Here is a 144,179-nt window from a genome sequence, read left to right as displayed (position 1 = left end):
AGGTGAAATAAGCTGGATAACAAGCATGACTCTTGCTAAAAGGTAGGTGGGAAAACACACTCGACTGTCACTGCAAAGACAGAAAAAATTAAAACGAGAGAGAGGGAATGCCACTGTTCTTTTGCAAGGAATCACGTGGAAAAACATGGACATGAGAACAGACTCAAGAGAACTGGAGGAAGGTATATCTGAACAGATTTAGGCGATTAGTGTGCCTCATTTCCAGAATATTTCTGCCATGATTCAGGGCTGAATTTTTTCCATCAAAAATTAATGTTGAGGGATCCCTGGGTGGCGCAGTGGTTGGGCGTCTGCCTTCAGCACAGGGTGTGATCCTGGAGTCCCAGGATCGAGTCCTGCATCGGGCTCCCTGCATGGAGCCTGCTTTTCCTTCTGCCTGTGTCTCTGCCTCTCTCTCTCTCTCTTTCATGAATAAATAAATAAAATATAAAAAAAAAATTCATGTTGAAGCTCCCGTACCTCAGCATGTGACTAGAGTTGGACATGAAGTAATAAAAGAGATGGCTAAACTAAAGTTAGATCATTAGCATAGGCCATAACCCAGTTTGACTGGTGTCCTTATAAGAAAAGACTAGGATCCACAAAGAGAAACCAGAGATTCATGCACACAAAAGGACAACCAAATAAAGAGGGTGGCCATGTGGGAGCCAAGGAGAGGAGCCTCAGAGGAAACCAATCTTGCCAGCTCCTTGACATTGGACTTCCAGCCTTCTGAACTGTGAGAAAATAAAATTTGTTTTAAACAACAACAACAATAAATAAATAAATAAAGTGAGTCCTTAGAAGTACCTGTGAAGTAATTCAAGTGCAGCATAATTATATGTTTTTATATAAATTCTAATCTTTAACAGTTATCTAACTCATATCTAACTCAACAGCAATAAACAATATTCATGTATTACAGTGTTCCACATTGTTTTTTTCTTCAGTACAACCAACAACTCTTTTATTTTTCATACTCATTTCACTGACTTATGTAACAAAAAATTAAATATATAATCACTGTAACATGTACAACTGGTATAAGTAGATTTGGGAACAGATACTTGTGACTCTGGGTGAGCAGAGAACTTGACCATTGGTATAGCAGAAGCATGTCAGTGCACCAGAGAGTGGCAGTGTGTGCTGTTTGCATGTGTTCAACACACCATATACAATATAGTTTGACTCAGAGAATGAAGAATGTCCAGGCCAGTACAATGTTTCTTGGAGTCTGACTTGTGTTTGTTTTGTTTTGTTTTTTAGAAAGAATTGGCTTCCAGTCCATCCAATATAATTGGAGTTACACAATTCTCCACCTCTTATAACATACAGGATTGAATAAAGCTTTGGAAATCTATCATTTCTAAGCTTTTATCCTTGTCTTCCAGGGAGCAAATATCTTAGGACCGTGTTTTGCAAAAATAGAAATTAACATTATATTCCATTTTGCCACCCGTAGTCTCAGGAAAAAGGATTGTGATGGTGATAAAAGAAATTTTTCCTCTCAGGCTTCTAACTTTAGGCATATTTGCCTACTCCATGTTGTACTTTGATTTCTGTATAAACTACGAGTTTTCCTTCTTTGTTTCCTGTAAATGGTTTTTGAAATGGTTTGTCTTATTATACTAATTCTGGGGAAGGTAGCATGGCATAATGGGTTGAGTAGGCTTTATTAATGAGGTGAACTTAAATCTGGATTTTTAAAAAAAGATGTTATTTATTTATTAATGAGCGACACAGACAGAGAGGCAGAGACATAGGCAGAGGGAACAGTAGGCTCCCTGTGGTGAGTTTGATGTGGGACTCAATCCCAGGACCCTGGGATCACGCCCTGAGCCAAAGGCAGATGCTCAACCACTGAGTCACCCAGAGTCCCTTAAATCTGGATTTATGGAACTTTAGCCTTTGATTTGGGGCAGTTTTATTGAACTTTGTCTTCACCTTCAAAATAGGTATTAATATAACCTAGACGGCAGAATTATAAAAATTTAAATGACATATGTAAAAGGCCTACCACAGTGCCTGACATATGATAGGCCTTCAATCAATGCCAGCTATTTAAAATATATTTTTAAATTTATTTTTAATTATTTTTTTAAATGCCAGCTATTATTAGTAATCATCTTCCTCAGTCTTCAGCCCAACCCATTGATGAGATTATCAGTTTTCTATATATGTTAGGTATTAATGTCTGCTTGGTAACTCACTATTTGAAAATTACATTGACAATGAACATAGCAGTCACATGGGGCAAAGACATGAGCCCCCCCTTCTGACTTACTCAGTGGTTTGCAGAAATACTGATGACCTGCTTTAAAAGTACCAGTGAATTGATGCCTTACATTCATATCCTTGTGTGATTTATATTTTTGTTTTGATTTTTTTACTTTTTATACTTTAAGTGCCTTCTCCTTTCAATTGATCCTGTTTGAAAAGATGGTTTATTTTAAAGGAAAGTACTTGGGTTATTTCAAGGGTCTGCAGTACATCAAACACATCTCCAAGGCCAGTGGAGAGTGTTCCTCATCCACATTAAATAAAGCTTCAAACAGGCTGCATTACTGGGCTCACTCAGCTCGCTCTCCACAGCCAGTTTCAATTTCACTAAAAGGAAAGAATTGGTAATTAATTATCTAGGCCGTGTAATGAGTTTCCATTACTTGGAATTCAATAAAGCTCTTTCATTGTGACCAGGCTGATCAATAGCACAGAAGGGCTAATAGAAACCATAGATACAGCTGGGATAATAGAATGGCTATAGGAAATTAGGCCCGGTCCCTGGAGCTCTTTCTTCTCCCTAGGGAATGGAAGCTGCTCAGTAGATCCTTTTTTTAGAACACTCTGTGAGGCATTGTGAAATGAGTAGGCTATTGTGTTACTGCAGGAGCTAATGGAAATTACCTTTACAAAATCCATACACACTTGGAGCTGGAATGACTTTGGAAATTATTTAGTTGTATTACTCATGGATCACCATGCCTTCTAGATGGCCATTTGTGTGTGAGTGTATGTGTGTGTGTGTGTGTATGTGCACACATGTGTGCACCTGTGCATGCTTGCACACCAGGTGATGTCATCTTTATATTCAACACCAACTTCCCCATCCTCTGCCACTTCAGATTAGATAAAGGGTGCAACTTACAAAAAAGCAGCCAATCCTTGGAGTGGCAAGAGGCATATATAGTTGTCTCCAGTAGAATGATGAGAAAGAGTAAAAGGGGTGGGGGTGGGGACAGTAATTCATTTTCTGTGGAATTTAATCTGGAAGTAGGAAACATGGTTATTGTTTAACTAGAAGTTAAAACTGGTGGACCCTTCAGAGTGTGGATCTTTGAGGAAGGATTAGGATGATGATTAAATCAGATTTATAAGAACAAACTGTGCCTGAGAGAAGAAAACCACATAGTCCAGCCTTCCAAGAAAGGCTAGGGGGTAGAGCTGGTGCCTGAGGGTGTGCTGGTTTTAGTGTCAGTCTGCTGTGTTTTCCTGTGAGGATTCTGTTCTTTTTTTTTTTTTTTTGGATTCTGTTCTTTGTAAGATAATTGGAGCAAGTCTCTGTTCCTTACAACCAAAGAATCCTAAGTAGAACCCTAGCCCAATTTCTGCATTTTCTAAGGAAAGAGACCAATTGCAAACAGTAGGAATGGCTCGGGTGCATTATAAAAAATTTTTTTAAAGATTTTATTTATTTATTCATGAGAGACAGAGACACAGGCAGAGGGAGAAGCAGGCTCCCTGCAGGGAGCCCGATGTGGGACTTGATCCTGGGACTCCAGGATCACGCCCTGGGCTGAAGGCAGACGCTCAACCGCTGAGCCACCCAGGCATCCCTGCATTATAAAATATTGATGGCAGTTCTGCCAGGATGAGAACCCAGATATAATATTGTATTTTCCAAAGACAACTGCACGAATATTTCCGATCCTCCACGAAGTTCTGCAATGTGACCTTGCAAGTCCTCCACCAAGGGGTAATCTATTATCTATCATCTATCTATCTATCTATCTATCTATCTATCTATCTATCTATCTATCATCTATCTATCATCTATATCTATCATCTATCTATCTATCATCTATCTATCTATCTATCATCATCATCTATCTAATTTCCTCGCTCCCTTGAATCTGGGCAGGCTCTTTGACTGCTTTGACCAACAGAGTAGAGCACAAGTGACACTGTGCCATTTCTGGGCATAGCTCTTGACTGGCCTGGCAGCTTTTTCTTCTTCCCTCTTGGAAACCAGCATCATGCAAAAGTGTGACTTCCTTGAAACTATAGTGCTATGAGAAGCTCAAGCTACATGGAGTGTCCTGGATGGTGAGATGCTGCATAGAAAGAGAGAGAGAGACAGATAGAGAAAGAGAGAGAGAGAGAGAGAGAGAGAGAGAGAGAGAGAGAGAGAGAGAGAGAATGTGTGCAAATGCACAGTCAGGGGAACACCAGGATGTCAGTTACATTAGTAATAAGCCCTGTAGAAGTGAATCCTCTAACATCAGTCACCCCAGCTGATGACACATGGATATGAGACTAAACTCTCAGCCAAGCCCTTTCCAAATCCCTGACCCACAAAATCTTGAGCAAAATGAAATAGTTACTTTAAACCACTAAACTTTAGGTTAGCTTGCTACTCAGCATTGGATAATCAAAACACTGGGTCATTTGGCTTTCAAATGAGGTTTCTGTCCATGGTGCCTCAATTTTATTGGAATAGGCCAATGATTTCAGCAACATAGCCAAACACATTTTTAAGCTAATATTTTATTTGGTAAATAAAAAAAGCATATAAGTGCCACCCTAAAGTCACAGTAAAAAGTCACATTTCAGACAAAGACTCAAATTGTATGACAAGCCCAATTTCATTAAGCTTCATGGCAACGGCAGAATGGGAGGTTTCATTAGTTCATTGGAGAAATTAGCAGTTTAGAAGCATAATCTCCAGATTTCATTGTGTGTCAGTGATGCCAAATTTAAGATTTTCTCATTGATGGTTACTTCCCTAGCTTCCAGTAGCTGCAGATGCTTATAAGAGTGCCCTTAGATGCCCATTCTATAAAATTGATAATTTGTTAGATTCCAACTGTGTCACCAATTTATAGTCAATATCCTACTAGTCAGAAGAAACCAGCTTCCAATTCTTCCCTATTCACACCAACACCTGTTATTGTCTGACTTTTAGGAAATGGCCATCTCAGTGGATGTGAAGTCCTATCACTTTGTGGTTTTGATTTTGCTGTTCCTTAATAACTAACGGTGTTGGTCACCTTGACATGTGTTTAGTGCTTATTTGAATATCTTCCTTGGAGAAATGTTCAAATCTTCTGCCATTTTTTAATTGGTTTATCTTTTTGTTCATTGCAAGAGGTTCTTTATATAATGCACATACTAGATCCTTATTATTTGCAAATATTTTTTGTAAGAGACCAATTCCTGAATATTTTTGGGATCGTATGCAGAGCTGAGAATCTGATGAAGCCATGGGATCTCATCCAACGAAGTGCACACTCCCTTGGAATTTTACACACATTTTCAGAGATTTTAGAAAGCATCCTGAGGCCACGGCATGGAAACCCTAAGAATTCATGTCCCTCTCCTTCTTCCAAGGTTTTGCTCTTCTCTAGGATTATACAGTTATAGTCTGACTATAGGACGTGCACTGCGTGAAATGAAGACAAAGACTCTTTTGGCAAGGGGGTGAGGAATCATTCCATTTGGTGACAGAGTAGTCTTGCTGGGAAATTGCCCTGAGAAGTCCTCTGAGGGCAATTTTCTGGAGGGCTGAGCATGCTGAGTCTTCAGACAAGAGACAGAAACTGTGCGTGAGATGAGGAGAGATTTTTTTTTTCTCTTTTTGGATAGAGTAAGGAGAAGGGGGAGACGGAACTTTAGCCAACTGAGAGGCTGAAAGAGAGAAAAGAGAATTCCTGGGCATCTCCTGATGAATTAGAAGTAAATGAATGTTTTCCTAGGGCTAATCAACAGTGTTTGCTTAACTACCTTTGTCATGTCTGCTTCTCAACTAGAGAGGAAAAGATGAAATAAAACAGTGAGAACTATTTAAACAGACAACTGGAAGCCAGAGGCTGGGGAACATTTAGACCTTTCTGTTTTTTAAAAGACTGTTGCTGGAAAAAAATCACGAATTTGAACACTAATTTTTTGGACTTGTGAAGTTACCATTTAAGCTGAACTCAGTGTCTCATGACAAATTTCTTCTCTTCTGTCTAACATCATTATCTTTGCTTTTCACAATTAATCAGAAAAAATTATGTTCATTATTTCAGAATCTATCAGGAACTTCAAGGCATTATAGAAAAAGCATTTAGAGGGGTCTAGGATGTAAACCTTGTACTAATTCTCAATTCATTGTGCCTGAAAAAAGGTCATGTAGGTTTTGCTTGAAGGCTTTTGATGATGGAGAAGTCACCACCTCATAATAAGCAACCCAGCTGATCTGATCGTTGGGCAGTTGTACTGCTTAAAAAATTCTTTCTTCACTGAATGAGCCACTATCCCTTATTGTCACTAGTTATGCCATTTGAAATAAAAATATGAAAACTATAGATTCTCTTCAGTTAGCATCATCTATAAGCCAAGCACTTCTGTGGTAGGTGCTTTATATTATTATTCACTTAAAGTTCATCATGGCAACTTAGAAAGATAGATGCATCTTTCCCATTTAACAGCTAAGAACTGAGAGTTGAATTTATGGTTAAGGGAAAATAACTGAGAGACTGGGATTTTAATTTTGGTTGATATCACCCCCAAATCTAAGTGATTTCCACCGTGTAACATTAAGAATGATTAATTCTCCTTTTACCTGAAGGATTTATTTTATTTTTAAAAGATTTTATTTATTTATTCATGAGAAACACACAGAGAGAGGCAGAGATAAGAAGAGGGAGAAGCAGGCTCTCTGTGGGGAGCCCGATTTGGGACTCGATCCTAGGACCCCGGGATAGCGACCTGAGCCAAAGGCAGATGCTCAACCACTGAGCCACCCAGGTGCCCCTGAAAGACATAAATAATACAACACAATGCTGCGGATGAATCTGTGCTAGGATTCTTACGGAAAAAAGAAAATGCACTGAAAAGAAATATATGCCTTTGAAACCCTTTTGGGCATGTTCTTAGACTTTTGACTGCAAATTAAATCCTCATGTTTAAATAGTGTTTTCCCAAACCTTATGGGTCTAGCATTGTTGTGTTTCTTTTTATACCTTGTTATTTTATGGGTGCAGGACGGGTTTAAAAATCAGTGGGTTTAATACAAAGGTCTTCTACTGGTAAGCATGGAATTGAGGACTGGAAACTCAGTATGTGGCCCAGACAATGGATGCAGGCTGCCTCTGAGTTTGCCAGAGCCCCCAGGCTGGCTGTGCCGGTGCTGCGGAAGGGTCCAGCAGACTGGCCTGGGAAGGATGGGTACATGGGATCCCTCACTGGGCAAGTAAGAGGGAAAGGGGAAAAGGAAAGGAAGAGCAATGGAAGTAGGAAAATCACTTAAAATCTGTTTAAATATATTTAAAATTATTTATTTAAAAGTGTTTTGGCAAAAAAAAAAATTGTCTTGGCCTTTTGGAAGCGAACATTGACTCCTGGGGCTGGATCAAGCTGCCTTCAGGATGTTGTTGGTGAATGACAGTTTTTTCATTAGTTGTCATTAATTCATTCATTCTGCCAATATTTTCTGAGCACCAGAGGCTGTCCTAAGTCTGAGGTTCTAACGATGAAAAAGATTGACACAGTTCCTTGTGGAATTTGAGTGAATAAAAAAAAAAAAAAGAATTTGAGTGAATAATGAAATAGTGTGATCTTTTATTTCACAAGGTAACAAATTTCAGATGAAAAATATATTTTTTTGTTGAAAGAAATCTTTTCTTTATTTTTTAAACCTTTTTTTTTTAAAAAAGATTTTATTTATTAATTTGATAGAGAGAGCCAGAGAGCACAATTAGGGGATTGGCAGATGGAGAGGAAGAAGTAGATTCCCTGCTGAGCAGGGAGCCTGATGCAGAGCTCCATCCTAGGACCCTGGGATCATGACCTGAGCCGAAGCCAGATGCTTAACTGACTGAGCCACCCGGGTGCCCTGAAATTCTTCCTTTGAAAAGCTATCTCATGCAATGCTGTAATATCATTGAATGTTAGGATTGAAGGGTCATTCATTTATGTAGAAAATATTTATGAATTTCTGTTACTTCTAAGCAAAGCTAGTATCTCAGCTAATATTGTTATAGTGGTCAAGAAATACCAGTCTGGTGCTTGCTGTTTCTCCTGAAGGACGGGTTCTACATACCTGTGTTGTACTTCAGTGTGCTTTGACTCTGAAACTTAGATCTCTGAGGGCTTCATTCTTCCTCTAATTTCTGCATTCTGGAGGAATCTTTAGTGTCGGCTCCAGGTATTCACACTAGTTTGATGGGTCTGGTATGTGGGGATGGGGTGGAAGAGCAACTAATGGAGAGGGGGCTGGAGGAAGACTTAAAGGTTATTTATCCCTTTTTCTCACTTTGTAAACAAGTTACCCGTGCTCCAGGGAACAGAAGGCACACTGCGTATGGGCCATTATAATATTTCTTTGGAATGGGAAATGTCTACCATGATAAAGGGAAGGCCTTTGTCTCTTTCATTCAGCACTGCATCCACAGTCCCAGAATAGTGTCTGATATCAAGGACCCCAGGGAAGCTCCATACAATCAGAAATCATTAGTTCAACCAATGGGGGTTGGTCTTGCAAAGAGGATCCAAGGGAATTCCCCACAAACAGATTCTTATTTTAAAAAAAATCATGTGAGTTAGAGAGGAAAGGCCAAGGGATGGTTTAATTTATGCTTTTTACCCTGGCCTACATCCTTTTTCCATAGCTGGACCAACGCAGCAGTAAATTAATACCACCCCAGTATGGGGCAGGCCGTCTGTGAAAAGAAGCCTGTTGTTTAGCTAGGGGACACAGTTGACAAATAGGACAGAGGGTTGAGAAGCGGGCAATGGCTGGGTTTCCTTGGGACACCTACGTTGGCACTTGAAGAATCTGTTTTAATTTTGTTTCTTTTATCCCATGACCCCAAATGAAGTATTTCTTGGCATACGCACATAAGAGAAAGGTTCCAGCATGTCCCATTTACCACAGAATAGTCCAGGTTTATTTCAGCACCATTCACAGCAGCCAAAGAATGTTTGGGGTTCTGAATGGAAGCAGTCAAAGAATGGCCTATTATTTTTGCACCTAAGTTAGCTGAAAGCAGACACTATGAAATCTCTTTCAGAAAGGAAACTATTCTCCCTATCAAAGTTATATAATGAGGTACAATTACACCTTAAGGCAATTGGATTTGATTTTGGTAAGTAATAACTGAGCATGTACCAAGCATCCCTTAAGAGACTAAAGCAACTTGGACGTGTGGCAAGACAGCTGTCTAGATGAATGAGTCATATAAGTTCTGATTCTAGGCAAATCATTTTCAAAAACCATAATACTCCTTTGCTAGAATAAGGCTGGTTTAACTGTTTAAGGATGGGATCCCTGGATCCCATGAATTTTGTCATATTCTGTATGACCTTAGAATATATCTTTTTGGAACTTACAGTGTAACCCACAATAGGTTGCCTTGGTATGGTTTTTATTTCCATGTTGTAGCTAAGGAAACCAAAACATGGAGCACTCAAGTGGCTTCTCCCATATTCTGTATGACCTTAGAGAAGCCACTTGAGTGCTCCATGTTTTGGTTTCCTTAGCTACAACATGGAAATAAAAACCATACCAAGGCAACCTATTGTGGGTTACACTGTAAGTTCCAAAAAGATATATTGAAGACTTAATATGTGAAACTGTGAATGTGACGTTGTTTGGAAAAAGGATCTTTGATTGTGTAATTGAGTTAAAATGAGGCCATAGGGTGAGCAGTAATTGAGTATGACTGCTTTTTTGGATAAGAAGAGAGACATATGGACACAGAGACACACAGAGAGAAGGCCATGTGACCACAAACGCAGAGATCTGAGTGATCTGTCTGTGAGCCAAGAGACAGCAAGGATTGGAGGCTACCCCTTGAAAGCTACCAACAGTCAAGGAAGGGTTCTGCCCAGAGTTCCAGAGGGAGGATAGCCGTGCTGACACCTTGATTTTGGCTTTCTAGCCTCCAGAACTGGGAAAGTATAAACTTCTATTGTTTTAAGCTATCTAGTTTGTGGTCATTTGTTACAGGAAGAAACTAATATACTACCTAATGTACATGATATTACGAGGTTCAACAATGATCATATAAATGAAAAATATTCTGACATCTATTACACCAGTAGAAATGGGTATAGAAATAAGATGACATTACCTTTTTAAATTTCAAGATATATCCAAAACGAACTACTCTAAAGCAGGTGGTGTTAACAAAATAACAAAAAAACAAAAACAAAAAAAAAAAAAAAAAAAAACAAAAAAAAGCTAAACTGAAAACTCTGTTAGAGATGCTTTTTATTGCTAAAAAATATTTCACACCAAGGTTTTTGCTTTAACAAATTATCTCTAGTAGAAGTCTGAAAACTCAGCACTTCATAAACATTCTTAAACAGTCCACTTTCTGCCTTCTTTCATTTTTATGTGTTTAAATAATTTCTTTCCCTGAGTCTGTGAGTTTTTTCCCAAGGAAACTTGAATGCCTCATTCATTATACTTGGAATGTGGGCTTTCCCATAGCCTGCACAATAACTAGAAAATAAAAACATGGCAAGATGTAAAAAAATAATTTTACAAAAAGTAGCCACTAAAATCCCTTAATAGATATGATCCTCCATTCACCACCCCCAAGAAGCCACTGAGGTGTAATACTGTCAAGTCGATGTCATATTGCAATCTTCTGTTAATCTGAAAGACTGGCTAGTCCAAAATGGCACATTTATCATGTCAAAAATTTCATTATGCGCTAGAGAATGGTGTGGTATATTGCCCCTTCTATATATGTCCAGGAGAGGATTGGCTTTCTACATATACAATGATTATTATTAATTTTAAATAGTTCCTTTTGGTGTCCTGAAAACCATCTCAGAACTCTCTTGAACTTGAATTGATCTGAGCAGGAGACAAGAGAGTTAACTTTATCAGACTGAAACTCAGAAACTCTGGAGGTCATCTTGTTTAAATCCTCTTACTTTACTGATAAGGGAAGCAGAGCATAGCTGTTCGGTGACCTGTGGAAGTCGCACAGGGATTTGGTACAGGATACAATTCCAGTTGCCTAACTTCTACTCCGATGTTCTTTCTTCTCTAAAACCATAGTGGTCATACAGACTTGGTATTAGCTCTTGGATATCACCTTCACAAGCTATGTGACCTTGGAAAAGTCTCTCAAATTCTCTGAACGTGCCTTTTTTAGTTTGTAGAATGGGAATCAAAAAAGCAGGCTGGTAAAAGCTGGAGTGTAGCCGAGAGAGAAATACCAGGGCCACAGAGTATTATCCAAGCTGAAAGAATTTCAGCTTACCACTCCCTGTTCCCCATGCCACATTAATTACTACCTCTCTTCTGTCTCAGATGTGGCTTGTTGGGGGGCATGTCTTCCTTGACCCTCAAAGACTTGGATAGGAGCCTTCTGTTTCCACCTGTAGTCCCTATGGTCATCCCTCGTATGCAACCTCTTCCTTTACCCCACTCCAAGTGTCTAATTATTAGTCTACAGATCTTTGATTGCAGGAACTGTGTCACATTCACTTTTATACCTTAGCGCTCTGCACAGCACTCTAAAAAATAAGTTTCTCAGTGTATGATCAATGGATGAATTGGTTTGTGCACAAATTCTAGGAGATGTTTTGGAGGTATAGATTCTCATGGAGGGAATTTCATCTTTTCTACACCTGCTGCCAATGTAAATGTCAGATGAGCTCTCTCGTGCGTTGTAAGGATCATTTTTTTTTTCTCAACAAGTTTTCATCTTTGATTATGTTTTGCTTAGGATATTGATATAATACATTTGCTTGCATTACCTAAACACATGCTAAGAGTGGAGAGAGCTGGGAAGCTTTGACCAAGTTTCACCAGGGAAAATTCAGTTTAGAATCATGTCTCTACTAAGCACAAGCCACGGTGGACTCAGTTACTTGTAAATAAAGACTTCTGAAGTGTGAGGCAGTTGCAGTGGAGTTGAAAGAGCTCCAAGGTTCTTGTCAAATTTCTTGGGTCTGTGCTTTGGTGTCCTTAAAATGTGGAGATAATAGTATCCACTTCATGGAATTTTTGTGATGAACCAACAAGAAAATGTCTGTGAGCACACTTTGTAGATGGGACATATTACATGAGTGCAGGCGGGTATAGTTCTGACATTTATTGCTACACTGCCAGTGACAACTGATTCCTCAGCTTGTTTTAGGATCTAGGACCAGAAAATGGAGGAAACTGGTCATTGAATGTTATTAAGACCTGGTAATTTGTTGACAGTGTGCTAGTGTTTGCCCAGGTGTTGGTGCTCAGTGACTGCTGGAATGTTCCAGTTTGAGCTCAGGTTGCAGAAAGGCCTAAGTGACTAGGAAGACCCAGGCATGGAAAAGCATTAGTGGCTAGAACCTCTCTTGCTGATGGTGGAGATATGAAAAGATAGCAAGGTCCTCCCTCTAATCCTCAAACTCTGTTCTAGCAGGCTTCTCAGAGGATACAAGTTTGAAATACTCAAATTATTTCTTTTCAATTAGTCTCCCATCTGGATAGTTCCTGAACTGTGAGTCTGGGTCTGTCCTAGGATATACCATTGATGGTGATAAGATTGATCACACATGCTTGAGAAATTCAAGTTGACTCTTGTATTGTGAACAGACCTCTCCACAGGGCGCCATAAATCCAACCAAGGCCCCAGTACTTTTTGGAAGCAACAGATACTTTTGCTTACAGATGGAACATACTCTGAGAAGGATCTCATTCAGTCAACTTTACAGCCTTGCCCAATAACAGAATCTTTCCTCTTTCATGCCCCTATTTCAAGAATGCATGAAGCCTTTGGACCTGTTTTTCCTTCTAGTGTTCTTAAGCTTAACCTACTGCTGCAAGGCAGATGGTTTATGGATTGAAGAGAGAGCCATGATCACAAACATATACATTTAGCATAAAATGCTAAGGACACTTGGCTTGTTTAGCCAAGGCTACAGAGCTTCCCATGAGTGAGGAGGCTGGACAGCTGCAACTTATCCTATGACTAAAGCCTTTCCTCTGTCTCCACATCGTGTGATTACTAACATATTGTAAGCAGGTAAAATAATTTCTTCAGGTTTGAGAGAGAATATGAATTGCTAGCTATTGTCTTATTAGGTTCAGGCTTATATCTTCAATATCTCCATTTTGATGAATTTCTGTGAGTCATCTGCCTTCCATTTAAGGGAATATTTCAAGACATCACACTCTTCTAATCCTTGAACCAGGTGCCTTCTTGTGACACCCACAGCCTCATGTAGGCAGCAAGTGCAGAGTTAGTATTCAGGTGCCCCTGAACAAAAACACCTACCTGTTGAGAAATATTTATTGAGTGGAAGCTGTAAGGATGAGGTTGGAAGCACAGAGAATAGTTTTCCCATAAGCAGAATGATGGGATGACTATGGTGTGTTTCTGTCTGTGTCTCAAAGGAGTGACACCTTGGAGAAGGTACAACAATGCCATCCCTCGGCAGGGATTGTAGCTCCCAGCTGTGGGCATCAGGCATGGGAGGTGCTGTGACATGTGAGGAGATGAAGCTACTCTGAAATCTGCTGCTGACACTTGCTCTTCGTGGAGAAGGTCACCAGGTCACCTTATTATCTCAGTAAGGCTCTCTTTTATTTTTGAGAGAAGGTGAGAGTTTAGGGAAGGTTTCCGATGTGCTACAACTAATGGTTTTGTTTTTCATTCACTTTACAGAATATTTTAGAACCCAAAGAGAACCGATAGTTTCATCTCTTTGTTTTTCATTTGCTAAAAAACAAAACAAAACAAAACAAAACAAAAAACCAGGGAGGCTCCAATATAAAGACTGTTTAAATCATTTCTCTTTCTGTATATTTGACCAAGCATTATATAAAGACATTTTTCTTTTAAAGGTACAGATAAGTTACCGATTTCAGCCAAATTTTTCAAATGTTGCATGTGGTTTAATGATTTCAGTTATGACTTAATATTTGAATAATGTCATAGCTCTCCAAATCTCCCATAATTACAATTCAATTTGTCAGAATTTACTTAATAGCCATGTGCCTAAGCATAAGGGAAACACTTGGTCTGTTTAGCAAACCTTCTGTTGAAACAGAAATACGGGAGATTATAGCTGTTGATTACTGTTTTCGTGTGAGTAGGATCTGCCGTATGATGCAAGATGGCTCCTGCCAACCCAGTCAGCAAAGGATTTTGTTTAGCAGAATTCTGTTTAATAAGAAAGAGTTTTGATACATAATCTTGTCTCAGATGGATTAAACTATTGATTTACCAATACTGTTCCTCCTTCGACCCAGGGGGACTCTGTTGATGCCACTTAGAATATTACAAACTCTCTGCCATATGCATGTTGTCTAGCCCATGCTTCAACCCTATCACCTTTCAGCAGATTGCTTTAGACAAGAGATCTCATGGGCAAGGAATCTGCAATGCATATAAGCTTACTTGCTGATTTAATACAAGAGAGTCCTAGACATTGACCTTGTCTTGAGTTATTCTAACTTGGCAGGGCTGTAACACTGCAAAGACCTGAAAAATCCCTTTTTAACAAGGCTACCTGAACCAAATGGCCCCAGTCCAAATACATGAAAATTTAAAGATGTCCAAGAGATCAGTGGCTTACAGTATTAAAGAGTAGGAAGACTGATGTTGCACTTACCTCAGGTATACTTATTTATCCAGTCAAGGATTCTGTCTCCAAGCATAAGAGCTGCTCTGTTATCACTTTATAAATTGCTGTGCATATTATTTCAGTAATGAACTGGGAGGAGACATTCTGTTTGAAGATGTTAAAGGTACCAAATGCCCCACTAAAATCCCCTGATGTTCAATTATTTGAAAGAAATGATTTCTCCTCAAAGCAGTTTGTATTTTTAATTTTTCCAAAAGCAGCAGCTAAGATATAATGTCCATAGAGCCCATGGTCTTTGGAGTGCCCACAGGTATTGCAGGCCGACTAAAGCCGTTCTCAAGGCAAGAGGCAGTCCAAGACCAGGATGCAGGTGCTTACAGTTTTGCTTACGAGTGCTTTCTTTCAGTGGGGGGAAAAAAATCCCATAATTTTCCAGGGTAAGAGAGAAATTGGCAATACCTATCAACTTGGCACTAAGTAAGTCTAATTTGGCAAGATTTACAGCGTACCCAGCGCAGAAATGATCATATGTGCACATAATGTACTGTATCTTCAATGGCAGCCCTAATGCACTCTGTGCTCCTCTAATGACAGTGGCTGGAGCACAGGGGCTCCTTGGCAAACCCATCTCCACTATGATGTGTTGAAAATATTAGTTGTTGAAACCACAGGAAAGGAGGCAGGCATGGATATATTTACTTCTGCATCAGGTCACTCTATATTCTATTGTATGTGGCATGGTCCAGGCTGACCACTCCTAGCAAGAAGCAAGAGAAGATAAAAACCAAAGTGTGCCAATAAAGGATGAGAGGTGGCCAGGAGCAAGGTTATTAGGATAGGAAACCCAAAGCCCCACTGGGCATGCTTTGGCAAGCATCTTTCCTTAGCTGAGCCTTAGTTTCCTTATTGTAACATGGTCAAGCTGAGTAGGTGATGTCTTAATGCATATTTAGCCTAATATCTATGGTAAATATGGTTAATCCAGAACAAACTTATAGGCAGCCTTTAACTTCCCCATTCTGTACTTCTATGGCGACCATCCACTTAATGCATTGGAGTTCTTAGCCTGAAACCTGCCCTTAGTGTTGTAAAGACAAAGTAAAGACATACTGTTGTGGGTTTCTAAAGGAATTGTTCTGCGAAAAATTGTTTGGGGAGATATTGTTGGGGGAGTGCAAATGAAGAGAGGGTATGCTTTTATTTTGGGGTGGCAGGCACTGCACCAAAAATGAAATAAAAGCGTAACTGGTTTGGTGAATAATTGGGGCTCTACAAACAGAAAAGAGCATAATTCTCCCCTCACACTGCATCTCCAGTTTCTGCAAGCACGCTCTGTGGATTAGTTCTTTTCCTGCCCTTGGATGAACCCTTAGGCAGGTCTCGCCTCCCAGATGATAAACAAATGGTCCCTTGTTTGGGGATTAAAACTTCAACCTCATCTAATAATCACACAACTCCAGTCCAGTCCAGAATATTAATCAAGACTTCAAATGTGTATCCAGGTAAACCTTCCCCACCTTGGGCCTGACCCAGGCTGGCATTCTAGAGTACAGAGAAAGGGCAGAGCCACCTCCTCAGTACTTCCTAGCTGTGATTTTTGACACCTCTGGCTTTGGAGAGGATAATGAGGGAATTATAGGGAAGAGCAGAATCTTATCTGCCTGGTACCCCTGTGATCTGCCATTGGTGTCACCTCGACATGGCAGATGTCCAAAAGTGAGTCTGTCTTTTGGGCAGTTTTGTACATTTCTGGAGGACCCATTGCATCTCTTTTGTCTGGGTGCAGCTATCCCCTCAGTGCCTGCACTTCTAGCATTTTAGCTGCTGGATTGCTGTCTGTCCCCTGGAGGGATGGAAACCAGACTTTGTGATTGAAGAGGGAGTAAGGTCTAGAACTAGGGTTGGGGTTGAGTAAGAAAGAAACTGAAGGTGCTCTGACTTCATCATCAATTTCTCAGGCTGAAGGGTGCCTGAGCTATGGGAGGGAGAATATATTTTGTAAAAATTATGATCAGAACATTTAACATGAGACTAACCCTCCTAACAAATTCTTAAGTACACAATACAGTATTGTTAAACCCAGGTATGATGTTGTACAGCAGATTCTAGGACTTGTTCATTTTGCGTACCTGAAACTTTTATATTGATATGATTTTATTATTTATTTATGTATTTATTTATCTTAAAGATTTTATTTATTTATTTGAGGAGGGAGAGCAAGAGGGAGAGGGAAAGAGAATCTGAAGCAGGCTCCACGCTGAGCTCAGAGCTCGATCCCACCACCCTGGATCTCATGACCCTCAGATCAGGATCTGAGCCAAAACCAAGAGTTAGATACTTAACCCGCTGAGCCACCCGTACCCCAATATTGGATAGGAATTTAAAGTTCTGATTATCTATCTGGACTAGACAAAGATACTTAGACTGGACAATTTTTTTTTTCAATGCCCAGACTAAGAAGCAAGTTGTTTGTTCTTTAGAAGTATTTGCTAAAACTTATATGCTATTTCATATTTTTCTTTGTGTCCAATAGAAGTGTTCCATTTTACATTTTATTTGCAATGTAGGACTCTTGGCCTACATAGTTGGTTACATTTCTTAAAATACATCTTAAAGTATGAACAACTTCCTTCCTATATCCATCATCAAACATCACCATCAATGATGCTTTCACTATTTCTTTTTTGTTGTTGTTAAGATTTTATTTATTTATTTGAGAGAGAAAGCGAGAGCAAGAGCAGAAGCAGGAGGAGTGGCAGGCAGAGGGAGAGGGAGAAGCAGACTCCCGGGTGAACAGAGACCTCTATGTAGGGCTGGATCTCAGGACCCTGTTTGTACTCATGACCTGAGCTGAAGGCAGATGCTTAATCCACTGAGCCACCTAGGCACACCGCTTTCTATTCCTCTAGAGAAAACAACTTTTGTGCTTTCCACTGGGCTCTGACTACTTCTCTGTGTGCCCAGTGGTCAGTGAGGAAGAATGTAAGAAATCCCAGGAGATAGGAATTTGTGGGAAATATTTTGAAAAGAGAACAGACCCATCAGGGACCTGGTACTCTACTCCTTTATCCCCCTGTCATCTGCTGTGATGGCTCAGAAATGAGTAGCAGCAATGAGACAGCGCATTGTTTGAATGACTTGGAAGGGGAACATTTCTAATAATAGCGCCAGGACTAATGAACTTCACATTAATTAATGAAAGTGACAGTAGTTGAATCTTATTCAAATAACATGAATACAAATAAAAACATGCCCGGGCTTGCTTGTCACAGTGTTGCACTGAATGCTACAGTCTGTTAAATAGCTGGGTGTCAGCCAACAGGATACCTGGAATACTTCACAGAATAATACCCAATAGTTCACCAGTCAGTTTTGAATAAATGTGAACTATTCTTTTATGGGTTTAGGTACAGGAAATGAAGTACAGGCTAGATGTCTATATTTGTCAAAGAAAAGCTTCTCCTATATTTCCCATATAACTATGAAGCGTCCATTATCGGGTGTTTTCTCCTAATAGTGTTAGGAGGTGATGTCCTGAGATTTTTCTCGGACCAGTGAATTTCTTCCAGACTAATCTCACGAGAGAGCAGGTCTCCAAACAGGCAACTTCCGTGAAACTCAGAGAATGTGACTTTTGTAATCCTCTGTGGATACCTGGAATTGATAAAGACATGGTGTGCTGGTATCTTCACATATACAAATGGCCTGTGGTTGCCATTTTACATGTGCTGACTTGCAACTTTCTTTCAACAATTGGGTGGGACTCAATAGGTAGAATGACAGCAGCTGATTATACTTTGTTCCTTTTCAGTATATATTCCCTCAACCTGTAGTATTTTGACTCTGCATTGCCAGAGAGTTTTATGGATCTCTCCAACGTAAGTTTCTTTAGAGCAGAGTTTCTCAACCTTGATGAGAGAAAAAATGCTTTACAGGTTGTAGATATAAAGGAAGTCACTTTAGATTTCTTTCTAAGTCAGCATGACTCTACATAAACTTCGTTTAAACTTTGAATAAAGCTCCCTTTCCACTTTAGAGATTCTAAAAGTTTTGTTCATTTTGCATTGACAACGTCAACACTACTGACATCTTGGGCAGGAAAATTATTGATGGTGATGGGCAGTGTATTGAGGGCGTTTTGCAGCATCCTTGGCCTCTATCCATTAGGTGCCAGTAGCAACTCTCCCCTAGCTGTGACAAGCAAAAATGTTTCCAGACCTGACCAAATATCCCCTGAGGGATTAAATCCCTTTTTAACTCCCTCCCACATTAGGACCAATGCCTTAGACAAAGGATCCTGTCTCCCCCTCAAGGCTCCTGAAAAGAACATTAATAGAGCATCAATGACTTAATATGAAAGCAAACCTGGAAATGCCCTGGTGTACTCTCCTTAGAGTCAGATTTTAAACTATGAGATGTGAATTATGCAGATTTTTAGGAGGAATGTGCTTTAACAGATCCATTGAGATGGGAAATATGGTTTCAATCTTTAAACAGACAATACTGTCTTTTATTTTTTTTATTTTTATTTTTTTAAAGGATTTTATTTATCTGATTGAGAGAGGGAGAAAGCATGAGTTCAGGTGGGGAGGAGCAGAAAGAGAGGAAGAAGCAGACTTCACGCTGAGCAGGGACCCCGATGCAGGGCTTGATCCCAGGACCTTGGGATCATGGCCTGAGCCAAAGACAGATGTTTAACTGATTGAGCCACCCAGGCGCCCCATGGTAATGCTATTTTTTAAAGAGCAGGTGCTTTTTAAGAACAGGCTCCCATTTTCCATTGATAACAATTGCTGATAATACTATTAATACTAATATTTTAATGATTCAGAGCCTACTACTAGTAAAATCACTAAGTAAGATAGAGTAATGTAAATCAGTCTTTTTATTATAACAAATATGAAAGAAACACAGAATAAAGTGATACTACTTGGGATTTTGTTCAAGGGTGAAAAACAAATTTAATGGTAATAGAAGCAGAGGTAGGCAATAGGCAGAGATAGGAAAAATTTAAACATTACAGGACTAGAATGAAATACTAGGTAGACAAGGGTAATATAAGAGCAGAGTGGTCCAAAATAGTTTCAAGAGAAGCTTGTCTAAAATTGCCTTTTTCTCAGAGCTTCAGGTGAGAACCACTGTACAATTTAGTCTTGGGGAATTCACAATTGAGAATGTAGTTTCAAACCTCCCTCTCTTTGAACAAAGATCACTTAATGACAGACTTCATTTTGTTTTATTTTTTATTAATTTTCAAACAAAAGGTCTCACATACTTATTACCAAACCAACTTACTGGTGCAGAAGCATAGTAACAGAGAAAAGTCATTTTTCCAATAAAATGTGTCTACTGTTTAGATAGTAGTGATCTTACAGAGGGATACAAGCACATGGCCATCACACAGCATAAATATATGTCATCCCTTAGAGATCCAGCTTGTTTCTACAATTCCTCTCTTGGACCTGTATGGGATTTTATTACCAGTTTTCATCTGAATCCACTGGGAAATGGGATGATCCCGCTTTTGTGTCTTGGTCTGGAATGGCTTGATCCCGAATGTCTTGTGAGAAGACATGGTGGGGAACGGTCAACCCACACACACCATGATGGCAGAGAAAGGGAGAGTTAATGAGCATTTTAAATGCATTGCCTTTGCCATCTGATTTATTAATGCTTCCTGCAAGCTTGGAAAATTCAGAGCTGCTTTCTTTTCTCAGAAAACGGTCGGTGAAGAAACCACCATGCCTATGACCCCAAATCCTGTGGCTAACATCAAAGTGAATAAAAGTGGAAATACAGCAAAATGGCAGAAGTGATTTTTGATTTCTTCCCTGTCCAACCTGTGAAGGAGTGCAGATCTACCTAGGCTTTGAGTGACCATCTCACCACTATGAAAGTTTTTTTAAAAATTATTTATTTATTTATTCATGAGAGACATACAGAGAGAGGCAGAGACATAGGCAGAGGGAGAAGCAGGCTCCCTGTGGGGAGCCAGATGCAGGACTTGATTCCAGGACCCCAGGATCACATCCTGAGCCAAAGGCAGACACTCAACCACTGAGTCACCCAGGCTCCCCACTATTATGAAGTTTTTAATCATGACTGTGGGAAATAACACTGATATATGTATAATATACATATATAATATATGTATATATATATGCGATATACATACATCAGTGATGTGTGTGTGTGTGTGTGTGTGTGTGTGTGTGTGTAAGCAGACTCCTCGCTGAACATGAGGATAACATGGGACTCAGTCTGATGATCCTAACCATGGATATTTTTAGAAACAAGGGACATGTTCAACTCAAAAAAACCAATTTTGCTTTCTTTGCCAAAAGAAGCTGCTCCACTTGAATACAGGAAATTAAATTTCTATGCCAAAAGCATGTTTACAGGTTGCCCCACTTATTTCCTTCTGATGCTTTTCTGAAAATACTTTCCTTTCTAATAATAGTTGATTAACTCAAATGAGTACTTATCAGGGCTCTGTCTTGGTCGCTGCATGAACTCTTAGCGAGCTATCTGCTAGGTATCCTCAGAATTTATCAGATGCCCACAAAGTTATTAGGGCTGAGAAAATTACTAATATAATGTGAACAAAAATACTTTATGGGCTGAGATTATAACTCATTGTTCCCCAATTCATCCTTTAAAAATTAATCAAAAAGTTGGTATTTTATTTTCACATGAAAATTTCATTCAGATACATTTAAATGCCATAGGATTAGGAACACAAAAATGTTTTCTTCCACATATAAGTGAAATCCCATGGTATTTGTCTGTCTTTCTCTGACTGACTTATTTTACTTAACATTATACTCTCTAGTTCCATCCATTTTGTTGTAAATGACAAAATTTCATTTTTTTACTGTATAGATGTGTGCATATGTATATATAAATATATATGTATGTGTGTATTGTGTGTGTGTGTGTGTGTATACAGTCTTTATCCATTCATCTGTTGATGGGCACTTGAGCTGGTTCCATAAATGGGCTATTGTAAATTATGCTGCTGTAAACATATATCCCTTTGAATTAGTGTTTTTGCATTTTTAAAGTACTCAGGAGTGTGACTATCAGATTGTAGAGTAGTTCTACTTTTACCTTTGAACAACCTCCATACTGTTTTCTACAGTGGCTGCTCCTGTTTGCATTTCCACCAGCAGTGCAAGAGGGCTCCTTTTTCTCCATATCCTTGCCAACACTTGTGGTTTCTTATGTTTTGATTTTAGCCATTCTTACAGGTGTGTAGTGGTATCCTGCTATGGTTTGGATTCGCATTTCCCTGATAATGATGATGAGTGATGTTTGAGCATCTTTTCATGTGTCTGTTGGCCATCTGTATGTCCTCTTTGGAGAACTGTCTGTTCATGTCTTCTGCCCACTTTAAATCGGATTATTTGCTTTGTGGATGTTGAATTGTAAAGTTCTTTTGTATTTTAGATATTAACCCCTTACTGGATATGTCATTTGCAAATATCTTCTCTTCAATAGGTTGTTGTTTAGTTTTGATAGTTTCTTTTTCACCATGCAGAAACTTTTTATTTTGATGTAGTCTCAATAGTTTATCTTTGCTTTCATTGCCCTTATCTCAGGAGATATATTTAGAAAAATGTTGCTATGGCAGATGTCAGAGACATTACTGTCTGTGCTCTCTGCTAGGATTTTTATGGTTTCAGGTCTCACATTTAGGTCTTTAATCCATTTTGAGTTTATTTTTGTGTTTATCTTTGTAACTTTTTATTTTGAAATAGTTTCAAATTTACAGACCAGTTGCAAACATGGTACAAAACTCTCCCTCTGTTGTTCTCCCTGCTTGTGTTCTTTTGCTCTCTCAAATAAATAAATAAAATCATTTTAAAAATAAAATAGAGAGAATCATGTTTTTGTACATAGCCACAGAACAACTGTGAAAATCATAACACTCACACTGACAATATACTATCTAGACGTTATTCAAATTTTAGGCATTGTCTCATTTATGCATATTATGGGGAGAAAATGTGTGGCCAGGAGTCAATCACGAGTTGCATTACATACATACTCTGTCTTATGTGCTCTACTCTGGAACAATCCCTTGTTTTTTCTTTGCTTTTCATAACCTTGATGTATTTTCAGAGAACTTACCAGTAATTTCATAGAATATCTTTCAATTTGTGTTTGTGTGATGTTTTCTTAATATTAGTCTTAGATTACATATTTTTGCAAGCTTGTTGCAAAAGTGAGACTGTGTTCTCAGCATGGTGTTTCAGGAGTCTCATGAGGTCATTTTGAACCATGACTGGATGATACTTTTTATTGCTTCATTAAGATGGTGTCTAACAGGCTTATTCTGTTATTATTAGTGTTACTTTATTTTTTAAAAGATATTTATTGTAGGGGACCTTTGGGTGGCTGAACAGTTTAGCACCTGCCTTCAGCTCAGGGCATGATCCTGGAGTCCTGGGATCGAGTCCCACATCAGGCTCCCTGTGTGGAGCCTGCTTCTCCCTCTGCCTGCGTCTCTGCCTCTCTCTCTCTCTGTGTCTCTCATGAATAAATAAATAAAACTTAAAAAAAGATATTTATCTTAGAGAGAAAGACTGAGGGGGAGCAGGGGGAGGAGCACAGGCAAAGAAAAAGGCTTAATCATATTCACTGCTGAGCTCACAGCCTGACACGGAGCTCAGTCCCACCACCCATGAAATCATGACCTGAACCAAATCCAAGAATTGGATGCTTAACTGACTGAGCCACCCACATGCCCCTGTAGTGCTACATTAAAGTTACTATTTTTCTCTGTCATTAATAAGTATTTTGTGGGGAGATACTCTGAAGCTGTGTAAATATTCTGTCCTTTATCAGACCTCCACCAGTGGTTTTTGCATCCACTGATGATTTCTTGTCTGAAGCAGTTGTTACTACAGTAGTTGCCAAATCATGATTTTCTAACACCATAATTTCATCTTTATTAATTAGCTCTGAATACTAGTTTCCATTTCAAGGAGCTTGGATTCTTGAAGAATGGCTGATTTCAGGGCTAGAGGTGGGAGACTGAGATAAGCTTGGACTGGCTCATGGAACAAGAAATCATGGAGTTTCTTGAGAATGTTGGGAACATGTCAAAATGACACTAGAGCTGGCCCAAAAGAGTTCCACTGGCTAATCCTTATGTGGTTAGAGCACCAAAACTAGTAATGTAATGGATTATAACACATTGAATAAGAGATAAATAATATAAAAATTGATGGGTCTCTACTGTATGAATGAATCAATGAACAAAATGTAGATAGAAAGATCCTTCTTGGAGTAGAATGCCATTTTTTTTTTCTTTTAAGGAGACATTGCTTGAAGAGGGTGTGTTATCGGTAAAATGCTAGTCAGTAAGTCAGAACTCCCTTAGCTCCTCAAAAGAGATATCCAGCACATTTTCCCTTATAGATATAGGGCACTGCTGGTAGAGAGGGACATGGGATTTTCCAGAAGTTTCTTTGCTATGAGACAGAGAATGCTGACCCAGGTGCCATTGGATCCTAGGAGAGTGGCACGGCAAATCCCTTCCCTCTTTTGATGACCAGACTAAGACATCTATTTTTATTCTTCCAGTGAGAACTACTGCTAAATAGGCAGCCCGGGTGGCTCAGCGGTTTAGCGCTGTCTTCAGCCCAGGGCGTGATCCCCGGGGTCCTGGGATCAGTCCCACGTCAGGCTCTCAGCATGGAACCAGCTTCTCCCTCTGCCTATGTCTCTGCCTCTGTCTCTCCATGTCTCTCATAAATAAATAAAATCTTTTTTTTAAAAAAAGAACTACTGCTAAATATGTTTTATAAAACTCCAATCTATAATTTGGAAAGGGCCCATGGATGCTTCCTCACCTATGGACAGGTCAAGAGGCTCATCACCTGTCAGAACCCTAGACATGACTCAGTGTTTCCTACTGACAGTTCTGTCTCAAACATTTTGCAGCTTGGAGTAGAAAACCTACCCATTATATGTCTAAGTATTTTTAAAGATATATATGTAGCTAACAAATTCACTAAATAAAATATGTCTGTTCTCCTACCTTGAAAAACGCACCATCAGAATTACAAATAAAAGTGCCAGTGGGCTTTAGTATGGTTAACAATTAGCAACAGAATTGGCTGAATTTTATTATTGCACATATCTGAGTGTTCTCTTGCTTGTGCAGTGATGTTTCTCCACAAAAGGCTTTGGGAATGGATTTTGGTGTAGGTAACTTGTCTGGAGGTTATCCCAAGAAGCACAGGGGAGAGAACAAGGAAATCAAGACAGGAAAGGGGGGAAAAGCCAAAAAGTAAGTGACAGAGAACAGCTCAGCACCATGGACAGCTGGGACTCAGTTCCCTTTGGAAGCATATCTTTCACAAAACAAAACAAAACAAAGCAAAACAAAAGACACCCTCCCTCCACTTTTGCCTTTGTACATGTTCATGATAAAGTTATTTTTCTTTAACCTGTAGTACAATTACAGGAAATTAGTTTCTATGCCGAAAGCACGTTTGGAGGTTGATTAGTTTATTTTCCTCTGAAGCATTTCTGAAATTATTTCTCCTTTCTAAGAATAGCTGATTAACCTGAATGCATTTTCATTAGTGCCCCTCATTAGTGCAGTCCGCATCGAGGAATTGTGCATGGTGAGACAGGAGAGCTGGGGAACTTTATTCACCGATGTTGACTCTCTTCAGTTGCTGATTGTCTCTGAGAGTATCAAATTCCTCGTGCTTTGGGCTTTTCTGTGCACTTTCTGATCTAGATCCCATGACGCTGGAGAAAGATCTTAGGCAGAGAAGCAGGAAGTTGTAAGCCCTTGCACTGACTGTTTTTCTCCCCTCCCCAAATATTTTGTTTGTCTTATAATCAAGAATTTTATGTAATGGCTTCTACCCAGAATAATACACTAAATGCATTTTAAGTCTCTCAAATTGGGATCCCTGGGTGGCGCAGCGGTTTGGCGCCTGCCTTTGGCCCAGGGCGCGATCCTGGAGACCCAGGATCGAATCCCACATCAGGCTCCCGGTGCATGGAGCCTGCTTCTCCCTCTGCCTGTGTCTCTGCCTCTCTCTCTCTCTCTCTGTGACTATCATAAATAAATAAAAAAAATTAAAAAAAAATTTAAGTCTCTCAAATTGTATTTTCATCAAAGATAACACGTAGAACAAATATAAAATTAAAAGTATTATTTTCTTATGTTTTTATTTGCTTATATTTTTCAAGTGTCAGATATTTATTCATCAGTGTAAACCCCGACATAATACACCAACGTGATTTTCTGCATTTACAGGGGAAAACTCATGTTTTCAAATTAAAAAAAAAATTTACATGACGAGGCAGATCAGAAATTAGACTCAATTAATGCCAAACTGTTAAAAACATTTATGTCCAGTTGAGTTTTTTCATTTCCTATTTTTTAAGCTACACCTAGGATTTTTTTTTTAAGATTTTATTTATTTATTCATGAGAGACGCAGAAAGTGAGAGGCAGAGACACACGCAGAGGGAGAAGCAGGCTCCCTGCAGGGAGCCCAATGTGGGACTCGATCCCGGGACTCCAGGATCATGCCCTGGGCCCAAGGCAGGCACTCAACCGCTGAGCCACTCAAGCATCCCTACACCTAGGGTATTTTAAAATAACCTTTCTCTTTTGGAATAATTTGGGATTTACAGAAAGGTTGCAGAGATAACCAGAATTCCCAAATGCCGTCCCCAGTTTCTGCTCATGTTAGCATCTTACATTACCATGATATGCTTGTTGTAATCAACACACCGAGATTGGTACATTAGAATTGACCAAGCTTCCTAATTTATTTGGATTTCTGCCATCTTTCCACTGCTGTCCTTTTCTGTTTCAAGAGCCAATCCAACTTACCACAGTGCATTTAGTCTTCCTGTGTCCTTAGCATCCTCTGGCCTGTGACAATTTCAGTGTCTTTCTGTTTTTCACAACCCTGGAGTTTTCAAGGGGAACTGGTCAGGTATTTTGCAGAATGTCCTCAGCTGAGTTTGCTGCTGTCTTTGTCACACTTAGTCAGTGGTTAAAGGTTTGGGGGAAGACTACAGCAAGGTGAGGTGCCCTTCTTATTCTCATCACATCATGCCAGGGGGACACATATTACCCACATGACCAGCTGGTGTTCATTGGTTTCTCCACTATAATTTTACTTGCTCTCTCCAGCAGTGAGAACTTCCAGCCTACTGCCAGGAGGAGGGAGAAATGAAGCTTCATTCCATGTATCATTTGGAATCCTTTTATAAGGAAAATTTAGGTCTTTACTCCCATTAGTTATTGATTGAATTCATTTATTTATGTTTGTATGGATTCACCTATATTTATTTTACTTTTTGAATTATAATACCATATTGTATAGTTTATTTCTTTGCTCAAATTCTTTCAGTTTTGGCCATTGGGGACACTTTTAGGTTGACTTCTGTTTCCCTTGACATGCCTTCATTTTTTTTTCAGCACTTCCTTACTTTCTGGCCCTCAAAGATATCTGGGCTCAACTTTAATATACCTATTATAATCCAGGAATAAATCATTCATCTAAGAAGCTTTGGTTCCTGTCATTGGAGAATAGTACAATAGAAACCAAGATTTGGGTATTAGGTGTGCTCACTGCTACTGGGGTGTCACTCCCTCTAGGCCCTTTCAGCAGAGTTATGAAATATCTGGATATATATTAACACATGTCTTATATTCCTAATTATCTCTAGCTATCATCTGAATATATAGTAAACTAAACATGAGTTTATGTCTTTGACTGTAATTCATTACCACATGGTTCATTCTTGTTCCCTCCTATCACTTGATTATCTGTAACTTCTGTCTCTGACAATGAGAAACCTGGTTCTCATCATGCACTATCCATTTACTAATATGTTTAACTTTAGTACACATTTTAGACAGTTTTAGAATTGTTAACTGATTCCATAATGTGAAAAAAATTATCAACTAGAGTGCAGTGTTTATGTACTCTTCCATTTTTGTGTACTTAACCTTACAGTTTCTAGTCTGTAAAAACTGTTTTCAAAGTTCCTTATTGAGGTCAGCCCCTTTTTCCCCACCACCCCTCCAATGAAGTTATTTATACATTTGTATCATGGATCCATTTGTCATACTCTGCATTCCATCTTGGGATCCCTCTGATATTCTGTTTGATTTTATTTTTAATGTTCATGTTTAATGTTCACTCTTTGTAATGTATGTTTCCAGGGGTTTTGGTGAATGGATTTGGTCCACAAGTCCAGTACCATAGAGAACAGTTCCATGACCGTAAAAATTGCCTTCTGCCTCTCTTTTAAGCTCTCCTTTCCTATTATTCTAAGCTCTGAAGATCACTAATATGTTTTTCATCTCTATGAGTTTCCATCCAATTGCTTTTTTCTGATGTAGACAGATAACAGGTAGCTTTCGGGATCTGACTTTCTTACATAGCAAGATGCATTTCAGAGCCATCTATGTTGTGTGAATCAATAGCTTTTCATTATTGAATAGTATCCTATTGTATTGATGTAACAGCTTGTTTATGTATTCATCAGTTGAAGGACATCTTGATTGCTTCCGGTTCTGGGTAATTATGAATAAAGCTGCTGAGAACATCACATACAGGTTTTTGTGTGAAAACAAGCTTCTATTTCACTTGAATAAATACCTAGGAGCACAATTACTAGATCGAATGGTAAATCTGTTTTACTTTATAATAAACCACTAAACTCTCTTCCAAAATAGCTGTACTATTTTGTCTTCTCACCACCAGTGATGAGAGTCCTTGTTGCTCAGTATCCTCAGCATGTGATATTGTTAGGTTTTTAAAAAGTATTTTAGCTATTCTAATATATGTAGATTGGTATCTTATTGTGATTTTAACTTTCCATTTCCTAATGACAAATGATGGTGAGATTCTCTCAAATGCTTATGTGCCCATGTATTTGCCAAATTTTGGTGAAATGTCTGTTTAAATCTTTTGCCTGTTTTTAATTGTGCTTTTTGTTTTCTTATTGTTGAGTTTAGAAATTATATATTCAGAATACAAGTTATTTATAAGATATGTGATTGGCAAATATTTCCCCCATTCTGTGGCTTGCCTTTTCATCCTCTTAATAGTGTCTTTTAAAGATCAGAAGTTTTAAATATTAATAAAATCTAATTTATCTTTTTTTTTAAAAGTTTAAGGATTGGGTTTATGATGTTGTATTAAAAATTCATCTCTAAATCCTGAATCATGCAGATTTTCTCCTATAGGTTTTTGAAGAATTTTTATAGTTTTACATTTTACATTCAGGTCTATGATTTATATTGAGCTAATTTTTGTATAAGGTATAAGGTATGTGTTGAGGTTAATGTTTTTGTCTATAGACATCTAGTTGTTGCAGTACTATTTGTTGAAGAGACATTACTTTTTCCATTGAATTGCCGTTGCTTCTTTGTCAAAACCACTTCACTGTGTTTGTGTTTGTCTATTTCTGGCCTCTATGTTCTGTTCCACTGATCTATTTGCCTAGATTTTAACAATATCATGACATCTTGGTTACCATTGCTTTATAGTTAAGTTTTAAAATGTGTAAGTTTTTTTGCAATTGTTTTGTCTTTTCTAGTTTCTGTGTCATTCTGTTGGATTGTAGTTATAATTCTGCTACTCCAGATTTTATTTATGACCTAGGAACTAGAACCAAGACAAAAACTACCATGTTATAATGATATTATTCCTGTATTTACAAATTGCCTAGGAGCAACTGGTATTATAAAAACATATACTATAGTAGAAGGACGCAGTATTCAATGAATAGTAGTTACTATTATTGTCAAATATATCTTATAGGGTAATTGTGAAGAAACAATTATAATGTGTGAAGCTGCTTTGTAAAATCAAGTGCTATATGAATATACATTACTTTTGAGTTTAAACTGTATGATACCATATTTTATTCTTGCCATCTTCTGTGCATAAATGGACTATTGATCTGGATAAGGTTCATATAATTTTAGATGACATATGTGGATACTAAGGCTGTCTGGAGAAATAGATTAGCAAAATCTAGTAATGTTACGGCTAGGCACATCACTTCCCATTATTCCCTTCATTCAGAGAGTCAGGCAATGATTTCCTAGAAAATCATTTTAAAAGTCTGCTCATAGTATTATATATCTTTTAAGAGATGGAAGATCAATGAGCACCAAAAGGATGTTGCTTTGATTATAGCAAAGGATTCAGGCTTAATGTAGGAGCCCTTTCTTCCTTCCTTCCTTCCTTCCTTTTCTTTATTTTCTTTCTTTCTTTCTTTCTTTCTTTCTTTCTTTCTTTCTTTCTTTCTTTCTTTCTTTCTTTTTTCTTTCTTGTTGTGAGGTTGAACCCCTCATTGGGCTCCACACTGGCTGTTGAGCCTGCTTAAGATTCTCTCTCCATCTCCCTCTCCCTCTGCTCCTCCTCACCCCCATCCTCTCTCTCTCTCAAAAAAAAAAAAAAAAAAAAAAGGGAGGAGGGGAAGGAAAAAAAAATAAAACCTGCTCTGTGTTCATGGATGGAACAAGAGGAACAGATTTCTAGATATCTTATGAGCTAATTCTCAGCAAAATTTTGTCACAGAAATTCAGTGGGATTTATTTATTGATATAAGTTGAATTAAAAATTAAAATGGTATGAAACAATTGCCATATATTTTCAATGAAAAATTCTCTCCAGCCTGTGTTTAAAACGTCCAGAAAGGCAAAATGAAGCATGGAATCTTTAGGAATAAAGTAATGTTGAAAGCCTTTATTAACATTCTTACTTCCAGTAATCGTGGAACACCTTATGCTTGGGAAAATTTTAAGAACAAGTAGGCAAGCTGGATAAAATAAAAAAATGTTCGGTATGAAGGCACTAGAGAGTTATCAAGATATTCAGAATTTGAGGTTTCAGTATCCCAGAGAAAAGAAACATGCTTTGAAATGCACTCACTCTTATTTTCTGTGAGCGTTTTCCATTCAAGAACATTATTCTGGGGGATCCCTGGGTGGCTCAGCAGTTTAGCAAATGCCTTTTTCCCGGGGCATGATCCTGCAGTCTTGGGATCGAGTCCCACATCAGGCTCCCTGTATGGAGCCTGCCTGTGTCTCTGCCTGTCTCTCTCTCTCTCTCTCTCTCTCTCTCTCTGTGTCTCATGAATAAATAAATAAAATATTTTTTAAAAATAAGACTATTCTGGAATTAGAAACAAGGATGTCTGACACCACAACTTCTACTCAACATTTTACTATAAGTCTAAGTACAGTAAGTCAAGAAAAAAAACATTTAAAGCCTATTTCTATGTTATTCATAGAAAACACAGTTGTAGAAAATCACCTGAAAAAAAATTTACAGATAACCTATTAGAATGAAACAGTAAGTTTATCAAGGTAAAACCAAAGTATTTCTTTCTGTATTCTAAAAAAATTAAAGAATAAAATTAAATAATATTTTTATAATAACAAAGATGTCAAATACAAAGAATTAATCTATTGAAAGTTGTTCAAAATTCTACACATTCTACACAAACTTCTACACAGAAAACTATAAAACATTATTGATATGAGTACATATGAGTACATATATATATTTTAAAGATTTTAAAGATTTCATTTATTTGTTTGAGAGAGATAGAATGAGCAGTGGGGAGGGGCAGAGGGAGAGAGAGAGAGAGAGAGAGAGAGAAAGAGAGCAGACTTCCAGCTGAGCAGGGAGCCTGGTGCAGGATTCAATCTCAACACCCAGAGATTATGACCTGAGCCTAAGGCAGACACTTAACCAACTGAGCCATCCAGGCACCCTGATATATATATGTATATTTAAATATACATATATTTAAATCTTTAAATCTTTAAATATACATATTTAAAGATTTTAAAATTTATTTATTCATGAGAGACACAGAGAGAGAGAGAGGCAGAGAGGCAGAGACATAGGCAGAGGGAGAAGCAGGCTCCACTCAAGGAGCTAGATGTGGGACTCGATCCTGGGACTGCAGGATCACACCCTGGCCTGGGAAAGGGAGACATAAAGGTTCTAGATGATAAAATAGGAGAACATCTTCAAGATTTTAGGCTAATCAAAATTTTATTCAACAGTACACAAAAAATCTGACAATAAAATAAAAATTTAAAAATGGATTACACTAGATTTAAGAGCCTGGTTCATTAAATCCATCATTAAGAGTAAAAAAAACAACAGTAGAAAGGGAGACTATATTAGTATTCATATATTCTATAAAGAATTTGCATCTAGAATATACAAAAACTTTTGTAACTCGTTAAGAAAACTATAGATCACACTCTATAAAAAATGGGCAAAATTTGAATAGGCACTTTATAAAAAAAGATATAAAATAGTCCCAAAACATATCAAAAATTGCTTGATATTATTAATTATTCATGGAAGTACAAATAAAACCACAAACTAATACTATTATATACCTATCAGAATAGCAAAAATTAAAAAGGCTGATGATACCAAATGTTGAAATGATATAGACCAATTAAGAGTTCCTATACAGTGCTGGAGGGAATGTAATTTGGTACAAACAGGTTGGAAATCCATCAATATCTACCAAAGCCAAATATATAGATATCTAATGACTAGGAAATTCTATTCTTATATAGCCTCAAAAACTAATTTATTTCTTCATCAAAGAACAATGCATAAGAATTTTATAGCAGCCCTACCAGCAATAGCTCCAAAGTTGAAACAACTAAAACGAACAGATTCAATAAATAATTAGAGGGTATAAATTTTAGGCTTTCAAGTGATTTTTTTGTGGAAAATAGGAAAGAATGAGGAGTCAAGGATGAATGTCAGGTTGCTGTCTTGGAAATTGAGTGAAATTAGTTGCAAAAGAACACAGAAAGGGGAGCTGATTTGAGGGAGAAGATGTGCTCTGTTTTAAAGCTACTGACCTTGAGGTGAGTGGGACTTCAGCCAAATGTAGATATTTAGCTAGACATAAGGGTATGAATCCCAGAAGAGAAATCTAAACTGTAGGTACATTTTTTAGAGGTATAAACTTGTAGTTAGTAATTAAAATGAATGAAACCTCCCATAGAGATCAAACAGATTGAGATGTTGAGAGGACATATGACAGAACTGAACTGACATTTAGGGAAAGCACATGAAAAAGTCCAACAAAATATATTAAATCATTCAAAATTCAAAAGATACTTGAACACCTAATATATGCAAGACAGTTAGGCAATGGGCATACATCAGTATACCAAACATGTGAAAATCCCTGCCTTCATGTAGTTTACATTCTAGTGGGAAGAGACAGATAATAAACAGAAGATATAAGGAAAATAAATATTAGTTGGTAATAATGCTATGGAGTAAAAATAGCAGGAAAGGGAAATTTGTAATTTTTAAAATTTTTAGTTTGCAAAATATATATAACCTAAAACTTAACCATCTTGACCATTTTTAAGTGTGCATTCAATAGTGTCAGGTACATTCACACTGTTGTGCAACCAATTTCCAGAACTCATTTCACCTGGAAAAATGGAAACTCTATATCCATTAAGCAATATCTTCCTGTTCCTCTCTCCCCCAGCCCCTAGTAATCACCATTCTACTTTCTGTCTCTAAATTTGACTGCTCTAGATACTTCATGTAAGTGGAATCATACAGTATTTATCTTTTTGTAACTAGCTTATTTTAGCATGATATCCCATGGGTTGATCCATGTTGTAACATATGTCAAAATGTCCTTACTTTTAAGGCTGAATAATAGTTCATTGTATGTATATATTATGTTTTGTTAGTCTGTTCATCAATGCACATTTGGGTTGCTTCCCACCTTTTGTCTCTTTTGAACCATGCTGTTGGGAATGTGGATGTACAAATAGCTGTTCTAGTCCCTACTTTCCACATCCTGAGGAGTGGAATTGCTGGATCATATGGTAATTCCATCTTTTTTTTTTTTTTATATATCTCCATACTGTTTTCTATAGTGGCCGTGGCCGTACCATTTTACTTTCCTACACAAATAGTGTATAAGTGTTTTAACTTCTCTATATTATCAATAACACTTGTTTTCTGTTGGGAATTTGCAGTTTTAAATAAGGTGATGAAAGATAGTTTTATGAATAATAACCTTAAGAAAGTGAGGGAATGTGCCATGTGGATATCTGGGGAGAATAGGTAAATGACAAGAGAAGACAGAAAAGGAAGAACAAAAATGAGCCACATAAGCCAAGAAAAGTGGAGAGAAAGATAATAATCAACAGTTAGAGGCAAAAATCAGTATTAACAACATCTATCTCCTTAAGTGTGAAAGAGCTACATGGAGATCAGTTGGTGACCTCAACAAGACCCATTCCGGTGGAGCTATGTAAGCACAAACTCCATTAGAGTGGATTGAGCCATGAGGAGGTATGCTCATGTAGGAAGTTTGGTTGTAAAAAGGAAGAGAGTGTTAGTGATATTGCTGGATGAGAATGTCAGCTGAACAATTCCTTCTAAAGATAGGAATGTCTTGAGCAGATATAAATGTTAATGGGAAGAAGCCAATAGAGAGAGAGAGGTTGTAGCAGAAGATATAGGAATGAGAAGATCATCAATGGGGTAAAATAGTTTCTGGGAAGATAAGAGAGATAGAGATTTAGGTAATGAGTTAGTCTTTGATGAAAGGTGCAAGGAGGAGACCTTGGGTGTTGCAGAAGGGGTGTAGCAGACATGTGGTGGCCTTTGGATGGTGATGTCTGCTTCACTACGAGGTCAGATGAGCTCACCTGCTGGGATGATGGGATTTGATATTTAAGATGAGGAGATAAAATCTTATGATTTTCTGTGGGGGAACCTAACTGGAAAAAAATATAAGGATTTGTGGCCAGCACGGTCTCCACTTGAGATCAGAAACCATAGCTAAATGTTTATGCTAGCTATTTAATGTAGAATTGTTTTTATGGGAAAATTATGCTTTAATGAATAATTTACACACATTTAATCACACCCAAAGAAAGCTTAGATCATTGGTTCATGCATCCCTATCTTGAGTTCGAGACCTCTATATATCTGATGACAGCTACCTGAATTGGAGGAATAGTGCTTAGAAAGAAAGAACCTGGTTTGGTAGGCTCAATTTTTCAAAATCCTTTGAAGGAAGAAAGTGATGGGAATAGCACAAATGTGAACTCATAAGAAGGAAGAGTACTTTGATTCATAATAAACATTTAGAATTTAAATGAATACTTGCCAATTTAGAAACTGCGCTTTGAAAACATTTCAGTTATCTGTGCTGCCCTAGGAATTTCTTGGTGAAAGACTGAACCAGCAATTACAAACTTTACAGATGAGGAATGCACATGTCCCCTGCCTGGTATCTGTTGCAATTGCCCTTTATTCAATCACCCACAGCTGGAGTAATTGGATCTTTAGGTACAGGTTAATGGGATAATTAGGCAAACACGATCAAACTTGTATACTATAAGGAAACGGATGACTGCTGTCTCCCAGCCACCGTGCTTGTGCAACCTGTTCTTCATTTCTATGGGCAATAAAGTAGGAGATGGATTAGCTGCAAGTGATTTCGTCTGTCTGTAAGGGAAAGTGTGGTTTGATTTAAATGATTTTTTTTTTAAGAGGCAGCTACTGGGATAACTAGCTTGAGATGAAATGGATGAGGTATGCCTGCTTCACAAAAGCCAGTGTAATTCAGCCCTGGTATTTCAGAGTCCGTTAAATACCTTTTCTTCCTGCTATATTAATACGATTGATACAATTTCATAGAGTCTTATGAGTACCATTTCTCCCTAGTATATTAATATGATTAATACGAGGCTGTTTTTGTCATAGGTCTTATACAGGAAATAGGAATGCCACGATTTCATAGACGAACTTAATAGGAAGCATTCACCCAGCAGTGATCTCCCAGGTAGACCTAAACCCATAAAAGAGTCAAGGTCTATGATGCTGTCTCCTGAAGACTAATGTGATTTTGTCTTTTTCATGGCTATTTCTAGGAGTTCTTAACGGCGGGTCCTCTGTATTACGGGGAATCTGGTGACTGACTTCCCATTGCCTTTCCAGAAAGGTGGACCTACATTAGGTGCACAATTATGCATAAGGGAAGAGGGACCAAGTATCACCTATGTCAATAGCGTCTGCTGTTGAAACCATCCCCACCTTTCTTGTCTGACAACCCCACTATGAGAGTCAATGAGGGATGAAAGTGTCTTGGCTCCCAATGACCACAGTTGACACGTTGCTTTGTTAACTGACAATCTTTTACCTTTTGCTGTTACTGTAGATTTGCTTATCAGATTAACTTGCTGAGGGCTAGTGTGTAGGAAGTAGTAACATGAAATGGAGAGAGGAGTCTGATAACTGGTAAGAACAAGCCCTGTTAGGGAAAAGTGCTGAGATATGGCTACCAAGCTTAGACTGATTGTGTTCTGGAGTGAGAACTTAAGTGGTCAATTTGGCATTTCATACAACTTTCTATGTTTGTCTCTGTCTAGGGGCAAGCTCACTTTTGTAAGCATTTAGCAGATTCAAATGAGAATATTCTATTATTTTTAAAATAGACTTTTAATCTTGGGACAGTTTTAGATGTACAGAATCATCCTGAAGATTCTATGGAGAGTTCCTGTTTACCTCATAGTCAGTTTCTCCTATTAACATCTTACCTAAGTGTATTACATTTGTCACAATTCATGAACCAATATTGATACATCAGTGTTAACTAAAGTCTGTAATTTATTAAGATTTCCTCAGTTTTTCCCTGATGTTCTTTTTCTGTTCCAGGATCTCATCCAGGTACCACACTGTGTTTAGTTGTCATGTCTCCCTATGCTCCTCTTAGTTGTGACAGTTTTTCAGATTTTTCTGGTTTTTAATTGACAGTTTTGAGGAGAGCTGGTCAGGTATTTGGTAGGATGTCCCTCAGCTGGGAGTTCTCTGATGTCTTTCTCGTGATTAGACTGGATTACGGGAGAGGAAATTCACAGGTGAGATGCTATTCTTATCACATCAGATCAAGGGTAAATGCTATCAGTATAGCCTGGATTGATGTTGACCATGATCACCCAGTTTGAGGTAGTGTTCTTCAAATTTTCCACATTAAGTTACTCTTTTTTCTCCTTCCTTTCAATACTTCACTATTGGGAAGAAAGTCACTGTGCAAAGCTCACACATAAAGAATGAGGAGTTGTCTTCTATCTCCTTAAGTGTGAAAGAGCTACATAAATTATTTGGAATTCTTCTTGATCTATTCTCCCTATGTATTTATTTATTCAACAACATATCAATATGGACTAATGGATATTTATTTTAGTCTATGTGTTAAAATCCAATATTACTGTTATTTATTTTGTTACTCACATCGTTCCAGCATTGACTATTGGGAGCTCTTATTTGCTTTTTTCTTTTCTTTTTTTTTAAGGATTTATTTATTTATTTTAGAGAGAAGGGGGGGGCAAGCATAAGGGTGAGGGTTTGAGGGAGATGAAGAGAACCTGAAGCAGACTTCCCTATGAGCGCAGAGCCTATGGTGGGCCTTGATCTCACAACCTTGACATCACAACCTGAGCCAAAACTAAGAGTTGGAACACTCAACCAACTATGCCACACAGGCACCCCCCGACTGGGAGCTCTTTCACACAATTTGTCCCTGTGTTACTTTGAACACAATTTTACTTTGGGTTACCTTGGGTTATTGTGGAGTTTTTGTTTTGTTCTGTTTTTAATTTGTTTTTGGCACATTCTAAATTCCTGGCACTGTAAGACAGTCCAGGAATATCATGTGTATTTCCTTCTCTAGTCTTGGAATCAGTCATTTCTCCAGGTAGTCCTTTATTGGAGAATAATACTAAAAACCAGATTTGGGCACCAGGTGGGCAGGTTGCTACTGGGATAGTTGCTAGATAGATAGATGTTAGAGTAATAGATGCTGTATCAAGGAGATTGCATCAAGGAGATAATCTAAAGATTATCTAAGCTTTCAGTGGTTGCCCTTCTTGGATTACACACCCCATTGTGATCACTCTGTTCCCATCTTAGATATCCTTCATCTTTGCTTTCTGGCTATTCTGTTGCCAGTAAGACTTGGGTACAGCCAGATAGGGAATTTATTTTTTTTTCTGTGTCACTTTAGGCTATTCCCACTCTCACACTGAAATTGTACCATCCTAAAATGACAAATTTCAAGTCAGAAGAAAAGAAAACATTTCAAAATGAGCAAAAACTACTGTTAGTTTGTCCCAAGTCTTTTCTGGGCTTTCAGCTTTCTTCCCTTTATTTTCAAGACTTACTCTTCATGAATGCACTGATGTCCCGTTTTTGACAACCCAGGAGTAACAAGCATAAGCATTTGAGAGCAATATGAATCGAATAAAAAGATGCCATTCAAAAGTTCATGCTACCTTCTCACAGGTCTCATATCGATAATGCCACGGGAGACCAAAGACCAAGCCATGCAAACAACTCCAATAAGACTTGTAGGTCAACCCCTGAGAAATGTAAGGAGAAATGTAGTAAAGATGATTTCATGAGGATAATACTGAATGAACCCAACAAGGATACTTCAGGTAAGACCTAGGAACTTCACTCTACTTCAAATTCTATTTAAGCCAAACCTGAGCAATAACATACTTACTTATGATCCATCAATTACAAGATAGAAATCTAGTTCTTATTAACTGTTTCTAGAAGTCATACCAAAGCACTGAGATGTGTAAATTTGACTCAGAATTCATGGTTATCTTCTAAACAAACCATCCTCTTCCAAGTTCTTTGCTAGAGAATTTTATTTTATTTTTTTTAAGGAATGGGGTTCTTGTTGTGAATGTCTTTCTAACTGCAGGTGGAGGCAGTGTTCTATTACAGAGGATTGCTATTTTAATCTGCAGTTTTGAACATCTGGAGAAAGCCAAGAACTTCTTGGAATACTGACTTTATACTAGTGCATTCAAGAAAATTATCTTCCAATTCTGAAGACTTATAGATATAAAAACTTGAAGTAAGCAGCATACTGACATAGAATATTCTGTTCCACTTTAAGTCCATTATCGCTGCTGTCACCCTGATAAAAAGTAGAGTCAAAACTAGATTAGCCAAAAAGGACATCAAGGCTTTTTTTACTGGACAAGAGAGAAAATGGAGTATGAGTTAATGGTTCAGAATGCACTGCCTAGGGATGCCTGGGTGGCTCAGAGGTTGAGTATCTGCCTTTGGCACAGGATGTGATCCTGGAGTCACGGGATCGAATCCTGCATCAGGCTCCCTGCATGGAGCCTGCTTCTCTCTGCCTATGTCTCTGCCTCTCTCTGTGTGTGTTTCTCATGAATAAATACATAAAAATCTTTAAAAAAGTATTATTAAAAAAATAATGCACTCTCTAGATATAAATTTGTAACCAACCTCCCGTTTCCTATTCTTATACTTTTGAGGGCTTTACATTTTATCAGCTTTCTTTTTTAAAAACGTATTTTATTTACTTATTTAACGATTTTTATTTACCAGGGGAGCCTGATGTGGGAGTAGATTCCAGGACCTCAGGATCATGACCTGAGCTGAAGGTAGACACTCAACCACTGAGCCACCCAAGTGCCCCTTATCACTTTTCTTAATAGTGCACAAAGGGAAGATGTGGTGGAGGCCACTTGCAAAAGGCTGATTGTTCAATCACAAAGACTGGGGCATGACAAATAAGTAGGGGCATAGTAAGATGCTAAAAGAGTCAGTCTCTCCTTGCTGCATAGCCAAATCCCAATAGTCACACAGAGAATGGAGATTCGTAGAAGTGGGTATTTAGCCATCAAAGGAGAAGTGCCAAATACACCACACCATTTATGCGAGATAGGACTAAAGCAGGAAAATTCGAGGGGGAGTTGCATGAGAGCAACCTCTTGAAATAGGGAAGGTGTCCTTTCTCTTTCTCCTTTGTGCCATATCCATATAATCATGCGAAGGAGGATGGGACCTGGACAGAAAAAAACGTGAGTAGGTTATAGTCCCAATGGAGAGAAAGGTTTTGGATAATGGGTCCAGTGTAGGATTTCTCAAACTTGGTGGCATGATTGACATTTTGATCTGGTTAATTCTCTGCTGTAGGAGACAGTCTTGTGTGATATAGGTAGGATGCTCAGCAGCATTCCTGGCCTCTACCCACTAGATGCCAGTAGTATTCCACCAATTGTGATGACCAGACAATGTCTCCAGAGGTTTCTGAATGTCCCCTGGGTAACAAAATTGTCCCTAGGTGAGAACCCCTGGTCTAAAGGCTTCTGAGCATAGCTTTATTTTGGACTGTGAGCTTTTAAGAGTATAATGGGGTCTTATATATAAGGGAAATAAAATGAGGATAATGGAAACGTCCACATCAAATTTCCTGTTTAAAGTGTTTAGTAAATAGCAAGTGCTCAATTAATTTTAGCCAAATATAGTATAATGCAGAAATTAAAGGTTACAACATATGTAAGAGATCTGGCATATAGTAGGGCTTCAATAAATGGTATTAATTTTTTGCGACTCTAATTTTATACAATAAATTACCATGTAAAAGCTTAATATGAGTGCAAAATGGTGTAATTATTTCACCTAAAACAGCATTTTAAGTGCTAAGAAAGAAATAAAATATGTATGAATACATAAAGATGCATATTTATTTTCAATCTAAATATTTATTGCTTTTAACAACACAGTATATAAGTTCCAATTGTGTTTGTGTGCTCAAACATATATTTTGTAGAGGAGTAGCAGATGTATTTTTAACTTTTTAAGAAAAATAGTTTTCTAAGTTATATTACATTTTCACAGGATTTCTATATCCTCTCCAATACTTGGTATGGTAAGTAATTTTAATTTTAGCCATTATAATGGGATGTGGTGATATTTTGTATGGCTTGAATTTGCATTTTTCTGATGACCATTGATGTTGCAGATATTCTTTGGCCACTTGTGTGTCTTCATTTGTGAAGTCTCCGTTCAAATAATTTCACCATTTTTTACTGAGTTGTTTGTATCCTCATTATAAATTGGAAGAGATTTTTTTTGAAATTGTGGCAAAATACACATAATATAAAACTTATAATCTTAACCATTTTTAAGCGTGCAGTTCAGTAGTGAGTACATTCACATTGTTGTGCAACCAGTCTCCAGAAATCTATCTTGCAAAACCCATTGAGCAGCAACTGCTGGTTCCCCCTACCCTCTGACCCTGGCCACTACCCTTCTACTTACTGTCTCTATGAATTTGATTATACCAAGTACTTCATATAGGTCGAATTATACCATATTTATCTTTTTACAATTGGCTTATTTCACTTAGTATTGTGTCCTCTGAATTCATCCATGTTGTGACATATATCAGAATTTCCTTACTTTTAAAGTCAATAATACGACAATAAGATGACAAATGTGTGTGTGTGTATACCACATTTTGCTTATCCATGCGTCCATCTATGGACACTTGGGTTGCTTCCACTTTTTTGGCTATTGTAAATAACACTGCTGTGAACATGAGTGTACACATATCTATTGGAATCCCCACTTTCAATTTTTTTGGTATATGTCCAGAGGTGGATTCACTGGATCATATAGTAATTCTACTTTTGATTTTTTGAAATTTTCCTGATAGGTAGCAATTACTTGCTTCTAGTCAATGTACTATTTTAATATGTTGGGTTTTTTTTTCTTCCTTTCACTTCACATTTTCCTTCTCTCTTTTGGACTAGTTGAATATTTTTAAATATTTTAATTTACCTGTTGACTTTTGGGGTTCTATTTCTTTGTATTAGTTTCTATTGATTGATCTAGGCCATATGATATATATGTCTAATCTTTCATAGTCTACTTAAAATTAAAATTGTACCACATCACATATGTATAGAAACCTAACAGAAAGGCCCCATACCCACTCTGTTTGTGTTAAAATTTTTATACTAATTAACTCCATATATATTGGCAAGTCAACTAGATAATGGTATAATCTTGTTTTAAATGCATATAGAGAATTTTTAAAATTAAAGAGTTGAAGTTACTCTTTTATATTTGCCCAGATATTTACTGGTTTTGATCTTCTTTCTTAAATTCTGAAAATCCTAGATTGTCCTAGATTGTCCTTTTCCTTCGTCTATGAAAATTCTTTTCATCGGTCTTTATAAAGCAGGACAGCTGGTGACAAGTTCCCTTAGTTTTACTTTGAAAATGTCTTTCTTTTGATTTTGTTTCTAAAGGATACCTTATATGGGTATAGAGTAATGCTCTGACTCTTTTTATGTATAGTCCTTTAAAGACATGGTTCACTGTCTTCTGATGATAAATCTACAATTATATTGGGATGCCTGGGTGGCTCAATGGTTGAGCATCTGTCTTTGGCTCAGCGCATGATCCTGGTGTCCTGCATGGGGCTCCCCGCAGGGGGTCTGCTTTTCCCTCTGCCTGTGTCTCTGCCTCTCTCTGTGTGTCTCTCATGAATAAATAAATAAAATCTTAAAAAAAAATAAACCTACAATTATATTAATCATTTTTCCCTGTATGTAATGTATCATATTTTCTCAAGCTCTTTTCCACACTTAATCTTTGATATTTAACAGTTTTATTGTGATGTTTCTAGGCATGGGTGTCTTTGAAATTAACCTGTTTAGATTTGCTGAGATTCTTGAATTGGAAAGTTGTATCTTTCACCAAATTTGGAAATTTTCCCACCATTATTTCTCCAAATTTCATTTCTTATTAATCTAGTCCTATAGTATGTAGAAGCTTTGAAAGGTATAAAGTGTCTTTTCCATGGTAGCCATCCAACAATTTGGAGAGCAATTTTTAGACTTTTATATCACCTAGGCCGCACTGCTGGTATCTAGTAGGAGATTGTATTCCCTGCAATATGTGGGACTTTCCTACAGGATGAAGAATTTTCTCTTTCTTTCACACAACTTTGAAATGTCACGTTGGACGTTCATTTAAATTATAGCTGAATTATAATGCTTGGAACCTGAACCTTAAATCTATTTTATACTTCTGTGCCATACTGTTTGCTATAACAGTACATCACATTTCCCAGGAATACAACTACAATGCAAATAAAAGACTTCATGCATTGGCAACTTTACCATAAGTCTTATATGTATTAAGGAAATTATATCATCAATGGCAGAGTTTCAGCAGCCCACATAACTACACTGGACCCCCATCTGTCTATCTACGGAGACTCTACATACAAGCAGTAGTTTACTTCATTATGTCTTCCAGTTGGTGCCTGATATTGATTGGTGCCTGGACATTTTCGTATTGAAATATCCATTATTTTGCAGTGCCTGGGTGCTCGTTGGTTAAGCATCTGCCTTCAGCTCAGGTCATGCATGATCCCAGCGTCCTGGGATTGAGCCCCACATTGGTCTCCCTGCTCAGCCCAGAGTCTGCTGCTCCCTTTCCCTCTCCCCCTCCCCCTGCTTGTGCTCTCTCTCTCTCTCTCTCTCTCTCAAGGAAATAAATAAAATCTTAGAAAAAGAAATAAACATTATTTTACTATAATTTACTGCTGTTTCATCTTTATTATTTTTACTGATTTGTTTTGAAATTAAATGCATTGATGAATTAAAATATCTGTCAATTTTACTTCAGGACAGTATAAATACACTACAAAAATCAATCTCATGTAAAGGGGGTATTATGTTCCATAATGCCAGTGATTGAAATCATTGTTGTAATATACATAAAAATGATTCTGATAGCTGTGTAGCAAACATATCTGTGAGGGACAAAACTAAAGGCAGGATAACCATATGAGTGATCGTTATAATAGACCATGCAAGACAAAGTTCTGAACAAGTCAGAGAATATGGGAATGGAGAGAAAGAGGTATATCAGAGATACTTTTAGAAAGAACAAATGCAAAGCAAGTAGGAGTTGGAAAAATGTTTTGTCCTCTATAAACTCCAGTACCTCTATTTTTTAATCCAAAAGGTGAGGTTTGCTTAGTCTAGAAATGTGAATGTACAGGGCAGCTTAGTTTTGTATTTCTAGCTCACTGGAAACTCTTGTTGCTACACCTTGATGTCATCTATAGACTTCAAAACTATACATATGCCAGTAGAACTCAGTATCTTTTCACTATGACATTTATCTTTGTACTTTTCTGTCACAATTGCTGGCTGAGGACATAATCCATTGGCTGTTCAAACTAGAAATCTCAGATTTATTTGTTTTTCTCATAAACATCACTCATCCTTCCTTCATCAAGTTGTATTGAACATTCTTCGGAAATGACTATTGTACATCACATGTGTCTCCTTGCCACCTTCTCTACCAACGTCCTCACCATCTTTTGGGTAGCCTCTTGCAACTGCTGTCAATAGAATTTACCTGCCTCCCAGACTTAAACCAAAACTGCTCTGTACATTGCTGCAGAGTTGTTTAAGATCCTGATCTAATGAGGTTTTTCCCTGTTTGACATAAATTTATCAGAGCATCGTTCCTGACTTTTTTCTTTAAAACACTTATGATGTTTTATACTATAAAATTGATTCCAAACATCTTTTTTTAAATTCTACACTCTGTTCCCTCTCTGCCTATTCCTTGACTATTATTATAGTGGATCATTTTCTCCAAACATATCCTGGACCACCATATTCCTGTGCTTCTGTTCTTTGTGCATTTTAGAACATTAGTACTGGGTTTATTTTCCTTTGTCAATTATAGATTAAATAGGGTATTTATGATTATTTCAATAAAATATATTGGACATGATGCTGTTGGTAGGGAACATAATTGCATATTATAACACCTTATTGCTACCTGACAATAAAATTTAACTTGTATCTTTTGATCGCCCACTCTTTCCTAAAATAATATTTTCTTAAGACTGACAACTGTATCTCTCACCAAAATCAAAGTAGTAAATTATTCCTGCTTAGCAGATTGTGGTCCTCAACAAAGCGCATAAAATGTGTTTAGCTTAATCAACTATTATTGGAAATGAGAATAATTTTCAAATCGCTCCAAAGGAAAACAAACCAACAAACTTGTAAATATGCACTTGGCACAGAAATTCAGCTTAATTGAACTAAATTTTTAAAGAGAGAGAGTGAAAGAGAGCTGGAGTGAGAAGCATGCTTGATGAAGGCTGGAAAATCTACATGTCAGCAATAATAAACTTGTTATTTAATAAGGTTAATAATAGATAAAGTCCCCGAAAGATGAATTGTTATCACAGTTGACGACCGTTTTATTAAAATGTTAATGGCCTGAGGCAAAAGCAAACTGTTCTCTTAATCTGCCAGAAGAACTGCTTTTTCAGGAATTATCATACCCCGCAGCACATGGGATTTGAGCAAGCCATAATAAGCATATTTGAAATTTGGGCTAGACACAGATCCTGAGATCTTAACTCAATCTGACTCTACTAAGGATGCGATCCACATGCTCATTCCTGGTCAGACTCCTTCCTCTTAGTAGCCAAACATGTGACACTGAATTTTGTACTGGGAAATCTACTGAAAGAAGTTTCTATAGATTAATTTTCTTTTTCTTTTCAAGGTTGAGGGAAATAACAAGTGAGTTTTTTTTTTCCTTCCCTCACCTCCGTGTATATAATAAACAAGCAAGCCAAGGGCATTTTCTAGTAAATGTGATTGCCTGCACCATACAACGCTCCTTTTCCATAATGGCTGGAATAAAAATAAAAGTATGCAACAGCACCTTCAAGGGAAATTGAGAGAATAAACCTGAAGCAGACTGTGAGTGGATGTGATGGATTGCATTGTGATTTGTGTGGAACTGTAATCAGAACCCCCGAAGACCTCCACCAGATAATGCTGTATTTCTACCAAGGTAATATTAGCTCAGATCACAAAAGAAACAGAGTTCAAATTCAATTCTTTCTTATCAACATTTTCCCTAGATTTCTTTTTCTTATGTAACTACACCTGTATGTGGTGTCTATCAGTGAAAAAAGATTGGAAATCATAAATACACCGCACAGTTTATTATTGTATTGTGTTTCTGAAAGAGGACAATAGGAAATATTCAGTGTCTGCTAAGTGACTTTAAGGGGGCTGGTAGTGGCAAGGGGGTGGGAATGAGAGCTGTGAAAGCCTGTCATACTAGGCTAAGTGCAGCATAAACTCAGACAGAGGGGATCTGGAATCTGCCTAATGTAGTGAGGTCCAGGGAGTATCAAACATCTACAAGTGCTAGGGTTTAGACACAGAAATCCAGCAAAAAGCAAGAGAAGCAAAAATTGTCATAAGGCCAAAAAGGAAGAAAAAATGGAAAATCCAAAAAATTGCAGGACTCTGAGGAGGAGCGTGTAGTCTGTAACCAGTGCTAGCAAATTGGACTGTGGTATCTGATCCCGTTCTTTGCTTTGTATGGACTGAAGTAAGGGTTGGACAGAAAGGTTCTGGAAACCATAGGTGTTGATCTGTATTTTTAATGATGATATCTTTATAGTTGATTTTTTGACTATAAAACTAGTACCTTGTTTTTTAAAAATATTAGGAGTTTGGTTATGTGCTTTTCTCACAGAATAGTATTCCATGGATATATTTCCATGTTAATAAATAAAGCATTATGTACTGAGTTAAAAAGAAAAATATGACCATGATGTTTTTCAGGATCTACCTTCAAAAGGTAAAATTTCCTTCCTCCTTCCCCACCCCCGTTTCCTGTTGGAATTATGAAGTTTTAATTTAAAACCCCAATTTTTGTTTAGTTTGTATTTTGCTTGCTGTTTTGGAAGCTCTAAATATATATTTTATTTGCATATTTTGGTAAGGTTTACTAAAAAGGTATTTGAAGGCTTAAATACAAAATTGTTTAATGGAAAACATAACAGATGCTCTCATACCTGTTAACCACTAATAAACAAGCAATAAAAAAGTAACTGATAAGAGTTAAAGCCTCTTTACTACTAGAATCTTCTTTGTATACCAATTGCTTAGTAGGTATGCCACAATTCATGTATCCATTCTTTCTACCATCTGTTTGATATTTGGATTGTGTCCACTTTTTGACTATTACTTATAGAGCTGCTAGAAACTGTCATTCCCATGTACTTTGTCAATCCTTTTTAACCGCACTCATTCTAATTGATTCTGTGTACTTTCTTGAGGTTTTAATTTAATTCCCTTGCATATAGTGAGATTGAGAACATATTCTTGGCTCTTTGACCATTTGAATATTTTGCTTGTATAATTGTATAATTAAAAAATATTGCATACTTAATTTTAAAAATTTATTTGAAGACTTCTTAATTTTTTTTATAATAATAAATTTATTTTGTATTGGTGTTCAATTTGCCAACATACAGAATAACACCCAGTGCTCATCCCGTCAAGTGCCCTCCTCAGTGCCCGTCACCCATTCACCCCCACCCCCGCCCTCCTCCCCTTCCACCACCCCTAGTTCGTTTCCCAGAGTTAGGAGTCTTTATGTTCTGTCTCCCTTTCTGATATTTCCTGCCCATTTCTTCTCCCTTCCCTTCTATTCCCTTTCACTATTATTTATATTCCCCAAATGAATGAGACCATATAATGTTTGTCCTTCTCCGATTGACTTATTTCACTCAGTGTAATACCCTCTATTTCCATCCACGTTGAAGCAAATGGTGGGTATTTGTCACTTCTAATGGCTGAGTAATATTCCATTGTATACATAGACCACATCTTTATCCATTCATCTTTCGATGGACACCGAGGCTCCTTTCACAGTTTGGCTATTGTGGACATTGCTGCTAGAAACATCGGGATGCAGGTGTCCCGGCATCTCATTGCATCTGCATCTTTGGGGTAAATTCCCACAGTGCAATTGCTGGGTCGTAGGGCAGGTCTATTTTTAACTCTCTGAGGAACCTCCACACAGTTTTCCAGAGTGGCTGCACCAGTTCACCAGTTACCAACAGCGTAAGAGGGTTCCCTTTTCTCCGCATCCTCTCCAACATTTGTGGTTTCCTGCCTTGTTAATTTGCCCCATTCTCACTGGTGTGAGGTGGTATCTCATTGTGGTTTTGATTTGTATTTCCCTGATGGCAAGTGATGCAGAGCATTTTCTCATGTGCGTGTTGGCCATGTCTATGTCTTCCTCTGTGAGATTTCTGTTCATGTCTTTTGCCCATTTCAGGATTGGATTGTTTGTTTCTTTGGTGTTGAGTTTAATAAGTTCTTTATAGATCTTGGAAACTAGCCCTTTATCTGATACGTCATTTGCAAATATCTTCTCCCATTCTGTAGGTTGTCTTTTAGTTTTGTTGACTGTATCCTTTGCTATGCAAAAGCTTCTTGTCTTGATGAAGTCCCAATAGTTCATTTGTGCTTTTGTTTCTTTTGCCTTCGTGGATGTATCTTGCAAGAAGTTATTGTGGCCAAGTTCAAAAAGGGTGTTGCCTGTGTTCTCTAGGATTTTGATGGAATCTTGTCTCACATTTACATCTTTCATCCATTTTGAGTTTATCTGCAAGATAAACTGTGTATGTGTATGGTGCAAGAGAGTGGTCTAGTTTCATTCTTCTGCATGTGGATGTCCAATTTTCCCAGCACCATTTATTGAAGAGACTGTCTTTCTTCCAGTGGATAGTCTTTCCTCCTTTATCGAATATAAGTTGACCATAAAGTTGAGGGTCCACTTCTGGATTCTCTGTTCTGTTCCATTGATCTACGTGTCTATTTTTGTGCCAGTACCACACTGTCTTGATGACCACAGCTTTGTAGTACAACCTGAAATCTGGCATTGTGATGCCCCCAGCTATGGTTTTCTTTTTTAAAATTCCCCTGGCTATTCGGGGTGTTTTCTGATTCCACACAAATCTTAAAATAATTTGTTCTAACTCTCTGAAGAAAGTCCATGGTATTTTGATAGGGATTGCATTGAATGTGTAAATTGCCCTGGGTAACATTGACATTTTCACAATATTAATTCTGCCAATCCATGAGCATGGAATATTTTTCCATCTCTGTGTCTTCCTCAATTTCTTTCAGAAGTGTTCTATAGTTTTTAGGGTATAGATCCTTTACCTGAAGACTTTTTTTATATATTAGAAAACAAAAATTTACATTCTGCCTAGTAAACTTTCTAAGTGTTTGAATTAATGCCAATATTTTGTCTATAGACCTTTTTGTGTTTTCTATTGTTCTATTTTTTCCTTCTGTTCTTCCTTTTTGCTTTTTAAAGACTTTTTCAACTAGCTATGACTTCTAATAAAATGTCAAATAGATGTAGTGACTTAGATCTAAGAGGACAATTTTTCTATATTTTATCATTAAACATGGTGCTTATTATTTTTATCATTAGGTATCCCTAATTGGGTTAAAGGAGTTTCCTCCCACCCCCACATCGCTAGTTTGCTAAGAGTTTTATATGAGTGGGCAATTGTTTTTAATTAACTTTTTAATTGAAATGTAATGTACATACATAAAAATGAAACAATTATAAGGATACAACTTAAGTGCACTTATAAATCTATATTATCACTAAGACTGTTACCTTTGTTTTGGTATTATAGTGGTTGTGGAGAAGTTATTTAGTTTAATTTGTAATTTTTTATTAAACAATGAAGTTAAACACAAATTTTCTATACTTATCAACAATTTGCATATCCTCCTTGGTAAAGTGATAGTTTTTTGCCCATTTTTCTATTTAGTTTCCTGACACTCTCTTATTGATCTGTAGGTTTTCTTTATGTATTCTCATGTTGGTCCTTTTTAGATACAGGTATTGAAAATTTCTTCCTCTACCCTGTGGCTTGCCTTTATACTTTTGTTAACAGTTTCTTTTGATAAACAGCCATATTATTTTATAGTAATTTGATTAATTTAAAAAATGTTTAGGCTTATTGATTTTTGGTTCTGTTTGTTTTAGTATACACCAGCATCATGAAATTTCCTCCTAAATTCCCTTTTAAGCCCCCATCCCCTTCTTTAACTTTTCACATTTAGACCTGTAATCTATTTGAAATTGATTTTTGTTTGTATAGTGAGATAATGGTCAAGACATTTTTCTCATATTGATATCCAGTTAATCTAGAACCATGTATTAAAAAGGCAATCCAGTGAATACCTGCCATTTACATCGACATGGATAGAACTGGAGGGTATTATTATGCTGAGTGAAATAAGTCTATTGGAGAAGGACAATCATCATACGGTTTCACTCATGTGGAATATAAGAAATAGTTAAAGGGACTAAAAGGGAAAGGAGGGAAACTGAGTGGGAAAAATTAGAGAGGAAGACAAACTATGAAAGACTACTAACTGGGAAACAAACAAAGGATTACACAAGGGGAGGTGTGTGGGAGATGGGGAAACTAGGTGACAGGCGCTAAGGAGGGAACTTGATGGGATGAGCACTGGGTGTTATACTATATGTTGGCAAAATGAATTTAAATAAAAAATTTAAAATTTTTTTTAAAAAGGCAATTCAGAGGTGCCTGGGTGGTACAGTTGGTTAAACATCTGACTCTTGGTTTAGGCTCAGATCTGATCTCAGGGTCATGAGATCAGGCCTGCAATTGGCAGAAGTCAGCTTGAGATTCTCTTCTTCCTCTCCCTCTGCCCCTCTCCCTTGCTATCTCTCTCTAAAATAAATAAATCTTCAAAAAAAAAAAAAAAGACAATACATTGCCTATGCTCTGCTCTGCATGGTCACCTTTTTCTTGAAATCAAGTGACCATGTATGTATAGGTTTGTGGCTAGATTTTTTTCTCTTGTTTTGAGAAAGAGGCTGAGACCCTGGGGGTGGGAGAGAAGGATAGATGGACAGAGAAAATCCAAAGTAGGCTCAGTGCAGAACCTACGTGGGGCTTGATCATGACCCTGAGATCATGACCTGAGCCAAAATTAAGTCAGACACTTATCTGACTGAGCCACCCAGGTGCCCCAAAGCTAGATTCTTTAATCTATTTCACTAGTCCATTGTACTTGCTCTATGTACTTGCAACATCAAACTGTCCTAATTATAACTTTAGAATAAATCTCCTTATCTTATTAAGTCCTCCTGCTTTGTTCTTTCCTTTTTTAATTCCTAAATACTTTATTTTCTTTCATTAATTTCCGAATATAATTGTCAATGTAACAAAAAATCCTGTTGAAATTTTGAATAAATTACATTTAACCTATGATCATTGTGGTTAGAATTGATGACTTTACAATACCAGGAAATCAAAAATTCACAAAAGCAAGAGAAAATGTTGACAGTAGAAGTTGGTACATGGGAGTTTAAGTTATTGGAATGTTCACCACAGATTTATAATTATTAAGATTCATACATAAGACAGAGAATGTTAGCAGAAAACTGTAAGTTCTAAGAAATATTAAATCAAAAGGAAACAATAAAAATTTAAAACTACAATAGCTAAGAATAAAAACTTACTATCCGTATAGAAGCTCTGCCTGGGGGGAAGAAAGTTCAAACTGAAACTCTGAAAAAAAAGGATAGAAAATCCTAATAAAAACAGGAGAGACATGTGGGACACATGTTTGAAATGAGAATAATTGGAATCCAGGAAAGAGAAAAAAACTACTCAAAAAACAAATAGTTTGACTAAACACATTAAGGTACAGATTTAGAAGTTCTAGAGTAGGGGCACCTGGGTGGTTCAGTCCAGACATTAAGCATCAGACTCTTGATTTCAGCTCAGGTCATGATCTCAGATTTGTGAGATTGAGTCCTGCATAGAGCCCATCATCAGGTTCCATGCTGGATGTGGAGCCTGCTTAAGATTGTCTCTCCCACTGCCTACCCTGCTCCCCCCCATCATCTCTCTCTCCTTCTCTAAAACACACACACATACACACACAAGTTCTATATTCCTCATGTATAATAAATTAAAAGGAAACCCTGTCTAGGCCTCTTACAGCTAAACTGTCATTCTTATTCCTGAACGTAGATGCAGAAAGTCTAAAACAACAACAACAAAATAGCAACTCAAATTTATAAATAAAAGGATAATATATCATTATAAAGTTAATTTAATTTTTTAATTTTTATTTTTTTAAATATTTTATTTATTTATTCATTCATGAGAGATACACACAGAGAGACAGAGACATATGTACATTCCCTGCAGGGAGCCTGATGCGGGATGCCTGATGTAGGACTCAGTCCTAGGACCCTGGGATCACAACCTGATCTGAAGGCAGACACTCAATTGCTGAGCCACACAGATGCCCCACAAAGTTAATTTTAGTTCAGAAATGCAAGGTTGTTTGAATATTATCAATATATTCATCAAATATAGGAAAACCATATGATCACCTAAAAGATACAGAAAAAAAACAGTTGATTAAATTCAACATGTGTTCAGCATAAAACATTTAGCAAACTAGGGTTGGAAAAAGTTTTCCTTAATTTGGTAAAAAGGATCTTAAGAAATCTACAGAAAATATTCTACTTAATGGTGAAATCGTGAATATTCTTTTCTGAGATTTGGTATGAGAAAGTATATCACTATCACAATTTTCATTCTTTATGGTCTGGAAGTCCTTGCAAGAACACAAGGAGACAATGGTACAGGGGTTATAAGTAAAATTGTTGTATTGGAAGACAACACAGTTGTGAATTTAGATAACCCCAAATAATTCATAGTTAAAATATTTGAACTGTTTAGCAAGTTTCTGACTTACAAGTTTAATATAAATATTCAGTGAAGTTCTACATTCTACCAACTACCAAATACTACTACTTAGGGTAGCATCAAAATGTATATAAATAAAAAACCTGGGGGGCACTTGGTTGGCTCAGTTGGTTGAACATCCGACTCTTGATTTTGGCTCAGGTCATGATCTCAGGGTCGTTAGATCCAGCCCTGCATCATTGGGCTCCATGCTCAGCAGGGTGTCTGCTTGAGATTTTCTCTCACTCTCTCTCTCTGACCCTCTCCTTGCTTGCTCATGCTCTCTCTCTCACTCTCAAATAAATAAATCTTTAAAAAAATAACTGGATGGGGGTCCCTGGGTGGCTCAGCAGTTCAGCGCCTGCCTTTGGCCCGGGGTGTGGTCCTGGCGTCCCGGATGGAGTCCCCTGTCCGGCTCCCGGCATGGAGCCTGCTTCTCCCTCTGCCTGTGTCTCTACCTCTCTCTCTCTCTCTCTCTCTCTCTCTCTATCATGAATAAATAAATAAAATCTTAAAAAATAAAAAAAAATAACTGGAAGCAAAGTAGATATTTATCAAGTTACATACAGTTTGGCATTTCCATATTTCAGAGTTGGTAGGAAGAAAAAAGTTGAAAAGAATAGGGTAGATCAATATCTACCTTAAAAATCCATTAAACGGATCAAAGAAGCAAGTTGCAGAACAATACCTATGGAATGATAAAGTTCATTTAAAATAAAACATAATCATAAAAGTAAACTCTGTAATTAATTACATGTATTCAAACTTTTTTAGAGAGGCATAGGAAATGTTGGCAAATGATAGTTTTCCCTGCAGACAGACTTTCATTACTACACGATTGTGTTGTTCATTAAACTTTCTTCATTCAAAATAACGATTTTTCTCCCCTCCCTGGCATACAAAGAACATCTTATTTCCTCTTCCTTTGAAATCAACCATGTGACTGGCTTTGTTCAGGGAAATATAAATGGAAGTGACATATGTGGTGGTTAGAAGCAATTAACTGCTATAATATTTTCTGTGATCTCTTTTTCCCTGCTATGGTATTTGCGGAATCATGTGTTGATATACAGTCATCTACAGATCAAAGCAGACAGAATACTAAGAAAAGGAGAACAACTTTGGATTGTTGCTCAGACCCAGGAAGATAAATTCTGTTGGGTTAAACTATTGAAAATCTAGAATTTTATCACTATCACTGTAGCATAATACAACCTCTCATAAATGGTATGGGTGAAGGAGGACATGCTCTCATTTACATGACTAGTTAATATAAATACTTTATATACTCTTTTATTAAAAATGTTGAAAATAATGAAACTTAGAAATATGGATGCATTGCCTTGGATATAAGTTTAGCTCCTTAAAGCTTAAAATAAGAATAGGGAGAATAAAATTAATTATATAGGCTTTGGGGATGAAATTTGGCATTTTTAGGGAGCATATGTACACTTTATAAGCCAGCCTTTGTCTTTACCAATTTGCTGAGTTACTCAAATGCAAATTAAATTAAATTAGGTGTAATAGTAAAACACTTGCATATGCAATTTTAGACCTTAGGTACCATATTATGTCTCTGTATGAATGTTTCCTTCATCCCCATATCCATGAATATTCACACTCTGCTCATCTTCCAAAGTAGCTCCTGTCTCATGGCTTCAATGAATCTTTTTTCCTCCTTAGTTAGGGATCTCCATTTTCTGAATAAATACTGCATTCTATAAATTTATCAACTAAGAATATTTATTATTGAAAGCTTCTCTAATTACTTTCTATGTGACACTCTGAAGACTTGTATTTCACCTGGCTGGCCCTCTGGGTTGAGGTGGCACTGCACTGTGACTCTGTCTGAGTGGGCAGGTGACAGGGAGAGAGGTATGGGTGTAGACTGGGGTTTGCTAGCCTCTTAGGATGAGGCTGGCACAAGGGACTGCCAGTACTTGGGGCATCCAGGTGTTCTTCATCCCAGGACTCCTCTGCTTGGCCCTCAGAGAACCCCAGATATCTGTGCCTTGGGCCTGATTCTATTCTCAGGGATAGAATAGAAGGGAAGCTACCCTTCCCCACTCCCCTTTCTTGAGTAAGCCCCAGGGAGCCCAATGTGGGGCTTGAACTCATGACCCTGAGATCAAGACTGGAGCCAACATCAGGAGTCAGATGTTCAACCCACTGAGCCACCCAGGCACCCCTTTCTGAGCTACCTTTTACTTTAGGGCATCCCAGTCCATCCTTTCCCAGCCCCTCCACTAGGACCAGCACTTATTCTTCCCTTGACCCTGAAGCCATGTAGTACACCCTGTTTTTTTATGTTATTTTATTTTATTTTATTTTATTTATATTATTTCATTTTTAAAGATTTTATTTATTTATTTATTTATTTATTTATTTATTTATTTGAGACACAGAGAGAGAGAGGCAGAGACACAGGCAGAGGGAGAAGCAGGCTCCCTGCAGGGAGGGACTCCCTCCTAGGACCCCACGATCACAACCTGAGCCGAAGGCAGTAACTCAACCACTGAGCAACTCAGGCATCCCTAGTACAACCTGTTTAGAAAAGAAAAAGTGTATATTTAAAAAATTTACAGTGGTTTAAGTATCCAGTATAGTGTAGCAAATAAATAAGTTTATTGTAAATGAATGAATGAATGAATACATGGTAAGCAACCAATACTTAGTGACTTCTTCTATAGCACTTTTCTCCAAAATTTTTTTCTCTACTTCTTATAAAGGTTTTTTCCCTCTTCCCTAAAAGGTTGGACTTTCTATATTAATCTGGTCCTCCTTTATCAAGATTAAGACGGTCTACTACAGAAAACTAGAGTATCCATTAAAATGTCACAATAATAATTCTGAGTTGAAGTTTAAGGGGAGAAGTTATGTAGATCGCATGTGCAGGGCAAGGGACTTACTTTGTATTATTCTATTTTGAAAGCCCATAACCTCTGGAAAGGTGACAATGATCATTCATTGAAAAATTCTGGATTCTAAATCCTGTGCTAATTAAATTCTTTATATGCATTAGCTAGCTTCAACTTCTTGACAATCCTGTAATGTATAAATTATTATGCTCCTACAAGAGAAAAGTATGATATTTTAAAAAATGTGAAAACTTGTCTAACTTCAAAAGTCATGAAACTTGAATCTGAGATCTTGTCTAGAAACCAGGCTCCTTTCTTCATCCAAAACCTTTTTACATGTTCACATACATCTGAACCACCTATGGGTCTTGTGAAAAATTTAGATTTTCAATCAGGGCAGAGTACAAAATACTGCATTTTCTAAAATGTCTGAGGTGACATCAAAGCTGCAGATCCAAGGACTACATTAGCAGAAAGCAATTGAAATGCTTTGTAGGAAAATTGAATTAATAAAATAATTGGGATGCTAAATAGCATTAGAACCCTAAACAAAAATTATATAAAATTTACAAAGTAAATATGTTCAATGTATACAATTGTTATATTTAAAAAGTCAGGTGTTTTCACAGAATTTTCAAATTGTCTTTATGATTCTAAGTCTTAACTGCTCTAAAATTTCGATGTTTGATTAGTCATCGCAAGTCATGGATTTTTTCCCCCTTTTCTGGTGCATCAATCAAGATTAACTTTTTCATTTTCCATCAATGACTTGATTAGGGATGATCATTTGCTAAAATAAAAGTAAAAAGGAATGCAAAAAAAAAAAAGGACTACACTTAGTAATTCAGGAATTATTATAGTATGAACTACAGGGGAAAGGAATGTATTCCCTTAAAAGAAATATTTTACCTTGAACTTCTTACAAGTTGCTGTTACGCATTGCCTAGGGATCACTTTTGAGTTGAGAAAGTAATATTTTTATATATAGCAACCCAAGAATCACCCTGACCCCTATTCCTTACAGCTAAATAAACTGCAGAGCATGCAGTCTTTGGTGTTCTGCCGGCAGGAGCATTAAGATAAGAATTCCCACTATGAACACTGTGTTATCCTTTTGCCACTATCTACTGATTAAACCTCAAAGGCCCTTTCAAACTGTCAGGAAAAGCACACACAAGGTGTTCTATGTGGATATGTATGGCAGGAAAGGACAGGGAGTTCTTGAATTCTACATTTTGTGAATGCCTGACTTTCATCCTTAAAGCACGTGTGTCTCTGCTTTTGGATATAGCGCAGGATTTTGCTGCTAGGAAAGCTTCTGGTAATAAAGGAAACACCAGGTGCATGCTGTAACTAGAACTCAAGGGAAATTATTAGACTCTAGCATCTGAGGCAATGGAGGGTCAAGTCCAGGGCTAAATAGGAGAGGGCTTGGAGTCGATTAGCAAACAAACACTTAAACCTATTGGGTCACAGGTGGCAGGAAGCATCTATTATTGCCAAAGGGAAACTATCACATGGGGAACCCTCAGAAGTGGGACATGTGATACTGCTTCTCAGGTTGATAAGGATGGCTAGAGAAGGTCAGAGACAATTGAGAAGATATACATTGTTCATGTGTCCGTGAGGAACGGGTTAACTCCAAATCTTGATCAGACCTACAGAAGTACCTTTGGATTTGAACACAAGGAATACAGTATAGAAATCTCAATCATTTAATGTCATCAGCTAGGTTTAGTGGGGTGGCGGAACCTGGCCCTGGGGATTCTTGATTCCTGGAGGGGGGCGGCAATAGTTTTTTGGAGTATCTGTCTGGTGGACAAACATTCCCTGAGACCTCACTTACCTAGAGGTTGTTCTTGACTTTTGAGGTTTCTCTGCTCAAAAGTCCTGACCAAGCAGGTGTGATTTCTCGAAGGGGTTACTTAATGGGAAAGAAGGAGAAAAATGATGTATTACTAGGTAACAGCTTGATGTTCTATCACTAACGAGGCCCTGGTGGTTACTCCCTGTAGCAGGATAGTCCCTACTCTGCCTAAAGCAGAGACATAGTTGCTGGGTCCTTCCTTCCCCAGAGGTTTTGAAACAGACATGAGATTGTATTTCTTGCTTGGCTTTTCTTCTGGATTTCTTAACAAATACTGCGTGGGCATTGCTTATATTGCTTTATGCCACCTGATGGAGAGACATCAGGGAAGAAGATGTCGACTCTTTTTCTCATCCAGATGTCAAGCTATATATTTTCAGAAAGGAGAAAAACCACTGGTTGGGGGAAATTGCTATATGCAAATGATTATATCCAACAGAAGCCAGTCTTCCTCAACTCATTAGAATGTTAATTTCTGGCTTATGGTTTTTCGCCTAATTGCTACTGTCTCTTTGGTCCCTACTGACAGCGATCTTCGACTTACAGGTGGAAAGATTTTAGGTTTCATCTATTTCAGCAATGGTAAAGAAGGCTTAGATGGCATTCCGACTCTGATCCATCGGTTACCAGCTTTGAGAGCCCTGGATTGAGAAGCCTTTACCTCTCTGCTTGCAGGTCAATTGAGAATAAAAATGTCATGATCAACTAGCACAGATTTTTACAGAAGGAAATAAGAGAAATGGTGGTATACGTCCTTGATCCTGACCAAAGCTATTATTGTATGGTTGAGGAAACCTCAGACTGTCAGGAAATAAAAGAGATAAAATTAGATTTAGGGAACCTTACTTTAAGTTTTGTGTTCTTTTCATTGCACTCTCCAACTGATATATTTTACTTTTTTCTTTTTCTTAGAGAGAGAGAGCATGCATGAACAGGATGAGGGGAGGGGCAGAGGGAGAGAGAGAATCTTAAGCAGACTCCATGCCCAGCCTAGAGCCTGACTCAGGGCTCCATCTCACCACCCTGAGATCATGCCCTGAGCCGAACTCAAGAGCGGGATGCTTAACTGACTGAGCCACCCAGGCACCCCTACTCTCGATGACAATGTAGAAAATAAGATTATGACCAAGTCACCATTATATACTAATGGGAAGAGAAAATGGGGTCAGCTCACACATACTTATTTCCTTTTCACTCATACATACCCTCTCAATGAAGGCATATTATATTATTTGAAAAGCTTTATAGTGCCAAACACTCTGGAGATAACGATATTGGAATAAAACTGACATTTTTTTGGTCACATTTTGGAAAGTAAGTGGGAATTCTCGCTTTTTGGGTGCACTGATTAATGGTTCACTTTATGAGTACATGTAGATATAAATAAGAAAGCAGAATAGTGGAAAAAACATTGACCCAAAAGATGTAAGTCCCAACCTCATCTGTCATTTAGTTACCTTTCAAAGCTTTAGAAAGTCATGAAATTTCTCTGGACTTTGGATTCCTCATCTGGAAAAGTTTGCAGTAATAAATTCATGCCTTTTTAAAAGTTGGAACAGCATCTCTTAAGCTCATGGCAATGGGACTGTTAAACATAGGTACTCAATAAATATCACTTTTGCTATAATAATTTTACATAAAATTGAACGAAAAATAAAATTCCTATTACATGAATTTGTAGAGCTATATTTTTTTGAGTCCACCTGATGCTGTGTTATAATAGCCGTTCCTAAATATATTTAAAACAACATTTCCAGGGTCATCATGGGAGCCTACTGCATTACTATTTGGAAATCTGGTTAAAAATGAAGATTTCCAGGAGTTGTCCCACCCTCAATATATTAAATCAAAATATTTGGAAATGAAATTTAATTACTTGCATTATTTAACAAATTTTGTTCTTGTTGGGAACCTCAATGACCCTCTTCACCTTCTGAGTTCTAAATCGACTCTGAGAAATAAGAAAAATGGACTCAGCATATAGCATTGGTTACTTTTAAGATTGAAGCTGGAGGAGGTTGTGTAAGCCTGCTTTCAAATGCTGACCCCAGAATTAGAAAAGCATTCTCTCAGTCATGGGCAATGCTGGGCCAGATAGGCATTACCATAGATCTACAGACTTCTGGAATGGAGGAGAATATAAGTTCTCTAGGGCCATCTTGATCCCACGAGGAAGTGGCATCATCATTGGGTATACCACCATGTTTCTCCTCCTCCTTTCTCAATCACTACTAAGCAATTTCTTTCCCACTGATAAGCAAAGGGTAGGGATGCCGACCAGGAATACCACTCTGATCTATAGCCCTGCACATGAAAGGGAACCTCAACGTGAGAGAAAATATCTACTACAACTACCTCGCATCCTGAGAAATTCCTATGAGTATACTTTTTAAAACTTGCTGGGCTGGAATCTAAGTTTCTGTTCAGGAACTCTCCCTAAAGTGTATTTCCTATCCCTAACATAGGCTGAATCACACTGTATGCTGGGAATGGTTGCATGTGCAAGTGAAGGTAGAGCTAGGACAATGCAGCTGCTGTGGGCCTAAGCTAGGATTGTGTGTAATGACCTTCCCTATCACCAGAGCACCTGCTCTAATCTTCTTTGAGAATCGTGAGAGGCCATGGGGAATGAGGGCTTGGCAGGCCCTTGTCAACTGACCATCTTTCCAAACACAAGCACCTTAGAGAATAAGAGTAATAGGAATAGAAAAAAAAAATCAACATGTACATAAAATAATAGGTATGAGAAGAAAGAATTAGTATTTCACAACACAAATGACATGGAAAAACCTAGGTAATCTTTGGTTTTCTATCACCTAGAAGCCATAATATGCCAAGTGCCTGTGACAGTTTTCCGTTTGTGTAATTTTTCTTGTGCAGAGTGGTTGCAGTAAAGGCCATGTTAGGACTACTATTACCATTCCTGCTAATGCTGTGAGTTGCAACATAAAAATAGTAAAAAAGGGTACTTTCCTCTTGAAAAATAAAACCTAGAAATACAAGGATAGAATGTTTTAGAGGTCCTGAAAAGGCAAGGAAGTGAGGGAGCCACATGTCTGTTACATCCAACACAACGTCTTTTACTGACTAGAATTTCTTCAACAGTAGACAAGTATGAATTATTTAAAATAGAGTTTGGGTGCTTGGTTGCAAGGAGCTATTTGCAGCATCTCTGTTAAAGGATTTACAATATGTAAGAAATAGTTACAAAATATACAAAATAAGAAAACCCAATAAGTGAGTGAATCATTAGTTTACAAAAGAGGAACCTGAATGGCTTAGAAATATATGAAGAGATGTTCAGTTTCACTGACAAAGAGACAAATGAAAATAAAGATAAAATACCAGTTGGCATCTATGTAATTGGCAAAAAAGGAATTTGGACAATATCAAGTGCTGGCGAGGTTGAAGGGAGACTCATAATCTCAATAGCTGCTAATTGTCATGAGGGCTGGTGTAGTCCTTTTGGAGAGCAATTTAGTGAAATTAACGTAAAAATGCTCTGTGCTTCAACAGTACTTTTCTGGATTTTTTTTTACAGGGAAGATTTGTACAGTTTTCCTGGCTTTGTACAGTTTTCTGCCAGGAAAACTGTACAAAGGTCTAGTTTGTTGAAGAGCTATTGATAGTAGCTCTTGAGAGTTGAAGAGTTGAAGACAATGTAGTCAACCACCATGGGATCAATAGAGTCGTAAAATATGGCATGTGTGCAAAAAGGAATAATGGTCAGGTGGATTGAACTAAATCCAGGAATGGAAGCATGAACCGATTTGAGGAACATGCTGCCACCATCAAAGATAAATATGAAATGAGTAGCAAAATAAAATTTACATTAAAAACTATAAGACTATAATGTTTTATATTTTCAAAGCTACTCACATAAGAAACAAGGGCCTGAAATTTATACTGACTAAACATACTTAAATACTTGAGAATGGGTGTCTTTGGGAAAGGGAATGGGATTGGATAAAAGAGCATGCAGCGAAGGAGGAGGAAGAAGAAGAAGGAAGAGGGAGGAGAGGAGGAAGAAGAGGGAGAAGAGGAGGAGGAGGAAGAAGGAGGAAATGGAGAGAAGGAGGAGGAGTTGCATGAACTGGTGGTAGCTAGCTAGGAGCAAGAGATGTGGTTACTGTGATTCTATGTGTCTGTGGCTCACAAACATGTTCACACATTATATATTACATATAAAATATAAATCAAACAGATCAACTATCATTTTTTGATCATAGCATCTCCTAATTTTCCAATGAAATACTAACATGAGCAAAGAACAAGACAAAACAATACACAAATCCTGTTGCCAGACTCTACTGGCAGTAGAATTTCTACTAATTCTTAGGCCAAAGAAGGTGGAACATACCTGGATTATGGCCTGGTCATGTTTGGCTTCATGGGACAGAGCACCCCCATTCACTTGACAGCAGTTAGGAAGGTGTTTTGACCTGTGTCTCCAACCCTGCCCCCATCCCTGGCTTCTAACCCAATGACCAGTGTGTATATTGAGCAGTGTGTATATTGAGCAGAATATTGGGTCACTCTCCCTAGATCACAAAGGGCCTGATGCTAGAGATAACCAGAAGTAACCTCAAATCCCACTTTCTATACCAGATGCAATCATGAAGCAGCAAAAAAAGAAAGGAAAAAAAGAAAAAAGCCTCAATAAACAACAAAACAAAAACAAACAACAACAACAACAACAACAACAACAAAACCCCACCAAACCAGTTTTCTTTGCTGCAGCATTGTTTTTAATAGTAGAAAATCGAAAGTTGTCCTAAGGCTCAGTCAGGCAACTGCAAAGCAAATCCTTTACAGCCATAGAGTAGTATATAATATACCCATTATAATTATGCTTTGGAAGACTACTAAGGGCATAAGAAAATATACATAATATTGAGTGAAAAGAGCAGCAAACAAAATTATATAGCATGATGCCATTTCTATTTTAAAAATGTAAGATTTTTACTAAATATCAGTTACTGATTCAGTAACTGATTTGGAATCAGTTAAATTGTTAACTATTCCAAAATATTGAAATGGGTATCTTTGGATGCTAGGACTAGATATGGTTTCCATTGTCTTCTCTATTTCTCTGGATTTTTTATAATGAACAGCAATTATTTATAAATGATAAAAATAAAGAAACAATAGCAAATACTTACTAATTACTTACTCTGTGTTAGGCACTGTTGGCAGTGCTTCATGGATACGAACTCTTTGTATCCTCACAACAGATCTGTGAATAGGTACCCTAATTGCATCTATTTATCTTGTGCTTGAAGGTCCCGAAGACAGAAATTGAGCAGGTTACTCAGCAGCACTTTGGCTCTAGAGTTGGAGAATAACCAGTATACATACTATTTCCCCAGTTCCCTTATTCCACACCTGGAAATAAGGCTTAATGTCACTTCACGATGTAACATGGTTTCTTAATAACAGCTTGGGGACCAGTGAGGATCCAGTACCAGGTGAGGGAACTAGTGAAGGAAATGGGAAGCAAGAGCCTGAGAGAAAAACCTTTTCAGAATAGTCTCCTCTATTCTATAGCTAAGTAATATACACGGTTGCTTGAAGGAGAAAATAATTAGCTTACTTATTTTGCAATTTTGTGCTCTTCCTCTGAGAAGAGAATATGTGGAGCAAAAGGGACTTCTATTAGCTCCACGGTTAGCCACACAAACATCTGTGGGGTTGTAATGCTTTATCAGGCATTGATAGTGGCTCTTGAAGGGCATACTCAGTGGAGGTCTTACTTTGGAGAAATTGCTGGATGGGAAGCTCTTCACCATTGGGATGACCAGCAGGCTGCTAGTCTTCATCTCCAATGAGATACTGGCATCATGATGGACCAGTGAGTGAAACTATGCCTCCCATCCTTCTAAGCTCACTTCCATTTGTAAACATCTCCAGTTAAGCCATTGCTCTCGTGGTTTTGCTCCCTTTATTTGCAATTTTGTGATGTGAAACCCTAGATTGTTAGTTAGGATTCTCCAGGGAAACAAACCCAATATGTAAGAAGAGATTTACTATAGGGATTGGCTCACACAGTTATGGAAATCAAGAAGTCCTGTTATCTGTCATCTGCAAGCTGGAGAAGCTGGGTGTATAATTCTGTCTGGGTCCGAAGTTTGGAGAATTGGGAGACTGCTGGTAAAAGTTCTGATCTGAGTCAGAGCTGGATGCCTGAGGGCAAGAGATGAATGTCACAGCTCAGACAGATCAAATCTGCCCTTTGGCTATTTTGTCTGTGTGGGCGCTTGATGGATTGGATGATGCTCAAGGCACTGGTGAGGGCGATCTTCTTTATTGACTCTTCTGATTCAAATCTAATCTCTTTCAGAGACACCCTCACATGCACACCCAGAAATAACGTCTTACCAGCAATCTGGGCATTCCCTAGCCCAGTCAGGTTGAAGCTGACACGTAAAATTAACCATCACACCCAGTAAGTGTCAAGGTTCTAACAGTAAGTTGGCACAAGATAAACTAGCCCATCAGAGCAAAGCTTGCCTTTCACACCCAAGTAATGATCGCTTGTCAGAATTTGAACCCATTCTTTGCTTCTTCCACAGTGAGGTGTCATTGATCATCACATATTTGGCGACCTCTGTCAGAGCCAGAGCTGTCCAATTATCCTTCTCCCTAACCACCCAGACTGATTCCATGTGCATAAAGCTCAGTTACTGGGCTGCTTTACTGCCACAAGAACCTGATTAAACTTTTAGACCTTTCGCTGGGGCTGTAGGCTCTTGTCAACACTAACCTGTTATGGTGCCCTTCAAAATACTTTTTCTCCAGTGTTGTGGTGAACTGGGAGATCTTATTTAGCATTTATTAAATAGTAAATAGCTAATTACTCAAAGTAGCTATTTACATATTGAATTTATTTTTCTTGGCATCTTTAATGTCTGATTAACATTTTCTTCCTACAGCTGGAAGATACTTATACAGAATAAAACATTCCCTTATTTAATCTCAAGTGGAATATACGATAAGTGTGATCATTTTAATTTGTGTCATTTATTAGCAGGAGAGAGGTATCGTACAGGTGGGATGCTCCATCACACGCCAATTAGCAGGTGGCTTACAGGGCAAGAGGGAAAACTCCTTCACCAAGGGGATTATAGAAGTCACAGAAGTAGAAGTTCAGCTATACGAAAAACAGAGGAAATGACATTGGGGTGCCTGGTTTTGGAGACTGGGGACAGAGCTTAAAGCAGTAATACTAACACTGTACAGATAGCCTAAGAAGATACTTAAAACAGAAAGTCTGGCACCTTCACTGTAAAAATCACAATTTCTTTTTCTAATCATATAAGAGCCACAGAAAGTGAGAGCTAAAGGAAATCTTTCTGATTTAAGGTGCATTATACAGGCAATGAAACTGAGGCACAAGAAGTCTTGCTTCAGTGTAGTTTAAGTTAGTAAGGTGGAAAAAAAAAGTTAGTAAGGTGGGGACACAGTGTCATTCCAAGCCTGCTGTCTGCTATTCCACTGGATTTTTCAGAAATCTCTATGGAGAGGAATGTATGAAGCCTAGATGACAGGGGAAGGGACCGAGAGGTCCATACCCTGCTTAGAAGCCTTTCAAAGTGCTGCAGTGGGAGTGGTATTACCTAGGCCAGGGCATCAAGTCAGGTGTCTGGGAATTGTGATGCTTCCTTCTTGTGCATGTCTTACTCCACTTCTATGAACTCATAATGTTCATCATTTAATAATAACATTTTTATTGTTTTTTTTCAAGTGAATCTCTTACTATTATGTAACACCTTTGAAAGGTATGTAATACACAGAAGGCTTGTATCTCTGCCCTGAACATATATAAGAAATTTGATAAATATTTGTTTCATCATTTGAACAGATTAGATTGTAAAATTCTTGGCAACAGGAAGTATGACAGTCTCTTTAGTTTCTAGCACAGTGTGGAATAAATTTTATTAATTATTCCTTAAAGATATATATAGAGAGAACATGTGTACACAAAAGAGTGAGTAGCGGGAGGGACAGAGGGAGAGGATCCTTCAAGCAGACACCCTGCTGAGCATGGAGCCTGACGAGGGACTAGACCCTACAACTCATGAGATCATGACCTGAGCTGAAACCAAGTCTGAGGCTTAACCCACTGAGCCACTCAGGTGCCCCTAAATTTTATTAACTACTTGAGGACAACTGTTGGACTGCCTGAATCCAACATTGCTCCTGGATGCTATGGGAGACTCCAGCCTTCTTCCCCAGGTTGATGTGTTGTGGAATGATTTTCCTTGGGTTGCTGGATGTTTTCAAATGGAGGTCTGAGACTTACAGGGAAATAATTTCTGCAGGAGTCTCTGTCTTTACTCCCCTCCATTCTCCACCCTGTGCAATGAGAGGCTGATTCATATGAACTGCAAAAAGGAGCTCCCATGCCCTTTGGCTTCTGGTCAGGGTCAGTCAATGGGGAGCTGTGGTGGGAAATTCGGAGGAGGAGATTGAAGCCTGGTTATTCATCCCCTTGACGAGTTGCTTCAAGATTGTCTGTGTCCCTCATAAGGTTTCAAGGTGGTCTTCTAACCCTGTTCTCTGCTTCTAAGTACCAATGACTGCCCAGGAGTCATAGTGGCTCTGCTGTCACCTCTGGCAGGACATTGTGATATTCCCCCTTCCCTCCCAAACATCTTTGTCCCCCTTTGCTGCTCTCTTTTACAACCCTCTTATTTGCTCTTCTGACTCCTCTCATTTTTAATCCCATATTCAGCTTTTACATCTTGGTTTACCAGCTTTTTTTTATATTACCCTCAGCTCCAAGGTCTGGGGCAAAGTTAGCTTCTTCCCCTTGGTTCAGTCATGTTTGGAATAATTTCGCTCCCCTACTATTGGAGGGGAGGACATTGTAGGGGACATTGGTCCTCCTGGAGGACATTGCCCAGAGTTCTCTGAGTCTGCTTCCACCATGAGACCAGTCCCTGAAGATAGAAGATAGTGTTCCAACAAGTTATAGCTATAGTAAGAGTGAGCAACTCATGTGTCCCTTTTTTAAATTTACAACAGGGACATTGTTGCAAGTGAGTCCTCCCTCTTCCATTTATGAGAAAACCATTTCCCCCTATATTGTATCCGCTGAAACTTTGATCTGCTCTCTGCCACTCAAGGTTGGTGTCTTGGCATACATATTTATGAAGTTACTGGCCCTTAGACTAACATAGTAATAACTTTAACAGATGAATTCCTTAAATTTTGGACCTTGGGTTATATAAAATTAAATGAGTTCCCTGATGTTATCAGTTCTATAAATCCAAAGTTTTGTTGTATTTACATAAAATGAAGGTTCATTAAATTTTATCCTCTTTGTACTCTATCCCCAGAATGGTATTATAAATTTTCTTCTCCTGGAGTTCTTAATGATCCAAAATTTATTCTTCAAGGAGATCTGCTAACAGTTTTCTGAAATATATAAATGCTGCCCCTTCTACAGATTTTTTTTTCCCCACAGAAGGTCTGGCTGCTGTTTTTCATAGATTTGACTTGAACTCTGTGCGTGTCAAATTGTAAATGCCAAATGCTGAGACGTGGTGCATTTCTGTCTGTCTATCTGCACACAAACGAGGCACCTTGCTCAGGGAATATCCATGAGAAAGTAAAAGGCTGTTGAAACAGGGTTCATATGCTCCTTAAATGTCAAGCCAGAAGCCGTAATAGCAACGAGACTTCATTGTAGTTGGAACAAAGGATGAAAATTGGATGCTCTCCAGTATAGCCTTCTGAAGGGAATGAATGGGGAGAGTAATTGATAAGGAGCTATCAATAAAGTATACTGGTGGTTTTGAGTTCAAAACTAGTAATTGTTAGACACTGAAGAGTGAATTTCTAACAGACATGAAGATAAAAAATCTGATAGAGATGTCACTGAAGACTCTTATGAGTCACAACTACCCTCTAAGAGGTTGTGTGATTCAGGAAGTGTCCCCAGGGTCACTGGCCTGTGAGAGAAGTATCCTTTCAAGAATAGGTCAAGTAAATTTCAGGCTACTGGTAAACTACCCCATCATCTAAGAGTCTCCAATATATTAGGAATGTCCCTAAAATGACTCCTTGAAAATTATTAGAGTTTCAAACTGTAGGAAATCCATTTACCCCAGAGTCTTCTAAGCATTGTTTGCAGGGAGGAAAGAAAACATCCACTTATCTGCTTCTCAGTCTAAGAAAGTGCATTATGATAGGTGAGAAGTAGCTAGAAAGAATTTATAAGAATGAGTATTAGTTGGCTGGGTCTGATCATGACAGTTGGTTAGAGAGTTGGAGAGTATGACAGCCCTGGGAACAGGTTGCTAGCGACATTGCCAATGGCGTGCTTGGATCAGGACTCAAGCATATGGTTGACTTTGGAATGTGCTTTTATTAAAACAAAGTAAGAAGACAACATCTTACTAGCAACCATGTCCAGTTCTATAAGACTGGCACTGCTAAACCCTACAGTTTCTCATATCTGCAGTCCTGAGTCCAGTCCGTCCACCTCCACAGAGTCTCTCCTGACAAACCTCCTGCACTGTCCACTCACTGCATCCCTTGTGGAGACTCTCCTTCAGCACTTATGTTCCAATGTTGTATGTTTAGATAATTTACAATTAGATTATAATCTCTTGAAATGAGGCCCAGCATTTCTCTGTCTTTTTTAATTTTCCAACATTAATGTCTGAATCTGCTTTATGATAGTAGGTGTTCAATAAAATACCCTGATTGGCAGGCTGATACAATAATGCTGAATAATACATTGGTTATTAGGCTGATTCTGACATTGCCTTTGTTTTCTAGGATATTCCCGGCTAGTGAAGTCACAGTATTTTGACCATTAACATTGCTTGGTTCTCCATTTGTCTCTTGCTGATATTGTGTCAAATATCTGACCTTTAAGAGGCACCTGAAACAAATTGTATGTGCATTTAGTTTGTCAGCTGTTTTCCGTAATCTGATACTTCATTTACATACATATTGAATTATTGAGCAGAAATGGATACTTTCCCAGAATGGCCTCCACTGTGAACGCCTATTGAATGAATAAATTCAGGAAGGAAGGAATCAATCACTGAACCCATGGCCCTTTATCCCTCCAATCCTTCTAATCTTTGAAACTGAGTCTCCTACACTCTAGGTGGAGCCTCATGCTAGGTAGATATTGTTATCTAGGACAGGGGATAGAAGGGATCATGTCTGGAGATTTAGCTCAGCCTCAAGCTAGTCTTTGTTGGTCATGATCTGAACTGCGGCCTTATTTTCCAGTAACTCACATTTCTGTGATGAGGTATTTGTTCACTGCTGTGCCTCAAACTGGATTTCTTTTCCAGTTACTTTAGGCATCTGTTGATGGTGTGTCTGATTCCCGATGCTATTCTTCCTCGTGCCATATTAGCCCAGTTAAGGATATTAATTAGGTTTGATCTTAATACCACTGTAGAGTTTTTAATTTAATTGTGTTAATAATCCTTTAGGGAAAGCCCACTGCTATTGGGTAAGATCCCAGCTCCCTGGAGTCACACACAAGGGCACCTAGGGTCTGGCCAGTGCCAATCTGTCCTATTTCTTTCCTTGATGTTCCTTATAGAAGGGTCTCCGTCACTCATAGATTTTACCACGTTCCCTTACCTGTGGTTATTTCTCCTTGAAACAGATTTCCCTCTTCTCTTGCTTGACTCCTATTCAGTCTTTGGCTTTCACCTAAGATGTCACTTCCTCTGCTAAACTCATGGTATTATACCCTCTGGTATGGTCCCAGGGCACCATACACCTGCCCTATCAAACATAATATCACACTGGCTCTGGATGCCTTATAAGATTTCTGTTTTCTTCATTTGATGCCAAGTTTCACAAGAGCTGAGACTACAAGTCTTCTACACCATTTTATCCCCAAGGATCAATATTCTTTTAAATGAGAATGAATATATAAATATAAAGGGATAGATGAATATCAGTTTCCCTTACTTAGCTCTCCTCTGATTAGATTTTGGATTCCTGAGATAGATAGATAGAATCTAGCTGTGGTCCAAAATAAAGGAACATATCTGATTTTCTTTGTAGGCATTTGGAAAGAATGATCTCTGTCTCTGTCTGTCTCTCTCTCACACACACAAAGGGAGGGAGGGAGGAGAGAGAGAGAGAGAGAGAGAGAGAGAGAGAGAGAGAGAGAAATTGCTAGGAATGGATGTCAAGAACTCAAGGAAAGATTTGCCTTACTTAATGGAAAATATATTTTCTATAAATGTTCTTGGTAAAATGAATTATTACTAAACTAAATGAAGCTCCTTAAAATTGAGGATCATTTGACAGATTCATGGAGTTTGGTGCTTCCCACCTAAGCCCAAGTGTCATCTTATTTGCCTGTTTTCTCAATGTGTGAAAAGTTTTTAGAACACTCACAGCTTGTCAAATGACAAGGAGTCACCTGGTTTGGGAAAATGTTCAGATCCATAAATTGCAGAGCCCTGCTTCTTTAATGAAACAAAAACCTACTTCTTTGATTTGCAAATTTGGAACTTTGCAAAATGGATTTTCATGAGGGGCTTATTCACGACTTAAAAAGACGATTGTTGAATGAGTTGATGGAGGTGGGAAGGTTGAAGATAAACAGATGTGAGGAACAAGCAGAGACACACTAGCCTTTTGAGTGTCTTCTGAAAATATCACAGAGCAGAAGCTCAGATGGGTCAAACCAGTAATTCTCCCCAAATTCTTATTTGGTTCTGGAACACATAGTTCTTGAAAACAGTCTGTTTGTGATATCTTAGGTATTTGCAGTGTGTCAGAGCCTTGTCTTAGTGGAAAAGGGAATGAGTTCTAAAAGGAAAGGATTGGAGCTTGACAGCCTTGGATGACTGGGCAGGCTTCCATTTCAGAGGCTGCCCTGTGTCCCAAGCAGAGCAACATTGTTGGCAACCGTACTGCCTACAACAGATGCGGCTTTGAATATGGCTGTCTTCTCAGCTTTCAAGAAAACAGGTTTCTGAAACCCACCTACCTATCCTTCCTCAGCTGGTGTGTACAGTACACATAAGCTGTTGAGAGGAAAACAGAATATCCTGAAGGGAAAATAAATTGATGTTTTGTTCTTTGAGATATTATATAACTCTCATATCCAGGATGTTAGAAACCTCATGTTTCCCAAACACTTCTTCTCACTTTGAAATATATACCATGGCCATGCTGAGGCCCTGCGGGCACTGGCTTTCCTTTTTGACTTACTTCATTCTTTTCTGCCATTGTTTGAGGTATGAACTTGGGAGCTTGGCTGTCTGAGACATGGGGGCCTTCAAGTCATCAGATTGCCTGAAAGCCAGTTTCCTTCCCCTCCTCGACTGTGGCTCTGAACTTAACTGCATGCAGCCATCTCCTAGAGCTAAAAGACAGAGCTGTCCCCATCTGGGACCATGACTCCAAGACCCCTTTGCTTTACTATCTGGCAGCTTTCCACTCTCAGGCCACTCTTTACACTTTTCATTTCTACAAGCACTTCTAGTTCAAAAAATATGAGGGAAATCCAGGATTCCATGTATATGCAGTTGAGGTGAATTGAATTTAATATAGTAGCTCATGTGACCTAATATTTTTAGTTTGGGTTTAAGGTGTTACATTTGTTCTTTCTACTCTAGTCCTTTTAATCTTTTCTTTTTTTTAAAGATTTTATTTATTTGCCATGAGAGACACAGAGAGAGGCAGAGACATAGGTAGAGGGAGAAGAAGGCTCTTTGAAGGGAGCCAGATGTGGGACTTGATCCTGGGACTCTGGGGTAATGACCTGAGCTAAAGGCAGACCTTCAGCCACTGAGCCATCCAGGTGTCCTTCTTTTTAATATTTAGAGCCTTCTCTCAGTTTCCAGTTCCTGCAGGGGAAGGTCTGGTCATCTCAGTATACTTTCTCTTTCTATCTACTCTGAGGCTGCCTTTAATCTGATTTTTGCTTCTGGGGGAATAAAATCATTTGGGTACTACAAACTCTTGGATTCCCCAAAACCACCCTCTCCTCTCTCTCTCTCTCTCTCTTTTTTAATATTTTATTTATTTGTTCATGAGAGACACAAGAGAGGCAGAGAAAGGAAAGGAAAAGGGAGAAGCAGGTTCCCTGTGGGGAGCCAGATGCTGGACTCCATCTCAGGACCCTGGGATCACCTCTTGAGCTGAAGGCAAACGTTCAACTGCTGAGCCACACAAATGCCCAACCTCTCTTCTGACATCAGTTGTGAGTTCGGGGATAACCAAGACTGCCTTCACATTCAATAGTTAGTATGAAGGACTTGCGGAACTCACTGAAAAAGCAGTTATACTCACAGTTACGGTTTATTACGGCAAGTGAATTCAGATTAAAGTTAGCCATGCAGGAAGGGGCATAGGGCAGAACCTAGGCAAGTTGCAAGTGAGGATCTTCCAGTTGCCCTTGCTCAGTGGAATTACGCAGGCAGCATTTGCTTGTCATAGAAAATGATGTATATTGATATACACAGAGTATTGACAACCTGTGAAGTTGACTTCAGCCTTAGAGCTCAGGTTTTATTGGAGCTCAGTCATGAAGACATGGCTGACTCCCTGTGTGTCTGACCTCAGATTCCAGCCTCTTCAGAGGTGGAGCTGATACTACATGGCCTGAGGCTCCTTCGCCATAAATCATATCTTTAGCATAGACTATCTGGCATGGCCCAAGGTTGTGAACACACAACACACTCTCATCAGGCTGGACATTCCAAAAGCTTGGAGATTACCTTCTAAAAGCCGAGGGTGAAAGTCAGGCCTATCATTCATTGGGCAAGGTTAATCTTTTGTAGCCTAGGTGTTTGATGCTTCCAGCTGAAAATGTTGACAGGTTATTTAGCTGTTTCACTAGTTCAATTGTTACCTGCCACTTCATTCTGAAATGATTTTGGTCTTTCCCAAATGTTAAGAGTCTTTTTTTTTCTTCTTCTTGTAAGTAACAGAAGGTTTTTTGTTTGAGATAAATGAAGATTTGAGGTCTCTTGCTACTGGGTGGTATGTGTCCAAAGGCAAGTCTCAGACTGAATTCTGGTACACTTAGAAACCCTTATTAGCAGGCAGGCAGGCAAGAAACCAAGTTTTAAACATAGAAATATTTTTAAACTTTGAAAACATTGAATTGCTTTCTCATATCACCAACTATGAATATGAGTGATTAAGCCCTACATTTCCTTAGGAAAAAGATGAAACTATTGAGTGAACATTACATCCTATGGAGAACTTCAGTGTTAAGAGCTCTTGCTTTTGGTTCCACAAGCCCTCTTTGAAATGACCTAGCAAAATATATTTTTTAAATTCAATAAAGTCTTTAAAAATTATTTTATTTTTTAAAAAGATTTATTTATTTGAGAAGAGAGAGAGAGAGAGAGAGAGAAAGTGAGTAGGTACATGAACTGGGGAGGGCAGAGGGAGAGGGAGAGAAAGAATCCCAGGCAGATTCCCCACTGAGCATGGAATCCCCCTCAGGGCTCAATTCCATGACCCCTAGGATCATGACCTGAGCTGAAATCAAGAGTTGGATGCTTAACTGACTGAGCCAACCAGGTGCCTCAAAATTCAATTAAGTCTTTAAAAAAAAAATCCATAAAGTCTTGGCTCTGTCCTTTTAAGGCACTCTGCCAACTGTGAGCAGAAAGACCACTCAAGACAGATGTGAACGTATTCTAGCTTCATGATTCAGATTAAGTACTTAGGTGACAGGATCATTGTGAGTCTGAGCACAGAACCCTGTGTCCGGGCACCTGGGTGGCTCAGTGGTTGAGCATCTGCCTTTGGCTCAGGTCATGATCCTGGAGTCCCAGATGGAGTCCTGCATCGGGCTCCTCCACAGGGAGCCTGCTTCTCCCTCTATGTTTCTGCCTCTCTCTCTCTGTGACTGTCATGAGTAAATAATTGAAATCTATAAACATAATTAAAAAAAGAAACCTGTGTCCTAGGCCCAAATCACCCCTTCTAAAGGTTGTAGTATGCCATTGTCCTCAGAGCCTTACACTGTGTCCTGCAAAGGCAGAGGTACCTCTATGATATTCTGTCAATTTTAAACTCATTTCACCAATGGAAAGCCATTTCTTATACTAATCATACAATCTTTCATGGTAAACCCTTCAAGAGAGTTGAGACTGGTAACTCTCTGCAGTGTGGACTCTGGATTAGTCTTTCAGATGTTAACTAAACACTCTGTAGTGGGTATCCTAATTAAAATATGTCAATTGTTAACTAATTGCCCAGAGGATATACATGAAAACTAACCTGTAACTGTAATACACTATCCATGCTGAAATATTTTAAGGTACACTTTAAACAATATAAAAGGCCCTTCTAGAAAAGACTGTTGATTCAACACTGATTTGTTCAGTCCAGGTTCACCTGGATTCTTTGATTTTCTCTTTCTTTCTTTCTTTCTTTCTTTCTTTCTTTCTTTCTTTCTTTCTTTCTTTCTTTCTTTCTTTCTTTCTTTCTTTCTTTCTTTCTTTCTTTTTTCTTTTTCTTTCTTTCTTTCTTTCTTTCTTTCTTTCTTTCTTTCTTTCTTTCTTTCTTCTTTTTTTCTTTCTTTCTTTCTTTTTCTTTTTCTTTTTCTTCTTCTTTTTAAATCTGCCACTTATTTCTAAAGACCCCTTGGCTCCTCACATCTTTCTCTCACCGTTGCATCACTGGTCCAATTTGGGCCTTTCCTGTTCAGTTTCTGAGAGGTATTCACTGGTGGGAAAGCATTACTTATTTGGCAGATTTGACTGATGAGTGGTCCTTAATGCACTTAGAATATCCCACATTTACAGCTTCTTTATTCACTCAGCAGATGTTTATAAGGGCCTACTCCTTGTCATTCTGTTTTTCTAATTTTTTAAGGGCAATGGTTCTCAAAGAGTGGTCTATCCATCTCTAGTGGCCCCTGAGATATATTCAGAGGGTCTGTAATTTCAAAATTATTTTTATAATAGGTCCAAAATATTATTTGCCTTTTACATGGTACTGAGTTTGCAGTGATGGTGAAAAAGAAATGGTGGGTAAAAGGTTTAGCATCTTAACATTAACCAAGGCAGTGGCCTCAAACTCAAGAGGTCCTTGTAGTCTTTGCATTTAAAAAGAAAAAAAAAAAAAAGCTAGTTTCTCTTAATTATTTTTTTTTAGAAAAAATGTCTTTAATGAAGGAATATAATTTATTTATTTATTTATTTATTTTAATTTATTTTTTATTGGTGTTCAATTTACTAACATACAGAATAACACCCAGTGCCCGTCACCCATTCACTCTCACCCCCCGCCCTCCTCCCCTTCTACCACCCCTAGTTCGTTTCCCAGAGTTAGCAGTCTTTACGTTCTGTCTCCCTTTCTGATATTTCCCACACATTTCTTCTCCCTTCCCTTATATTCCCTTTCACTATTATTTATATTCCCCAAATGAATGAGAACATATAATGTTTGTCCTTCTCCGACTGACTTACTTCACTCAGCATAATACCCTCCAGTTCCATCCACGTTGAAGCAAATGGTGGGTATTTGTCATTTCTAATAGCTGAGTAATATTCCATTGGATACATAAACCACATCTTCTTTATCCATTCATCTTTCGTTGGACACCGAGGCTCCTTCCACAGTTATTAATTTTATTAAATTTTGACCCTTCGGTAAACATCCTTTTAATATTTTGTATGACAAAATGGGAAGTATTCATAAAGCATTTCTGCTTTATACTGAGGTTGTCTTTTTTCTTTAAAGATTTTATTTATTTACTCATGAGAGACAGAGAAAGGCAGAGACATAGGCAGAGGGAGAAGCAGGCTCCATGTGGGAGCCTGATAGAGAACCTGATCCCAGGACCCCGGGATTACCACCTGAGCCAGGCAGACGCTCAACCACTGAGCCACCCAGACATCCCTGTACTGATGTTGTCTTGAGGTTGAATTAAGTTGTGAACTGAACTATACTGGCTTTTTGCATGACATGCCATTTTTCCTTGAAAGACTCACTGCCACACCAACTATGGTTGCTCAAATTTGTGTATTTCCCAGATATATTCTTGCAAATGTCAATTCAAAAACAAACTATAGTATTCATTTCCAAGGAGAAAATTTAAAATCTCAAGTGAAAATTTGAAGTTTTGAAAAATTGTATCCATCATGAGCTTGAGAGCTTCCCAATTCTTAAAGATTTTTTTCTGATGAGCCCAACGGTGATATTAAAAATGTGACTTTTTGGTATTGTATCATGAAATGTGGAATATTTGGAAGATCAGCATAACTCAGTCAACCAGTATTTTCTAAAATATTAATGAATGGTGTCACAAAACCATGTATGGTAAAAGAACTCTTCAGTGTATGAGATAAACCAACATATTTTAATGTATAGAGTAAAACTGTTTATTTACTTGATTTAAAATTCCACATTGTAAGTAAACTTAAAAAAATTGAGTTTTGGTGTAGTTTTAAAAATATATCTACAGTTATCTGAAAGGGATATTAAAAATACTCCTCCTTTCCTCAAGTATATATCTGTCAAGTCAAATATCTTTCATATACTTCATCAAGAGCAGTATAACTCAACAGATTGAATATGGACCTGTATATGTTTCTATTAAGCAGACATTAAAGAAATTTATAAAAATGTAAAGAACATGGCCATTTTCTCACAAATTATCATTTCTTTAGGACATATAATTATTTTTCATAAAAATACATCATTTAAAAATGAGTTTTGCACCATTTGTTTTAAATAAGTAAACAAATACATTTAAACTTTTAAATTTTAGCTTCTAATATTGTAACAGATATAATATAATATATATAATATAATTGTGACAGATATAATCCACATATACAAAACTCTTTGAGGCCCATATAAGTTTTTGGCATGTAGAGGTGTCTTGAGACTAAAACTTTGACAGTGCAGTTTTAAGAAACTGTGCATTTAGTAGCGAGTTTCCACCCTCATGTTAGGGGGGAATGATTGGGTTTTTCACAGGCTGATTGTGATTTCAGAGGTGGAGATTCAATGTGTTCTGAAAAAAGGCAGCAGACCAGAATGATGAGGCTATGGAGTGCCTGGCTGGCTTAGTTGGTAGAGCAATATGCGACTCTTGATTTCAAGGTTGTGAGTTCAAGTGCCATGTTGTGTGTGCCTACTAAAAAAAACAAAAACAAAAACAAAAACAAAAAAAAAAACACAACAACAACAACAAAAACTGGAATAGCACAAAAGAGATTTTGAAGATTTTTCTTTGCTTATTGTTTTTACCCTATATAAAGCAAACTTTTTGGGAAGCAATTTCAGTTTTTACTTACAAAATGATTTCTTCCAAAGTATATTCCCATTTAGACTCCATTGAGAATCACTGTTAATAAGTATGGGTATTTCTGTACTTTTTCTACTCCTGAACACAAGACCCATCACATTTTGCCGCTGTAGCTCTCTCTCTTTTTTTTTTTTTTAAGATTTTATTTATTTATTCATGAGAGAGACGGGGGGGAGGGGCAGAGACACGGGCAGAGGGAGAAGCAGGCTCCATGAAGGCAGTTTGATGCGGGACTCGATCCTGGACTCCAGGATCACCCCTGGGCTGAAGGCAGGCACTATACTGCTGAGCCAGCCAGGGATCCCCCAACATTTTGCCTCTGTCTTGAATATTTCTCTGAAAATATTTGTTTCTCCTAGATTTTTGTTTTATTTTTAATGCAGCACATTAATTAAAGTTACTGACATATTTGATAAAAATCTGTGTTCACCATCATTCATTATCTCTGCGGGTTCAAATTTCTTTTTGATGATTTATATCTGTTCCTAATTTTTTCAGACAGGTTTGACTATACATAGTAAACTCTCTCAGTCTTTGGATGCTTCACAAGTAAATTATAATTTAGTATGCATTTTATTTTCACAGATACATATTTTATTAAATCCATGAGAGATAGTTTAATTTTTGTTGTTGTTGTTGAGTGTAGGTGGTCAACATCAGATGTTAGCAAAATCCTATTATCTGATTCTGTTTGTTTAGAATAACACTCTAATTCTGTTTCTTTTCTTTCTTTCTTTTTTTTCAAGAATAAAAAAGGTTTACAAAATACCTTGCTTTCCTTTTCTCTCAGTCTAGGTAACTGCTCTGAATTCTATCTTCTCTGGTGGGTTGCTGTGGATGATTGAATCCTACTACACTCCTTGATCCTACTCTTCTGCTCTGAGTACTAAGGTCAAAAGTGGTTTCCTGGTTTTGGTGTAGTCTGGAGATGGCAGTGTACATTTGCTTTTAGATTCTTTGCCAGGAAAACCTTGGTTTTCCTTAGAAGTTGGCCAACCCAGCCCCCATCTTATACCTGCTTCCAGCTGCCACCTTGCATGAGCCTGCTGTGTTAAAACACATTACAATGGCAGGCGCTGACAATTTTACATGGTCCTGAAAGCCAGGGAAGCTGGATCAGAAGGTTTACCCTGTGAAAATCTTGTTAAAGAACAGGGGAAAGAATGTAGCTCTTTATTAGCAGTTTTGAGTTCTCTTGCCTTGAGGAACTGAGAAAGCATGCCTCCCTAAGTCTGAAGCAGAGAATCAGGCATGATGTTCTGAGTGGTTGGTAGTGGGATTGAAATTTATAGGCAAAACTCAGATGTGCAGAAAGGTGGCCATGTTTCTCCAGAATTGAGACCATTTTTTTTCCCAAACTTTTCCTAAGTTATTTTAAAATCCTAGTCAGTGAATTTTCCTCTCCCAGGTATTGTCCTTTCCTCTCCTTCTGGGATAGTGTCCACGCTACAGGGAGTCAGAAGTCCCATGGCAACAAGGAGGAAGTATCAGCTTTGCAGGCTATCTTGCTCCTGTCCTTGTTGGCTTCTGTGGAAACACCTCACACCTGGGGCTGTGGTTCCCAGGCTCTGGCTCTTATGCAACCCCAGCTGAAGGAACACATTATTGCTCCTACCCGATGCACCATGACTGCTCTGGGCTCCTTCCTGGGCAGGTGCCCTGTGTCAGTTCTCATGTACTCTTTGAAGTTCAATGATATTATCCACCTGGCTCCTGGAGTCAAATTGAGCATCCTGCATACCCTGTTATGAGCTCCTTCTGCCTCTTGCCATGGCAAATGTCTGGCAAGAATCATACTCCAAATTCATAGCTAATTCTCTACCCATCTTGGGCAGGTGGGTGGAGTGGGCAATAGTATTGTCTCCAAATCTTCTCCTTGCCTTGTTGGTATTATGGGAGACCTAGGAGAGGTATATAGGTGGCTGTTTCAGGCTCTCTTTGCTCATACCTGTCTTCTAAGGTGCTTGCTCAAGGCTGGGCTAGGCCCCTGCTAGAGGTGAGGGCTTGTTTTGTTCTATTTACCAGCAAGATCTCTTTGACCTACTTTGGCTCCATGGGAATTGGGAGGAGCCTACTTTGAATAAGAGGAGTATGAGTACTGGAAACTTTGTCAAACACAGAATTCGATATCCATCTGTACATCGTAAGCAACATTTCCTGAATCCTCTAGACCAACGTCCATCTTAAATTCAAGATTCTAAGTTCCTAATATTCCTTGGTGGTTCACTTCAATTTTAAATACTTAATTTTCTCTTGTAATGCATTTCAGTTATCTATGATTTGGTAATTTGCCTATTTATTTTAATAGCAGGAGGAACATTTAAAGTCCCTGTACCTCTGTGTTCTAGAAGAAAAATTAATTTCTGAAAAACTAGAAAGAAAAAAAAGAAAAAAAGAATTTCTGAGAAACTTGGCCACTTGTATTAAGTCATTTGCCACACAATCAGTTATATAAAAAATTCACCTCAGTAGTAATATAACAAAAAAGGATGGGGTTCAAATAATTAAGGCAGAAAGATGAGGAGATGTAGAATTTTTAGAAGTGAACATCTGCCCGGTGTTCCCCAGACCTGCAAAACACAGAGTTTCATATGTGGACTCTTGATCTCTTGCCAGATACCCCTGTAAGCTGCAGAGACAGTGGTCTCTTTTGATTTGATAATGTTCGTCTCTGATCACAGCAGTGTCCAGAAAGGATGTACAGTAAGTTGGGGAGAAATTAAAATATATGCCAAGAGAACAGTCTTCCGTGACCATAAATTACTTTATATGTGACCTGTATATGGTAGCTTTTATTGAGAATAAGGTACTATGCTTGGTTCCTTGCCAGATGATAGAAAATATAGGGTATGTATTTGAAGGTGTGAATGTTTAGAATGGTGAATCTAGGAGTACGCTTCTTCTGAGTCAAGGACTAATAAGTTCATTGCAATTAGGAAATTGACTGCCAGGTAAGAACCAAGTCCTAGAAGTTCGGGTTTTAAGTGGAATTTGTATAAGTTATGATTATAAAGAGCAACATATAATCTATAAAACGTGATTGCTTCTTTTGATTCTCCCAATAATGTTTTGAGGAAAGAGTTATGTTCCTCCTAATTTACTAGTGAGCCCAGCTGTTAAGTTACAACCAAACAATAAAGCGGGGATTCACATTTTACAATAATTATTTTTACTAGGTCAGTTCTCTACTAATAGATCTTTAGGTGCATTTGTCACATTCTTTTATTTAATATTTTAAAAAGACTGAAAGAATGTCATCTCTGTAAGACTCTGTTAGTTGTTAATGTGACTCATTTGCTTTCATAACTTTCAAACCTATAGGAAAGTAAAGACAATAGTATAAGGAATAACTATGTATTCATGAGCTAAATTTAATAATTGTATGCCTTTCATTGTATTTGCTTTATATATTTTTTGCTGAAATATCTAAAATAAGTTATAGGCCTTATGATATTTCATCCCTAAATCCTTTTGAAGGCATTCTCCAAAAATAAAGACATTTTCCCTAAATAACCATTGCATTATTACAGGGACATTCTTACTAACATCCGTTTCATATTGAAATTTGCTACAATAGCCTTTTTTTAAAGATTTTATTTATTCACAAGAGACACACAGAGAGAGGCAGAGACACAGGCAGAGGGAGAAGCAGGCTCCATGCAGGGGGCTTGATGTGGGACTCGATCCCAGGACTCCAGGATCACGCCCTGAGCCAAAGGCAGACGCTCAACCACTGAGCCACCCAGGCATCCTTACATTAACCTTTAATACCGGTTAATGTTGGTGTGTTTCAAGTAGGATCCAGTTCAGGTCCGCACATCATATTTGGTTGTTGTATCTTAACAGCCTTTCCTGAGGACTCGGTGCACCTTCCTTTTGCTCTTTCCCTTGTGCCATATGCCTGTTGAGTAGAGCTGGCTGGTTATCCTGCAGAAAGTTCTATCAGCTGGATTTCTCAGATTGCTTCCTTGCTTATTGTCCATCTCATGGCTGCTGTTCTATTCACTGAAAATCAGATCTAAAATTTCGACTAGGCTCACATCAGTCATTTTTAGAAAGACAGTTTCAGGGGTGAGACACAGGAAGCACATCCTGTTGACCCACCCTTAGTGACACTGATGTTCACTACTATGTGAAGGTGATCCTCACTTACTTCTAAAAGACTATATATATATATGGCAGTAGTTTTCATACTTCATAATTAACTTCAATTAATTCTGTACTCTAACTTGGATGGTATATACACTGAATTGCTTAGGTTCCATAGAACACTCAATGTAGGTATTTAATCAATACAAAAAAGATATGAGATGCTTGGGAGAGTGCATTTAATGTATCTTTGAGAATAAACTGAAGTTAGTATTATTTGCTAGTGAGACAGTGTGGATTAAAGAAGAAATGGCTCCCCTTTTTAAAGATTTATTTACTTATTTATTTGAGAGAAAGAGAGAGAGACAGAGACAGAGACAGAGATGCAGACTCCCTGCTGAGCAGAGAGCTCAATGTGGGGCTTGATCCCAGGACCCTGAGATCATGAGATGAGCCGAAGGCAGACGCTCAACCAACTGAGCCACCCATGTATCCAAACTATTCCCTTTTGATTCATTTTTTTTACCCTCTGTAACCTTCTATTTTGTCATCTCACTGTATTTCCTCCTCACCTGTGTGTGTGCTGCACATCTTATCAATACTTCAGAGATCATAAGAGCAAATTTAAAGAATAAAGTTTTTCCCCTTCTTCCTTACTTTCCAACACACACACATATACACACACAGAAAAGATAATTAAGATATAAATGTCACTCATTTATACAATTTTATGACACATTTTTCACATAACACTGATTATTAGGATCATTATTTTTAGGAAAGGTATCACTCTCCATGGGTATAACTTTGTACATGTGGGTGTGTTCAAAAGCAAATTTGAATATAAGGTAAGCCTTGCAACCGATTGCATTTTAGAATTGCAGGCCTGTGTAAGCCCATGTTAAGATGTTATAAAGAAAAGTCTCTTCTATATTCTGTATCACTCACATTCTCCTCTATATAGTGGTCTTGATATGTCAATAATTTTTAAAGTAAGCTCTGTTTTCACCAAGAGTAGCACTTTTAAAGCTCTTTGGTGGAGGGACATGTGGCCTGGCTTCACTGATCTGCAAACAACACCCCCTCTGAGTACTATTATCATCCAGACGGTTTTCTTACTGAGCAGTTATGAAGGTTTATGGGCAAGTTATAAACAGGAGAAGGGAGCTTATGTTAATGAGGTCAACACTGTTTCTGTTATGCCTTTGACTTATTAAATAGTTCCCCAAAGGGAATACCTTTTCCAAATGGGCTAAATAGAGAAACTTTCGCCAGCTGAAGACATATACCGCAAGTGTACTTAATGGTGTGCAGCTGGATCTAAATCCACATGGAGCCATTCAGTGATATCTATCCCACCGCAGCTATAATGTCAGTATTTACTTATGTATTTGTATATATGGTCACTTCTACCATTATTTCTTTGTCTCAGTCAACTCGCGCTTCCGTAATGAAATACCATAGGCCAGGTGACTTCAACAATAGGAATTTATTTTCTCACAGTTGTGGAGGTTGGGAAGTTGGAGATCAAGGGCTAGGTAGTTTGATTTCCTGTAAGAGCTCTCTCCTTCCTTGCAGATGGCTGCCCTTCTCACCATGTCCTTTTTATTTTTTTTTTTAAGATTTTATTTATTTATTCATGAGAGACACACAGAGAGAGGCAGAGACACAGAAGCAGACTTCCGATAGGGAGCCCGATGTGGGACTTGATCCCAGGACCCCAGGATCATGACCTGAGCAAAAGGCAGATGCTCAACCAACTGAACCATCCAGGTGCCCCTCACCGTGTCCTCCCATGGCAAGGAGAGAGAGAGCAAGCAAGCTCTCTGGTGTGTCTTCCTAAATAAGGATTTCATCATGAGGGCCCTACTCTCATGACCTCATCTAACCCTAATTAGGTCCCAAAGGGTGACCCCACTTCCAAATGCCCTTATATTGGAGGTTAGGGCTTCAACACATGAGTTTGCAGGGAGGGGAGCAAATATTCAGCCCATAACAATCTTCATCTGGAAAGTGAGTGAATGAGGGGAAAAATTATATCTATTTTGTTAGATCATTTGGTTTACAAATCAGCCTCTGAAGATTTAGGTTGTTTGTGCTTTATTCCCCAGCTGCTGGGTTTGGTGTCAGAGGAGTTGCTTCTGTTATGGTCTGGTGATGATACTTGATCGAATGAGAACATACATCTCACCACTGAGTTAGAATAAAGGCAGGCATCGCAGAGAAGTTCACATATTGTGTGAAGGGTTGATAGTTGATATAGCTCATTCTAGCAACAATGGGTAAGGGCATCCTGGTTGCATTTTGTAGTCGATATTTCAATGTTTTATCAATTTGCAATTATAGTCCTAGCCCCAGATTTGTATAGCCTTTGATAAGGAAGTCACCAGCTTGCATTGGGTGGGGTGGGTAACCAGACAGCTGCTCATGCATACCAATGAGGGTTTTGTCAATGCAAATTTGGAGAGCCCTTTTAAAAATGTAGCCCTAAGTGTCTACTTTGAGCTTCGGTGTGATATGTGATATGAGACCACTTAACCAGTAAGTTTACCTCTAATTTTAGCTGCACCTGAATTAAAGCTGGTGTGATAGCGCATACTGCTACAGACATTAGCAACTTTAAAGTGCAGGGAGAAAGAACCTGAAATTAGACTCAGTTCAAGGGAAGAATCACCGGAAAGTCACTTGGTTTTGTGTTGTTTTCAAAATTTCAGGAAATCTCTGATGAATATTAGGGTAAAAGAGATAATTTGCTTCTTCATAGGAACACATTTTTAATGCCATTTATTTCCTACTTTGGCAGTTTAAGACAATCAGCCTACATACAAAGGAAGCCAAACCAAACAAAACAAGCTGTTTGGGGAATGGATTCTCCAACAAATCCTTCTCAAATGAGCCAGGGTCCTCAGTAAAAAAAAGGATGCTTTACATCTCCTGCTTACTCCTCAAATGTCTGACCACCAGGCTGCTGAAATGTTTGATCAAGGAGGCAGCTGAACAGTCATTGTACCATTTTGTTCTGGATATGTGGCCAGCGCAGGCAGAGAAGCATTGTTCTTTGTGTGAGGGGAGAAAGAGTGTAAGCTCCCCATATCCTCTTTTAGCTAATCCAAGTGACCATTTCATATATAAGCTTAGCATTTCGGCTTCTCGTGTATAAGGCCGGCATTTCTGACTTCATCTACACTCACAACAATGTTCACATCCATGTGCCCATCTAGACTACTCGTCCTCATTGACTGTGACTGATACAGGATGATGACAGGAAAAAGGGATAGCTACCCTGAGGACAGCAGTCACAGAAAATTAGCCAGTGAGTGAGGGCTGCCTCTGCAGGAACTTATGGTATCAATGAATTAATCAAACAAATATTTATTTTGTGCTGAGAAGTATTGTAAGATTTAAAGACTCAACGATACATTACAGTGTTGTCTTTGCCTTCAAGGGATTGGCAGAGAGGCGGATGGATATGCGGAGGAATTAGGGATTATGCACACATCATATGAGTTTGTCCTGCTGCCAGATGGGGATTCTGAGAACTGAGCCAGCTCCTTTACTGGGGAGGTCAGGAAAAGCTTAAAAAAAAAAAAAAAAAAAGGGCAGCCCGGGTGGCTCAGCGGTTTAGCGCTGCCTTCAGCCCAGGGCCTGATCCTGGAGACCCAGGATCGAGTCCCACCTTGGGCTCCCTGCATGGAGCCTGCTTCTCCCTCTGCCCCCCCACCCGTGTGTGTATCTCTCATGAATAAATAAATAAAATCTTAAACAAACAAACAAAAAAGGGCAGAGGAAAAATGTTGGGGGTATAAGTTGCTAAAAAGTAGTACAAGGCAGTATAGTGCAAATAAGAATGATGGGACCAAACATCTATGTAATTAGGAACTTAGGGAAAGGAAAATGAACTTCTGTTTAAAGTGGAAAGGAAATATCACCTAAGAAAGGGAGTTGAGTAATATTGGTTGTGGAGTTTGAAGATGGAGGACCCCGAACTATGCCAACACTGCCTTAGTCCGTTCTTGCGCTTGCAGTCTTGGTGGGGTCAGACCTGGAGCTCTAGGACACTTGGAGCAATAGCCAGTCATAACCTTCTCGATGACTCTGGAGATGGGAAGATAGAGCTAAATCAACCCAAACTGGGCTTGTAATTGCCATGTCATTTCCAGTCTGCACAGTATTTCATTACTGTTGGTTCTTTTTTTTTTTTTTTTTTTTTTTTTTTTTACAGCAGCAACATACCTGAATAGAAATACATATAGAACTAACTTCACAACAACATAGCTCCCTATAAAATGGCAAGAGGTAAACTACATAACCAGCAGCACGATGGTACTAGAGAAGAAGAAATGTGAAGTTTTATTTCCTCTAAACATAAATTCAGGGAGGAAATATCAATTTGCATTTTGAAATAGATTCTATAGCTCTTAGATGGTTCCAAAGAAATGTCTGAGTAAGTATCCTTGGATTCCTGAACGAAGGACTTCCCTTCTGAGTGACTGGTGGTATTATTCTTACCACTGTGTAAAGAATGGATTCTTGGCTGGGCAGACCGTGTGATCATAATGATCACTGATGCACTGGTTTTTAGTTTGACATGACAGAAGGGATCGGTTTGTCAGATTTCTTCAAAGGTATCTATTTCCAATTGAAGGAATTCTTCATGCTCAGGCAACTAGCCACCCACATGTGCAAGCCCCAAATAGGAATGTCTGAATGTGGGTGTGTGTCTCTTCTGGGTGTCTGTACCTTTCTGTGGATACACACAAAAAAACAAAAGCCAAAGATCTATAAATGGGTTGATGGATTAAAAAGAAGCCTAAATCAGTACATCATTAGTTACATTTTTATCAATGCCTCTTTGTCAATCTTAGAATAATTCTTTCATATGCAACAGTACAAGCTTTGTAGGAAATTTTGTTACGGTGGTGGAAAAGACCCCAGAGTTTTAAAGGATGGAGCCCTGGTTCCATAGCTGTGCCTTGAATTACCTCTGAGACCTCAGATGAATCCCTTAATTTTGAAGGACTTTGTTTTCTTCCTTTTTTTTTTTTTGAGAGAAAGAGAGAAAAGAGGGGAGGTGCAGAAGGAGAGAGAGAATCTTGGGGCTCTATTCACAATGCTGGGACCATGACCTGAGCTGAAATCAAGAGTTGGATGCTAAATGAACCCAGGCACCCCTGTTTTCTTCCTTTTTGAATGGAGTGAGTTAAATTAGTGATGTATACAAGTCCTTCACATTCAATATTCTATGATTCTAGATTCTATGAATAAACCAGAGTGATCTTAGTTTCAGAAATCTATTGTTAGGAACATTTGCGTCATTTGATTCCTACAGTGCCTAATTCAAGCTGGCTACCAGAACACAGCCCTCTGTCATGTCATTGGGAGACTGATAACGCAGTGTGGCAGCATTGCCTGGATTTTGAAGTTGAGTCAGCTAGAACACAGATGGGAGGAGAGGATTTATGTAAGGTATTTGTCACATGAGCAACAAAACCTGTTCCAGGAGAAAGCCATCTTTTCCCTGCAGCTTCTAGCTACCTAGGAAGGTTGTGGGCTCCACCAGAGTTTCTACTATCTGAATCTGTCTTATGATGGCAGAGAAATTAATAGGGAATTATGACTCCTTGATAATTTGGGGCAGCCTTGTTGTGTCATGGTAGGGAGCTATTGGCTGTCAGGTTGAATTAGGACCTTTTATCTGGAGTTTTGGGGGGAGCCAGTTTATAAGATTCATTCCACCCATACTCTGCTTAATTTCTTTTTTTTTTTTTTTTTTTTTTTTTTACTCTGCTTAATTTCATATGTGTTTGACCAGATATATCAAGAATTGTTTTCATGCTATTATATGCAAGGTATTGTTTTAGGCTATATGGGAAACACAGAGATGATCCTTTTCCTCAAAAAAAAAAAAAAAGGAAATCAAAAGAGGATGGCTCAGTTTATTGTAAGCTTGTAAGCTTACAATAAACAATTTATTATTATTGAATGACATAACTGTCATCTTGATTTTGTAAAATAAATGCTTATATTAGTTATATGGTTAAAAAATGCCTAAAAACCATGACAATATTTGGGTTTTATTCATAAGTGATATTAAATTCTGTGATGGGAAATGACCATTTATGCTCAGAAACTTAATCTAGTTCATGCCTAATGGATAGAATCCAAAGTGACCCCTGAAAAATATTTGTGTGTTAGAACTACTTTTTCATTCGATAGGGAAATGGCTAATTTAATTTTGCTAGGTTGAAATATGTAGGGCAAATTATAATAGACCATTTTACTTCTTAAGAAATTTTAATTGTTTGGCTTACATGATACTCTACCATGTAAAATGTTTTCACCCTACAGCTTTTTAGTTGCTCTAGTTCAATTTAAAGTCAGAACATGAGAGTACTAGTACTTTTGATATTGATATTTCAATTAGGGCTTAGGATGTGGACAATGATGAGAAACTAGAGGTATAATTTTTTTTTTTGCTGGTAAATGTAGATTAATATTTGAACCTGACTCCACAGTTCAAAGAATATTATGAAAGAGTAAAACTCCATGCCCTATAAGCATGAAAGATGTTATGTTTCCCAGGTAGCTTGGGTGACATAATGACTATGGTTACAAGGCTTTCCAATCCTTAAATTTATGTTCTAAATTTAAACACCAGGGAAGAAATTCATAGTGTTCTACTCTTACTTTAAATACATCTGAAACTATGTAAATAAGATGGACATACTCACCTAACATGTTTGAGCTATCTCTACTTAGAATGATTTATGCTTTATAGTTACAGTGTGTAAAAATCTGGTCACCTTCACCAGCCTTCAAGAAGTACTTGTTTATACATAATGTGGTTCAGGAGCCATGCAAACTCCTGTGACCTTGCAACTATTTTTCTGGCAGGTTCATTTTTCTATGAGATTAAAGAAACCTGAGATTTAAACACACTTTTCTCACTGGTATTTTTTTTTCTTCTTTCTTTCCTTTTCTCTTCTTTTTTGCTTTTCTTTTCTTTCTTCTTTTCTTTTTTATCCCCCAAATACCGCGTTGGAATATTTTTTTCTCTTTGATTACATAAAAGTAGAACAGGTATAGAATAATATTCAGGTGAAACAAGTACCCTTTTCAGTGATTCAGAAAACTTGAGCATCAATTTTGTCTTGTTTATAAAGGTGCACTGGGACTTCTGCTGGCTCATGGGGGTGGGGGGGGGAGGGGGGATGTTGCTTCCCTCAGACTACAATTTGTAGCTATGGAAAAGCTCCATGTAGAGATCTGGCTGGCAAAGGGGCAGCTGTTCTGACTGGTCCCAGGAGCCTTGCAACCTTGGAAATAAGGAATATTCCACTACGTTTCCGTTACAGAGCATTTCCATTGAACAAACCTCTGTTCTGTGGAAGATTAAATGAAAAACAAGAATCTGTAGATAAAAGTATTTGCAGAATACTTTTAAATATTAAAAGTAAAGGATTAAATAAAGTTGATAGGTATAAGCTTATGTTAGGACTTCTCAAAGTCATTAATGTGCTAATTCTCTTTATGAATATCCTCGTGGGGGGATATTGTGGGAAGGGTCTTCTAAATGTAGTGGACCAGAATCCCTCTTTCTGTTAAACGTCTATCTGTTAAATGTTGTAAAGAGTCAAATTTTGAGGACAAGTGTTTGGACAAAGCTGTCTTAGCCACCACCAACTTTCTTGCCTTCACTTGGAGGCATGTGTGGGGAGAGGGGCGTAGAGAGTCCTAGTGGCTTTTTAGTGGACACACCTTTCTTAGGTGGAGACTTCCCAAAGCTGGTCTCCTGTGCCTGCGGCTGCTTCAACATCCTCTGCTGCCTTTCTCCAGTCTCTGTTGGCACAGAAAGTAGAAACTTTTCCATGACTCAACTTATCTCTAAATATGAGCCTTCTGTCTTGAGGGTCATGTCAACACTCTGTGTAAATGGAGGTATCATGTGTTTAACCTCTCTGGTCACTACCCTGTTACAGCTTGTCTTTATTTCATCTTTCATTTTCATCCTAGGCCTTGGGAACTTGTTGCCAGAGCCATTTTTTATTACTTAAAAAAAAAAAACAAAATAAAAAACCCCAGGCATTTAAAACATTTATATGAATTCAGAAAAATGGTTGTTACTGGTGTCTTTTTTCCCCAATAAACATATTTCTAAAGGTGCTCCCTTTTCTCTCTCTCTCCTTTTAAAAAGATTTTTTTTTTTATTTGAGAGAAAGAGAGAGTGAAAAGGGGGAGGGACAGAGGGAGAGGGAGAGAGAGAATCCAAGCAGACTCCTTGCTGAGCCAGGAGCTGATGCAGGGATAGATCCCAGGACCCTGAGATCATGACCTGAGTGGAAACCAAGAGTCAGACACCCAATGCTCAATGGGTTGAACACCTGAAAGTGTTCCCTTTCTCTTTTGATGCCAGATCATGAAATATAGAGCGACAAATATGAGCTTGTGCACATTATGTTACCAGTGACCAGTGACTGTGTAGCAAGGTAAGAACAAGAATGGTCTCCTCTGTCCTCCCTTCCCTCATAAAAATGGGCCTCCAAAGGCAGTGAGTGTCTGCTTTGACCTCAGGGTTTTGCACCTACCCAGGCTTGTAGCCTAGGGAAGTTCAACTCTCTGAGCTTAGCTTCTTCACCTGAAAAGTAAGAGTAATCGCACCTCCCTCTTGGGATATTTGGGAAGAGTGGATGAGCCTGGGAAGCATAGAGCCTCGGGCCTGACACACAGCTGGTGTTTTGCCTTGCATCTGTTTTGCCTGCATTGTCAACCTTGCCCACAATGGGGTCCAGAAGAAGCCTTGGCTTTTTAGTGAAGCAATTTCATAGGTTTCAAAGTAAGCGCAGAGCAGCTGGATCCTGGGAAGGCCGCTGATTTTGAGCTGCATGCTCCTAGATCTCGTCATGGGCAAGGGCTTCTGTAGATGTGTCACATGGCTGGACTACAGCATGGCTCTCAGGACACAGAACTGTGGCAGGGATTGGTCAGGGCACCTGTGAGGAGGACTTGTGGGGCTCAGACTGTGCTGGGAGGTAGTGATGGGGCATTGAGCACTCAGTCACCATCAGGGGATGTCTGGCCATTCTTTCCCCTGCCCAATGTGAGACCTTTGTGTATTGTCCATTCACTGCACAAGATGAAAAAAGCTGCTAGATATAAAGGTACACACAGATCAGACCAATCTTAGACCAGCCAGAGGGTCCAGACTTCTTCCTCCCAGCAGGTATAAAGGAATATTATTTGTCACTTCTTAAGTAGGACATCTTAAACTGTTGGAGGTTTAATGGAAGATGATAGCCAGGATCTTTCAAGCTAACACAGGCAAGATATATATATATATACTGGCTTTTCCTCTAAGATGTTTTATTTCCTTCCTTCCTTCCTTCCTTCCTTCCTTCCTTCCTTCCTTCCTTCCTTCCTTCCTTCCTTCCTCTATTCCCCTGTGGTTGTCCATCTGTTCTGTTTCTGTCTTTCTCTCTCTCTCTCCTACATTGTTCTCTTCCTCCCTCTCTCTTAGCACATGAAGACATCATTTAAAATCTGGCAACATTTGAAAAGGAATATTCTTTTACCTGTAGCTGCTACTTACTAAGCATTGCAAGGCAAGCAACACCTTTCCTGTGCCCAAGAGAAAAAATGGGTAATCTTTTGGAAACAGCCAACTTTTTGAAAATAATAATTTTCATTTCTGTGGTGCTCCTGTACAGTTTACAAAGAATTCCCACGTGCCTAATCTCATTTAATCCTCCCAGATTCTGTTATCATCTCCCCATTATAGATGAGGAAAATTTAGGGATTTAGGGAAGGCTAAATGAAGTAATTTATGTGAAGTGTTTTAGCAAGAGGTTGGAGCATGGTAGGTGGCCCCACATTTCCTTTGTCTTGCTTCAGGTAACACATCTAGTCTCCATCAACAATCCTTTTCACTCCTCAAAACAGGCTTTTTCCCCTTTAAACCACAGCCCCTAGGACAGAGCAGTTGGCAAAGCCGTACATTTCTGGACTAGAAGGGTCAGGAGGTTGGCTATATGACTATTTCTTTATTTCTCTATGTCTGCCATCAGAAAGCATTTCTTGGCATAGAAAGGGTAAAAAGCCCTATAAAAAAGCAATTTCGTAGGACAAAGAAAATGTACTATTTTGCTTTTGATTTATTTGTAAACTTCAAATTCCAGTACACACACATCTATTTTTTTTTTCTATTTGCTCCCTCCCCCCCCATTCACTTATCTTAGGTGAAGCACTGGGCAAAAAAAACACAATGAATTTACCTTGCCTTACAGTGCCCTGAATTTGAGGCACACTGGGGAATGTGACACACACACACACACACACAAATACGATATAAGCAGTGGCACAGATGAGTGAGCGCCAAGTGGTCATTTTGTTGGAATGCTTCACAGAACAGATGGGCTTTTATGAGTTTTCTGAAGTTTGTTATTATAAATCTAAACTGTTGTTCTGAGGATTCTTTTCTTCTACATACATTTTAATATCTCTATTTGTATTTGGTGCTTATGAAGTGCAAGAGACCAGCCAGAGGGTCCCCTTAGAACTGGGCATGTCAAGGCAGTATAAACTTCCCTTGTTAGGCTCCATAGAAATCCTCATGCCACCTATTCAAGCCATGGGGTTGGGGGAATGGATTTAATAGTAGAGTCTGTGACTACATCTGAGGCATTGTTCAGGAAGCTATAAAAACAAGTTAACTGCTAGATCTCATGATAAGTCCAGTGTTGTTTATTTCTTGCTTACACATGCTAATGCAGGTTGTGGAGGTACAGGAATGGGGAGGCAGAGATACTCTCCTCGACATGGTCCCTCAGGATCCAGGCCGACACAGGCACCAACATTGCCACTTGAGTTTTGCTAAGACAAGAGAAAGAAGCTTGGAGATGCACAAAGAGAATTTTCTTTGTCATAGCTCAGAAATGACACATGTGTTCCTTCCCAAATTTCATTGACCAGAACTGGTGACATGGCCTTGCCTGCCTGCAAAGGGATTGGGAAGTATGGTTTTCCATAAATCAGGAAGGAGGAATAGGAAATAGAATTTGATGAATGAATGAAGAGCTTTATCTCAGTCTTCTTAGATGTTTGCAGTAATAGGTAGTTCAACATTATTGGGGATTTTGTCATGGGCATGTGGTGTGTAGCTTTTCCTCAAAGAACAAAAATACATATAATAAGAACAGTTAGATAATAAAACTATCTTTGCCTTTAATTAAAATAGTAAATATTTTATATATATAACTAAAATATCTATATGACAGTCACTTTTTAAAGGTCATTTTCTTTAGTAAAACAATCTTATGTTATCTAAGGATATGTTAACATTCAGCCAGAAAAGACCCTAAAATTGCCTGGGTAGGTAGGACAGGCCAAGGGTGCATGAATTAGACCTGTATTTGGTATTGGCACTCTAGACATTTAAAAATGTAATGTGATAGAATTTGAGATAGAATTTTTGAGTCTTCCTTTGTGGTTTCAGGGGGACAAGGGCACTTCTTAATAATTTTTTATGCAGATTTCCATCTACTTTTATATATAAAAAAATTAAAGGCAAAGTCCAAACATTTGAAGGTGAAAGGAAATCACTCATCTCATGCACTTCTGGCAGCATTATAAATTAGTATAGTCCTTTGGGAAAACAATCCAGCAAAAAGTATCAAAAGCTTTGCTGGTACAGCATTGCTACCAATATGTCAAGAGTCATAAAATGCTTATAACCTCATTAATCCCACCTCTGGGAACCTAACTCAAAGAAATGTAGTTATCCTCGATCAGTCATCTCAGGTAACATTCATGAAAGGCAGTATGATTGGCTGCCACCCCAAAAAACTACTTAGATAAGGTCACAATTTGATTAAAATTAATGGGGTAGGAATAAAGATCATACAGCATTCATTATATAATTATTCTCAAAATTAAGTAGGTAGAAATTCTAGACAGCGTCTATTTACCTAAATAAACAAGGTATTTGTTATAAATTCCTGGTTCTTCCATTCTTCTGCAAGATCACCATTGACTTTGTGAGCTCCTCTGGCAGATTCCTACAGAAGTTTTTTATCCTACAGATTGCGTCTCTCCAGTTTTCAAATAAATACTTATAGCATGGAAGTCTAATTTTTATAGCTTAAGTGTTGGCAAAATACTTAAGTAACCAAGTGGCCTTAAAAAGAATTCATGCTTCATATTGGCACATTTTTCTAGGTCTGGTCTCCCATCCATATATTGGATTTTTTTTTACTTGAAACCAATATTTATTAGAATACCTGTAACATATTTATAATTGGAAGACTTGGATACAGTTTTCTGCAAATTCCAAAAACAGAGTTCTATCTCTTTTAAAAAATTAACAGTGGTATTAACAGATTAGGGTAAATATTATGTATTACAGACATAGAACTCTTTGAAAAGGCAATCTACATTTTATAACCAAAATATATTATGTACAAGAATACACTTGATGTGGTGACCAAGTAGTGTCAAGGAGGAAATCATATGACATATGAACTTTTTGATTTCATGTTATGTCCATAATCAATTACATAGAGAGAGGAAATTATCTTGTTTCTTGTTTGCTTGTTTGTTTGATTTTTGTTTTGTTTTGTTTTATTTTAGGGGATTGGTTTGAATGGCCTATTTGTAGAGAGAATGCCAGCCTTACATTTTTTGTTCATGCCTACGCTGCAGTTTGTAAGAAATCACTATTTCATGATTTGGGCAAAAAAAGGCAATTTGTGTAAAGAGCATCATCGATTTATTTCAGCATTATCTATTTCAAAAAAAAAAAAAGAAAATATCACCCAAATATATAAAGAACAAAATAATAAATTACTCACTATATGGAATATTATGCAATTTAAGATAATTGTTATAAATTCTTTGAATCACCCTATGATGATAGCGTAATTAAAAAAAAATGTACAGAGAGACAGTAGGAGGGGGAAAATGGAGACAGTGAGAGAGAATCTTAAGCAGACTCCATGCCCAACATGAAGCCCAATGTGGCGCTTGATCTCAAAACCCTAAAATCATGACCTGAAATGAAATCGAGTCAGTCACCTAACTGAGCCGCATCAAGTGCCCCTTTAGAAAATAAAAATAATAGCCACTTTCTATTGCCATCTCCTCTGTGCTAACCATGCTGTTTCCTCCCCCATTCCCACCCTAATGTCAGACATTGATCCTAAAAGAAATTCCCCACTGCACTGACAGGTCCTAGGTGAATGTACCTAGGATTTCGGCGGTGTCTCTCCCTCTCTCCTGAGCTTTCCTGTGCCACTCCCCATGTAAATCTTCCTGGATTTCAAAGAGCTCAGGTAGATAGTGAATGTGGTGTAGAGGAGTGCCACTTCTGCTTATACCCTTTTCATGGATCCCAACCCCAACTGTAACCCTGAAGCTACAACCCTGAGAGACCTTGATGAATTACTAGCTGAGCAACTGAGCAGTGGTTGGCTCTGCTGGCTCTTCTAGGAAGTATAGGACTTAGTTTGCGTGTTTGTATCTGAGGGGAGACTAGGTGTAGACAGGAGCTGTGTGGGATGCCTGGGTGGCTCAGTTGGTTGGGCGTCTGTCTTGGGCTCCGGTCGTGATCCCAGGGGTCCTGGGATCGAGTCCCATGTCATCAGGCTCCCTTCTCAGCAGGGAGTCTGCTACTCCTTTGCCCTCTGTCCCTTTCCCCTGTTCATGCTTGCTCTCTCTCAAATAAAATTTTAAAAAACTAACAAAACAGGAGCTGTGTTAGTGCAAGATAATTGCAGTGGCAGAGTTAGGAGGCTAACCCAAACTTTTGTTTTGTTGTTTGATTAGCTTTTTATTAAGATATTAATTTTTTAGCTTTATTGAGAAACGAGTAACAAATAAAAATTGTGTATATTTAGATGGTACAACATGAATTCTTAAGATGTACAATGTGATGATTTAATACATGAATACATTGCAAAATTAACACAAAGTAGTTTAACACACCCATCACCTCACATAGTTATCATTTATCTGTGTGTATGCTGAGAACATTGAAAATCTACTTTCTTAGACAATTTCAAGTCCACAATATAGTATTATTAACTATAATGACCATGTTGTACATTAGCTCCCCAGAGCATATGCATCTTTTCACTGAAAGTTTGTACACTTTGACCAACATCTCCCCGTTTCCCTCATCCCACCAACTCCTAGCAATAACTGTTCTACTCTGGTTCTACGAGTTTGACTTTTTTAGATTCTACATATAATAAGTGAGATTACAGTATTTGTCTTTATGTGTCTTAACCAAAGATTTTTGACTAATTTGTGATGTTAACATACACACCAAAATTGAATTTTTTAACACAAATGGACTGTAGGCTAAGCAATTACAGTCATACACACTCACAAAAAGTCTGAATAGCTTTCCTTCTGTAAGTATCCATGGGTCTTTTTAGTTTCTCTGGGTGTGTGTGTGTGTGTGTGTGTGTGTTTAAGTTTTACTTATTTATTCATGAGAGACGCAGAGAGAGAGAGAGAGAGAGAGAGAGAGAGAGAGAGGCAGAGACACAGGCAGAGGAAGAAGCAGGCTCCATGCAGGGAGCCCGATGTGGGACTAGATCCCAGGTCTCTAGGATCATGCCCTGGGCTGAAAGCGGCACTAAACCGCTGAGCCACCCAGGCTGCCCTGGATCTGGTTTTGAAGAGATCCTATGAAGCTCCTGTGCAAAACTTTGTATATATGTTCTTCTTTCAGCAGACTTTCAAAAGCATTTGTGATAAAAACCTTCTCACCAATGTCCTAAGAACCATGCACGATCATGTCCTAATCCTTAAGCAAGGTTCATTTCATTCATGAAGAATGATGTAAATACCAATGCCTGGTTGTGATCCGTTTTTAATGAAGATTTAACCACCTGAGTCACAGACAATCCCTCCGCCCCAAGACAAGGATTTCTAACTTGGGAGCTAAGCTAGACTTGCTGTTTCTATCAAGTTCACTCATCTTGATGGTTTAACAATGAGGAAGACTTTGAGCCTTATTACATGTTGCGAATTTTTTATCCTTCTTCCTAAGTCATATGCCTAAATAATTTAATTCAAATGTATTTATCATGAGATATGTAAAAATATTGACATTTCTTTTTATCGTTTCCCCGGAAAGAAACTATCTTTGTCTCCTTCACATTCTCCTCTGACCCCAGAACTACCACAGACTGCATCAAGAATGTCTCATTTTGATTACTTGCTTTGTATTTTGTACTTCTTAGGAAGTAAACCCCTCGTGATCCCATCTCCTGATAATTACATTTCCATAAAAACTCTGGTCTGCAAATATGCATGATATTAGGAGCTCCTAGTAAGCTGAAGGGAGAAAATCTGTTCAATTAATTACTTTCCTATTAGAAAAGAGAGAGAGACAAGCATTGCTTTGAACTGAGAAGTCATAGAACCAACCGTTAGTATAATTAGAACGTGGAGAAAACAGTGGGTTATATGTATGAGTCACAAGATACAGATTCTCAAGGAAGGAATCATATTTTATTTATTTTTGAAACCCAGTGCCTAGGTAAGTGCCAGACTCCTAGAAAAAGTCAATATTTATTGGTAGAGCAGATAAATGAATGTTTGCCCAAAAGATTCATGTGTGGCATTGATGGTGAGGGATGTGAAGGATGCCAGACACAACAAGGTAGTTAGAATCAGTACAGATATATTTTCATTAGTTTAGATTCTTACCTCTTCATTGTTCTTCCTAAAAATAAAATACTGCCATCCATATTATTCATGTGATTTTAAATCCCATAGAAATTGATGATTTTCAGATACCTCTAAGCAAATCGTGTAATTTTTGATGGGTCAAAAAAAGCAACATACATAATGCAGTGGCAAGTCTTCATTTCTTCCCTGAAAGCCAAGAGAAAAAGAAGAAATAAAACAAATTATGTGTGTATTTTTGGTGTGTTTCTGTATATGTGCACTCTCTTTCAAGCACTATGTTGAATGTTATACAAACATAACACATTTAATGTTCTCTATGACACTATGAGGCAGTTACTGTTCTTACATTTTACAGTTTTTTACAGAAACCTGAGACTGGGATCGTTTAAGTAACTTACACAGAATCATATAACGGGTCAGTGGTAGAGCTGAGTTTTTAAGCCAGTCTGATGCTAGGAGCCAAGCTTTCAGCTACTCTACTATACTTTCTCTCTCTTTTAAGACTTATTTATTAATTTTAGAGAGAGACAGAGGAGCATGAGCAGGAGGGCCAAGGCGAGAGGGAGAGAGAATCCTAACCAGACTCCCCATTGAGTGCAGAGCCTACCACCCAGGCACCCATATACTCTCTTTATATTAGGAAAATAATACTTTTATGGGTTCCTTGGCTGGAAGATTACAATTTTGATATTGTATGGCAAGGATGAGAATGAAAAAAAAATCAAAGAGAAAACAAGAATTGTAAAAATGAATTTCACCGTGGCTCACTGAACCCACAAATAGTTTCTACAAACATGGTTGCTGGCATTGATATTCTAGAAATAAATAATAATCTCTCTTTTTTTTTTATTTTGAATTCTTTAAAACTCTGGATGTTCTAGTATTTCTGTGCTTTAATTAGCAGCTGTTTCCAAGTGTGATAGGTGATTCATGCTAGTCTTAATATTGTATATAATTGGATCTCTAAAGGCAAATTTATCTGTCAGAGTAAAATTGATCTACAAGTAGTTCCCTCCAGCTAATACCTAAATTAGTTTCACCTGGACTCTGCCCTCTGATTCCTTCTGAATTATACTCAAGGAAGGAAAACTAACAGCTGGTGTAGGAAGCAGTGATTTTATCCAAAGGTTCTAAGGTAAGTCCAAGCTGAGTAGGAATGGAATAAGAAAAGGAAACATTTTTATAGGCCAACTTTGAGAAAACCAAGCTTACTACCCATTATATTTAAAAATATGTAGAACTCACTATTCAGAATGGATATTTGAACACTTAAGACTCTTAAATCAGCAATAGAAAGCTGTGATGAGTTGGGAGTTTGAAATTCCATCACACATTTTTTTATTGTATAAACATAGATTCTGTATATATATCTGTTTCCTCAGTTTTCTGTCTTAATTTTAAACAGCTCCAAGGGAGTGTCCAAATCTCCTTCTGAATCTCACCAGGATAAATATACATTGGTTTCTCATTAAATAGGTAATGAGGCACCCTTACTCAGAGGTAGAGTCAATCGGGGCTTTTGGTGTAGGTCGCAGGAGTCTTCCTCTTCCCAAGTTTGGCACCCAGGAATGCCCCACTTCAGTAGGACAGCACCTCACAATGCTGTAGACAATTGGTCACCTGTGCTCCATGGCTTGGTTCCTACCATCACCTTCAGTACCTCACCACAATCATCATCTCTCTGTATTATAACACTTACCACATATTGTCCTTATCACTTATGTCTTGTCTGTTAGGCCATGAATTCTCTTAAATTCTCCTTTTTTAATTTTTTTTTTTACATCTAATTCCAAGAACAAATAGTCACCCAAAGAGTTGAGAATTCTATCATCACCTTTGAATGGAATGAATCCTAGGCAAAAAATTGGAAGACCCAGTTTTAATGTCAATAACCCACTGGGTGTTTGCCTTGGGTCACTCTGATCAACAGTTTCTTCCTCTCTCCAGTGTGAGAAATTGGTTAGAACCTATAGATACAGAGATGAAATTAGTAATACTTTACCTAAAGGAGTTTATGGTATAGGAGGAGACCAAAGTATAAACTATGAGAACAGTAAAGTATTCCAATGGAATTAGATATGGAGACACAAGGGATGTTTGGCCAAGTCTGGGCAAAAGCTGGAGGCATAAGCCCTGATTGGCATCATTATAAGAAAGTGCCCCTCATAATGACTTTTGAAAAAAGCCAGGATTTATCAAGGAAGGGCAGAAAAAAAAGAATGAACAAAGGCTCAGAAGCCTGATGGTCTGGCTCATTCAGAGGTCACCAGCTACATTTGCCAGAGAAGTTTTAATGGAGTTGGGGGGATGGAGGCCCGATTTCATTGAAATGGAATATGAGTGGAGAGGTCAGAAATGGAGACCCATTTCAAGAAGACTGTCCATGCAGGAAGTGCAAGGGATAGATTGGCAACTACAAGGGGAGGATTTCCTGAGCATGAGTTTACCAGAATGCAAGCCTCCTCAATGGTGAAACAGAGCAAGAAGCAGTGGTGGAATGTTGGAAAACTGCTAGAGGAGAGAAGTTTGAGGATGTTGCTAAAAAGAGAGATGTGGGGTGTGGAGCTCTTTCCCTTTAAGTCAAGTAGCTTCAAAGAGGGCTGAGAAAGTGTTGGAGACACAGACACATTTCTCTCTACAATTTGACTGAGATAAAAAAGAAAACCTGTGTAACAAATTCTGATTTCTCACTTTAAATATCCAGAAGGCTTGCTTTATATGATTTAGTATAAAAGGATGACATTTCATTGAGCTACTTCATAAAAATAGGAAATTACCTTTCCTATTTGTCTATGCTTATATATACCTTGAGGGTATCCAAAGTGTTTCTGAGCAGGCTGTATAATTTGTTGCTCTGAGCTATATAAATCCAAAGATGAAGCAAAATATAACCAAGCACAGAGGTCTGACTTGAGTTTAAGAACTATTTTCTGGGGAAAGAAAATGTAATTCATAATATGCATTTTTGAGGAAGTAGCATTCCCAGCAAAGAGACCTATATTATTGTAAATATCAAGCAATCCCAGTTCCCTGCCTTCTCTTTACAATTTATCCGCCTCAAGTTGATAATAATAATAATATGTTCACTTCTCCAGCATCTCAAATCCAAGGATTTCCAAGTGCTTTGTAAATGTGAATCAAATCTTAAGACACCCCTGTGAGGCAGGTGAAAATTGTTACTAATATTTTATAAAGAAAGTAATAGATGAGGGATTTACCAAGTTCACAGTCATTTGTTGATGCCTGAGACTCTGGAATGAAAGTATGTGTGTGTGTGTGTGTGTGTGTGTGTGTGTGTGTGTAAACACACACACACATACTGTGGGCTCTGACTTCTGTGAAGCCACCAGATGGAAAGAAGCATGTGTATAAAGAAGTCATTATGATAAAATAGAAGATATATACAGGATGCAGCCCTGAGTCGAGGGAGAAAATGTCACGCCTACTTGGAAAAATCAGGAAAAATTTCAAAGTGGACAAGATGTTTGGTCACAATTAGGAAGGATGATAATACGGATTAATTACTTAGCAGGCCTAGAAGGGGCCTGGGACAAAAGTATATCATGTATATAGCCATGAAGTTAGGAAATCGCAAGATGTGTATAAAGAACTCAGAGGAGTCCTGTTTGTCTAGGGCAGAAGTCACCAGGTCAGATACTCACCAGGCCAGCATGTCGTGTAAATGAAGTAAGGGCTCTACGTGGAGATGTTGGTGACCTGTCCGCTGTGTTATCTGTAGAGGGCAGGGCTTGCTGCTAGTTTCTAGCTAGGTTGTTACCATGTCATGTGGTGTGCCATATAATCTTACTTCAAGATAAGCCAGAGATCAGGATTTGAAATGAGTTCTATTTATTTTTTTGAATGTATTTCATTTTTTAAAATTGGCTGTGCAGACCAAAAATATCCCCACCACATCTTTAAGGTAAATTCAGCCTATTGGCAGCTATGTTGCCACATTATCAAATGTCCAGAGAAAGGTTGTCCCAGCTTTCACTGTCTCCTTTTGGTTACAAATAACAGAAGTCAAATCTGACAAGGTTAGTTTTGAAAGCCGTATCTGGAAATTTGGAGAATCCATGGGCAGGCTAGAGAATAAGGCATGGAAAATGCAAAACCCAGGGGCGATCAGAAAGATAGAACATGGCCGTAGTCACAACACAGACGGAGTCACCTCCTCTGGCCTCCTGATGGTGCTGCTGCTGTCTGTGAACTCTGAATGCCAGGATTTTTACCTCCCTCTGTGGTCCATTCTTTCCTCAATAGTTTTAGTCTCAGGATGGAGCATCCAGTTGATAGAGTCATGGTAAAATGCCCACATGCAAGTTGCTGAATTAGAGAGCGAGGAAGATGATATGACCCATGCAATTCCAGACTAGGAGATAGACTCTCTTGCCTCTCACCAAGACTCACACAGTGAGGACTGGTGTTTATTGCTAGGTAGCTCAAAAATGACAAATGTTTACCCAACATATACTGAGATATAGTCATCACTCTCATCTTGGCTCAGAAATGTTGCTTCTATATGCTCCTGGGTAAGTCACTTAACCTTTCTGGTTTTACCTTCTATGTCTATAAAACTAAGGGAGCTTGAACCAGAGGGGCTCTAATGTTCCCTAACAACTCTAATTTAATAGTTTTCATTGCCATTATCATACATATGCAAAAAAATCCAGAAAATGGACATGACTTCTGCAGAACTGTCATAGTTCAATTATCTAGAGAGTTGTGTAGCTGGAAAGACTAGCATATGGGAGGTCTAAGAGCTTATGGCCTACTAATGCCTTTATACTATAGAACATTTCAAGAGACAAACCATTCATCATACTTCAGCTTTCTTTCTTTCTCTCTCTTCTTTTTTTTAGTTCCACTGTAATCAGCAAATATGCTGTAAGTGTGAAGGAATAGGTGAGAATGCATCCTTTAAAGGTAGAAGTTGTCACACTAGATGACAAATAAGACCCAACTATATACTATTTATAAAAATTCACATTAAATATAAATATTCAGGTGAGTCTGAAGTAGAATAATGGGAAAATATAGCCTGTGATTTCTAAACATTAGAATATGCTGGATGCTGAGATGACTATTAAAATGCCAGGTAGTGGTGCCTGGGTGTCTCAGAAGGTTAAGCATCTGACTCTTGACTTCAGCTCAGGTCATGATCTAAGGGTCATTATCTCAGGGTTGTGGGACTGAGCCCCACATTGAGCTCTGTGCTCAATGAGACGTCAACTTCTCTCCCCGTCTCCATCCTTCTCCCTCTGTTCCTTCCCCCTGTTGCACACACTCTCTCTCTCTCTCAAATAAATACATAAATCTTAAAAAAAAATGAAATGTTGGGTAAGGTAGATTTTTGCAAAGGAGTATATTCAAGTAAGTCAGTTGGAGAAGGACAAACATTATATGTTCTCATTCATGTGGGGAATATAAATAATAGTGAAAGGGAATATAAGGGAAGGGAGAAGAAATGTGTGGGAAATATCAGAAAGGGAGACAGAACGTAAAGACTGCTAACTCTGGGAAACGAACTAGGTGGGGTAGAAGGGGAGGAGGGCGAGGGGTGGGAGTGATTGGGTGACGGGCACTGGGAGTTATTCTGTATGTTGGTAAATTGAACACCAATAAAAAAAAATCTTAAGATTCACTAAAAAAAAAAAAAAAAAGAATAAAGATAGGAACTTTATAATGACAAAGGAGTCACCTCATCAAGAGGATATAATATTCCTAAATGCTTATACCTGTTATAAAAGAAGTTAAGAGTATGTGAAACAAACTGATAGAATGTAAAGGAGAAATACACAAGTTCATAGAGTTAGAAATATCTATACTCTTTTCTCAGTATTTGTGTATAACAGGTAAATAGATCTAAGAGTATATAGAAGATCAAACAACACTGCCAACTAACCTGACCTGTTGACCGATATAGAATGCTCCCACCAAAACCAGCAGAACACAAATTCCTTTCAAGAGTATGTGAAACAGTCACCAAGAGAGACCATGTAGTGGTTCAAAAAATTTTAAATGATTGAAATAATCAAAGTATGTTCTCTTACACAATAAATTAAATTATAAATCAAAAATAGAAAGATACCAGAAAAAATTTCAAATACTTCACATTAAATAACACTCTTTAAATAATCCATAGGTCAAAGAAGAAATCACAAGAGAAATGGAATCCAAAGTTGGCTCTTTGGAATGATAATTCAAATTGATAAAACTCTAGGTAGATTGATGAAAGAAAAAAGAAGACACACTTTACCCATATTAGGAGTTTGAAAGGAGGAAAACACTACACTTCCTACAACATTCCTTCCTTCGACATTTTATTTTTATTATTATTTTTGTATATTTTTTTATTGGAGTTCAATTTGCCAACATATAGCATAACATCCAGTTGATTTAACATTTTATTTTATTTATTTATTTATTTATTTATTTATTTATTTATTTATTTATTTATTATTTTTTTGATTTAACATTTTAAAATCAGTTTCATCATTAACTATGTTAACAGAATAAACTATAAAGCCCACACGTATCTCAATATACGCAGAAATATTTGACATTATTTGACAGAAATGAATACAGATTTGCAATAAGCTCTTGAAAGAGCAACTGGAACTTTCATATCTTGTTTGTGGGAATGAAAAGCTTCACAACTGCTAGTGAAAAAATGTTCAATTTCTTTTATTTTTATTCATGATAGATGGAGAGAGAGGGAGAGAGAGAGAGAAGCAAGCTCCATGTGGGGAGCCCTATGCAGGACTTGATTCTGGGACTCCAGGATCACACCCTGTGCCAAAGGCAGGTGCTAAACCACTGAGCCACCAGGGATCCCCTGCAATTTCTTTTTTTTTTTTTAATTTTTATTTATTTATGATAGTCACAGAGAGAGAAAGAGAGAGAGGCAGAGACATAGGCAGAGGGAGAAGCAGGCTCCATGCACCGGGGGCCCGACGTGGGATTCGATCCCGGGTCTCCAGGATCGGGCCCTGGGCCAAAGGCAGGCGCCAAACCGCTGCGCCACCCAGGGATCCCTGCAATTTCTTTTAAACTTAAGGATACACGTACCATATCACCCAGTAATTCTCTCCTAAGTACTAAAAGAAATGAACATGTGTGTCTACAAAAGACTTTTGCATGAATGTTCAGAGCAGTTTGACTCATAACAGCCTTAAGGCATATATAAGTCAATATCCATCAACAGGTAAATCAATAAACAGATTTAATTTTGTTTATAATACAGAAGTACATAATATTTTATAATAAAATTTGTGCATGTGATAAAAATAGACAATTATATTAGTAAATATTAATAAAATATAGCCAGTAACATGGATAATTCTAAAAACACAACTAAAACAATAACAACCGTAAAACAGAGTGAAAGAATTCAGACATAGATTCCATTCATAGAAACTTCTAGAATAGACAGACCAAATTTACCATGATAGATTTGTTTAAGGTCAGGGTAATTGGGAAGGGGCATGCACATATATAATTTTGGGGGTGATGGAAATGTCCTATATTTTGATCAGTTTTGGTTACTTAGGCATATGTATTTGTTGAAACAGATGTATACACTTCAATTGGGAGCATTTTATTATCTATGCATTTGCTCCAATAAACTTGAGTTAACAAAGTGCAGTTTATCATGGAGTCAGTGCATGGCTTGTGACTTGAATTGATAGGGAGATTCCCAACTGACATGCCTGTGAATGATTTGCCTTAAAAAGTAATGGTATTGAAACTAGTTGGTGATTTTCTCTATTCTCTTACTCAATTTATCTATGAATTCTTTCAGAAATCATTGAGTGATATTATAAGGCTAAAGATAAACTATTCCTATGAGGATTGATTCCAATGGTGTTTGTAATCTTGGAAAATTCTTGAAAAGCTTAAAAATGCTTTGAAAGTTATCCCATTTTTGGAATATGTTATTAATAGAAAGACACAGTCAATGAAGGCTCTGTCAGAAAACTCTGGGTGAGCCTACCTTTTTCTACTGGGGTGCCACCATTTATTGTTAGCCATTTATTTTCAAGTTGGGGGAGAGCCATGCTTCTTGGTTTTGGAACAAGATCTATTCTTAAAATCATGAAATTTAAAGATTGTCCTTGGGAATAGTTTTCTGTGCTCCCAAAAGAATACATTCTTGTTCTTTTAAACATTTTAAACATTCAAAGCAGCAAAAGTAATGTGTTGATGTCATCTCTTTTATCCATAGTATGTGTTTCTTTATAGATAAAAAAATGGGATCTGACTTCAGTTCATTAGGCCTCCAAAGAGAATGGTGCAGAAAAGTTTATGAAGTACAGCAGGTGGGGTGCCATTTGGCTACCTCTAACTTTGGATCCACTCTCTCTCATTTACAATTTAATCCATTCCAAACAGGTATCTACCCACCCACCAACCCCCATCTCTAAGTCCATGGAAATTGTGTAGACCACAACTGGTCTCCTTAGTTTTAATGCAGTGGGTGCTGCTGAGGCTCCATCTTTCTTGAAAACAAATCGTTTTGTACAACTAACGATTTGTTCCTTCTGAAACATTCTCTTGACCCCCAGAGTACTACATTCTTTTTTTTTTTTTTTTTTTTTAACATTCTTCTAGTCTTCTCTCATCTCTGTGTCTTCTTTTTCAGTCTCCTTTGTGGCTTTTCTTCTTCTACTTAACTTCTAGATTTAAGAGTGTTCAATGTCTTATGTCCATTCCTTCCGTATTGCTATAGCTTCTCCTTAGCAGAGAAAATAATTTAATCCCAGGCTTCTAGGTGTAACAAATCTGCTGAAGGCTAGCACATTTATATCTTTATTCCAAAAAAGCCCCAGATTTATATATCCAATTGTTTACTTTTTTAAAAAAGATTTTATTTATCTATTTATTCATGAGAGACACACAGAGAGAGGCAGAGACATAGGCAGAGGGAGAAGCAGGCTCCATGCAGGGAGCCCGATGTGGGACTCAATTCTGGGACCTGGGGATCAGGCCTGGAGCCAAAAGCAGATGCTCAACCACTGAGCCACTCAGGGGTCCCTATTGTTTACTTTTTAAATCCACATGGATGTGTAGTAGACAATTCCTGCTTAACATGCCTAAAATGTCATTCTTTCTTCTAGTAACATTTTCATAGCCTAATTTCTTCCTAAGAAGAGATTTTCCTGTGTAAGGTAATTCTATCACCATGGACTTGATTGATTAAACTCATATCCTATGTGTAATTTCTAACTACCTTTTTCTTACATCTTATGTGGAAAATTGTATATGGTCCATTTTTCAAACAACACAAGAAAAACAAATTTTTAGCCTCTCTTGATAGTCTATTAACACAGTAAATGTCCTGAGCTCTCCCTTCCTGAAATTTAAGTCTTCTTTGGTTACCCTCCAGATCATTCAGTAAAGGAATTAAACTAACATGACCTTGTGATGTCTCATCTTAGTCTATAATTGCCTCCTCTAGTTGAATGTCTACCACTTATAGGTCCCAGCATGTTAGGCACTTCATGTATGCTATTTAATTCCATGTAATTAATGTATTTAATTTAATTTTCTCAACAATTTGGAAAGATAGCCTCTTCTCTGTTTTCTAGAAGGGGGAATTGAAGCTTGTAAGGTTACAGAAATAATCCAAGGTCATTTCACTAATAAGAACAGGTATTCAATGATGTCAAAATCATTTTTTTCTCCAGGATCCCATGAAATATATATATATTATATTATTTTATAAATATATATATATTTAAATAGTGTATCTGACAATAGTGTGTGTGTATGTGTATAAAATTTCAAAACTCAAGCAACTATTAGCCACTAGAAAATCAGTTTCAATCTGGCATAGTGTTTGGTGGTGTTTTAGCAGTGACAGTAACATATACAAATTGTGAGGTGAGTAGAAGATTCTAAAGCTGCCTTATTCAAAACTGTAACCACTAGCCACATGTAATTAATTTAAATTAAAATTACAGTAGAATAAAGTTAACTAAAATTTAAATTTAGATTTCACTTCTTCTTTCACACTTACATTTAAGTATTTAAGTACTCAATAGCCATATGTGACTAGTGGCTACTATACTGTATGTTCTCATCATCAGAGAATGATCTATTGGCCAGTGCTGTTATAGACAATTCATGACTAGTGTGTTTCCCCAAATTATTTGAAAAGAAAGTGAAAATTAGTGCTGATGTTGGTCAGCAAGGGCATTGCTAGTGACAAAGGAGATGGAGGCAGGATTTGAGCTGAAGAAAATTGGAAGTGAAAGGTTAATTTAGCTACATAGGTTATTCCAGAGTCCCCAAAAGATAGGCCTGAACTAAAAAGGAAATTATGGAAGAAAGCAAAATATTGTCCAGTTGCAAATTGAATTAGTGATACTTTTTCACAATGCCTTCAGTAATACATGTAAGAGCTTAAGTAATTTGACATAAGCTTAAGAAGATTTACTGACAACAGAGAGAAATAATGCTATAGTCAGAATTTAAAAATAAAAGTATGAGCAGAGCACCTGGGTGGCTCCATAGGTTAAGTGGCTGACTCTTGGTTTTGTCTCAGATCATGATCTCAGTGTCCTGAGATCCAGCCCCTTGTTGGGCTCTGTGCTCAGCAGGGAGTCTGCTTGAGATTCTCTCTCTCCCTCTGTCCTTCCCTCTCACTTGCACATTCTCTCTAAAATAAATAAATAAATCTTAAAAAAAAATTAAAAGTATGAGCAACTGTGCCTCTTAGCAAATGGGCTCTCTTGGCTTTCTTAGAGCTGACATGGTTGAATGAAAACAATGGTTAATTCTAAGACTTATTTATAAAGAGATTCCACTCTATTGGAACCATTTTTAGTGGATTCCTACAAGAGACATAGCTAGAATTGTGAACCTTTGTCCCCTAAATTATTATAAGCCCTATTTCTTGCTCCAACTCTGATATCTTCCCTATTCTGAATCAAAATTAGAGGTGGAAGACTCCATGACTAGATAGTTGTGACCCCAATTCATCTCAGTCATGGGCTGAGATAGAAAGTTCAACCATAACTCAACTCCTGCCAACCAGTAAGTCTCAGACTCTTTTCTACTACCTTTTGCTGGCCCTCCATTTATCATGTTACTAATAAAAACAAAGCAAAAAAAAAAAAAAAGGTAGGTCTAGCCAATCAATATCAAGTGTTACATTGGGTCTAGTGGAAGTAGATCCTTTTCTAGTAGATTTTCATACAAATCTCACCTGTCTTAGGAATTGTGATCCCTATTTGAGAAATATTTTTCTAGATTGGTGGTTTAAAATTTTTATTCTTAACTCACCAAAAATGTAGACATTTAAAATTATCTTCAATATGTAGAAACCTGGATTTCAAATGAAACCCAAGAATTTAGCACAATTTCTTCCATAAACTGAACAATAATATTAAGATCAGATGTTTAGGAAAGAAAGTATGAGATGTGTTTCACAGATTTTCATCTAAAACTATTAAAAATATATTTAACTTTTTAACTATATGAAGTTTTAAACATATGCCAAAGTAGAAGAATGAGATACTTATGTACCCACCACCCAGCTTCAACAATGATCCATGTACTTAATCTTGTTTCATCTAGAGCCCTTCCCTTTATAGTCCTACCTCTCACTGTACTCATTTGATGCAAATCTCAGACATATTTCATCAGAATTCATCTTCAAAGGATAAGGACACTTTGTTTTTTAACATCATGAGCTTCTAGTTGTGACTATAGAAAATATAGGAGAGCATATTAACAGATGCCACATGGGTATCATTGGCAAGATTCCGAATGTTGGAAACTCTACTGGATAAACACTCAGTTTTTGTTTGTATTTAAAAGAAAAAAATTGCAAAGGATAAAATAGGATTATGGATAACCTTAAATTGAGAGAGACTAAGACACACTTTGATTCTAACTAACAATTAGGAGATAATTGGGGAAATTTAAACACTACATTGATATTTGATGATAATAAGTGATATTAAAGAATTACTGCTTTCTTTTTTGTTCTTTCCTTTCTCTTTTTGTCTTAAAGCAGCTACGATAATGGTATAGTGATTATGGGAAGAATTTTTTTTAATTGTTTGCCACAAAAAACAAGAGTAAATCTTATCTAACTGGAAACTTTGGTAACTCAGAATGATTCATAACTTAGGAGTTCTGGGTAACTCCCTTCTTGTGGCAATTTTTATTTTTTGAAAAACAAAAAGAGAAAATGTTACAAAAGGGAAGTGAAATAAGATAAGTAAATCCTGAACTCAAAGGTAAACCCACTGACTCCAGATTACTTCTGTTTTCAGGGGCAAAGCGCCATTGTCTTTTTCAGAATTAAATAACAAAGCAAGGAACCATTAGTCTCTAAACTCCTTTTTTTGCTTCCCTTCCCTTCCCTTGGTTTTGCCTTGCCTTGCCATGCCTTGCCTTGCCTTACCTTTCCTTTTACAAACATATCTATCAAACAATCCTGGGTTCAGCAGAACTTCTCAGCTTTTGCAATTTTTGCCTTGTTAAAAGTACAGGGACCCATTATTTTATGAATCCAGTTCATATGCTCTCCTCTGTCCCACGTGGGTGATGTAGGCCATTGGAAAAGGCACAGAGAAGACTCCTTAGACTTTCCCCCCAGCTTTTCACACCATGCCATATATTTAAATAACAGGCTGAGATGGGAAGTGATGAGTCTCTCAAGGAAATAAATACGGCACACTCATTAGAAGACTCATTAAGAATAAAGTGCAGGAAGGGGGCTCTGAGAAACAGACTCTTATTCTGGTATTTATTAGGACAAAGCACTCTTTTTAATGGGGCACCTGAAATGCTCTCTGCTGCAATCATTATTAGGCATTAGTGCTGTTACTAACTTCTTGGGATCAGCTTTGCCCTTCTCTCTGCCTTGGTAAACAGTTGACAACAATGCCCTTGTGTTCCAGGCTCCTGTGGAGAATTTGTTCTCACTTTCCCTGTCTTTGCTCAGGAGTTCTGAGCTTCTACTCTGTGAGGGCATTTAAAAATTGGACCTCTCTTCCAAGTGTGAATTGAAGGATGTAAGCACATTTTATTGCTCATCTCCTCTCCTGGATGCTTCTTCCCTTCCTCCACATCATGTACATCTCCCCTACTCTCCATTACTCCTTTTCCTTTGGGCAAAGGTTGCCAAACTTTTTCTTTAAAGGGTCAGACAGTACAGATAGTAAATATTTTAGACTTTGTGGTCCATGGGATCTCCCTCAAGACTCTGCTGTTTTAGTGCAAAAGCAGCCATATACTATACGTAAATGAATGGGTGTGGCTGTGTTCCAAGAAAACTTTATTTATAAAAACAAGCGGTGTGCCACATTTGCTCCACAGGCTGCAGTTTGCTGACCCTGGTTCTGAGATCTAAAAAAGAAGTTCCCATTGCACTTATAAGATGAAACTAGGCATGTGGTAATCCCAAACAGTTTTAACTTCGTTTATTCAATAACTCATCAACTTTCAACACCTATTAAAATTTTAATACCCATTATGTGCCAGACTCTGTGCTGGGTACAGAATATCAAAGCATCAAAACAAACAAAAAACCCCAAGTAACTCACAGTCTTGTGAATAGTCTAGCAGAAGGGCGAACAACTACACTGTGATATATTTGATGTTATAATGGACGCATAGGCATTTGAGATCACAAGGTAAGGGAATTTAAAAGCATCTCTTGAGCATTTGAGTGTCACCGCAGGCCTTCCAGAAAGGAGACCATGGGAGGGGAAGAAAGAATGATTAGAAGAAAAGGGGGCTTGGGGAGGTGGGAAAGTCTGGAGCTTCTGAGTATGATCGGAGGGCTTCTGAAGGATCCCTTTGTCCTGAAACACCATCCTCATCTACCTTCTGTAGGATCTAAAATTATACAAATGGAGATTTTATTCCTTTAGGTTGGATATTACCATCTCTGGGTAAGGCATTTTAAAATGCAAACAGTCCCAGGAAGAATGACACACTATGTCAATCATAACCTGGTTGGAAAGAGGATATAAATCTGATAGGGACTCAGGAGAACAGAGACCCCTGAAACGGACAGCAGGAGGAGGCTTTTCAGATAAGGGAAGGACTATAGAACTGGGATGTAGAGCGTAAAGGACAAAGATGAACTTGCCTACTTCTCAATATCGCCCAGGGCAGCGTGAAACGTAATAAGGTGGATGAGGACAGGGCATAAAATAGCAACTGATTCATAAACATGGGGAGGAGAAGTGTGTCTTTTTCAGACTCAATGGAATTTTTACTGCCTAACGTTTCCAGAGCCAATTTGTAAAGCTGTCTGGGAGTGTTCAGTGTGTGCAAGGCAGACACAGAAAGGGGAGGGGGACAATTAGGAGGCTAAAGATGCTTCAGACCCAGGATGGGCTGCAAGTGACAACAGAATGAGCCCCATCCCCCCCTTACTTCTGGCAGCTCTTATTCTTCTCCCAGCAAGCCCCTGCTTGCTGCTTTGTCTTTTGAATGCAAAAGGAAAGTGCCTGGGTGAATAAACAAGAGCTTTCTTTCTCAAGGAGATACAGTGCCCAGTCTCTTTGGGCTTGCTGTGTGTTCCTGTGTGATGCCCATTGATTGGGAGCTGGTGAGAGATCGGAGGGCATGGTGTGTGGGTGATGACAAAGCAGCCACTCTGGGACCACAGAATGGAACTCCTCAGGAGTCGTCCTACTTCTGGTATGGTCGTGTGAACTGCAGAAAGACACTTCTGAAGCCAATTCCTGCCTGGATAAAGGCAAAAAATGAACAAACAAAGAAAAACCCCCAACACACACACACACACACACACACACACACACACACACCAGAAAACTTTCAAGGATTTCTTGATTGACTCATGCATGAAATATTAACTATTCATTCGTGCGTTCAGCATTTATTGCAGACCTACTTTGCGTGAAGGTTCTGATCAGGTGCCCGGGAGATTCAAAGGCACATGCATGAATGATTAGAACACAAGAGAGGTACGTGGGGGGGAGAGAGAAGTTATTATCTGAATATAAAGGAAGGAAATAGAATGTCTTCCATTCCTCAGCTGTGGAAGCAACCCGAGACTGTAAAGTTTTGAAAGAGTTTATATAATAATCCAGTGTGTCCATCAGGTGACATGGGGGACATCATACAGGGAACAGTGTGAACAAGCCCTGATTGGAACTTGGAATGTAAGGTACTAAAGGACCGTGAAACCACAGCCTGCTACATAATTTGCCTGGCCCGGTACAAAATGAAAAGGTAGGACTTCTTGTTCAAAAATCAGGAAAAAGCGTGCCCTTACTTCATACTAAATACTAAAAATGTGGACATGTTTCTTTCTTCCATGTTCTCTTTCTTGTCCTGTCTTTGTTTCAATGTCCTGTTCCTGGGGTCCAGGGATACCAGCTGGGTGACTATACTCCTCACAGACACCTAGGGTCCTGTCCCATGGCTCAGCATGTGAACACATGGCCCCTGCCGGGTACCTGGTTGTACCAGCCACCTGACTGATGCATGCTGCTCCAGCTGGGTCCCATAGGCCAGCCGCCCTGTGCATGTGCAATCTCAAAGGATTGCAGCTGCTGTGCTGGAACATACTCAGTACCTGGATGGAGTTAAATGAGAAGTTGGGTGAGGGCCAGGAGGAAAAATCTGGGTGGGACCCTGGGTGTCAGGAAATGGGAGTGGCAGTGGCCACTGGTCAGAAACAGGAAAGCAAGACAAGTTGGCACCAAGAGGCAGGAGAGTAGGTAGGTGGCAGGGAATCTTTTTCCTGGAGGCAGCATAAGGAGGGACTATCTATGAGGGGAGGCTTCAAGCTGTGGGACATGTTTTAGTGTCCTACTGGGCTTCAGTTACAAAACACAGATTCAAAATTAACATTATCAAGAGTTTCAAGATGATGACTGCAGAGCATTACACACCAAGTGTGATCCTTCCTAGTGCGGGGGTCTCTGTATGACTGCCCTGGTGTCTCCCTACTGACTTGTTGAAACCTACTCCATTGTACTGTGTCCAGCCTGGCAAAGAGAGGAGTTGAAGAGGGTGGTGTTTGCAAGGAACCTAGAAAGAAAGGCAGTTAGAAAATAAACATGGGCAGTGTTTCCCAGCACTGATCAGAGGACAGTGAGGTTGATATTTAGGACACTAAAGGGATGGGATCAGTCATGGGCAAGTGTTTTTCTTTCTCCTTCACCAAGACCTGGGTGAGGTGGTCCTCCCTCAGATTACACACACGTTTTAGAAGAAATTGCTAATTGTTTTAAATATCCATTCTCTTTTTCCCGTATATTTACAGTATTTTTTGCTGCCACAGATGGTCATCTAGAATAAAGGTGACATTTTCTCAGCTCCTGTGCATGCAACCCCATGGGACCATGTGACTAAGTGGTGGTCATTGGGAGGTGAATGAGAATGTTCATATAGCAGCTTCCAGGCACATTCCTTAAAGCAGAGCCATGCATGCTGTTCATGTCCTCTGTTCTCCTTCCCATCTTCCTGTATGTGGCCTGGGCTATGGGTGGACCAACAACTTCTTAGACCAGTAAAACACAGACCACCCAGGATAGTGGGGGGATGTGTTGAAAGAGCTGGAGTCCCAGGACTTCATGGGGCAGAGCTTCTGGCCAGAACTTGAACTACCTATCCTGTGACAGTATACATTTTAAGTGGGAGAGAAAATAAATTATCTTGTGTAGCCTTCATATTAGGTTTCTTTTTTAAAAATATTTTATTTATTCATGAGAGACGAGAGAGAGAGAGAGGCAGAGACACAGGCAGAGGGAGAAGAAGGCTCTATACAGGGAGCCCGACATGGGACTCAATCCCAGGTCTCCAGGATCACACCCTGGGCTGAAGGCAGCGCTAAACCACTAAGCCACCCAGACTGCCCCATATTAGGTTTCTTATAGCTGAACCTAATCCCAACCGATGTGCCAAGCAAATTCACCTGGCTTTGCACAAGCTCTGGAGAAAGTACACCTATTATAAGTTAACGAGTAGCACTGGAGTTTACATGTGATATATCTTATATGAATTTTGCCAGCCTGAGTTAGCATTTCTAGGTCAATCAACTCGGATAAAATGTCATTTCTAGGTCTGAAAAGCAGAGGCCTATATCATGGATCTTTGTCAAACTCCACAGCAATGTCTTCATCCCACCAAACAGAGTTATGTGGTCAGCTAGCACTTTGGTTTTCTGGCATATATGGGTACATGCAGATACAATAGACATAATATAGCCCCAGTGCTCTGAAAATGCAGGAAAGGGAGACACCATTGCAGCTGGTTCTTTTGAGATAAGCAGAATTAAGGGAAACAGAATATAGAGAAACATGTAGAACTGCTATATGATGAGCAAAGTTAGGTTTTATCGGACAAATATTCATTGAATACCTACTATGTATCATGCTTTGTGCTAGAAGCTTGGGGAATATCAATGAGCAAAACAAAGATCTTTGACCCCATGGAGGTCAGAGGCTGGTGGGAGAGACAGTCAGTAGAGATAAAATGTGATGCATAATTAGCAAACATAATATAAAGGAGATAAGGACTGTTTTTTTAATTTTTTAAGATTTTATTTATTTATTTTTGAGAAGATATAGAGAAAGAGGCAAAGACATAAGCAGAGGGAGAAGCAGGCTCCTTAAAGGGAGTCCGAGGCAGAACTCGATCCCAGGACTCCAGGATCATTCTCTGAGCCAAAGGCAGATGCTCAATCACTGAGCCACCCAGGCATCCAGGACTATGTTGGAAAGAAAGAAAGAAGAAGAAAGAAAGAAAGAGAGAAAGAAAGAAAGAAAGAAAGAAAGAAAGAAAGAAAGAAAGGAAGGAAGGAAGGAAGGAAGGAAGGAAGGAAGGAAGGAAGGAAGGAAGGAAAGAAAGAAAGAAAGAAAGAAAGAAAGAAAGAAAGAAAGAAAGAAAGAAAGAAAGAAAGAAAGAAAAGAGAAAGAAAGAAAAGAAAGAAAAGAAAAGAAAAGAAAGAAAAGAAAAGAAAAGAAAAAGGAATAAAGGAAAGAAAGAAAATAGAGTAGGAGGAAGTAGAGTAGGTGAGGACCCAGAGTCTCTCTTCTGGCCAGTGCAAACACACCCCCAGCTGGCTGCGCCCTTCTCAAGAGCCCCATCTGGCAGCCAGTGCAGCTGCCTTGCACTGATACACCTAGGAGCAGGTGAGAAGGCTGGGATCTAGAGCACAATGCAGGGAGCATAGGTAGGAGAACAGAGTCCATCTATCATAACTGGCAGGAACATACAATATGAAGATAGGCATGCTGGTTAGGTCCAGCAGTTCCAGTTGCTTCACTGATCTCTAACGAAGGAGGGGCAACATCACCCTCCTAGAGAGGGAAGAGAGGATGATATATGGGAGACTGAGAATGAGGAAGTGGTCTGAAGTAGTCCAGTTAGAGGGTGACCAAGTGAATGGATCAGGCCATATTCTGTGCTAGCGTGGTTGCATGGATGCTCACCTGAGGTTCATGATCATGAATTCACATCAGGATGGTGGATGTGGTCCACCACAGGACGTCAGCATGCCTGGGCAGAGGGTACCATTTCTCAACGTGAGTGTGATGCAGTGAGCGTGGATGAGGGCATGCAGGGTGTGTGCAAGGAACTGATGATGAGATGTGGCTAAGGAATTTAAATGGAATAAGGAAGTAAGTGAAGATAGCAAGAGGGGAGTGGGTGAAGGGGATGGGAAAATCAGATAATAAAAAGGGGTGACTAGCAAGACTAAGGATGAGACAGTGAAGAGGTCAATGGTTGCCAAGGATCTGGGTTGAGGGAGGAAGGGATGAATACAGGGGATTGAAACTCTTCACTTTGATATAGCAATGGTGGATACATGACACTATATATTTGTTAAAACCCTAGAATGTGCATCCCCCAAAGTGAACTCTAATGAAACTATGGATTTTGGTTAATAATAATGCCTTAATATTGGTTCATCAATTACAACAGACCACAATTATGCGAGGTATTAATAACAGCAAAACTTGGGTGGTGTGTAAGTGGCTGTATAGGAACTCTGCAATTTTTACTCCATTTTCTTCTCTAAATCTATAGTGCTTTAAGAAAAAAGCTACTAATCTCTCCTCTCCTATGCTCCTCTGTTTTGTTTCTTAAAATCCACATATGAATGAGATCATATGATAATTGTCTTTCTCTGATTGACTTATTTTGCTTAGCATAATATCTTCTAGTTCCGTCCACGTCATTGTAAATGGCAAGATTTCATTTTTTTTTTTTTGATGGCTAAGTAGAGGAAAAAATAAAACGAGACAAAAATCAGAGAGGGAGACAAACTATAAGAGACTCTTAATCATAGGAAATAAACAGGGTTGCTGGAGGGGAGGAGAGTGGGGGACGGGATAACTGGGTGATGTGCATTAAGGAGGGCACGTGATGGAATGAACACTAGATATTATGACTGATGAATCACTGACCTCTACCTCTACCTCTGAAACCAATGATATATGTTAATTAACTGAATTTAAATAAAATAGAAAAATGTAAAAAATGAAAGGATAAAAAAACTATTAATTTTTTAAATGTTAAGACTTAACATAATTCTCCATGAGACTAGTTTTTTTTTTTTAAGCAATTTTCTTCATCTCCTGAAGAAAGAAAACAGTGCTAGGCTTCTATTTAGATAATCAGTATTAGTTAAATACAATTATGTTAAATCCAAAGTCACTTCCTCTAGATCAAAAAATGAAGAGTCATAAAGTAGACAATACATAAGTTAAAAAAGAAGCATTTTTTAAAAATTTACTTTTGGGGTTACAAAGGTCACACAATTTATTGGTACCCAAATTGGAAAAACAATATAATTTTATTCAGGAATAGCAAGGGAGGCAATGATCTTGAAAGAGGAAGCTATGCTTATGCTAGAGGAGAAGCACTTTGACACCTTCCCCACCACCCCTCTCTTGTGAGACCAGGAGAAGGAGGTAGGAGAATGGTGAGCCCATCTATTACAACTGTTAGGAACGTAAAGTATGAAGATATGCACACTGGTTAGGAGCAGCAGTTCTAATTGCTCTATCCATAAGATAGAGACATGGATCATAATAATTTTTCTTACATTTAGAAGGTCTACCAGAGTCATGTGATTATCGAACTCCACAGTTCCTTGGTGAGTAGCATACATAGCAGTTTTGACGAACACTATATGTGCTTTTTCCCTTTTTTGAGAAATTAAAGGTGAGCTTGTTTTACATGTACAGTGAGGCTGGTTTAAACATCTTGCATAACAAGGGCTCTCAGTGCTACATTCTGTGAAACTCTTACCTCACTTTAAATGAAAAAGCCAAGGTACGGTCATAGTAGCAAATGGACTAACATAAATAGACTACAAATTAGGCGCTTGGGTGGCTTGTCCTTAAGCATCTGACTGGTGATTTCAGTGCAGGTCATAATCTCAGGGTCATAAAATGGAGCCCTGAGTCAGGCTCCAGGCTCAGTGGGGAGTCGGCTTGAGATTTTCTCTCTCCCTCTCCCTCTGCATGTGCTCTCTATAATAGATAAATAAATAAACAAACAAACAAATAAATAAATAAAATCTTTAAAAATAAATGGATAAATAGACTTTAAATGGACTTTATATAGGAAACAATTGCAAACGTGGTCCTTAAGTGGCCAAAGTACATTAAAAGTATATTGAATGAAGTTACTCTAACTGATTAGTTTTAGGTATAATTAACTTGTTCTTTCATAAAACTGTTAGAAAATATTTTCTCGAGCATTTGGCCATTGATTAAGAAATCATTGTATTTCAAAAATTAAATGGAGGAGATGATAAATAAATTAATAGTGACATTAGATGCATATTAAGTTATCTCTGCTGTCCACACATGCAGGCACATTAGCACAGACTCATCATTCAATTAATTGCCTTTTGCTACAGTGAACCTCTAATCTCGGAAATGCAACGATCATACACATAGAAAACCAGATAAGCGATTTGGGTCACATTTTAGAAATAAGAAATCAGGTTTTCACTACCAATGCATATGGGATCTCTCTTTGAGTGACCAGTAGATTGTTTTTTTATTAAATACTTTCAACTCTTGCCATGTATTCATGTATTCTGAAGGAACACAGCAATGAGGTAAAAAAAAAAAAAATTTACCAGAGAGAATTTTATTCCTTGTTTGTTTCTTTTAGATTAAAAATCCATTGGGATGAAGGAAGAGACAAAAGATCACCAATTCAGTCTTGCTAAGATTGGGTCTAGGTTTCTTACATGCTTTAGAATGGGAATTTGTCCAATTTCCTTTGTGATGTGGTATTTCAGGACATAGCCCAAAGTCTATTAATCCTTATGTATGTCTCATCTCAGTTCCCCCTGCTATTTAGCTCATCTATTCTTTTCTGATTATTAGAGGTAGAGGGTAGGCTTGCACCAATCTCTAAGTGAGAATCTTGATGTATTTGAAGATTTGTTATTAATTCCCTATTCACTTTTCTTCTTCTGGTCCAATAACTCTTACTTTTTACTGTTGGTTTTGAAAATTTTAATCGTTTTCATGGCTTGCTTTATGTTGGCTGTCTGGCTTCTGTGTCTTTATTGTGACATTTAAAATTAGACTTGAGTTTAGTGGAATGCTAAAAATCTAGTTTCAATGTACTTTAGATATTTTTAAACAACAGAACAACACTGGTTAGGGTAGATATCATTCTAATGGCTTCCAAACCCCCGCTTTGCTGTGGTGCTATTTTTTTCAATCATTGACAATTCCTCATATTTCATTTTTTGTCTTCTATTTTTATGTGTATTTATTCCAAAATTACTAAAAGACACTCAGAACCATTGCTTTTGGAAAATCACATATAATGCAAACAGCTCTAGAATTGTGAAATTTAGTGGACAAGCTCCTTCTTTCAACGTTATATCTTTGCAGAAAATATGAAAGCGAGTCCCAAAACTTTATTTGTAATGGCATCTTTACAGCATGTTGGAAGCAATTATAGAAATGCAGATGCATCTTTTTTGTCACATTCATTCAGTCAACAAATAATAATATTTTTTAAGCAGCAATGCCTTGTTTTTATCAACAAATAATTATTAAGTGCATCTTATGTATCAAGCAGAGATCAAGACAGACACTGTCCCTTTATCAGATGGCTTTCTCAGAAGTGTACTGGAAAATCTTCCTACAATTTTGGTCATATTCCAGATTTAAAAGATCACAATGTAAAGAGAAGCTTGGTGACTCTTTTGGTAAGGGGAAGACTCCCCTTTTAAAGTGATGTGTATGAACTAGTTTTTATAAAATTAATGTTGTTTCCAGCTAGACAGAGAGCACAGGGTGTCAGGACACAGTGTCTTAGATTTTCATTTACAGGTTCTAGAGGTCTTTCAGGCACAGAATTGCTGTTGATCACACACTATAACTTGCAGGACAGTAGACTTTAGTGTCATGTGTATAAATCTAGTGGAAGCTGTGGGTCTCATTGCAGAAAAAAAAAAACACAAAAAAACGCAAAAAAAAAAATGCACTTAGGATCTCAGAAGCACCTGTACTCCCTAAAACCCATTTATGGACTCTAGGGTAAAGATTACTGACAACTCAAAGTCTTTATACTTAATCCATGTTCCCATGATGCCAATGGAAGGTTGGGGGCTGCTAATAGTCCAAAATAAGGCTTCAAGGGCGAGTATGGGATTTCTGTAATAAGGGGAGATAAATAACCTCACAGAAATAAAGGAAATCCATTTTATCTTCCTTCACCCATTAAATGGTAAGATGGGAGAATGAATGAGGACCAGAATGGGGCCCAGGAGAATGTGTCACACAGCTGGATATTCCATCTTGTTTCTAATCAAAGTTTGGAGCTAGAGGGACTTTGAGGTTAATATATTAATTCTAACTGGGCATCAGGTCTTCCATTCATTGATCAGATATTCACTGAGTGGCTACAAGGTGCCAACGCTTGGGAATACCTAGTATCTGGTCTCATAGAGCTCATTTATCCACACTTGTAACTCACTGGGGTAGTGGCGGAAGAAAGCTGCTTAGAAGCACCATTGGGCCTGATCTTGGACAGCTGTGGCATGACCAGCAGAAATACTCAATAAGTATTGGCTGATTGATTAGTCTATTACTTCCCCTGGCGAGTTAGTTTTGTTGCAGAATCAGAGAACAGCTGGGGTTAATAAAAGAAAAGTTTAGTTTTGAGAGGGGCACAAAGCTACATATACTAATTATAATAAAATATTAAAAATCTACTTAGGGTAACATAGTTATGAACATGAAGTGCATACTAATGTGAGATTCATTTTGATGTAAAGCGTTTTCAAAATCAGCTATCTATCCTCAGAGTGGCCAAAATAGCAGTCCAGAGACGGACAAGGAGCATTTCAAATTCAGCAGTATGCTCTTATTGGCCCAGGGATGGCAATAACACAAGGAGCAGCTGGTAAGAATCTGAGTCTATTCTGACTAGATCATGCTGCCTGAGAGTCTAATTTTGCTTTAAAAATGGTCTAATTTTGCTCACAGTGGAAAAAGTGGTATATTCCTTTAGTGTCAACAGACCAGATTGCATCTCCAGTTTGTTTGATGGGGGAACTTGGTTCGGTTCCCAGATATGGCTCTCCTTCATGGATCATTGAATTACGCTAAGTGTTTTGAACAAAGTCAATTTCAATACATGCTGCTTTCTACCCAAACCTTGGAATTTCTCTTCATACCAAAGTTCCAAGAGCTCGTGTTTGTAGGAAGAGAATATCCTGCCAGTACAAGTCACTTCAGCTTTAGTTGTCAGCTTCTTCAGCCTGAATAGGTAAACCCGAAGTACCCTTCAGGATTTAACAGTTGAGTATTTTTATGGGGAGTCGTAGATGCTTCAATATTCTGAAATTTATGCAAAAGTATGTGTGCAATTGATGTACAAACCAGGGCTTAAAAATATTAGGCTCTTTCTGTCCAAAAATATCCCCAATTTGGGTATTTTGTGTTTTTCGCTTTCAATGAAGGGACTTCTGATATTTTCTTGTTTATGTTCCTTTTTTTCTTCAGGAAAAAGCAATATGCGAAAGAGCTTATTACTTCATCAGTATTTTTTTTTCTTTGACGGTATTTCCAACGGAGGGCCCATTACCTATTTCTAATTCACTTAGTTTCAAACTCTCTGGTCCTAAGTAATGAGCCATGAAGGAGACGGGGTTGGAGAGTGACTTGGGGAAGGATTTGCAGCCTCATGGGGAGGTGGGCGGGGCTGGGTCCCTCTCTGAATAAGAAGCCCTTTCCTCCCAGCATGTGTTCCCTCACACAACTGCCTGTAGCAATGACAAATCCAGGAACTTTGCTCCAAGCAGACCGTTTTCCACTGAAAACCCAAGTTTCCTAAAAATGAACCCGGAAAACTGCAGATGATATATCTGTCCCTGTAATACATAGCCTGGGAGTGTGAGGCTGCAGGAGGAGGATGGGGAGGATTGATGAGCAGCTCTATTTATGTTCTACTGATGGGCTAATCTCACACACACCTGGATGTGATCTGAGTTCTTGCCCACACAAAGGGATCTTGGCGTTGGCTCTGGTGCTAACAAGTACAAACTGAGCTCAGACTTCAGTTTAGCTGGAATGTGCAGGTGTCCTACCTGGATTCTCATGGAGAACCAGCTGGGATCTCCCCAAATTGGCAACCAGTCTTATGTGGGTGGGATGGGGAGTATGGTAGGAAAGGGATGATAATTTGGAAAGGGAGCCCCATGGGAGAATTTTAAGGAACAGAGCATTCCACTTTTCTTTTCCTATTTTTTTCATTATATCCCATCTGGTCTCCAGATTTCTGGTCCTTTCACTCTTCTCTTTAATTTTTAAGAGTCCATGAAATTGTGGCACTTAACTTTATTGTGTAATGAATGAAGGTTTTCAAAGAATGAGCTATTTGCTTCACTTGGTGTCATCCAAAATGGGTGGTTTCTTCTATGTAATACCTGGAGGTAGGATTTTGCTCAATCCTGTTTCTGAAATCCATTGTATATTTTTAGGCTTCTTTTTGGAATTTCTAGTTGGACAGGACACACACAGGGGGAGAAAGCCTGCAAACCAGCCTTAATGCTGGTGGAAAGGCTTTGGCATGTGATAAAAAGCCTACCTCATCGTGCTCACTTTGCTGTGCTGGCTGTTCTCTGATGACTTCTTTGGATTGAATAAAGCCAGCTACAGAAGTGGGTGAAGCTATCCCTCACACTGACATTTAATTTACCTAGGAGTACAATAATCTGAGAAAGCATCAAATACTTGAAAATTTTGCTTCAGTGAGCAGAAGCTAAGTGTTTATACCATATTGAAAAGTGATAGTTTTCTTCAGAATTTAAAGTATAAAAACAGGGGCGGGGGGTGACAGGTTCATGGTTTTAAAGCAAAAGGAAAGAACAAAACTTTTGTTCGGCATATTCACAATTCTGAAGTTGGAGAAAACTCTGGAATTTTGCTCACCATGATATTATTTTATCAGCTATAGTTTGATAGAATGAGGTCAGTGGGGCCTAGGAAAAGGATGTGGTTGTAAAGCCTTAAAAAGGAAGGATATTTTTAAGTGTGTTACAGAGAAGGAAGCAGCTGGACTTAATAACTAACACTATGTGGGAGGTGAAAGTATGTTGAATCTTGTACAGAAGTTTGATGATCAGAGAAAGGGCAGGCAATGTTGCTGTCCAAGTCAAAATAACCCTCTATAATTAGCTCCACCTGTGCTAAAAAATTATGCTCATATACTCTTCCCAATTTATTGAAATTTATGACCATGCAATATGTTATGTGAGTAATAGTCACTACTGAACCAATATGCAGTTCTCTACTGACAAAACTGGGGTTTATATTTTATTCATGTTTGTGCTCTCAGTAACTAACATGATGCCTGACATCTAGATGATGTTCAAATGCTGAACACATGGAGAAAATGGCAAATCTGTGGCCTGCTTAAATTCTGATTTTCCTTTAAAACATATCTGGCTAGGCTCAATTATTTGTTTGCTTTAATGAGTTGGATGATTAATTTTGTTTATCGAAATCTGGCACTGTATGTCATATTTCTTTGCAATGCATCAATAGCCAGGCATTTAGAAATTAATATCTGTTTCAGATTAGCTTACAAGGTAGTCATGATGAGAACTGGAATGTTTTGGTGAAATGACCAGATATTCAGTATGCCAAAGCAGGGACCGCAGCCAATCCTACCTCTCCTTACCTTTTGTTTCTTGACCACATGATAATTTAGGATCATGTTGCCGGATGATATGAGCAGGCGTTTCAGCCACCACTCCACTGCATATGCCTTCCTCTCCTATTGAAAGCCTTTCCGTATTTCCTGGATTTCTGGAAGTGGCATATACTAGACCATCTCATATGCCATTCCCATCTCTTCCGAAGGTAAGTAACTACATGTCTTGCAACAGCTTGGAATATCTCTAAAGGAGCCCAAATCTATGTCACATACAAATAGACTGGCTGCATAACTATCCTCCAAATCAGGAATGTTAGCCTCTCTGTGTGTGAGTTGTACAATTCAGTAGCCATGACTTCCCGTCTCTTAGATAACTCAAATTCTGGCTAAGAAATTAATCTACTTAAGATGTGAGGCATCTAATGTAAAGAATCCTAGAACTGGGCTAGACATATGGTTTCAAGGGATTGTTAGCCCTAATCTACTAAAACAGTGTGACAAAGAGGTTAAGATCGAGGTCTTTGGAATCAGACAAACCAGGGTTGATCTTCAACCCTGTCACTACATAGCTGTTGGATCTTGGACAAGTTACTTAAGCTCTTTACATTTCAGTTTGCTCGTGTGTAAAGAGAGAATAATATCAATTTACTAACATCGTTGTAAGGATTAAATGAGGTAATGCTTATGAAGCACTTAGCAGAGCATATGGAATATAGTCATCAATAAAAATTATACAACATCATCATCACTATCACTGTTTTACCAGGACATGAACCTATGAGAATTCCTAATAGCACCCTGGTAGCCTGACTCTGAATTTACAAAGTGAAAGCGTTTCTTGGAGATGGAAAAGCATAAGGGCTGCCTGGGATGGAAGGGTTATCTTGGGTTTCCTACAGTTGCCATCACAAACACCAAAAGAAGCCACTTGCTGAGCAGAACTTTCCATTGTGGGGGAAGGGCACCTAATGGCTACTCTACTATGGTTATTTTCCTAGGGCATGGAGTCTGCAATTTACAGAATCATGCACATGAACCACTCCAACAGCAAAGAAGCCCCATGTGGGCATCATCTATAAATTGAACCAAAGAAGTAACCATGTAATCAGTTTGTGAAATGACCAACCCATTTCAAGAACTAAAATAAAATTTATTCATAAGCATAACTTAAGCCTATCAACTATTTACTGTGTCCAGATCAATTTGCAGCTACAGAATCTGTGGACAATAATAATTTCTGGAAGAACAGAGAGAAGAAAAAAACAAAACAAAGCAAAAAACCTTGAGAAGGCCTTATATAAATAAGAAAACCTTAAAAATGAGAATGTTCTGAAAGTGTTTTAGTCAATGTCTTTATGCAAACTGCACTAATTAATCTCATACAAACATGGATATTTTTGTAAAGCATAAGCCCAAGTGCCATTTTATGACCATGTAATTTACAAGTCCTCAAATTACATTAAAATCACCACACACAGTGTTTACAGTTTAATTACATGGTTATTTACCATTCCCAATCAAGTGTTATTCATTCAGTACCTCTTTGCCTGATCTTACCTAAAAAAGAAAACACTTTTATGCTGAATTTGAGTGGTAAACATTCAAACATGCCAATACTTAAAGGCAACAAAGATGTAATTTGGAGTAAACAAACTCCATTGACAGATTTCAGAGAACTTCTGGGGGGAAAGAGAATGGAAAGAGATCAACATTTTACTAAAATAGTATTTCTCTGGTTGTTTGAGTTCTACCGAAAAAGAAAAGAAACCAATCACTATTCGCTGCCCATTCTTTATGTAAAAAAGCCAACTGGGTCTATTATCCCTATTTTGCATTATAAGGAAGGATATAGTTCTTCAGTCAAGAAGTGTTTCTTGAGTACCATATGTGTTCTGGATCCTGTGATAAGTATGAAAAATAAGGCATGGCCCCTGGATGAACTCAGGCTAGATATCTACTAGTACATCATAGACATTTCAACGTGTGAATATATTTACTTCTGGTTTTCTCTTTATCATTTACCAATATCATTTTGAAATGACAAAATCTCAGTCCCACCATGGACTATCTGTCTTCAGGCAATTGCATAACCTTTCTGAACCTTAATCTTTTCATCTGTAGAGCATGGCAGTGGGGAATATAATAATAATAATGCCAGTTTTCCCTCCACGATAGTGTGATTATAAAGATGAGTAAGTCTGAAAACACTTGCAGATTATTTCTTTAGGATCTGCCCCTGCAGCTAATTCTCCAAACCCAGTCCAACTGAGTCCTTGTTTGCTTCCCTGTGTTGCCTCAGAGTTTATGACGCCTCACACCCATTGTGGTAGTAGATATTTATATCAGGACACAGTTATTTGGTGAATTAACTGGGATGACCCTTAAATTTCTAAGACATAATTTGGGAACTCAAATTTTAACAGAAGTGGTCCTCATTGGGATATCCTTGGGCCACCTTGCCTCAGCATTACCAGAAGGGCTTCTAAAATTACCTATTTGTTGGTAATTTGTTCCACTCCAAACTTAATGAAAGTCTTTAGTAGTGGAGTCCAACCACACAGCTGTCTTTTAAATAAGTTCCTCTGAGAATTTTAAGCACACTAAAAATCCAGAAATCACTGTATTTACTAGGATCGTTTGCAGATACTTCAGTTCCCTTCTTTGGGGAACATGATAGAATTCCCATTTCTCTGACCACTTGGAATTAGGTGAGCATGTGACGCTTATTTGGGCCAGGGGGATATGGATGTACATGGCAAGTCATGTGACATGAAATGGAAGTCACTTATCTGAGGGCACTTCGTATTTCTCATAATTAAACCATTTTATTCCTCTTTCCCATTGATTAGAAACAACGTATGACTAGTTTCCCCAAACATGATTTAATGATGGTGGCAAAAAGCATTAACAAACATCAGACTGTAAATCAATCCACCCCAATCATTATGACATCTTTCTTGATGGAGCAAACCCTGAAATGGCAGGGTTGTTAACAAGATGTTTTTCTCTTTCCTTCAGATCTTCAATATAGAAGACACAATAACATTAACATATGGAGATTTTATATGATTTCTAATTGGGGCATGCTAATGTATCTAAGGCTGAGTTTATACCAGCAAGTAGAAGGTAGAGATAAGTGCATGGGTTTAAAAGGATTCACTTAATATATCGAGCACCTACCATATACTACTTATGTTGCTCAATCCATTTGAATTTAACCATGTTTAACAATTGTCTTAGAGACATTGTTTTTTATACATTTTGAATGTGAACAAACAATTAAGCTGGTTAAATAATTTTCCAAAATTTACCACATTAGAAACTGAGATTCTAGCTGACATCTGTTTGCTCACCCACTCACAATGTTTTCGCTGCATCATGTCACCTATGGGGAAGTCAGACAGTCTTTTAGCACGCTGATAAGCATACTAGTTTTCCAATTAATTGCTCAATTTTCATGAGCCTTATGCATCTTCATGGATGTTAATAAATGTAGCTTTTTTCAGTATCAAATCAAAAAACTATAGACCATACACAGCATGCATGCAATGTGTATCTATACTCCCATATGCATTTTTGGTTAGGAAATTAGGAATGGCACATGTAAAATAATACTTATACTCTTTAATACCAAATTTTCTTTTTTTTAAAAAAATTTTATTTATTTATGATAGTCACAGAGAGAGAGAGAGAGGCAGAGACATAGGCAGAGGGAGAAGCAGGCTCCATGCACTGGGAGCCCGATGTGGGATTCGATCCCGGGTCTCCAGAATCGCGCCCTGGGCCAAAGGCGGGCGCCAAACCGCTGCGCCACCCAGGGATCCCTAATACCAAATTTTCAAACAAGTGTCTCCTTCTGTCTGCAATAGACACAAGGAAAATGTAACAGATTAAACTAGGGTGATCACCTTTGGAAATTGCTGGCCCTAAGATATAGATATTTAAATGATTTTCAATCTGGAAAACACATTAAACATATGACACGTCATTACCATCCAACAATTATCCAAATGGAATGTGAAATATGAAATTATTTCAGATATTAAGGCTTTGGAGAAGCTGGGGAGAGAGAAGCATGGAGGACTTTGGCCCATTTTGTGAAGTCAATTTTGATAATTGAGGCAAGAGTATAGTTACAAACTCTACTCTATCTCTGCTCCTTTCTGTTTGTTTCTAAATTAGGGAGACATCAAGTGAGACAACAGAATTTAGAGTCTGGCAAAAAAAAAATGAGTAAAAATTAAAATAGGCATACTCCTCACTGTGTTTGTGGAATATCTATCACTAAGGATTTTCTCTGGGCTCTGGCTGTGGAATATTACATATCCATTGGGCAGTTATCGTGTTGACAGCCCTTGAAATGATACCTGTATGCATCAGACACATACATAGCAGCCTAAGCAGAAAATACTGAGTAACCAACCCCAAATCAGGAATAACTAAAGATGCTTATTGGTGTAATTGGAGTGGGTTTTTTTTTTCTAAATATGTGTTATCAAATTGAATTTGTGGACAAGCTGTAACATAGCTCAATTTGAACACCTTATCATTAGGACCAATTAGTATTTTATCCCAGTAAAGAAAAATTACAATGAGAGTTTTCAGAGTTTTCATACCATAGAGATGATCTTTTCTGACTCTGATTTCACAAGTTTCACAAGTAAGGAAACACATTCAGGACAGTAAATGGTTTGTTTAATGTCACTTGGCTAAGAGACAGAGCTTGCATGATCTCCCCTTGATGAGCACTCTTTCAAGTCCACATTTGCCATTAAAAGAGCAAATAAAGGTAAGAAGACAGCTTTCACCAAAATTAAATTAAAAATCACAATTATTACATAAAGATCTTTTTCAAAGTCTATTAAATCCATACTGAATGTTGTATGAATACATATATCCCCAAAGAACTTACTGGATGTTAAATGGTCATATTTATATCTGTTATATTAGTTACTTTCATGTATGTGTTGAGTTTTACACTAGGATTATTGTACCACTACAACTGAGAAAACAGAAATTAACACAAGTGATATTTTTCCCAAAATTATACAGTAAATGAAAGACCTAGAGTTTGTACTTAGGTCCTTCTGATTCTAGAACATTCATCCTTTCTACCTGGCTACCCTACCTCTCATCAAGACATTTTTAGAGGATGAGAACCTTATAACACAGATCTGGTTAACAAAGAGATAGTGTAAGAAATATATTCAAAACATAAACCACAGAAAACTAAAGAAAGACAAAATGAAAAGATGTGAAGCAAACATTGGCAATGGGAAGAGATTGGGGTGGAGCCGGGGAGAGCCATCCAAATGAACTACAACAGGCTTTGTCTTTAGTATCAAGACTTTCATCAACATAGAATTCATTTCCAGAAGCTCAATACTGTGCAAAATGTAGACTATTACAATCAACTTAGGAGTTATCATAATAAAACCCCCAGGAAAAATTACAATTAACTTGAGTCAATTAGATTTCTCAAGGATCCCTGACTTTAGCTCTGGCTAACAGGAATCTTAATGAGACAATTAATACTAGCTAATATCAGCTTGATTGATTTAAAGGGTATGTATAATTATATAGATGTGTGTATATAGAAGTGTCTCTGTGTATGTATGCTACAGCTGTCCATGGCATTCAAAATTAAGTCTCAAAATATTTTAATAGAAAAAGAAATCCCATTCCATAGGTGAAAAACTGAATTAAAAAATATATATATTTGTTCTGAGAATCAGAGACAAAGTAAGCAACCTCAGAAAATCAGGTTTAGGCATGAGCTAGACAGTTAAATGAATAAAAAAGTTTGATAAATATTTGTTGTGTGCCTACCAAGTATCATTTTCAGTAAATTATCCCTTTACTACTCACCGTCTTGAAGGGCACTATCTGTTACCCCTATTTTACAGATTAGGAAGCTGAACCTTAACTAGTTTAAGTGATGACCAAAGAGAGTTCTCAGGGCTGCCATGTATGGTTATACAGTTTGTGTGCTGCACAACAGCATCTGGTATAAGAAAGGAACAAATTGGGACTGATACACATTCTATGTTCTGCTGCCCAATGATGTACCTTAATGAAGGGTAATATCATCCCAGAGAAAGAGGATGCCTTTCCCTAATTTCCCCAGAGGCTACCTGTCTCACTGAGTTATGGGATTAAAACTTTAATCCACAATATGAGAAGCAAAAATCAGGTTTTTTCCACGATGTCTTGAAGCCTCTCCTATTATGAAGATGCAATCAGAATAAGTTATGAGTAGCTGGTGCCCATTTCACAATAAAAGGGCTGGATGTTCTGAATATCAAGAGTTAACACAATAAAGAGAAAAATGGAAAATTCTGGGCAGCCTGAGTGGCTCAGCAGTTTAGTGCTGCCTTCAGCCCAGAGCCTGATCCTAGAGACCTGGGTTGGAGTCCCACGTTGGGCTCCCTGCATGGGGCCTGCTTCCCCCCCTGCCTGTGTCTCTGCCTCTCTCTCTCTGTGTCTTTCATGAATAAATAAATAAAATCTTAAAAAAAAAAGAAGGAAAAATGGAAAATTCTCCATAACTCCTCTTTTTTAGACAAAACATTATCCAACTTTGAGATTTGGGAATGGATAAAGGGTGAAGAAAAAATTTCTAATTGAGCTGTTTTATTTGTTTGATCTTCTAAACTATATGAAGCCACTATGTAGTATATCAGTTTTGGTTTAACAAATAAATCTATAACAAGAGCACCAGCACCATGACTGGCACAAAACAAGCACTTGAGTCACATCGTCACCAAATTGTACCAAGTGAGTTCCGAGGTTTTCATCAGCAAAAGTGTCTGAGGATGATAATGTCACTGGACTTCCATTGCCACTCATGTTAGAAATTTCAGTGACTAAAATCCAATTCATTGTGAAAGCTATGGTGGCTGCACAGGGAAGGGAAGCCTAGAAGAAGGGCTGGGGCAGGGGGGGTCCCATTGTTCTTAGCTATGGCACCTTGGCTTCTCCTGCCTCCTTTGGTGGTCAATGAGTTTCTTGGAGGATAAAGCACATGGATAACCTACCCCAGCTCCAGCATTTTTGGACATAACAAATGGTTTGTTCATAACAGGTGCTTAGTGAAGGCTGCTAAAGAAATCACTGTTTCTCTTTCCTCCCCCTCATAATACTCAAGGCCATTGCCCTGTAGACACTCAGGCCTTTTACTGTATGTTGGGTGTGGGGAAGTGGAAAGGAGCTACAGAGGAAGCCTACTCGTAAAATGAAATTTCAAAGAACAATAGAAACAAATTGTGGTTTTATTCTCCAATGCATGATACAGATATAACAAAAATTATTGACAGGTAAGGTGGCCAGAAGAAGTCAAGCCAAGCCTTAGAGGTAGAGATGATGGGAACCAATTGGGCAAGAAGGAAGAACATCATGAATGTAGAAAGGAGTGTTCAGAAGAATGAGTGTTTGTGGAAGGATGGGGAGATGTGGTTGACCTGGAGTAAAAAAATCCTCATCAGAGGATGAAAGTTAGAATCTATAAGCCATAGGAGCTTTAAACTTGACCTTTCACTCTAGTGAGCAGAATGGAGTTGGGTTAGGGATGGCCCATGGGAGAAGCTGAAGTCAGCTTTATTTGTTAGTGTTTAAAACAAAGTTTTGGAAAGATGAAAGCAAGATTTACTTAATCTTTTTTTACTCCACCCAGATTAAGATATCTGTATTTTAACAATGACTTCTTCGGAGACATCATCCCAAAGCCAGGATGATCATAGGGGGAGGAGCGGATAGTCTTGGATGTTTGGACTTTTTGGAGCCTTAAACTCACATCTTGGAAAGGAAAGTCTAACTGCAAATACGTACAGCCTGATGTAAACTTTCTTAAATGGATTATAACATGGTGGCCCACCATATAACAGGCAAAGATGTGTATAGATGTGGAGTGTCATGTTGGTATCACCACCATGGGTAGTGGCAGCAGCTAATGAGTTACAAGAAGAGTTGTCTGTTCGAAGCTGTCACTCCAGGGGTCCTGATCTTTACCTTTCCACTCTCCAGTTCCTCCGAGGCTGAAATGGTTCTTTTATAAATCAGTTTAAAGATAATATGAATATGACCAAGCCTGGTCCCAGATCAGCAGTCAGTACCAAAGAATGCTGCTCTCTTGACCCACTAGGAGAGGATGTTGATAAAAAGCCAGATGTGGTAAAATGAGTACTAGCTTTGAAGGGGGGTGATGTAGGTTCTTATCCTGCCTCTGTCATGGATGCATCATGGGGTCTCTGTGGCACTGGCAGTGGGGATCAGAGCCACCTGAGTTGAATTGACCTAAAGTAGGAGACCTTCTAGTGCTACCATTTTGGGGAAGCTAATTCAAGTCTGCTCTTGGGTCTGTATATGCTATACTGCATTATCATTATAGGTTGATAACAAATTTGAAATCCTAGTATGTTTGGAGACATATGGATACGAAGAGTTGTCATTAGGCATCATGTCTCTATATTTTCTCTAGGGTCCGGGAAAGCATGTTACAGAGTGTTTTGTACAGATATACTGATGGCTGATACAGGATAAGCTGCCTCTTCCTTTTTGTATTTAGTTGGACAACTTTCATTTCAGAGAAAGAGGGAAACACAAGTTTTAAGTTTTATTAGGCCAAATAATACCATAGATCCTGAGCTATGTATCTCTTAGTGGATGTAAAGAAAACATTAACCTTTGGAATTGCTAATTTTAGGAATTGAGAGTCTTCCAGAGAAAAGACCTGTCACTTGTGTGGGTAGAGAAGACTAGGTCCATTTAGGACCATAACCAGAAGGATTCTCAGAATAAGCTTGGGGCCTAAAGGCAGAAAACTGGTTTCTCGTTCAGACTCTGCCATGGTCTCTAACACCCTGGACCAGTCCTCTCTGTCTTTGTTGTTTTTATTTTAAAATTGAAGGAGGGGGTGCACACCGGGCTAGGTGATCTAGCTTTAACACTTTCTGCTTTAGAGGCGATTCCATTTTGGGATGGGCGAAGAAATAGAGCCTCATAAAGAGACTTTAACACAATTATGGTTGCTCTTAGAGTGGGGTCCATTACCAACTTACATGCCATCTGTTGACTCTGGACCTCTAAAACTTCTCATAATGAATACCCCTTTGGTTCTTATAATATGAAATAGGTCCCTTTAGTGTAAGTATCAGTCAATGTCCTCAAATGTCATGGTCTAAGTGCTCTGAACAGGTCAGAGGTAGTGAATGTTGTTATAAAATCATTATCTGATTTGGCCTATGCCATCCAACCCACCTTCAAAGGTTTTCAAAGCACACTGTGGCATACACCTCACTTTCTTTGATGCGAGTCTTATAGGAAACCCCTTGGATTCTTTATGGTCCTTCACCTGTGCTATTCTTTCCTCAGCCATTTAGCACAGTAAAGGAATCCCTGTTACAGAGTGGTTTGTCCGGGTCACACTGTTTCTTTCCCTAGGCTTGATTGTCTTTCCACCGCGCATTCCAGCGTGTCTGGCTCTGCTGGCAACACAGTAAACAGCCGGTTGGAGCTATATTCTTCCTGCAGGAAAGACAGATGACTGTGTTCTTTGTCTAGCTGGTTTGGTTATTATTGTTCTTTCTCTTACCCTCTCCTTTTATGAACTGCTTTACTGCAGCTAGCTTGTCTCTGGGTTTTCCTTTCCGGTAGAACTGATTTCACCTCCTTCCCGCCTTTTGTGAGTACATTGCCTACCTCTAGAGAAGTACTTAACCTTATTAACGATGGCTTCGATTCCATGACCGTTTAAGATAAGAGGAAAATGGAGATAGTATTCCCTGGAAACACAAACCCAGGCCCTGGAGCTTTTAAAGCTGGTTTTCCTATTTTTTGCCTGCTTTTATGGAGCATATGTGAAATTTAAGCAGACAGGAATGATTTCAAAAGTGCCTGTTCAGAAAGTCCAGTGTGAGGTGGAGCCTGTAAACAACTGAACAGATGTAGCAGGTGTAAACATGTTTCCTTATCTTGGTTCCTGGGTTTTACATCCTCCTAGAAGACTCTCTGTACTGCAGAAAAGGGTTATCGGTACAGATGGTAAACTGCTAAAATGCCCAGAAGGTTCAAGCTCATCTGTGCTTTTAAAGAAGGGGAGGAGTGTGCGTTATCTGACTCACAGGTGTTTGGAAGGCTCCAAATTACCTTCAGGTTTTTCAGTTTTTACTTTGCTTGAACAGATGTCTTGGGTTATATGTGGAAGTATCCACTCCTTATGGTGTCCAAGTGTTTAAAATTGGAAAGAGGGTCCCATGAGCAAGGGGGTGGAGTTCAGCTTTTGGCACAGGAGCCTCTGCCGTCCTTGCAAATTGAGGCTCTGACCTCTTCTTTGTCTCTACGCTGCTGTCACCGATTATTTTCTCTGGCCACTGGATCCTCACTTTCCTGCTTTGCGGAGTTCTTGTTGTACGATGGTTTTGGCACAGACACTCTGTAATTCCTGAGCCTTACCGTCCATTGTTCTTGTTTCAGTCCCTCCCAGCCTGTGGTGGCGATGAATGCCAACAGGCAATGACCACATGCTTCAGGTGTTCGGCTCCAGCAGCTTCTGTGAAGCGAGCGGCACAGATATTGGTCAGCTTCCCTTCTCAGAGCGTGAGGCTTTTGTCCTCTGTGAGAAAAGCAAAACAAAATTAAATTAGACTAATGTCAATGCCTGTGACATCGCTCAACCTGCTATGTTTGCCCTCCTGCAGTCTCTCTCTTCCTACTTTCAATAAAAAGAAACATGTTCTCAGAACTGCATTTCCTAGACTGTATCCCATGGGATTTTTAGGTAATATTTGGGAAAATCCTGTACTGACAAGGAGTGTAAGAAATCGGTGGGTTTTTTTTTTTTTTAAGACTTTATTTATTTATTCAAGCTAGACACCAGAGAGTGGCAGAGAAATAGAGGGAGAAGTTCCCTCCTCACAGGGAGTCTGATGTGAGACTCCATCCCATCCACCCCAGGATCATGCCCTGAGCCAAAGGCCCACATTCAACCACTGAGCCACCCAGGTGCCCCAAAGAAGTCCAATGCTAAATAAAGGTAAACATTGTGTTAAACTCTGGGATTTGGATGGGGGCATTTAAATATGCTAATTTGTAAGTAAAAATCTTTATAAATATGTTATGCAGGACTTCCCACTATTTATTGAACCAAGATATACTTTTTTTGTAGAACATGTCACCAGACAAGTACTCCTTGGACTACACTTTTGGAAATGTTTGCTTAGACAAAACAATAAGGCCCAAGAGATCCAAATCTAGCTGCAGTCTGCCCTAGGGAAGCTCAACACTCTGCGAACGGTGTTTTTTGTTTTTAAATTAGGGACAAATTGACTTTAAGGTGTTTTGCAGATTGTAATGGACATTTTGGCTAACTCTCCAACATCTCTTTTCCTTCCCAATATTGTCATGGTTCTCCTTGAGAGGGACCATCCCCATGCTTAGCACCTGTTATGGACTAAATTGTGTCTGTCTCCGAATCCATACATTGGCAGCCTAACCCCTAATAGGACTGTATTTGCACATAGTTCCATCAATAAGGTAATTAAGGTTAAATAAGATCATATGGGGGGCCCCTAATGTAATTGACCGGTGTCTTTTAAGAAGAGGAAATTTGAACAAAGAGATGCCAAGAATACACATGTGCACAGGGGAGAAGCCAGATGAAGGCCGCAGTGAGAAGATGGCCATCTGTAAGCCAGGGAAGGAAGCTTCAGGAGAGACCAAACCTGCTGGCACTTTGGTCTTGGAATTCCAGCTTCCAAAACTGTGAGAAAATCAGTTTCAGTAGTTTAAGCCACCCCACTTCTGGTATTTCATTATGGAGGCCCTAGCAAACTTGTATAGCACCCACTGTCCCTGTCCTAGAGTATCAGGGCAGTCCACCCCATTACCTCTCCACAACAAAGTTTCAGATAACCTTCACCTAAGCCAGACGATCTTAGGATGTTTCCCTGGACACAGGGATGAGTTCAGGAGTACTCACCTAAGCCTAATACTTGGAACTTTGTCTAACAGTGTTTGAAAAGGGACCTTTTATTCCTGATGCATGTGGCTGAGGAAACACAGCTTTAGTCGCCAGGGGCAGCGATCTTGCGAGGACAATTGAAGGATGAGAGAGGAACAAGAAAACACAAAACAAATGCATTTGGAGCTCTGATCAATCCATGCCTTAAGGCTGTGCCTTTCGATTACATGAACTAATGAGCCTCCTTGTTTACTAACACTGTAGTGTCAGCCTCTATTTTCAATGAAAGCCATTCTAACTCAAACATGGAGCATATTATACGTGAATCAAGGTTCAGTCCCAATCAAGGGGTTCTAGGGTAGGTCTTAGTGTCCAGATTATTGTGTATCTGTTTAATCTCTGGAGTTCCTGAGCAATAAATTCAGTTTGCATGTCACTATTCCTCTCTATCGCCTCCTATATCAGAATGTGTACCCCAAATCGTGGTTCTCTAGGGCTTTTCGTTAGCTAGATTTTTGTATCACTTATAAATAAGTGATTAAGTGATAGGCTTCAAAGTGTGATCCTTTCCATGAGTAAGAAGACTCTCAAAAGCAGATGTGCGTGCAGCAACCTAGGGAATTTCTAATGCTAAAATATAAGGCTACCAGTGTTATTCTGTATGTTGGCAAATTGAACACCAATAAAAAATAAATTTATTATTAAAAAAATAAAATAAATAAAATAAAATATAAGGCTACCAGACCATTTCATGATGGACATATTTTGGGGTGGGACTCAGGTCTATTAAGGGTTAGCCAACTATAAATAAAATCTAACTGTAGAAACATAAGAGAAAGTGTGGCATTTAACAAATGAATTCTCAAGACATTGACACCATGTGCTAAAAACACATATTCCTGCAGCTTAATTCCTGGGTTTCCATGGGTAAACATCTGACAAAACTAGGTTCCTCCACATTAGTCCCTCTTATTTTCATACCCTGAACCACTTGCAAGCTTTCTTGAACCTAAAGACAGAAATAAGGCTACCGTTGGTGGTAAATTGAGTCAATTTCTTAAAGGACAGTGGCATGCTAGCAGGCCATCTTATGCATCGGCAGACTGTGAGGTCTCCAGTGATGACTTGGTGACTTACTTTGTTTCTTGGTACTGGTCACTTATTCACTTCTTGAACCTAGATTTTGTCAATCATAAATGAATGATTCTGACTCAGGTTTTGACCTCAGGTATAGATCAAAGGCTAGATATAAAAAGTTCGATCAACCATTATTCATTGAATATTTACTATGTCAGTCATTGTTCTAGACACAAATACGTTTAAGTCCCATAAAAATAGGATTGTTCAGGGTTCCTGGGTAGCTCAGTTGGTTAAGTGTCTGCCTTTGGCTCAGATCATGATCCTAGGGTCCTGGCACTGAGCCTTGTGTTGGGTTCCCTACTCAGTGGGTAGCCTATTTCTCCTTCTCCCCCTGCTCCTCCCCCAACTTGTGCATTCTCTGTCTTTGTCTCTCTCAAAAATAAATAAATAAAATCTTATAAGAGGAGAGGATTGTGCATGTGTGTGTGTGTGCACTTGCATATAGAGATAAAAAAAGGAATATGTAATTAAAGTTTAAAGTATGTCAAAGAAGTTAAAGACTGTGGTAGTTTTGTACTATGTCCAGTTGGTTAAAGTGGAACCATCATTACCAGAATCCCTTTCCTTGCATGGTTCTCAGTCAAAGTTGGCCAGAAATGAAATTTATACAAAGTTGGGAAACAAGAAGTGAAGCAGCAGCAGCCATTCTTATTTTTTATTTTTTTATTTTTAATATATTTATTTTTTATTGGTGTTCAATTTGCCAACATATAGAATAACACCCAGTGCTCATCCTATCAAGTGCCCATCACCCAGTCACCCCCACCTTCCTCCCACCTCACTTTCTACCACCCCTAGTTCGTTTCCCAGAGTTAGGAGTTTCTCATGTTCTGTCTCCCTTTCTGATATTTCCCACTTGTTTTTTCTCCTTTCCCCTTTATTCCTTTTCACTATTTTTTATATTCCCCAAATGCATGAGACCATATAATGTTTGTCCTTCTCTGATTGACTTATTTCACTCAGCATAATACCCTCCAGTTCCATCCACGTCGAAGAAAATGGTGGGTATTTGTTGTTTTTAATGGCTGAGTAATATTCCATTATATACGTAAACCACATCTTCTATATCCATTCATCTTTCGATGGACACCGAGGCTCCTTCCACAGTTTGGCTATTGTGGACACTGAGCAGCAGCCATTCTATCTGAAGATCACTATGGTTCGATGCCGTGAGAGATGCAGAGGAGCCAGCGGATTCTGCTTGGCTCCTCTCCTCTCCTGCTGTGTGTCCAACCCTAGTAGTTAATGGTCTGCTCTGATGGCCTCAGCAGCCTCAAGATGACCAACAAAGCAGAGGCAAGAGATTCCTGCTGGCTTTTCCACCAGCTCTTCTGTGCTGCTGTGCTCTGCTCCAGCTGGACATATTCTCTTGGGAGCTCCTACTTGTCCGTCTGCAACCGTGCTTCAGAAGGGTTGGGACAGGACTCTCTTCTGATCTCCCAGTTCTGTTGTCAGCTCCCTTGCTTCCCAGCTTCTCCCACATTCATGTAAGGTCTTAGCCCTATAATGCATTCATATTCCATACTATTGTTGGCGGTGCTGCTTCCTATGAACCCTGGTGCATAGGAGCATTGTGGGAACATGGGAGCACTATGGGAAAGTGAAGTGAGATAAGGGCAGAGGGAATGCTGGTGGGGCGTGCATGGCACTTTAAAATATATAATCCGGGAAGTTCTCACCAAGAAGGAGACACTGGAGCATAGACCCAAGGTGATAAAGAAAATAATTGTGAAATATTTTCTGAAGCACGTGGACACTATTCAGAGGATAATCAGAATAATAGAAGATTTGGCTCAGAGACACTGACAACTCAGTATCTTATAATACTGCATAAATATAGTAATCACAAAAAGTACTCTATGATTTTTCTTTAGAGCCTTCTTTTGAAGTTTTATTTTCTTAAACCTTATGGCATCTTGCTGAGACAAAATCAAGGCCAGAATTGTTTTGTGAGCTTTTAGAAGGAAAAGAGCTCTGTAGGTATGAAGCCATTAGGATAAAATATCCTTGTTAAGTCACATTGCTGTGCTGACCACTGGAGCTCAGCCATTGCTTCTTGCAAACACACTCCGCCAGCTCCGTCTTGTGTTTGCAAGGGCAACAGTGACAAACCAACTTGGGGAATAGGAGGAAATGGGGGGAGCCCACCTCTGAGAAGGAAAAAGTGTTATAGTGAAGTTCCTCCACTGAGATTCATGGAGATGAACTGCTTGGTTTCAGAGAGTTAAGAAAGGATCTATGCTCACCAGGTGTGTGAGAGAGAGATGACACCGCCTCCCCATGCACAGTGCGTGACGGGGACCCTCTGCTCCTGTGTTTTGCTGTTAGCAGCACCAGGGGGTTAGTTTCCTGGCAACCTGCCACAGAGCCTTCCCTCTGGAAGGCTCATCTGCCCCTAGGGGGAGCCCATCATCTATCAGCCTCCAAGGACCGCCCGTGTTTGAGCTCCCTCGTCCTGGGAAGGCAGGCTGGCTCTCTCCACACAGAGCACAATTAGAGCATCTGCTAGAAAAAGATTGTTTTGAGGCAGGTATGCATTTAATAAATTGGTGTTGCAGGCCTCCCGCGCCAAGGCATAGCTCACTGCTCACGGGTGACTGGGGACTTTCCTTAGGTTTTGAAGTCTAAAGCAAATAGAAGGCCAGTATCTGCAAACAGTTCTCTTCAGATCAGGGCAAATTGAACTCTTACCTGTCTGATAATCATAATCCATCTGCAAAAATTCGATTTTGCAATGAAAAAATGCCTGTTCATTTTCAGTTGGATTTTTTTAAACCCTGGGTATTCGTTTGTTGAAATGAATGTGTAATCATTTTCTCCACTGTAAAGCTGTAAGACCTATGACATTTTGCAGACGGACATATGTCCCTACCATCAAAGTTCTCTCATGGAAGCAACGTGCACAAAGTAGAAGGAGGCAGCCAATAACTGAGAGTTTCTACTTTGAGAAGCAAAAGCTGAACATGACCTTCTGTGTACATGGAAGGCAACTTAGTAAAGGAAAATGTGTCTCCCTGTCTCCCTGCTAGTGGCCCAACATTTCCCTGGCTCTCCTAATATATTTTTTACCCATGAACATCAGTTCAGGAGCAAGCTGTCCCCACACCTGTGTGGATGCAGCTTAAATTCAGTGAGAAGGGAAGGCCTGAGGGTTGGAGTAGGAAAGTACCTACCCTTCCTCCAGGTGAACTCATCCAGTGACTTAACAGCAATTTACAATGGTCTCCATTGACTAAAAAGTTTGGAAAGGAAGAAACCAAGAAATGTACCTGGTACCAAGCCAAGTTCACGGCAAAGTTTAGTGATGGGAAGAGTCTTATTACTTTGGTCTCCTCCTACCTTTTTGGTTTTATTTTTTAGACATTAATTTATTCTTCTTAAGTACCAGAGACGCTTCTGGCATAGGCCAGGACAATAGTCAATAGTTTCAGAGATATCACCCATTGAACTGAATTAAGGTAAATACACTTGAAAATACAAGCCAGGAGTCCAGTGTTTGTACTTGTAAACATCCAGTTTCACAAAAGCCAGTAGAAAGAACCAGGTAGAGTGGGAACATCACAGCACTGCGTTTTTAATCTGACAACAATGCTCATGTATGTTTTTTCCCAATATCTAGTGCCAGTTTGTTCTAGGAAAATACCCAATATTATCCTTTGGTTTCAGAAGTCTCACTACACATGCTAATGTTCTAGACTGCATCTTAACGAGTGAAAGTCTAACCTTTGAACCTAAGACAAGTACACATAACCTGATTTTGTACCTGATTAGATACATTTTGAATAGCAGTGAGTGGGCATCCTTCACTCTTTTAAAGAAAAACTCTCTTAAGTGCTAACTTCTTCCCTTCCTTCACTAATTACTGGCATAGAGGGAAGGAAACAGTCCAGTTGTCTCCCCTGCCTTGTTCTCGGGATCCCATCGGACTACCTCTCTATTAAATTACCAAAACCATGTCAGGAGAGTGAGGGTGAATTTTGTAGACAGCAGGAGAGAAGGACATGAAGATGATGTTTACCCATTCTTTATTAAAGAAACAAAATAGAGATCTGAAGTGCAAAACTGACTTGAATTTGGAGTTTGCAAGTCTTGCCTTATGACTGAATAGATTGAACTTCACTTGACATATTAGGAAATCTTCCCTCTCTTTTCCATCTCGTCCGAGAATTAGCTTTAAGGAAGGATAAAAAGAACCATATCTTCCTGATATTTAATTAGAAAAGGACTATGCTCGCTCATCCTTTTATTTTTGAGTTAGTTTATGAAGAAAATATACGGAGAGTAAAAATGCCTTGCCTGCATTTACTTTTAGAAATACAGTCATTTCTTCTCACGTAGCAATGTGGCAGCATTAGAATATACATTTGGGAGGGAGCACAAATTGGCTTTACTTTTTTTTCCTACCTTTCCCTTGCTTTTCTTTTAATGTCTGCAATGTTTACAAGGCTTGAATACTAGAAGCTTTTTTTTTCTTTCTCATAATTATTCATGAAATTCAATTAACCTGTCATCAGATGAACAATTATGTTATCCTGGTCTTTTTGCCCTCAATAGCTAGACTTCCTATGAGTCATCTCAGTCAAAGTTTTACCTGATTTTCTAATAAGTTATGTGTTTTCTTATGAAAAAAAATGAAGATATCTAAACATCATTTTAGACTCTTTATAAAATCAAAATGAATTAGAGCAATACTTAAAAAATATCAGCAGATATATTTAGCTCTCTAAACTAACCCTTGTTTTCCACAGAGATTTTGTAGAAATCATCTTTAATCTTGGAGTCTCTGATGAAACTTTCCTGGGCTGGTGTGTGGCTCCAGTCACATTTTTCAGGCATTTTTAAGTTAATGTTGAAAACTCTTACACACTGTGTCCCTTCAGCCTGTTGGTCCTCTAGTGGGAAAGACATGCCTGTCTTTAGCTTGCCTCTCAAAAGATAAGAAGACCTGCTCACCCTTCTGCATTACTCAGCTATTCCCCTTCCTCTTTTCCAAAAAGAGAAACAGAAAAAAAATCCAAGAAGGAATAAATTAAACTATGGGAAACAATAAAGGATGAGGAGAAAAGAAAGCCTCTAGACAAAAAGAAGAAGAAATGTTCTGTGGTATGATGGTACTGGTGTGCATGGAAAAACCCTAGGATGGTCTTTTCCCAATCACAGGGAGTAACCTTCCTTCTCTGATGAGAGACCTTCCTAACCCTTTGAAACGAGAGTTATGTTGACTAATTAATTTATATAGAATGGTCTCTTAGCAGCCATTTAAAATGGGATCTGTTACCTCTGCTCTCTGGGTTTAAAGCTATATAACCTTCTCTGAGACATGGGCTTTGTAGAGGCATGTAGAATGCAGCAGGTTTCTAAAGACAGGTGTCAGGTGGGACTTGCCTAAACCCTGGTGGATTGAGAGGTCTTGGAAGTTCTGACTTTGTGATTTGACGTTGAAATATGCTTTTTCTGGAGACATGGGTGACTCAGTAGTTGAGCGTCTGCCTTTGGCTCAGGTTGTGATTCCAGGGTCCGGGGATCTACATCAGGTTCCCCACAGGGAGTCTGCTTCTCCCCCTGCCTATGTCTCTGCCTCTCTCTGTGTCTTTCATGAATAAATAAATAAAAAATATTTTAAAAAAAGAAATATGCTTTTCCCCATCATTTAATGTGCTGCTCTTATTATACCATATGGAAAGACCTTTAAATCACCAAAGAATTATCATGTGCCATGCCATCTATCGTTACTTAGTTGCCCGTGGTCATCTCCCTCCTGCATTGTGAAATATGCCAAGTGCTAGGAGGAAATCCTCCCCTGTCTACTCTGCCCATGGCATCCTCAGCAGTGGGTCCTCAGCATAGAGTTAACTCTAGTTACACATTCGTGGACTGAAAAAATGAATCTATAAAGAAAGATTTCTTTCAAAGTTTGATAAGGGGACAAAAGACAAAAAGGAATAATATTTACCAATTTCCCACGTTCCTATTTGAGGGGACTCTGAATGAATGGCCAAGTACAAGTGCTTCTTTGGGCTTCGAGTAATTTGTAACTGAAATTTGGATCTCATGTTTATTGCAGGATGCTCAGATGAGATTCTCTTGTGATGATGGTCTTGTTGGCATTTTACCCACACCTTCTAGTCCTTACCTCTAATATGTTTTTTTTAATGTTATCTTCACCCAGTTATGAGGTCCTGGTTGGAAGCCGGTCAGTTCCTTTTCTGGTCCTGCCAATTAAGCCCCCTCTCCTAAGTGCCTCCTTGACTGGGCTCTTGCATCTGGGGCTCCATTCCACCTGCCCTAATCACCACCTGAGGGCCAGGTAGCAGACAGCTAGAGATAGCCGATCCTGAGCTCTTCATCCTGCCTGGCCCATTTCCTCCCCCCACTCCCCGGAAACCACCATGAAGGTGGTTGTCCACTTCTCCCATCTGCCTTGTGAGTAGCTCTGAATGCCCTGCTGTGTTCTCTGCAGGGAGGGGTGAGCATAATAAAAAGGAAGACTCTTTCTCTTTCTTTCTCTTTCTCTTTCTCTTTCTCTTTCTCTTTCTCTTTCTCTTTCTTTCTTGATCTCTGCCTGGCTTCACCAGACCTTCCCCAAGATAGTCTAGTTAGGATAGGAACGTAGTGGCCAGACCTCCAGCTAACAGGACTTACAACTTCTTGGCTTGGGATCATTCTTTGGCATCTGGTGCGGACTTTGTCTTTCAGATGGGAGCTGGAAGCACTGGGGGGACTAATGCCCTCTGAGAGTAACCCTCAGTCAATAGCTAGTTGGAGTAGATATACCAGGACCCCCTCCGTTTCCCCTGATCCACGAGCTCTGAGGCATGGGTTTTGTGCAGGGTCTCAGGCTCTCCCGACAATATTAAGCTCCAGTTGCTCACACTGATACCTAAACAGTCTTTTTTTTTTTTTTTTTTTGACTGGCTTCTCCCTCTCCCGGATCCCCAGCCATATTTTCTTTTATGGCCCAAGTAAACTACCTGGACATCACTGAAGTTTTCTGCAGCTGCTATAAAAATCATCAGAACAGAAATTCGTTCGCCCATAGTTCTGGAGTCCAGAAGTCTGAAATGAAGGTGTTGATATGGCCATACTGCCTCCAACAACTTTAGGGGAGCCTTCTATTCAGGGAACCCTTGCTTACCTCTTGGGTTTTTGGGGGCCTCCGGGTATTACAGGGATGGTGGCAGGATAATTCTGATCTTTCCCTCTGTCATCACGTTACCTTCTCTTCTGGAGAAAACATTCCGTCTCTCCCTTTTAAGAGCATTTGTCATCGGATTTCAGGCCCACTCTCATCCAGGATGATCTCATTTCAAGAGCCTAGACTTACATTTGTAAGAGTCCTTTTTCTAAATAAGGTCACATTCATAGGTTCTGGATGGACCTATCTTTTAAGGGGATATCATTCGACCCACTAGAGCCCTGAATCATTGTCATAGGGCCTACTTTTAGGGAGACTAGAATGAAAACTTCTCTGTTGGCAAAATAAACTAAGATGGTTTTAGAATAACAAGGAGTCCAAAGTCGAGATGCCGGGGTCCGAATCCATCCTTTCTTTACTGATGCTCTCAGGAGGCAGCTCTCCGTACATGGAAATATTTTCTGTTTCTCAGTCCAAGCTTGGCTTCTATCCAACTGAAATGAGTAATAAAACAAAATTTTATTCTTATCTGTGGATTTTTACAGCCCTTGGAACATTTCTACAGTGATGGAAGAAGTGAAGCTCATAATTCTTCAGAGAACTTCTTCATTCCTTGTTTCTCCTTTTTCTTCCTCTTCTTCTATTTGGTGACTGTTTCTTCAGTTTGGGTGATGGCCATTACCTTTATCAAATAATTCATACCTCTACACTGAGCTCACTGATCCAATTTTCTGAAAAAAAATGTATTAAAGCTCACTTATATTTGTAGGGTCCTTTTGCTAGAGAGGGGGTGGTCCAGGGATTTCTAGGGTACTGAGTTACTGATACTCTTAAATATCATCTCATTTGATATTTATTTGTTAGATTTCTCATTTCATTTATTTCTTAGATTAAAAATAATAATGATGATGATAATGGTAAGGCCTATAGCACAAAGGAAAACCAAGACCTCACAACTGACGATTCTGGATAGTGTTGTAGATGACGAGGCAATTTCAAGCTTTGATTTGTTACATTCATTTAAATGAATATTAATTTAGAAAATAAACGTGGTTTCCCCAAGGAGGACTAAGTTTAGTACTAAAAATAAGCCCCCTTTCTTCATTAAAAACTGAAATCTTTGATCTCAAGGAGTGACTTTTCCTAACCCACATGCTAGAATTAAAGAGTTCAGTCTAATTATGGGGTCTTCTGCATTGCTTCCTGAGTAGCGGATACTTTTTTCTTTGCCAATAACCTGGAGTGGTCTTACATAATAATCTACCCAAAGCAGCCAATGATGTCTAGTCCACTTCTCTCCAGAAGCTCTGAAGATTGAAGGTCTGGCTAACTAGACATTGCTTGGGCCTGAGAGAGAAAAGCTCTTACCAATTAAAGCCTTTATAGACAGGATTTTCTTCTTAGATGCTTTGTTCACTGATACGTTTTCTGTCTTTCTTCTGGTATTCCACTATCTGCAGGCAGTTCTCTATCAAATTTCCCCATCTGATAACCTTAGCACTTTCCTTAAGAACCCCCATCTCCCTTGTTCTAGAAGATGTCTAACCCTCGTGGCTTTCTTGTGGCTCTTGAAGAGTCTAGCAGCCCTCAGGCCTAGGCTGTCTGTATATTAATTTTTCCTTCTATATATGGTCCTCTCAGACCCCCAAAAGCCCAGTGTGTGCAGAT

General features: G+C 38.5%; 1 long non-coding RNA gene across 1 annotated transcript; it reads left to right on the top strand.

Annotated features, from left to right (window-relative positions):
• Positions 1–39,520: 39,520 nt before the first annotated feature.
• Positions 39,521–123,432, top strand: LOC140626419 (uncharacterized). Its single transcript, XR_012025569.1, has 3 exons — positions 39,521–39,738; positions 122,335–122,486; positions 123,279–123,432. It is a non-coding gene; the product is annotated as an uncharacterized lncRNA (long non-coding RNA).
• Positions 123,433–144,179: the final 20,747 nt, after the last annotated feature.

Source organism: Canis lupus, chromosome 37 (assembly GCF_048164855.1).
Source record: "Canis lupus baileyi chromosome 37, mCanLup2.hap1, whole genome shotgun sequence".
In the NCBI taxonomy this organism is placed as follows: domain Eukaryota; kingdom Metazoa; phylum Chordata; class Mammalia; order Carnivora; family Canidae; genus Canis; species Canis lupus.
Note: the sequence above shows the minus strand (reverse complement) of the source record. Positions and strands in the feature narration are given on the sequence as shown.